We start from the raw sequence: 144179 nt of genomic DNA on the forward strand, positions 1-144179 counted from the left end.
GATTTTGCAACAACAACAACAAATAGTTAGACAGGCCCTAGGTGCTACAAATGGGCCAGCCCATCTGACATTTGCCCCGAAATGCCAGATGGCCAGTTCGCCTCTGCTCACGCATTAGCCTACTTACAACCCCTCTACTGCTGGGCCAACCTTACAATGTCTCCATTACCCCCATTCAATAAAGTATTTATGTACATAGCCTTCCCTCTAGCCATATCAACTAGAATCCTCAAAAATGGTTGCTCCAGTAGCCTCCACAGTATGTGCAATGCCCAAAGTTGAAGCTTGGCGTCCCATACCAGCCCAATGGAAACCCCTTTCCTTTCTGGCGTAACCTGTTACGCACAGACTTCCGTGACTGGGCCCGGGACGTCCATAGCCCATCCATAGACGTGGCCGTCTATGCTGTGCTGCGCTCGCTGGCGCAGTGTCCCGTGTGGAGAGAGAGAGAGGGCGAAGTTTGCTCTGCCTGCATTGCAGCCTCAGCGCTGCTGGAATCGAACACAACAATGGCGACTCCCAGTTCCAACAGCAATTCAACAACCTCCAGCGGAAACAGCAACATTGCAGGATCCACCTCGCACCACCATCACCCGCAAACACAACACATGACCACCGTCAGCAGCATGCAAGGTTAGACCAAATGCCCTAAATGTCTATTTTCAAGTTGATCAGAGCTATTAAACGTTAGCTGTTGAAAAACATGACTTGGCTAGCCTAACTACCATTGCCCCGAGGCTAAGCTACATAGCAGAGATGCAGTGTAGCTAACTATATATTCTGCTAAATGTAGCACGCCGGCCATTTGTTGCAACATTGTGATTTTCTGCGAAGTGTACTGTAACAATGTTACAACCGCTGATATGTAAACGCACCAACTGAAAATTGTTGCATTGTAGTTATGACTGTTCCACTGCAATTGAGTTTATATCAACCGATGTTAGCTGCTACATGCTCAACGAAACCCAAGGCCTAGTACCAGATAGATGTTTCCCCTTTCACAAAACCTACGTATTTATTACTGTATTGTTACTACATTAATTACACTATATGTAGATAATAACCTTTAAATTACTTTGTTTTCAAATATATATTTTACCTTTTTAAACAATGAGACATAATTGGCATTGAAATGTTAACTGTCAGTGGTATATTTTGAGTGACATCGTATTATTTCGCAATCTGTGATCAGTGTTGGTGCTATCTACTATGTACTTCGTGTATGTCTGTCGGAAAATGTCCAGTTTCAACTCTTTTATTTTTTTAACATTTCAGAAAGTAACACGTGCTGGAGGTGTCAAAACGAAACAGGTACTTTTTATTTTTATTTCTAAGATTTCAGTAGAATATTACTAGGTTGATGTGATATTCTGTTGATCATAGTGGAATATGATTCACCATTGTTTCCCTCCCCATTTCTCTTTTGTGTTTGATTTCCTCATTCTGTATTACATTGAGTGTTTCCATGAATTGGTACGGGTTCCATGTTAGAAATTTGCCACCATTCCATAGCTACTGAATATAAATTAATGTATATGAGACAGCCAAATATGTGTAGGGTAGCATAAATAACATAGCCAGCTCTCACTTGCCCTTGAAAGCTAGGGTTGCACAGTCATAGTACATTGATGACTTCCATCCAGGTTATATAATGACCAGACAACAGCAAGATCTCTCTCTCTCTCCCTACTTTAGGGTTTCAGATAGGGTGGGTATAATTTGTGGAACGTTCCAACAGGAATCTGTTCCAAAAACTTCGTAAAGTACAAGGTTGCCAATAAACAACGCATACAAAGTTGCCTGATCAATTCACCGAGCTAACTAGCTGCCGTATAGGCATCAACTCACCACGTAGCTTATTCTTAATGTTTGTCCATAGGCTACCAGAGTGAGGACAGACATTTTTCGGAATAAACGTGGTGAGTTAAAAACTTTATGAATTAGCACACTCCCTACCCGGTATTTTATTCTGCCGCTATACAACCTTGTTATTTACTAAGTTTTTGGAACAGATTCCTGTTGGAACGTTTCACAAATGATACTCACTAACACACTCTCGTAAGCACACCAACCCTCTCTCTCTGTGGGTGCATCTCAATATTCTAAAGTGGCTTCCTCTCCCTGTCTCCTTTCATCCATTTGCAATGACTGGACAGGTAAAAGCAAATACTTGGTTGGTATCGACCGTATCTCTTTTACCTAGTATGTGTTGTCAGAGCCGCAAAGGAGAGGAGACAAGGAGTGGAAGCCACTCTAGACTATTGAGATCCAGTCTGTGTGATTCTCTGCTAGTGGGCTGTCGGTCCACTATTCTGTGTTGACTAATCTAATCCACGGTGGAGCATTGGTTTGGGTGAGGACCCATTTGCACCTGGGCATAATGGTTAAATGGACCACTAGTAGGGCTACTGCAAAAGAACTCCAGGCAATTCCATGCTTTTCTTATCTCTTATTCTGAGCATCTGAGATTTACTATGCAATCTGACACATGTCAAATCAGTGTCCTTGATCTTCTGATTTTGTGTGAGGATAATGTTCTATACGCTGATCTTTACAGGAAACCTACTGATCGTAACAGTTTGTTGAGGGCTGATAGTTGTCACCCGCATCCCTTGAAAAACAGTTTGCCCTACTGCCAATTCTGTCGAATCAAAAGAATTAGCAAAAAACAATCTGATTTCGACAGAAATATGGCTGAGATGCAAAAAAAATTCAAATAGAGGGTGTACAAAAATGGTCAGATTAATACCGCCATTGAGAAAATCCAAAATAAATCAAGACATGATCTCTTTCAAGGACAGTATCGCAAAAATAAGCATTCTTGTGTTCTTACTACCCGCTATGCAAAGTGCTCTGAACAAATTAAAGGAATCGTTCAAACATTGGCACATTCTAAGATCCCATGACAGTATCGCTAGTGTGTTTTTGGAACCCTCCCTTGGTCGTATTCTCACGGGGCAGAAATCTCAGAGTTACTTATCTTAGAACTTGTCCTTCTGGTAAAATAATTTGTGGGTAAAACAAAGAGCAAATAAAATGTATGAATCTCGGAGCACCATTAGGTGCAAAAACTTGACGTACTCAGCTGCGGCCCACTTTTTGGAAGTGAACCACTCGATTTCGTCCCTACGTTATATCGGCATCAAACACATCACCCTCCCTAGGAGAGGGGGTGACCTCAACAGTTTATTGTTAAAACGAGAGGCTGCCTGGTTCTTTCATTTAAACGTAGACTTTGATCTGAAGCCGTTCTTGTGATTTTGCTATTCATTGTAAATGTTTGTAGGCCTATGTAGCTAAATTGTATCTATGATCGTATGCTATCCATTCATGCGTTTTATATATTCTATATCGGTAAATTAACCAATGATATCAAGCCTCACCCGGCCATGATTACAGACACCTGTGTGTGTCCTTTGACGCTATATAAACTAGTGACTCGCAGTGTTTGTCATTATACCCTGATGAAGACAGCTTGTCTGTCCAAATGTTGGTTATTAAATGATTGTATCTGAGCTCCTAGAGTGTGTTGCTCTCTCCTTTATTTTTTCATGAGGACCTATATGCACCTGGGAATATGGTTAAAGGGACCACTAGTACTGCACCTCTGATTTGGCCCTGTAGGCCACTGTTCTCTGTCCAAGAAGACCTCGACACTTTCCCATCTCATCCTCAACATTATCATCTAGTGGAGTACTTAACAGTTATTCTGTTACATATAAGCCTGATACAAGACCATGATAGTCAAATTGAGCACTTCTTAAAGAGTCAACAGATATCTACTATGCTAGTGCGGAATAGTTGATATTGTGGGGCAGCAGGTAGCCTAGTGGTTAGAGTAACCGAAAGGTTGCAAGATCGAATCCCCGAGCTGACAAGGTAAAAATCAGTCGTTCTGCCCCTGAACAAGGTAGTTAACCCACTGTTCCTAGGCCGTCATTGTAAAATAAGAATTTGTTCATAACTGACTTGCCTAGTTAAATAAAGGTAACATTTTAAAAATATCTTGCCGTCTCGTTTGGAAGTCAATGTTTGAGGGTGTTGGTAGGTGTCCTCTTTGACAAGTCTATTACTGTAGCTACTGCACAATGAAAACATCAACTATGGGATGCATACAGGTTTACAATGCAATCAAATCATGTTGGGTTAATGTTATACTTGTTATCAGTATCGACATGCTGGCGTTGTCTGCATTTCCTGGTAATTGGGAACCTCTGTATTTATGGGCACTTTGCTTATGTTTATAATGCAGAAATGTTTGTGTTCTGACTATACCCGGCAAACTCCAAGCCTGAAAAGTATGGGGAGACGGTCTCTCTCTGAGCATTGGGTAATGATGACACATTGATATACAGTGACTTCGGAAAGTATTCAGATCCCTTCCCTTTTTCACATTTTGTTACGTTACAGCCTTATTCTAAAATTGATTCAATTAAAATGTTCAATTTACACACAATACCCCATAATGGCAAAGTGAAAACAGTTTATACGTTTTTGCAAAAAAGTACCCTATTTACATAAGTATTCAGAACCTTTGCTATGAGACTCGAAATTGAGCTCAGGTGCATCCTGTTTACATTGATCATCCTTGAGATGTTTCTACAACTTGGAGTCCACCTGTGGTAAATTCAATTGATTGGACATGATTTGGAAAGGCACACACCTGTCTATATAAGGTCCCACAGTGGACAGTGCATGTCAGAGCAAAAACCAAGCCATGAGGTCGAAGGAAATGTCCGTAGAGCTCCGAGACAGGATTGTGTCGAGGCACAGATCTGAGGAAGGGAACCAAAAAATGTCTGCAGCATTGAAGGTCCCCAAGAACACAGTAGCCTCCATCATTCTTAAATGGAAGAAGTTTGGAACCACCAAGATTCTTCCTTGAGCTGGCCGCCCGGGGGAAGGACAAGAGTCTCTTGTCTGATGAAACCAAAATTGAACTCCTTTGGCCTGAATGCCAAGCGCCACATCTGGAGGAAACCTGGCACTATCCCTACGGTGAAGCATGGTGGTGGCAGCATTATGCTGTGGGGATGTTTTTCAGTGGCAGGGACTGGGAGACTAATCAGGATCGAGGGAAAGATGAACGGAGAAAGTACAGAGAGATCCTTGATGAAAACCTGCTCCAGAGCGCTCAGGACCTCAGACTGGGGCAAAGGTTCACCTTCCAACAGGACAATGACCCTAAGCACACCGCCAAGATAACACTGGAGTGGCTTCGAGACAAGTCTCTGAATGTCCTTGAGTGGCTCAGCCAGAGCCCAGACTTGAACCCGATCTTACACCTCTGTAGAGACCTAAAAATAGCTGTGCAGCTACGTTCCCCATCCAACCTGACAGAGCTTGAGAGGATCTGCAGAGACGAATGGGAGAAACCCCCCAAATACAGATGTGCCAAGCTTGTAGTGTCATACCCAAGAAGACTCGGCTGTAATCGCTGCCAAAGGTGCTTCAACAAAGTACAGAGTAAAGGGTCTAAATACTTATGTAAATGTGATTTTTTTTAATATAAACTTTTTAATACATTTGCAAAAATGTCTAAACTGTTTTTGCTTTGTCATTATGGTATTGTTTGTCGATTGATGAGGAAAATATATATTTTTTATCCATTTTAGAATAAGGCTGTAAACTAACAAAATGTGGAAAAAGTCAATGGGTCTGAATACTTTCCGAATGGTCTGTAGCTGTAATAATTATTTCCAGTCTCCTGAAACATCACTGGTACTTTAATGTACTGTAATTCAACTTAAATTACACTGAAAATCAACTCTCAGAGACTTCAGGTTACATGACTTAGTGGAGTTTGTGGCTTACTAGTTTTTATTGAAATGCTTCTCAATAGCTAGGTTTCCATCCAGTTAGTGAGAGATTTTCATGTGAAAATTCTAAATTCCGCATTAAGAAAATGTGAATTTTGCCACTAGTGGTATTTCCACCATACTTGTTGCAGATAAAATTCAGTGCGTGATGACAGTGCCAAATGGCAGATGACAAATGTCATATTTCACTTAAGTTTTCATGTACTGAATAAATGTTTCCAACACTTTTTCAATTCTACCAATATTTTTGTCACAAACTGTTGCGTTAAATAGCGTTAAATAGCAAATGGTCTTGGCACGTGTGTGTAGGCTAGTCTACATACTGAGATTATTATGGATAAGACTGTCAAAAGGAACTCAAGCGTCGATAATAACATCACCAGAATCAAACCCTCGATATTTATTGGAGCATCAAGATCACCGTGCACTTTCATCTGTAGCCTAATAAACTGCATTGTTTCCTGAGTCGTAGTGGGAGGACCACATCAAATCATCGCGTGATTCCAAGTTGACTTTGATATGATGGTCTTTACATCAATGTTTGTGCATTAAGGCATTTCCACCACCATTTCTTGCATAACAAATTTTACCGACACAAAATTATCCCAACGTGTCAAACTAACAAATTATCTGTTGGCATTTATAAAATTATACCAAAACTTCCTGTTTCCATCCCATCTCTCATGATTTAAAAAAATACTTTTGAGTTTACTCGAGTGAAAACTGTTGATGGAAACATGGTTATTGGTCTCACTTTATGAAACAGTCCTGAAAACGGTTTCATATTGTGAAATATACTTATTCCATGGTCATACATCCTATTCGGTTCCATCCCCATAGAATCATAACTATATGTCCCATTCACCAATGTAGCGTTACCTGGTCTCCCTTGTTCCCTAACCAGCATATGTTGTTTACAAACTGTTTTCTCCTGTGTCTCTCTGTCAGGTAAACGTAAAGCCCTGAAGCTGAACTTCGCCAACCCTTCAGTGAAGCCAGCTACCAGGTTGCCCCTCAACCCCTCACCTTCAACTGCCCCCTCCTTCCAGAACCCACACATGTAAGTGCTGTGGAGAGCGGATCAGAAATGCACACTTAGAGACCTGATAATCCTTAGCTTTCTAACAGGTTATGTATTTCTGTTTGGTTTTATTGTTGTAGAGAAACATCTTCACACGGCCTTAAGGGTACTGTCTGTGTGAAGGAATAGTGTTTAAGACTCTGAGAATACAGTAAAATGGCTGTGCAGGATTAGTCAGCATCTTCGGTCTCTTCTTCAGTGTGGTCTGCTCTGCTATTGAGGAAGAAACCAAGACGTTATGATTGTAAAGGAACGAGGTGGGTTAGAAATCACTTCCTTGTGTATGTATGATGCTCCCTTCTGCCCCCAAAACACTCTCTTCGTCATTCTCTCTCTGTTTCCTCTTTTTCCTCTCTATTCCTCTTTTCCAACTCCCCCCTCTCTCACCCTGTCTTCATCCTTCCCCACATCTCTTTACCTCACTTTCTCCTCCATCCACTTCCTCCTCACCCTCCCCTACAGAGAGCGTATGAGGACACACAGTATCGAGTCGTCGGGGAAGCTGAAGATTTCTACGGAGAATGCCTGTGACTTCACGGCCGAGGACCTGAGGGACCTGGGGGAGATTGGCCGTGGGGCCTATGGCTCCGTCAACCAGATGCAGCACAAACCCAGCGGACAGATCATGGCTGTCAAGGTGACCACACTAGCTGCTCTCATCCTCACTGACTGAGACGTTCCAAGTTGAATACTAATGTTGATATACTGTAGTCCACGCACCTCGTAAATCAGATTGATCTGGGTTAACCTCTTGGGGCTAGGTGGGACGCTAGCGTGCCACCTGTGGTGCACTCCATCAACAGCAGGTGCATTTCAAGAGCGGCAAATTTGAATCCAAATAAATGTCAAAATTCAAATTTTTCAAAAATACAACTATGTTACACCATTTGAAAGATAAACATCTCCTTAATCTAACCACGTTTTACGATTTCAAAAAGGTTTTACGGCGAAAGCATAAATTTAGAGTATGTTAGGACAGTACATTTACAAGAGTTGTGTGTAATGTTTTGTCAAGTCAAAGACAGGGTCACCAAAACCATAAAACCAGCTAAAATGATACACTAACCTTTTACAATCTCCATCAGATGACACTCCTAGGACATTATGTTAGACAATGCATGCATTTTTAGTTCTATCAAGTTCATATTTATATACAAAAACAGCGTTTTACTATGGCATTGATGTTGAGGAAATCGTTTCCCTCCAATAACCGGCAGTCAAGTCAGCGTCACAAATTAAATAATTAAAATTAGAAAACATTGGTAAAATATTATATTGTCATTTAAAGAATTATAGATTTACATCTTTTGAACGCAATCAACTTGCCAGATTTAAAAATAACCTTACTGGGAAATCACACTTTGCAATAATCTGAGCACTGTGCCCAGAAAAATACGCGTTGCGATACAGACTAGACGTCATGTTGGGGAGATCTAAAATCGAAAATACTATGTAAATAATCCATTACCTTTGATTCTCTTCATCAGATGTCACTTCCAGGTATCACAGGTCCATAACGAATGTAGTTTTGTTCAAAAAAGCTCATCATTTATGTCCAAAAATCTCCGTCTCGTTAGCACATGATGTAAGCCAGCCGGACTTCTCGTCATGAACGAGGGGAAAAAATATATTTCCGTTCGTTCAAACATGTCAAACGTTGTATAGCATAAATCATTAGGGCCTTTTTTAACCAGAACATGAATAATATTCAAGGTGGACGAATGCATAGCCTTTTATAACGTATTGGAACGAGGGTACCCAACATGAAGTAGCGCGCCAGGTGTCTAATGGGACATCACCGTTCCATGGCTCTTGTTCGGTCAGATCTCCCTCCAGAAGACTCAAAACACTTTGTAAAGGCTGGTGACATCTAGTGGAAGCAATAGGAAGTGCCAAAATATTCCTAAACCCCTGTGTTTTTCAATGGGATAGGTTTAAAATCAATACAACACATCAGGTATCCACTTCCTGTCAGAAAATGTCTCAGGGTTTTGCCTGCCAAATGAGTTCTGTTATACTCACAGACACCATTCAAACAGTTTTGGAAACTTTAGAGTGTTTTCTATCCATATATAATAAGTATATGCATATTCTAGTTACTGGGTAGGATTAGTAACCAGATTAAATCGGGTACATTTTTTTTATCCAGACGTGCAAATGCTGCCCCCTAGACCCAACAGGTTAAGAGGGCGGGTGTTGAGGAGCGCGGTTTGGCGGGTCATTTTTTGAGGACGCATGACTCGACTTTCGCCTCTCCCAATCCCGTTGGGGAGTTGCAGTGATGAGGCAAGATTGTAGTGGATCACAATTGGATATCACGACAATGGGGAGAAAAATGAGCGCATCTCAAGGATGGTGCATAACAAGTATGAGACCTGGTAAAATATTGTCTTGGTTCTTGGTGGATGGTAGACCTAGTCATACAACAGTGTTTTTAATGGTCTTTATCAGGTGACGACTAGGGTGCGCTATAAACTGATCTCTGAGCTGTTAATAGTTTCCTCTATTTCTGCTGAACACCTGTTGTTGTTGTCGTCTCCGTCCCCCCCCTCAGAGGATCCGCTCCACGGTGGATGAGAAGGAGCAGAAGCAGCTGCTGATGGATCTAGACGTGGTGATGAGGAGTAGTGACTGTCTCTACATCGTTCAGTTCTACGGAGCTCTCTTCAGAGAGGTGAGACTGTCAAATCACATTTTATTTGTCACATGCTTCGTAAACAACAGGTGTGGACTAACAGTAATGCTTACTGACGGGCCCTTTCACAACAACGCAGAGAGAACAAAAGAGGAATAATAAGACAAGGAATAAATACACAATGAGTAACAATAACTTGGCTATATACATGGGTTATCAGTACCGAGTCGATGGACAGGGGTACGAGGTAATTGAGGTAGATAAGTACATATAGGTAGGGATAAAGTGACTAGGCAGGATAGATAAAACATCAGCAGCAGCGTATGTGATGAGTCTAAAGAGTTAGTGCAAAGGGGGTTCAATGCAGATAGTCCGGGTAGCTATTTGAAGCTGTTGCTGGTCCTATTGGTTCCAGACTTGGTGCATCGGTACCGCTTGCTGTGCGGTAGCAGAGAGAACAGTCTATGACTTGGGTGGCTGGAGTCTTTGACAATTTTTAGGGCCTTCCTCTGACAAGTCTGGTATAGAGCTCCTTGATGGCGGGGAGCTCGTACGCACTACCCTCTGTAGCACCTTGTGGTCGGATACCGAACAGTTGTCATACCAAGTGGTGATGCAGACAGTCAAGATGCTCTCAATGGTGCAGCTGTAGTACTTTTTGAGGATCTGAAGGCCCATGCCAAATCTTTTTTTTGCTTCCTGAGGCATTGTTGTGTCTTCTTCACGACTGTGTTGGTGTGTGTGGACCATGTTAATTCCTTAGTGATGTGGAGACCGATTAACTTGAAGCTCTCGACCTGCTCCACTACAGCCCCATCAATGTGAATGGGGGCGTGCTCTGCCCTCAGTTTCCTTTAGTCCACGTTCAGCTCCTTTGTCTTGCTGACGTTGAGGGAAAGGTTCTTGTTCTGGCACCACACTGCCAGGTCTCTGACCTCCTCCCTGTAGGTAGTCTCATCGTCGTCGATGATCAGGCCTACCGCTGTCGTGTCGTCAGCACACTTAATGATGGTGTTGGAGTCGTGCCTGGCCATGGAGTCATGTGTGAACAGGGAGTTCAGGAGGGGACTGAGCACGCACCCCTGAGGGGCCCCTGTGTTGATGATCAGCGTGGCAGATGTGTTGTTACCTACCCTTACCACCTAGGGGCAGCCCGTCAGGAAGTCCAGGATCCAGTTGCAGAGGGAGGTGTTAAGTCCCAAGCTTGGAGGGCACTATCGTGTTGAACGCTGAGCTTGAGTCAATGAACAACATTCTCAGGTGTTCCTCTTATCCAGGTGGGAGAGGGCAGTGTGGAGTGTAAGCGAGACTGTGTCATCGGTTAATATAATATCTACAGTACATGTTTCAATACCTACATGACTGTATATTATATATTAGGAGTAGTGACGGTTTCTATAGTGAACAAAAATATTAACGCAACATGTAAAGCCTTGGTCACATGATTCATGCGCTGAAATAAAAGTTCACAGAAATGTTCCATATGCACAAAATCTTATTTCTCTCAGATTTTGTGCATAAATTTGTTTGCATCCTTGTTAGTGAGCCTTTGTCAAGATAATCCATCCTCCTGACAGGTGTGGCATGTAAAGAACCTGGTTAAACTGCATGATCATTACACAGGTGCACCTTGTGCTGGGGACAATAAAAGGCCACTCTAAAATGTGCAGTTTTGTCACACAGTGCCACAGATGTCTCAGGTTTTGAGGGAGCGTGCAATTGGCATGCTGACTCCAGGAATGATCACCAGAGCTTTTGGCAGAGAATTGAATGTTTCTTACCATAAGCCGCATCAAGTCGTTTATCAAGAATTTGGTAGTACGTCCAACCGGCGTCACAACCGCAGACTGAGACCAGCCGCCAGGTGAAACTGAGGAGTATTTCTGTCTATGATAAAGCTCTTTTGTGGGGAAAAACTCATTTCGATTGGCTGGGCCTGGCTTCCCAGTGGATGGGCCTATGCCCACCCATGGCTCCGCCCCTGCCGGCTCCGCCCCTGCCGGCTCCGCCCCTGCCGGCTCCGCCCCTGCCGGCTCCACCCCTGCCGGCTCCACCCCTGCCGGCTCCACCCCTGCCGGCTCCGCCCCTGCCGGCTCCGCCCCTGCCCAGTCATGTGAAGTCCATAGATTAGGGCCTACTGATTTTATTTGCGGGCGGCAGGTAGCTTAGTGGTTAGAGCGTTGGACTAGTAACCGAAGCTTGCAAGATCGAATCCCCGAGGTGACAAGGTAAAAATCTGTCGTTCTGTCCCTGAACAAGGCAGTTAACCCACTGTTCACAGGTCGTCATTTAAAATAAGAATTTGTTCTTAACGTACTTGCCTAGTTAAATAAAGGTAAAAAAAATATTTCAATTGACTGATTTCCTTTATATGAACTGTAACTCAGTAAAATCGTTAATTGTTGCTTGTTGCGGTTATACACTAATTGACCAAAAGTATGTGGACACCTGCTGGTCTAACATCTCATTCCTAAATCATGGGCATTAATATGGAGTTGGTCCCCCCCCTTTGCTGCTATAACAGCCTCCACTCAGCCACAAGAGCATTAGTGAGATCAGGGCTCTGTTTAGGCCAGTCAAATTCTTCCACACCAATCAACAAACCATTTCTGTATGGACCTCTTTTTGTGCATGGGCACATTGTCATGCTGAAACAGAAAAGGGCCTTCCTCAAACTGTTGCCACAAAGTTGGAAGCACAGAAACGCATAGAATGTCATTGTATACTGTAGCGTTAAGATTTCCCTTCACTGGAACTAAGGGGCCTAGCCCGAACCATAAACAGCCCCAGACCATTATTCCTCCTCCACCAGATTTTACAGTTGGCACTATGCATTCGACAGGTAAGGTTCTCCTGGCATCTGCCAAACCAGATTCGTCCGTTGGGCTGCCAAATGGTGAAGCTTGATTCATCACGCTTGGCATTGTGCATTGTGATCTTAAACTTGTGTGCGGCTGCTCGGCCATGGAAACCCATTTCATGAAGCTCCCGACAAACAGTTATTGTGTTGACGTTGCTTCCAGAGGCAGTTTGGAACTCGGTACTGAGTGTTGCAACCGGGGACATACAACTTTTACACACCATGCGCTTCAGCACTTGGTGGTCCTGTTCTGTGAGCTTGTGTGGCCTACCACTTTGCGGCTGAGCCATTGTTGCTCCTAGATGTTTCCACTTTACAATAACAGTACTTACAGTTGACCGGGGCAGATCTAGTAGGGCAGAAATTTGACAAACTGACTTGTTGGAAAAGTGGCACCCTATGACGGTGCCACGTTGAAAGTCACTGAGCTCTTCAGTAAGGCCATTCAACTGCCAATGTTTGTCTATGGAGTTTGCATGGCTGTTATGCTTGATTTTATACATCTGTCAGCAACGGGTGTGGCTGAAATGGCCTAATCCACACATTTTAAGGGATGTCCACATACTTTTGTGTATACAGTGCATGTTAGTTCTGTATATATTGTCCAGTTATACAGAGTTCTCGTCAGAAAGGTGAGAATAACTAATTAGACAGGTTCCATTCTGGGGCAGTAGTAATTTTCAAATATTTGGTCTGGACTGGGTGGTGGCTGGACATATTGTTTTGTTACAATGTGGCACACTTGTGATCAATAATGACATTTCTTTCTCTTTAGGGCGACTGTTGGATATGTATGGAACTAATGTCTACCTCATTCGACAAATTCTACAAATATGTATATTGTTCGTTAGATGACGTCATTCCAGAGGAAATATTAGGCAAAATTACATTAGCAGTGAGTGGTTATTTTATTTTCTGTGAATATAATCTGTTTATAACATATTTATATGAATGCAGTTGTTGGTCACAGATTGTAATGAAATGTGTTTGTTTGTTTCTTTATAGACCGTTAAAGCGCTGAACCACTTAAAAGAAAACTTGAAAATAATTCACAGAGGTAAGTTGTCAGATACATCTTTTAGAGTTTGGCCATATTTATGCAAATTCCAGCTATGTGTGGTGCATGAAGTCTAAAACGTGAGTATGTTTGTGTTCTCCCAGACATCAAACCTTCCAACATTCTCATGGACCGTAACGGCAACATCAAACTGTGTGACTTTGGCATCAGTGGTCAGCTGGTGGACTCTATAGCCAAGACCAGAGACGCAGGCTGCAGACCCTACATGGCAGTAAGTCATGTACATTTTTGGCGAAATTCTCACTAAAATGTCAAACTAGGATTCAGTTCCTGAATTGTCCGGTATATCGTGGTTAAGTTGTTCTTTTCCTGTTGCCCAGCCGGAGAGGATAGACCCCAGTGCTTCCAGACAAGGCTACGACGTCCGATCTGACGTGTGGAGTTTGGGGATCACCCTGGTAGTTATTTAATTCAGTTAATTCATATATTGATTTGATGGCCTCCAATGGGGAAAAACAGGTTTACTATGTTATAACCTAGCTGCACTGTTATTGATAACAATTTGTACACTAAGAAATACACAATCTAACTATTTCTAAACCCTTGTTGGTGGTAGTCGATGAGTAATTACATTTCTGTGTGTCTTCAGTATGAGTTGGCCACCGGCAGATTCCCGTACCCCAAGTGGAATAGCGTGTTTGATCAGCTGACCCAGGTGGTGAAGGGCGAGCCACCGCAGCTCTGCAACTCTGAGGACAGACAGTTCTCCCCCAAGTTCATCAACTTTGTCAATTTATGGTGAGCATCACCTCTGGTGAAAGCAGTCTACCACTCCCTCCAGTGGACATGCTATTAGACTCTCACCCTAGAGGATTCACCATTGGTTTTTGCTGCCCTCTCCTAGTAGAATGGTGAAATGGCATCATTGCTCTTTCTGTTGTCTTGCCAATTGCTTCTTCTCTTGTTCTACAGCCTCACAAAGGATGAGTCAAAACGGCCCAAGTACAAGGAGCTCTTGGTAAGTTTGTGTCTTTCTATGTTGGGACTTGATGTTGTTTGTGGATTTCACTGTGTATTGACTGCTATGCGGGCAACAGTAAAGCTTGACCTAGTTTCTATGTGGCTGAGGTAATGTTCGTCTCCTACAGAAACACCCGTTCATCTTGATGTACGAGGAGAGGTTTGTGGACGTGGCCAGCTACGTGTGTCGCATCCTGGACCAGATCCCTGCCTCCCCCATCTCCCCTATGTATGTGGACTGACGGGGGGGGGGGGGGGGGGGGGGACACTTTGCACGGCGACACACGCAACGGGGGGGGGGGAGGAATCGGTACAACGCATGACATCCCGTGCCCTCAGTTACTATAGTATCAAGGTGTTTGTTTCCATGTTCCAAAGAACATGTGAACAATTCCATATTCCAAACCAATCGCCCTGTGCAATACGATTATACACACATACTTGTCACCACCCTGTTCAATGTCCATAAAAACATCTAGATTATCCTCCCGTCTTCAGACAGCTAAACTAGAAGACATTCAATTGGCTCAACGTATATACACAACGTTCATCTTTTTTATGTGCTAGGGGAAAAAAACGGTTTAGAGTCCATATACGGTGTATACTTGAAAATCGATGTTACCAAATAAACATGTTGGAAAGTGCCGCTCATGATGTTATGAAAAGAGTCATCTATTTGGATTGTACATTGTGGACTGTGTTGTATGTATGCGTTTGTGTGCTCACCTCTACGTCGTCAGAATTTTTTAAACAGATGTAATGCAGACAGACTTGTCTGAGCGAGACACTCGAATCTCTCAGTATGCTGTGGGCACCTTAACTCATTGTAAATGAAGGGGTCTGATTATGCAAAGTTATTGTTCCCTGAAACAGATCGATGGTGTAAACGTGGCTTTATTTTCTTAATATGCAATTTTACAGTATGACTCCAAATGTTGTTCTCTGCTAACTGTACAGTATGATTGTAAATCTATATGTATGTGTACATCTCAAAACAGTCTGCTATTATTTACCGGATCTGTTCAGCAGTTAGGACTTGTTACCACGGACGCACTCGGCAATGTCTCCTCAAGCAGTTAAGACACAGTTCTCCACCTGCCACACGTTGAAAAGTGGATGAAGTTATAGCCAAGCTATTAAACCTATCACTTTGCAAGACGTCACAAGTTGAACATGTCAGATATACATTTCATTGCTTGACCAGGCCAGTGCTGCATCTGTCTGTGTAAAAGGAGTGTCCGACCCCCACAACAGTCATGTTATGCTACAGCACTGTTCAGCTGCCCAGCCTTCCTGATCACACACAGAATCATAGATAAAATCGGCATGTGGCTCGGACCGCTCGCCATGATACGAGGCTCGCACTGATGGAAGGTTTCCCTCATCAACCCTTAGGCAACATGTAGGGCGCATCTCAGTAGTGTCCAGTGAAATCCTCTTGTCCCCTTTTCCACTGATGTGAAAGACCTAGAACGGTGAACATTGAAGAGATGTTACTGATAGGCTTTCACCTATCCTGTGTAGTCTGATCAGTGCAGATTGTTGTGTATTTGGGTCTCGAGTGGCCTAAGGGACTGCATTGCGGTGCTAGAGGCGTCACTACAGACCCTGGTTCGTTCCCAGGCTGTGACACAACCGGCCGTGATCGGAAGTCCCATAGGGCGGCGCACAATTGGCCCAACGTCACGCCGGGGTAGGCCGTCATTGTAAATAAGAACTTGTTCTGAACTGATTTGCCTAGTTAATTAACGGCTAAATAAAATAAAAAGATGAGGTGAGGAAGTCACGCTCAGAAATCCACGGCGTCACTCTTGTCAGGACACCCACGTTCAGTGTATAATAATGTAGCGAAGCAAAAGGAACACACCCCGTCATGGAACTCCTTAGCTAGTGAACCAAACTGTTGTGGTGTTGAGGGGGCATGGCACGGCAGGGGTTCAGCATCGCTATGTTGGAACCTGGGTTGTTTCACTAAGCACAGTCAATGCGTTTGCCAGATAACTTCAATAAACTTTCAGATGTAAGTTCCGTATGTGATATTAAGAACTACAAAATACACAATTGTTTTTGAATGTTTAGGAAATGTAGCTGGCTAACATTTCATGAAGCTAAATTGTGCTTCATGAAATTCCCCCTTGGAAAAGCCAGGGGTCAGGGACAAGTGTTTAGTACAGAAATGTTGCGTACATATGCAGCTTATTCAGGAGAGAGGAAATTTACAGAACATTCGGATAGAAATGTACTGCATAGACCTGACCTGATTCCCTGTTATGTGGAGTACGGAATCAAGTCGTCTCTATTCATTGCGTTTCTATCTGAATAGTTCTAAACTTTGCACGCCTCTGAAGAAGCCTAAGCTCTTATAAGCTGAGATGTGGAACACTTATGGTTACATGGTGAATTGCAATTTATTGGAATGTTCATAATATAGATCATACAATGTTAAGGGCAATGAGTATTATATTGTATATTGATCAAGGGTAAAAAAAATAATAATAAAGTTCACATTGAGAAAATACATAGCGCTGTATTGTGAACCTGGGTCGTAGACAAAGGTACAACACAGAAACAATGATTATTTGTGTTTTAAGTTTATTGCTTTCTCTTCTACAGTAATGCACTGCTATGGTTACCATGGTAAAGCTGTTCAGTGGCCAAGCAACAGGGAAGCTTTTTGTCAGATGTGAAATTCTGATGTAAAAAGAGAAAAGAAAGTCATTCTTCAACATTAGGTGATCAGGATGGAGCACATGACCTGTGTGGCTGTTGGAAATGCCTAATGGCATGGTGACAAACCTCAACTGATCTTGGGTGAAATCCTAAAAACAAGGGTGCCACAGTTTATTTAAGAAGTAACAGGAAAAACAAGTTGTTTGAGAGAAATTTTTGGTCAAAAAATAAATAAATAATGATACTGAACCAAATCTGACTGATAGATAATCCAAGACAAAGTTAGTGTTTTGAACATTCTTCTGCATTTCGGTGTCATCAGACAATCTCATTGGCACTGTGGTGGTTAAATTACGGAGTGGCTTTCCACTGACCTTTTTTTCAGAGCATTGAAGGTCTTGACGCTTCTGGCATTTGCTTATTCTCTACTAGTAGAGAACAGGCTACTCTGGCGAATGGTGCTCATTTAATAAAGTTATAATGTCTGCAAGATCACAATGACAGTAGTCTACATAACAGAACCGAATATAATGACATATAACGTTACTGTGAGACAAAAACCCCACCTAATATTTCTCTAATGTGGCCAAAACAGATGCTGCATGGACGTTTCACCAGTAAAACTTAAAATAATTATCATTCACGATTGACAGTGCGGAATGTGAAGGGAAAGAGACCACACAAATGTGTGCGTAAAGTAAAGAAACACGTGCGCAGAACGTGATCCGCACATGAGCAGAAGCTTGGGGACCTTTAGCGCTCAACCAAAAAAAAAGGTGCGTGAAAAATCATGTTCCAACAGTCATGGGTTTAAAATTATACCCATAGTTGTGTTTACATATTCTAACATTCAAATTTGTATCTTTACAAGAACAGTCCCCTTTGTTTAGCTATAGACCACATCATACATGTATTGCAGATGGGTAGTTATTTTGGTATATTTACATCTCAGTAAACTATTTTTCATTCCTGATTCATAATCATTCTACAGATCCTACCCCAAACCCCTGCAGCATAACGGTGGCTTTAGAACCAAGTTTATAAAAAGGTTACACATACTTTAAGTAACATATTGAACACTGATTATTCTGTGCTAGATTCACAGTTAGTATTGGTAAGAATGGATATTTACTCTGCATATGCAGTACTTTTACATCATATTGCTCTCCATGGAAAACATATTTTGGGAAGAACAATGCAAGATCAAAACGGCGGTATATGAGTTTATGTTAATCAATCTAATTTTATCATAAAGGAATGTCAAATATAAATATGATCAATGTATAAATAAAAAATAAATGAAAAAAATAAATAACTACGAAGTGAGTCTCTCTAAGATGTAAATGGGTGAATTTTCCAAAGGTCAAATACAAAACAATAAATAATAAAAAATAATAATATAGGGTGACATTCAGACAGATTTTATTGCCATGCTTCTGACTTGCTATGATGGATCCTTGCAAAAAAATGTGATGTGATTTATCAAAGCTGTGTGATAAAGGTGGCGAACCATGCACTGTGCAGTATCATAGCGTTCCACATTCATGTTTTCTTGAATAATTGTGGATGCTTTGTGTGGCCAGAGTAACAGCTACATTGTTTGGTGTGATGGGATATGGACAGAGTGCTCCATTTGAAATACCAAGTGCGTTCTTGTTGTGAAGTGTTTAAGGCACAATCCGAGTTAAATCTTGCTCTCTCGTCCTACAATCCATGCATTTCTGCATCTGAAGACACTTTTATCGAAACTGAGACAAAGGGGTTTTCCACACTAAAGGTACATATTTAGTCTTCATATTATTATATTGTAAATAAATCCACTAGTAATGTGTGACAAAAAACCCATACCAAACACTTGCATGGAACTTTGGCAAATTCTTTCACTACAAATACATTCTAGGGTTTAAGCAAAGTGTGCCAATAATCTATGCTAATCAAGGTGCAAAATGTGAGATTTTAAATATTTACATAGAAAATATCAAACTACATACTAAAATGACACATTTGATTCTGTGATAGTTTCTAAAAAGTGTTCTCTCCCACAGACAAATATCCAGACCTCAACTTGTCTCCGTCACTAACAATATAATATTTACAAATGTGGCATTCGATGTCATCCAAATCAGTTTGTAATCTCCTTTTGGTTTCCAGTAATATAAACAGACTCACTGTTCACAAATAACACATTGATTGTCAAAATATGTATCTTCAAGTCTAGGTGGCATATTACTTACAACTGTACGAAACTACTTGCATATATTCTATAGATTTCTTAAGGCAACGTTGTAATATTCTTTTGGGCCGTAGTATTCATTTAATGAACATCGTTGATGGATCTATCCAGAGTCATACTGCTTTTATAGTTGTGCGCATCACTGTCCAAGAAGACAAAGATAATTTTAAACAAGCACCTGGTGACTGCTTATTGTGTACCCCCCCAAAAAAACGTTTCAATGTTCGTGAACAACAAACTATAATGTGATTCTGTTGTTGTATAGCCATTTGCCGGGCCGCGACTCTGCTTGTGGTTCTTTGGTAAATCGTTGCACTTAAAATCCCATTGTAAATTTACCTGGAAGCGGTTTTGGTATCCAGGGCAAATTTGGCGAGATTTATTCGGCTGGTCTTTGGTTGCTGGTTAGTGTTGTCGCTAGTCAGTATTTTGTCACAAGCTATTTTATTTTGCTAACTGGGTCATAGTTGCTAACTAGTTTCCTTCTGTGTCTTTTTCTAGGTAACTTGCTAGCTAGACACTATAGTATCTTGTTTTGTTTTCTAGGTAGCTAGCTAGTAACTTTAGCTAGACACTAACGTAAATTGTACGCCTTGGTCCGTACAATTTACCTTATTTTAGCGCCCAAAAAACGTAATACTTCCAGATCAACTGTAATGTCTATACCATTGTAAAGCACAATTTCTCCCCTTTACAACAAAATTCATGTCGAGACCTCCACGCTGCCCGTTTCTGCATGATTCAAGAAGGCAATGAGCTCCGTCGGGTCTTTTTAAAAATGGCGGGTGGGGAAGCGAAACTAATGCATGGTAGTGAGAAGGAGAGATGTCATGTGGGTAAACGGCTTTCTTTCACTCGATCTGTCCAACTTATCACCTTATCGCCTCTAAAATGTCAATAAAACACTATAAAGAGTTTATATAATGTGTCATTACATACCTATTTGAAGGTTTGTGTCGAATTTGAATCGGGTTTTTAGGGCGGGGCTAAAGTGATCTTCAGAAGTAAACAGCGGCTTTGAGAGTCATGATCGCTTGCAGTGATGACGCAAAAAAATGACTAGGTATCCCCCTTACCCCGTCACTGTCCATTTCTTGTTTTTAATGATGAGAGTGCTACACCTGGTAGAGAGAGATTGTAAGACAGAAATAGTTGCTTTATGCGTGCTGTACGTTACGGGCATGACATGTCACGATGTAACGAAGGGTCAGTTTTTTTCAACTTTTCTCCAATACTATAGAGCTATTACCATGTCGATCAACGCTTGAATAGAAACATAGTTCACACCCCAGATTTTGAAGTCAACACAGTCGCTACAGTCCCATTAGTTTTCTTTGCAGCCTCGTTTGAATGTCGCGGTTACACACATTTGTACGGAATGGGGTGAGTTTACGTTAGTCTCTTGTGTTTTCCAGGTAGCTAGCTTGTAGACATTATAGTCTCTTGTTGTGTTTTCTAGGTAACTTGCTAGCTAGACACTATAGTATCTTGTTGTGTTTTCTAGGTAGCTAGCTAGTAGACACTATAGCCTATTTCTTTTTCTAGGTAGCTAGCTAGTAGACACTATAGTCTCTTGTTGTGTTTTCTAGGTAACTTGCTAGCTAGACACTATAGTATCTTGTTGTGTTTTCTAGGTAGCTAGCTAGTAGACACTATAGCCTATTTCTTTTTCTAGGTAGCTAGCTAGTAGACACTATAGTCTCTTGTTGTGTTTTCTAGGTAGCTAGCTAGTAGACACTATAGTTTCTTGTTGTGTTTTCTAGGTAGCTAGTTAGTAGACACTATAGTCTCTTGTGTTTTCTAGGTAGCTAGCTAGTAGACACTATAGTCTATTGTGTTTTATAGGTAACTAGCTAGTAGAGACTATAGTCTCTTGTGTTTTCTAGGTAGCTAGCTAGTAGCTAGACTCTATAGTCTCTTGTTGTGTTTTCTAGGTAGCTAGCTAGTAGACACTATAGTTTCTTGTAGTGTTTTCTAGGTAGCTAGCTAGAGTCTATTGTTGTGTTTTCTAGGTAACTAGCTAGTAGACACTATAGTTTCTTGTTGTGTTTTCCAGGTAGCTAGCTTGTATCCTGCTGTGTTGGGGGCTGGCAGGTAGCCCACTGGTTAAGAGCGTAGGGCCAGTAACCAAAAGGTTGCTGGTTTGAATCCCTGAGCCAACTCGGTGAAAAATCAGAGCAAGGCACCTGTAAGTCACTCTGGAAAAGAGCATCTGCTAAATGAATAAAATATTGTTATTTTTGTAGGTTGCTAGCCAGATAGTGGCTAGCTGGTCCATAGCTAGTCTCCGGTGTTTCACCAGTGCTCTAGATGAAGGTCCATGGCTGTATTCAGGTTGATGTCTGTAACATCCAGGAACTCTGTGTTGAAGATGCTTGACCCGGTGGGAGGGACAGAGCTGAATCCTGTAGCCAAGCTCGGGGGAGTCAGGTCCAGCCATTCCATCGTCTCCCACGGTGACTCGCTAAACGTCATGCCGACCATCCCCTGCACCTCCGCCACGGACGTCACTTTGGAGTGGATGGGAGATAGAGGTGTTGGGGTTTCCATCAGGCCCCTGTTGGAGAGCAGTTTGTCCTGGTGGTGGTGGTTCGGACCGGGGTAGCCCTCTAGTCCAATATCCCTCTCCTCTCCCTGCCCTGATTCCTCTGCGACCATCTTGAGAAGGGCGACCTCACCCCCTCGGCTTAGGGGGCTTCCCAGCAGGGTCTGAAGGTGGCTGTCTGCAATGTGATTGGCTGTGTGGTCATAATTGAGCTGGGAGGGGGACAGGTGTTCGTAGTGTCTTCGGTGGAACTTTGGGTCTGCAAGGTCGGTGGTTCCAGGGGACACTGTAATGTGAGGCACAACTTTGGTTACAGAGGACCTCTCCCTCTCTTCTCTGGCGTTAGCTGGTATCTCTTGAAGAGAAGAGGATGGGGAGGGGGAGTCACAGCACAGAGTGTGATTTAATACCCATGTAAGAGGGAAATCGGGAGTTACTTAACTAAGGGGTGAAGGATGGTGCGTAGGCAGGCAAACTGACTAGTACCTTATGAAGGGGGACTAAATTGCTGCAGTTACTAAGCCATTACTCATTCATAACCATAGCAACAACATGCACTGACAGCTATATCGCTACCCAATTTCTAAGACTACACATTGTATACATCACACACATTTGAGACTGATTCTGAGTCAGTTCACCCACCTCCACTCTCTATGAGCACATCCAGAAGCTCATCCATCTGCTGACTTCTGGTCAGTTGCTAAAAAAAGGAATACAAATGTTATTATGACTTGTTACATTTGTGCTTTATCAATTCTTTATACCCGGTCCAAAGATTATGATTGTAATATGGATATACTATTGATGTTATTGCTGTCTGACGGTATTGTTCTACAAGGCACTTGAGGCAACCACAACTCTACATAACACAACCACACAGCAGTCAGCTCGGAAGAAACTCAGTCAAACTTGGGCAAGGGTGCAAAGTGTGCAATGGATGAAGTGATGGATGGATAAACAAAGCAGGTGAGAGAGCGAGAGAGAGAAAGAGGACACCTCAGAGGTTACAACAATGAAACAAAAAGTGTTGGCCAGCCATGATCAGGAGCAGAGTTTGGTGTATCATTTAGTTTACCTGCTTGACTGCATCCTCATAGCAAGGGGGCTGTCTAGAGTCGGATGCAGCTGAATCTGAGCTACAGAAGGCGGGGGACGAGACCGGGCACTTTTGGCCAACGTGCTGGGGACAGGGCAATATAGGTATCTATATGAAAAAAATAAAAGGCGAAAATGTTGTATTACTGATTTGAATTTGTGTAAGAAACTCTAATCTATGAATCCTGATTTTTTTTAAAATAGATGCTTAAAAAAATGTGGAGTTACTGAGAAAATTAGATTGCTAGCTCAAAAGGTTAAAGTGGGAGGGAACAGCTTCAGCTTTCTCAAAAGATTGAGTTGTGAAGGGTATCATGAACCTCATGATGGAAGTTTTAGAGAGAAGCAACACATGAATGGAAGGCAGAAAATGTGTTAAAGTGAATGTGATGGGTGGATATGTGACACATAACCACGTTAATCCGCTACAGACCAAGTTTAGACAGAAGAATAGCTCTCACCTTCTGCTGCATATTTGGGTTCTTGGACTTAAGGTTGACACTGTGGTTCAGGCTGTTGTCGGCTGAGTTGGGGAGTGCTGACTGAAGGCCTCTCTGGTCAGAGGGATAGGAGCAGTTTATAGCCTGGCCTTCATTCTTCTGGTGAATCTGTTAGGAGAGCATACATGACTATCATGACCAAGGGGGCGGGGGGCATGTCTCCCCCCACATTCAGAAATGGAATTTTTGTCCCCCACAGTTTTATCATTGGAATGTGATACAAAAACGAGGCGGCGGTGTGCTTCAGGACCATGCGGACGCCTCCGAGGAGTCGGGTAGGCTGTTTGGAGTGTTTATCCGACTGGATAATGTCCCCCTCCCCGCTTCTAAAACCAAAGTTGCGCCCCTGATCATGACCATTGAGAATAGAGTAACAACAAACAATATAAAGGACGTTTAACCATTATGTATCTGAAGATTCCTAACAAACATATTGCCTAAGGCATACCTGCATGTTGCGGGGCCTGGTGCTGGCCTGGTTGGGATGGCTGCACCCGTCTCTGCCCAGCGGCAGTGACAGCAGGTAGGGGTTGTTGGGGGAGGAAGGCTGGGGGCTGTTGGACGTCTTGGTGATGGGCGTGTCTTCAGGAGAGCACTGGGGGCTCAGGAAGGCACACATGCCTGAGGGACTTCCAGAGGCGGTCTGGTCCAGGCATCGTGGCCCACCAGGGCCCCCCATACTGGGCAGGGAGGCACCGCAATGGCCCATCCCCTCCAAGCAGCTTCCTGGAGGACTCTTTAGGTGCTTGGGGGAGGAGAAGGGGCAGCTGGAGGTGAGGGACATGGGCTCCTGCTTGACTGTCACCCCAAAGAAGTGTTGCCCCATCAGGGACGGGGATTGCTGGAGGGGTGGGTGGTGGGGCTGGGACGGAGCCGGGACGCCCTCCTGTGTGGCGCCATGGCAACGCTTCCTCTTGTGCAGCTGCATCTTGAGCTCCTCCACCTGTTAATCAACAGGCTGTTAACAGTAGGTCAGCTTAGCCGTGAATTGCTCTTTAGGGACAACATAGCTATATTGTGGCATGACTGTCCTGATCAGGTCAGGTTACAGGAGACCACAATCCTACAGGGTATCTCTCAACCCCCAACAGAGGAGGAGAGATCTAGGGGTCTGAAGATGTGGGGGTTTTATGACCCCTCACGCCCATGATAGTCTTAGGCCACAGAGAAATTCCTTTGTCCTCACTATGTAGAACTGGCCTCAGAACATTAAACATGCAATAAAGGGACTTTGCAACAATGGTTTCCGTCAGCCACAATGGTGGTCATAACGATAGATGGAATATGAAAATGTATGTAATTTTCGTTTTATTATTAAAGGTTAACAGATGACGTTATTATGAAAACATTGTACCTTTAAGAGTTTTCCCAGTATATGCCTGATGTTTATACATTGTACGTTGTGTGGAAAATATCCAAATCAAAGAGAATGTTTTGGTAAAGATGAGATGTGAAGTTAGTGTCTAAAATTGGATTTGAGTAAAATCTAGGCCTTGTCCCTTAACTTGGTACGCCCAGAGAATTGCCCTAAAGGCGGTTACGCCCACTTCTGACCCGAGGGTATAAGACAGGAGACTGAAGAATTAACATATCAGACTAAAGTGACCCCAGGCTGCAGCCAAGGTCTGAATGGTCAACGAACCCCAAAACACAACACAATGTTGAAGACAAATAAATATTTTTCTACCCAAGCTACGGATGAGTAGCTGTGTCTAAGCGGGTGAATTCAAGCCAAACCACCTAGCCTATATTTCTCTCGTGTACTTTCTTTGTTTCGCTCTCTTTTAAATCCCAATTTTGGGTAACACACGCCATAGTGTGTTGGCCCGTTATACTAAGTCCTAATCAATAGCCTAGACTGTGTTTTGTGTATGTGTATCTTTTATCATCATTTTAGCTTGCTAGTAAATAAATAATCAACTAAGATTGGTGTGGTAAACTCATTGGTGGAGCCCGGGTTCATGCAGATTCCCGGATTATGCGACGTTCAGAAATGAGACTAGAGGAAATTGATTAATTTAGCGACTGTTGTAAAATCGATATTCTGATATTCTTTGAGTTAATTTGGGAAATAGAAACTCAATAAAACTAATTTTCCCATGGTGCCCCAGGTTAATGAGTTAATAATTGCTTGATTCATTGCTTGATTCATTTAATCACGCAATTATAAACAGTTAATCATTCGATGAGCAACAGTCGTCACATTAACTAATACAACATCATGACAATTGATTGGAACAGTGTGGTTACCCACCTGTCTCTGTTCCTGGTGCAACTTCCACGTCAGCTCCTCAATCACTTTCTGTTTTTCCACCAAAATCTTATCCTTCTCCCGCTCCATCCCTCCAACCTCCCCTCCCTGCAGTCCTACCCCGCTCAAACCCCCTCCCCCCTGGCCTTCCTCAGCGCTGAGCTGGCCTGGGGACGGCTGGATGCAAAACAGTGGAGAGGAGGACATGGGCATGCCGCTGAAGCTGTCTGGGAGTGAGCCGCTGAGGGAGAGGTCTGAGGAAGCGGGGGATATGGGTGGGGTGGAGGAAGTGCTGGGGTAGGGGTAATACCCGCCCTGGGAGAGGGTGCTGGAGGAGGAGGGGGACTGGTAGGAGGACAGGGACCCTGTGGGGGTGACAGGGAAGGTGGCCGTGGTGATGTCATTGGAGCCTGAATGGGAGGGGCTTGAGGTGTGGTCCTTAAAGGGGCGGAGTCTCTCGATGAGGGCCATCTTGGTGCCTGAGACTGGCATGCCCCGGATACGCAGCTGCTGTCTGAGCTCTGACACCTGTTGGATAGAGAGAGCGAGAGAGAGGGAGAGAAGAGAATAGAGAGAAGGGAGAGAGGGAGGGGAAGAGAGGAGGGAGAGAGGGAGGGAGGGGAAGAGAGGAGGGAGAGAGGAGGGGGAGAGGGAGGGGGAGAGAGGAGGGAGAGAGGGAGGGAGAGAGGGAGGGGGAAAGAGGAGGGAGAGAGGGAGGGGGAGAGAGGAGGGAAAGAGGGACGGAGAGAGAGAGAGAAAAAACTGTATGTGAGTTCTCTTTCCAACTTGTACTAAGGAATATTTCCCTCACTCTACGGAGAGAGAGAGAGAGAGAGAGAGAGAGAGAGAGTACCTACCTTCAGGTCATCCAGGTTAGGTGGGAGAGGAGCAGGTTTGACTGGTGAGACGTTGGTTTGACCGGAGTATGTGGTCTTCACTGAAGACAAGAAGCTACTGTTGACTGTGTTAGTAGGAACACTGGAGCTACACACCATCAGCTGCTGACTGGATTGTCTACAGATAGGAGAACAGGAGATTTCTGGGAGATAAACACCACAAAAGGCAACAATATTATGCAACATTTAGTAAATTGAAGGCCAGATCTGAGACATGGGGTTAGGGTTAGACCACTCCCTATCTGAGGTACTCACTTCTGGGCTAGGGCTGGCTGGTGCAGAGGCTGGTAGTTGAAGCTATGCTGGTGTTGCTGTGTGTGTTGGGCATGTTGGGAGTGTGTGTACTGTGAGTGTGTGTGCGAATGTGTGTGTGCATGTTTCTGCTGGCTAAGGATCTGCAGCTGTAGGAAGAGCTGTTGCTGCTGCAGGAGCCTGGTATAGGCTGAGTCCATGGGAGGGGGGGACTTCTCGGCCTTCTGGTCCGGAGGGATGTACTGGTGGTACTTCAGCTTCTTCACCTTAGGCTTCACGTCTTTGGGCTTTTTGTGGCGGTTCTTGTCTGGCGTCTTGGACTGTAGAATCAAATGGGAGATATAGTGAGGACATACTATTAAATACAATACAAGTTGATGTTTTCTCATGGGATGCACCGTCTATAAACAGGTCTATGACAGTATAGGGTCTGTTCCTACGTTGACTACGGCCGGTGGGGCTGCAGACTGCCTATCGTTAGCCACAGACAAGCCATCTTCCTGGCTCTGATCAGACGGGTCTCTGTTCTGACACCCCTGGAACACAAAGACCGCCAGGGAGTCAGTAGAAAGACGTTAACGCAGAAAATGCCAACTACATTCACTGGTTGTCCAACCTGAAAACAACAAGATGAATTCAAAGACAACCCAAATAAATAAGTTAAATTATTGAAAAAAAGGAAAAGAATTGTAGGAACTGGGTACTAAGTCCAAGCTGACTTTCGGTTAACACTTACATCAGCAAACAGTTTATGACAGAAGCTTGTAGTGACTGTTGGGAACGATGTTATCATCTCTGTCCACAAAGTGAGAGTGAGGAGAGGGGTGTGGAATGCAGGGAGTCACAGATGATAAAACACAGGAAGCAGTAGCCAGCAACACACTGTGTCTGTGTGAGACAGATGAACTGGCAGGGAGGAATGTGAAATGTGAAAAGAGCAGTCACGTTCCAACGATCACTAGAGAACCCTTCGGTAGGATGCTGTAGTTCTCCCAGCCACCACAGGAGGGAAGACTTAACCTAGCTCCCTGCTTGAAATGATTCACGACCGCATATAACTAACTGCGGCATGCTTTTGAAGGCATAGAGGAGACTGTATTTCTATTGCCCCTATTGTTCAAAATGTGTGTACTAATGGAGGACAGTTTATGTTATATTATCAAGAAACAGTAGGAAAGGGGAAGGAAGAAGAGGGAGAGGATGAGAAGGAGGATTACCTGTCTAAGGCTGATGATGAGGAGGATTAACTGTCTAGGGCTGGTGAGGAGGAGGATTACCTGTCTAAGGCTGATGATGAGGAGGATTAACTGTCTAGGGCTGGTGAGGAGGAGGAGAAGGAGTATTACCTGTCTAGGGCTGGTGATGAGGAGGAGGGGTATTACCTGTCTAGGGCTGGTGATGAAGAGGAGGAGTATTACCTGTCTAGGGCTGGTTAGGAGGAGGAGAATGACCTGTCTAGGGCTGGTGAGGAGGAGGAATATTACCTGTCTAGGGCTGGTGATGAGGAGGAGGAGTATTACCTGTCTAGGGCTGGTGAGGAGGAGGAGTATTACCTGTCTAGGGCTGGTGATGATGAGGAGGAGTATTACCAGTCTAGGGCTGGTGAGGAGGAGGAGTATTACCTGTCTAGGGCTGGTGATGAGGAGGAGGCATATTACCAGTCTAGGGCTGGTGAGGAGGAGGAGTATTACCTGTCTAGGGCTGGTGAGGAGGAGGGGTATTACCAGTCTAGGGCTGGTGATGAGGAGGAGGAGTAATACCTGTCTAGGGCTGGTGATGAGGGAGGAGGAGTATTACCTGTCGAGGGCTGGTGATGATGAGGAGGAGGAGTATTACCTGTCTAGGGCTGGTGATGAGGAGGAGGAATATTACCTGTCGAGGGCTGGTGATGAGGAGGAGTATTACCTGTCCAGGGCTGGTGAGGAGGAGGAGTATTACCAGTCTAGGGCTGGTGATGAGGAGGAGGAGTAATACCTGTCTAGGGCTGGTGATGAGGAGGAGTATTACCTGTCTAGGGCTGGTGATGAGGAGGAGGAGGAGTATTACCGGTCTAGGGCTGGTGATGAGGAGGAGGAGGAGGAGTATTACCTGTCTAGGGCTGGTGATGAGGAGGAGTATTACGTGTCCAGGGCTGGGGATGATGAGGAGGAGTATTACCTGTCTAGGGCTGGTGATGAGGAGGAGTATTACGTGTCCAGGGCTGGTGATGAGGAGGAGGAGTATTACCTGTCTAGGGCTGGTGAGGAGGAGGGGTATTACCTGTCAGGGATGGTGAGGAGGAGTATTACCTGTCTAGGGCTGGTGAGGAAGAGTTGTATTACCTGTCAGGGCTGGTGAGGATGAGGAGAATTACCTGTCAGGGATGGTGAGGAGGAGGAGTATTACCTGTCAGGGATGGCGAGGAGGAGTATTACCTGTCTAGGGCTGGTGATGACGAGGAGGGGGATAACCTGTCTAGGGCTGGTGATGAGGAGGAGTATTACCTGTCTAGGGCTGGTGAAAAGGAGAAGGAGTATTACCTGTCAAGGACTGGTGAGGAGGAGGATGATTACCTGTCTAGAGCGGGTGATGAGGAGAAGGAGTATTACCTGTCAAGGACTGGTGAGGAGGAGGAGTATTACGTGTCAAGGACTGGTGAGGAGGAGGATGATTACCTGTCTAGAGCTGGTGATGAGGAGGAGGAGTATTACCTGTCTAGAGCTGGTGATGAGGAGGAGGGTACCTGTCTAGAGCTGGTGAGGAGGAGGAGGAGTATTACATGTCAGGGATGGTGAGGAGGAGGAGTATTACCTGTCTAGGGCTGGTGAGGAGGAGGAGTATTACCTGTCTAGAGCTGGTGATGAGGAGGAGGAGTATTACCTGTCTAGTCCTGGTGATGAGGATGAGGAGGATTACCTTTCTAGGGCTGGTGATGAGGAGGAGGGTACCTGTCTAGAGCTGGTGAAGAAGAGGAGGAGTATTACCTGTCTAGAGCTGGTGAGGAGGAGGAGGAGGATTACCTTTCTAGGGCTGGTGAGGAGGAGGAGGAATAATACCTGTCTAGGGCTGTTGAGGAGGAGGAGGAGTATTATCGTTTTAGGGCTGGTGAGGAGGAGGAGGAGGATTACCTTTTTAGGGCTGGTGAGGAGGAGGAGGAGTATTACCTGTCTAGGGCTGGTGAGGAGGAGGAGGAGGATTACCTTTCTAGGGCTGGTGAGGAGGAGGAGGAATAATACCTGTCTAGGGCTGGTGATGAGGAGGAGGATTACCTGTCTAGGGCTGGTGATGAGGAGGAGGATTACCTGTCTAGGGCTGGTGATGAGGAGGAGTATTACCTGTCTAGGGCTGGTGGTGGTGAGGAGAAGGATTACTTGTCAAGGGCTGGTAATGAGGAGGAAGAATAGGATTCCCTGTCTAGGGCTGGTGAGGAGGAGGAGGAGGAGTATTACCTGTCTAGGGCTGGTGAAAAAGGAGGAGGAGTATTACCTGTCTAGGGCTGGTGAGGAGCAGGAATAAAGATTACCTGTCTAGGGCTGGTGAGGAAGATGAGGAGGGTACCTGCCTAGAGCTGGTGAGGAGGAGGAGGAGGAGGAGGATTACCTTTCTAGGGCTGGTTTAGGAAGAGGATGATTATCTGTCTAGAGCTGGTGAGGAGGAGGAGGAGTATTACCTGTCTAGGGCTGGTGGGCAGGAGGAGTATTACCTGTCTAGGGCTGGTGATGAGGAGGAGTATTACCTGTCTAGGGCTGGTGAGGAAGAGGAGGAGTTTTACCTGTCTAGGGTTGGTGATGAGGAGGAGGAGGAGTATTACCTGTTTAGGGCTGGTGAGGAGGAGGAGTATTACCTGTCAGGGATGGTGAGGAGGAGGAGTATTACTTGTCTATGGCTGGTGATGAGGAGGAGGAGTATTACCTGTCTAGGGCTGGTGATGAGGAGGAGTATAACCTGTCAGGGCTGGTGAGGAGGAGGAGTATTACCTATCAGGGATGGTGAGGAGGAGGAGTATTAGCTCTCTAGGGCTGGTGAGGAAGATGAGGAGGGTACCTGCCTAGAGCTGGTGGAGGAGGAGGAGGGGGGAGGAGGAGGATTACCGTTCTAGGGCTGGTTTAGGAAGAGGATGATTATCTGTCTAGAGCTGGTGAGGAGGAGGAGGAGTATTACCTGTCTAGGGCTGGTGGGCAGGAGGAGTATTACCTGTCTAGGGCTGGTGATGAGGAGGAGTATTACCTGTCTAGGGCTGGTGAGGAAGAGGAGGAGTTTTACCTGTCTAGGGTTGGTGATGAGGAGGAGGAGGAGTATTACCTGTTTAGGGCTGGTGAGGAGGAGGAGTATTACCTGTCAGGGATGGTGAGGAGGAGGAGTATTACCTGTCTATGGCTGGTGATGAGGAGGAGGAGTATTACCTGTCTAGGGCTGGTGATGAGGAGGAGTATAACCTGTCAGGGCTGGTGAGGAGGAGGAGTATTACCTATCAGGGATGGTGAGGAGGAGGAGTATTACCTGTCTAGGGCTGGTGAGGAGGAGGAGTTTTTCCTGTCAGTGATGGTGAGGAGGAGATGTATTACCTGTCTAGGGCTGGTGAGGAGGAGGAGTATTACCTGTCAGGGCTGGTGATGAGGAGGAGGAAGAATATTTCCTGTCTTGGGCTGGTGATGAGGAGGAGTTTTACCTGTCTAGAGCTGGTGATGAGGAGGAGGAAGAATATTTCCTGTCTTGGGCTGGTGATGAGGAGGAGTATTACCTGTCTAGGGCTGGTGATGAGGAGGAGGAGTATTACCTGTCTAGGGCTGGTGATGAAGAGGAGTATTACCTGTCAGGGCTGGTGAGGAGGAGGAGTATTAACTGTCAGGGATGGTGAGGAGGAGGAGTATTACCTGTCTAGGGCTGGTGAGGAGGAGGAGTATTACCTGTCTAGGGCTGGTGATGAGGAGGAGGAAGAATATTTCCTGTCTTGGGCTGGAGATGAGGAGGAGTATTACCTGTCTAGGGCTGATGATGAGGAGGAGGAGGAGTATTGCCTGTCTAGGGCTGATGATGAGGAGGAGTATTACCTGTCTAGAGCTGGTGAGGAGGAGAAGGAGTATTACCTGTCTAGAGCTGGTGAGGAGGAGGAGTATTACCTGTCTAGGGCTGGTGAGGAGGAGGAGTATTACCTGTCAGGGATGGTGAGGAAGAGTTGTATTACCTGTCAGGGCTGGTGAGGAGGAGGAGTATTACCTGTCAGGGATGGTGAGGAGGAGGAGTATTACCTGTCAGGGATGGTGAGGAGGAGTATTACCTGTCTAGGGTTGGTGATGAGGAGGAGTATTACCTGTCAGGGATGGTGAGGAGGAGTATTACCTGTCTAGGGTTGGTGATGAGGAGGAGGGGGATAACCTGTCTAGGGCTGGTGATGAGGAGGAGTATTACCTGTCTAGGGCTGGTGATGAGGAGGAGGGGGATAACCTGTCTAGGGATGGTGAGGAGGAGATGTATTACCTGTCTAGGGCTGGTGATGAGGAGGGGGATAACCTGTCTAGGTCTGGAGAAGGAGTATTACCTGTCTAGAGCTGGTGAGGAGGAGGAGTATTACCTGTCTAGGGCTGGTGAGGAGGAGGAGTATTACCTGTCAGGGATGGTGAGGAAGAGTTGTATTACCTGTCAGGGCTGGTGAGGAGGAGGAGTATTACCTGTCAGGGATGGTGAGGAGGAGGAGTATTACCTGTCAGGGATGGTGAGGAGGAGTATTACCTGTCTAGGGTTGGTGATGAGGAGGAGTATTACCTGTCAGGGATGGTGAGGAGGAGTATTACCTGTCTAGGGTTGGTGATGAGGAGGAGGGGGATAACCTGTCTAGGGCTGGTGATGAGGAGGAGTATTACCTGTCTAGGGCTGGTGATGAGGAGGAGGGGGATAACCTGTCTAGGGATGGTGAGGAGGAGATGTATTACCTGTCTAGTGCTGGTGATGAGGAGGGGGATAACCTGTCTAGGTCTGGTGATCAGGAGGAGTATTACCTGTCATGGCTGGTGAGGAGGAGGAGTATTACCTGTCTAGGGCTGGTGATGAGGAGGAGGAAGAATATTTCCTGTCTTGGGCTGGTGATGAGGAGGAGGAGGAGTATTCCCTGTCTAGTGCTGATGACGAGGAGGAGTATTACCTGTCTAGAGCTGGTGAGGAGGAGAAGGAGTATTACCTGTCTAGGGCTGGTGATGAGGAGGAGGAGTATTACCTGTATAGGGCTGGTGATGAGGAGGAGTAGGAGTATTCCCTGTCTAGGGCTGATGATGAGGAGGAGTATTACCTGTCTAGAGCTGGTGATGAGGAGGAGGAGTATTACCTGTCTAGAGCTGGTGATGAGGAGGAGGTGTATTACCTGTCTAGAGCTGGTGAGGAGGAGGAGGAGTATTACATTACAGGGATGGTGAGGAGGAGGAGTATTACCTGTCTAGGGCTGGTGATGAGGAGGAGGAGTATTACCTGTCTAGAGCTGGTGAGGAGGAGGAGGAGTATTACATGTCAGGGATGGTGAGGAGGAGGAGGAGGATTACCTTTCTAGGGCTGGTGAGGAGGAGGAGGAGGATTACCTGTCTAGGCCTGGTGATGAGGAGGAGGCGTATTACCTTTTTAGGGCTGGTGCGGAGAAGGAGGAGTATTACCTGTCTAGGGCTGGTGAGGAGGAGGAGGAGGATTACCTTTCTGGGGCTGGTGAGGAGGAGGAGGAGGATTACCTTTCTAGGGCTGGTGAGGAGGAGGAGGAGGATTACCTGTCTAGGGCTGGTGAGGAGGAGGAGGATTACCTTTCTAGGGCTGGTGAGGAGGAGGAGGAGTATTACCTTTTTAGGGCTGGTGAGGAGGAGGAGGAGGATTACCTGTCTAGGGCTGGTGAGGAGGAGGAGGAGGAGGATTACCTTTCTGGGGCTGGTGAGGAGGAGGAGGAGTATTACCTGTCTAGGGCTGGTGAGGAGGAGGAGGAGGATTACCTGTCTAGGGCTGTTGAGGAGGAGGAGGAGTATTACCTCTCAAGGGCTGGTGAGGAGGAGGAGGAGTATTACCTGTCTAGGGCTGGTGAGGAGGAGGATGATTACCTGTCTAGAGCTGGTGATGAGGAGGAGGAGTATTACCTGTCTAGAGCTGGTGATGAGGAGGAGGGTACCTGTCTAGAGCTGGTGAGGAGGTGGAGGAGTATTACATGTCAGGGATGGTGAGGAGGAGGAGTATTACCTGTCTAGGGCTGGTGAGGAGGAGGAGTATTACCTGTCTAGAGCTGGTGATGAGGAGGAGGAGTATTACCTGTCTAGTCCTGGTGATGAGGATGAGGAGGATTACCTTTCTAGGGCTGGTGATGAGGAGGAGGGTACCTGTCTAGAGCTGGTGAAGAAGAGGAGGAGTATTACCTGTCTAGAGCTGGTGAGGAGGAGGAGGAGGATTACCTTTCTAGGGCTGGTGAGGAGGAGGAGGAATAATACCTGTCTAGGGCTGTTGAGGAGGAGGAGGAGTATTATCTTTTTAGGGCTGGTGAGGAGGAGGAGGAGGATTACCTTTTTAGGGCTGGTGAGGAGGAGGAGGAGTATTACCTGTCTAGGGCTGGTGAGGAGGAGGAGGAGGATTACCTTTCTAGGGCTGGTGAGGAGGAGGAGAAATAATACCTGTCTAGGGCTGGTGATGAGGAGGAGGATTACCTGTCTAGGGCTGGTGATGAGGAGGAGGATTACCTGTCTAGGGCTGGTGATGAGGAGGAGTATTACCTGTCTAGGGCTGGTGGTGGTGAGGAGAAGGATTACTTGTCAAGGGCTGGTAATGAGGAGGAAGAATAGGATTCCTCTCTAGGGCTGGTGAGGAGGAGGAGGAGGAGTATTACCTGTCTAGGGCTGGTGAAAAAGGAGGAGGAGTATTACCTGTCTAGGGCTGGTGAGGAGCAGGAGAAAGATTACCTGTCTAGGGCTGGTGAGGAGGATGAGTATTAGCTCTCTAGGGCTGGTGAGGAAGATGAGGAGGGTACCTGCCTAGAGCTGGTGAGGAGGAGGAGGAGGAGGAGGAGGATTACCTTTCTAGGGCTGGTTTAGGAAGAGGATGATTATCTGTCTAGAGCTGGTGAGGAGGAGGAGGAGTATTACCTGTCTAGGGCTGGTGATGAGGAGGAGTATTACCTGTCTAGGGCTGGTGAGGAAGAGGAGGAGTTTTACCTGTCTAGGGTTGGTGATGAGGAGGAGGAGGAGTATTACCTGTTTAGGGCTGGTGAGGAGGAGGAGTATTACCTGTCAGGGATGGTGAGGAGGAGGAGTATTACTTGTCTATGGCTGGTGATGAGGAGGAGGAGTATTACCTGTCTAGGGCTGGTGATGAGGAGGAGTATAACCTGTCAGGGCTGGTGAGGAGGAGGAGTATTACCTATCAGGGATGGTGAGGAGGAGGAGTATTAGCTCTCTAGGGCTGGTGAGGAAGATGAGGAGGGTACCTGCCTAGAGCTGGTGAGGAGGAGGAGGAGGAGGAGGAGGATTACCTTTCTAGGGCTGGTTTAGGAAGAGGATGATTATCTGTCTAGAGCTGGTGAGGAGGAGGAGGAGTATTACCTGTCTAGAGCTGGTGATGAGGAGGAGGAAGAATATTTCCTGTCTTGGGCTGGTGATGAGGAGGAGTATTACCTGTCTAGGGCTGGTGATGAGGAGGAGGAGTATTACCTGTCTAGGGCTGGTGATGAAGAGGAGTATTACCTGTCAGGGCTGGTGAGGAGGAGGAGTATTAACTGTCAGGGATGGTGAGGAGGAGGAGTATTACCTGTCTAGGGCTGGTGATGAGGAGGAGTATTACCTGTCTAGGGCTGGTGATGAGGAGGAGGAAGAATATTTCCTGTCTTGGGCTGGAGATGAGGAGGAGTATTACCTGTCTAGGGCTGATGATGAGGAGGAGGAGGAGTATTGCCTGTCTAGGGCTGATGATGAGGAGGAGTATTACCTGTCTAGAGCTGGTGAGGAGGAGAAGGAGTATTACCTGTCTAGAGCTGGTGAGGAGGAGGAGTATTACCTGTCTAGGGCTGGTGAGGAGGAGGAGTATTACCTGTCAGGGATGGTGAGGAAGAGTTGTATTACCTGTCAGGGCTGGTGAGGGATTACCTGTCTAGGGCTGGTGATGAGGAGGAGGATTACCTGTCTAGGGCTGGTGATGAGGAGGAGGATTACCTGTCTAGGGCTGGTGATGAGGAGGAGTATTACCTGTCTAGGGCTGGTGGTGGTGAGGAGAAGGATTACTTGTCAAGGGCTGGTAATGAGGAGGAAGAATAGGATTCCCTGTCTAGGGCTGGTGAGGAGGAGGAGGAGGAGTATTACCTGTCTAGGGCTGGTGAAAAAGGAGGAGGAGTATTACCTGTCTAGGGCTGGTGAGGAGCAGGAGAAAGATTACCTGTCTAGGGCTGGTGAGGAGGATGAGTATTAGCTCTCTAGGGCTGGTGAGGAAGATGAGGAGGGTACCTGCCTAGAGCTGGTGAGGAGGAGGAGGAGGATTACCTTTCTAGGGCAGTTTTAGGAAGAGGATGATTATCTGTCTAGGGCTGGTGAGGAGGAGGAGGAGTATTACCTGTCTAGGGCTGGTGATGAGGAGGAGTATTACCTGTCTAGGGCTGGTGAGGAAGAGGAGGATTTTTACCTGTCTAGGGTTGGTGATGAGGAGGAGGAGGAGTATTACCTGTTTAGTGCTGGTGAGGAGGAGGAGTATTACCTCTCAGGGATGGTGAGGAGGAGGAGTATTACTTGTCTATGGCTGGTGATGAGGAGGAGGAGTATTACCTGTCTAGGGCTGGTGATGAGGAGGAGTATAACCTGTCAGGGCTGGTGAGGAGGAGGAGTATTACCTATCAGGGATGGTGAGGAGGAGGAGTATTAGCTCTCTAGGGCTGGTGAGGAAGATGAGGAGGGTACCTGCCTAGAGCTGGTGAGGAGGAGGAGGTGGAGGAGGAGGATTACCTTTCTAGGGCTGGTTTAGGAAGAGGATGATTATCTGTCTAGAGCTGGTGAGGAGGAGGAGGAGTATTACCTGTCTAGGGCTGGTGGGCAGGAGGAGTATTACCTGTCTAGGGCTGGTGATGAGGAGGAGTATTACCTGTCTAGGGCTGGTGAGGAGGAGGAGTATTACCTGTCAGGGATGGTGAGGAGGAGGAGTATTACCTGTCTATGGCTGGTGATGGGAGGAGGAGGAGTATTACCTGTCTAGGGCTGGTGATGAGGAGGAGTATAACCTGTCAGGGCTGGTGAGGAGGAGGAGTATTACCTGTTTAGGGCTGGTGAGGAGGAGGAGTATTACCTGTCAGGGATGGTGAGGAGGAGGAGTATTACCTGTCTATGGCTGGTGATGAGGAGGAGGAGTATTACCTGTCTAGGGCTGGTGATGAGGAGGAGTATAACCTGTCAGGGCTGGTGAGGAGGAGGAGTATTACCTATCAGGGATGGTGAGGAGGAGGAGTATTACCTGTCTAGGGCTGGTGAGGAGGAGGAGTATTACCTGTCAGGGCTGGTGATGAGGAGGAGGAAGAATATTTCCTGTCTTGGGCTGGTGATGAGGAGGAGTATTACCTGTCTAGAGCTGGTGATGAGGAGGAGGAAGAATATTTCCTGTCTTGGGCTGGTGATGAGGAGGAGTATTACCTGTCTAGGGCTGGTGATGAGGAGGAGGAGTATTACCTGTCTAGGGCTGGTGATGAAGAGGAGTATTACCTGTCAGGGCTGGTGAGGAGGAGGAGTATTAACTGTCAGGGATGGTGAGGAGGAGGCGTATTACCTGTCTAGGGCTGGTGATGAGGAGGAGTATTACCTGTCTAGGGCTGGTGATGAGGAGGAGGAAGAATATTTCCTGTCTTGGGCTGGAGATGAGGAGGAGTATTACCTGTCTAGGGCTGATGATGAGGAGGAGGAGGAGTATTGCCTGTCTAGGGCTGATGATGAGGAGGAGTATTACCTGTCTAGAGCTGGTGAGGAGGAGAAGGAGTATTACCTGTCTAGAGCTGGTGAGGAGGAGGAGTATTACCTGTCTAGGGCTGGTGAGGAAGAGGAGTATTACCTGTCAGGGATGGTGAGGAAGAGTTGTATTACCTGTCAGGGCTGGTGAGGAGGAGGAGTATTACCTGTCAGGGATGGTGAGGAGGAGGAGTATTACCTGTCAGGGATGGTGAGGAGGAGTATTACCTGTCTAGGGTTGGTGATGAGGAGGAGTATTACCTGTCAGGGATGGTGAGGAGGAGTATTACCTGTCTAGGGTTGGTGATGAGGAGGAGGGGGATAACCTGTCTAGGGCTGGTGATGAGGAGGAGTATTACCTGTCTAGGGCTGGTGATGAGGAGGAGGGGGATAACCTGTCTAGGGATGGTGAGGAGGAGATGTATTACCTGTCTAGTGCTGGTGATGAGGAGGGGGATAACCTGTCTAGGTCTGGTGATCAGGAGGAGTATTACCTGTCATGGCTGGTGAGGAGGAGGAGTATTACCTGTCTAGGGCTGGTGATGAGGAGGAGGAAGAATATTTCCTGTCTTGGGCTGGTGATGAGGAGGAGGAGGAGTATTCCCTGTCTAGTGCTGATGACGAGGAGGAGTATTACCTGTCTAGAGCTGGTGAGGAGGAGAAGGAGTATTACCTGTCTAGGGCTGGTGATGAGGAGGAGGAGTATTACCTGTATAGGGCTGGTGATGAGGAGGAGTAGGAGTATTCCCTGTCTAGGGCTGATGATGAGGAGGAGTATTACCTGTCTAGAGCTGGTGATGAGGAGGAGGAGTATTACCTGTCTAGAGCTGGTGATGAGGAGGAGGTGTATTACCTGTCTAGAGCTGGTGAGGAGGAGGAGGAGTATTACATTACAGGGATGGTGAGGAGGAGGAGTATTACCTGTCTAGGGCTGGTGATGAGGAGGAGGAGTATTACCTGTCTAGAGCTGGTGAGGAGGAGGAGGAGTATTACATGTCAGGGATGGTGAAGAGGAGGAGGAGGATTACCTTTCTAGGGCTGGTGAGGAGGAGGAGGAGGATTACCTGTCTAGGCCTGGTGATGAGGAGGAGGCGTATTACCTTTTTAGGGCTGGTGCGGAGAAGGAGGAGTATTACCTGTCTAGGGCTGGTGAGGAGGAGGAGTATTACCTGTCTAGGGCTGGTGATGAGGAGGAGGAAGAATATTTCCTGTCTTGGGCTGGAGATGAGGAGGAGTATTACCTGTCTAGGGCTGATGATGAGGAGGAGGAGGAGTATTGCCTGTCTAGGGCTGATGATGAGGAGGAGTATTACCTGTCTAGAGCTGGTGAGGAGGAGAAGGAGTATTACCTGTCTAGAGCTGGTGAGGAGGAGGAGTATTACCTGTCTAGGGCTGGTGAGGAGGAGGAGTATTACCTGTCAGGGATGGTGAGGAAGAGTTGTATTACCTGTCAGGGCTGGTGAGGAGGAGGAGTATTACCTGTCAGGGATGGTGAGGAGGAGGAGTATTACCTGTCAGGGATGGTGAGGAGGAGTATTACCTGTCTAGGGTTGGTGATGAGGAGGAGTATTACCTGTCAGGGATGGTGAGGAGGAGTATTACCTGTCTAGGGTTGGTGATGAGGAGGAGGGGGATAACCTGTCTAGGGCTGGTGATGAGGAGGAGTATTACCTGTCTAGGGCTGGTGATGAGGAGGAGGGGGATAACCTGTCTAGGGATGGTGAGGAGGAGATGTATTACCTGTCTAGTGCTGGTGATGAGGAGGGGGATAACCTGTCTAGGTCTGGTGATCAGGAGGAGTATTACCTGTCATGGCTGGTGAGGAGGAGGTGTATTACCTGTCTAGGGCTGGTGATGAGGAGGAGGAGGAAGAATATTTCCTGTCTTGGGCTGGTGATGAGGAGGAGGAGGAGTATTCCCTGTCTAGTGCTGATGACGAGGAGGAGTATTACCTGTCTAGAGCTGGTGAGGAGGAGAAGGAGTATTACCTGTCTAGGGCTGGTGATGAGGAGGAGGAGTATTACCTGTATAGGGCTGGTGATGAGGAGGAGTAGGAGTATTCCCTGTCTAGGGCTGATGATGAGGAGGAGTATTACCTGTCTAGAGCTGGTGATGAGGAGGAGGAGTATTACCTGTCTAGAGCTGGTGATGAGGAGGAGGTGTATTACCTGTCTAGAGCTGGTGAGGAGGAGGAGGAGTATTACATTACAGGGATGGTGAGGAGGAGGAGTATTACCTGTCTAGAGCTGGTGATGAGGAGGAGGAGTATTACCTGTCTAGAGCTGGTGAGGAGGAGGAGGAGTATTACATGTCAGGGATGGTGAGGAGGAGGAGGAGGATTACCTTTCTAGGGCTGGTGAGGAGGAGGAGGAGGATTACCTGTCTAGGCCTGGTGATGAGGAGGAGGCGTATTACCTTTTTAGGGCTGGTGCGGAGAAGGAGGAGTATTACCTGTCTAGGGCTGGTGAGGAGGAGGAGGAGGATTACCTTTCTGGGGCTGGTGAGGAGGAGGAGGAGGAGGATTACCTTTCTAGGGCTGGTGAGGAGGAGGAGGAGGATTACCTGTCTAGGGCTGGTGAGGAGGAGGAGGAGGATTACCTTTCTAGGGCTGGTGAGGAGGAGGAGGAGTATTACCTTTTTAGGGCTGGTGAGGAGGAGGAGGAGGATTACCTGTCTAGGGCTGGTGAGGAGGAGGAGGAGGAGGATTACCTTTCTGGGGCTGGTGAGGAGGAGGAGGAGTATTACCTGTCTAGGGCTGGTGAGGAGGAGGAGGAGGATTACCTGTCTAGGGCTGTTGAGGAGGAGGAGGAGTATTACCTCTCAAGGGCTGGTGAGGAGGAGGAGGAGTATTACCTGTCTAGGGCTGGTGAGGAGGAGGAGGAGTATTACCTGTCTAGGGCTGGTGATGAGGAGGAGGATTACCTGTCTAGGGCTGGTGATGAGGAGGAGGATTACCTGTCTAGGGCTGGTGATGAGGAGGAGTATTACCTGTCTAGGGCTGGTGGTGGTGAGGAGAAGGATTACTTGTCAAGGGCTGGTAATGAGGAGGAAGAATAGGATTCCTCTCTAGGGCTGGTGAGGAGGAGGAGGAGGAGTATTACCTGTCTAGGGCTGGTGAAAAAGGAGGAGGAGTATTACCTGTCTAGGGCTGGTGAGGAGCAGGAGAAAGATTACCTGTCTAGGGCTGGTGAGGAGGATGAGTATTAGCTCTCTAGGGCTGGTGAGGAAGATGAGGAGGGTACCTGTCTAGAGCTGGTGAGGAGGAGGAGGAGGAGGAGGATTACCTTTCTAGGGCTGGTTTAGGAGGAGGATGATTATCTGTCTAGAGCTGGTGAGGAGGAGGAGGAGTATTACCTGTCTAGGGCTGGTGGGCAGGAGGAGTATTACCTGTCTAGGGCTGGTGATGAGGAGGAGTATTACCTGTCTAGGGCTGGTGAGGAAGAGGAGGAGTTTTACCTGTCTAGGGTTGGTGATGAGGAGGAGGAGGAGTATTACCTGTTTAGGGCTGGTGAGGAGGAGGAGGAGTTTTACCTGTCTAGGGTTGGTGATGAGGAGGAGGAGGAGTATTACCTGTTTAGGGCTGGTGAGGAGGAGGAGTATTACCTGTCAGGGATGGTGAGGAGGAGGAGTATTACATGTCTATGGCTGGTGATGAGGAGGAGGAGTATTACCTGTATAGGGCTGGTGATGAGGAGGAGTATAACCTGTCAGGGCTGGTGAGGAGGAGGAGTATTACCTATCAGGGATGGTGAGGAGGAGGAGTATTACCTGTCTAGGGCTGGTGAGGAGGAGGAGTATTTCCTGTCAGTGATGGTGAGGAGGAGGAGTATTACCTGTCAGGGATGGTGAGGAGGAGGAGTATTACCTGTCTAGGGCTGGTGAGGAGGAGGAGTATTACCTGTCAGGGATGGTGAGGAAGAGTTGTATTACCTGTCAGGGCTGGTGAGGAGGAGGAGTATTACCTGTCAGGGCTGGTGATGAGGAGGAGGAGTATTACCTGTCAGGGATGGTGAGGAGGAGGATTATTACCTGTTAGGGATGGTGAGGAGGAGTATAACCTGTCTAGGGTTGGTGATGAGGAGGAGGAGGAGTATTACCTGTCTAGGGCTGGCGATGAGGAGGAGGGGGATAACCTGTCAAGGGCTGGTGATGAGGAGGAGTATTACCTGTCTAGGGCTGGTGATGAGGAGGAGGAAGAATATTTCCTGTCTTGGGCTGGAGATGAGGAGGAGTATTACCTGTCTAGGGCTGGTGATGAGGAGGAGGAGGAGTATTGCCTGTCTAGGGCTGATGATGAGGAGGAGTATTACCTGTCTAGAGCTGGTGAGGAGGAGAAATATTATTACCTGTCTAGTGCTGGTGATGAGGAGGAGGAGGAGTATTCCCTGTCTAGGGCTGGTGAGGAGGAGGAGGAGGATTACCTTTCTAGAGCTGGTGAGGAGGAGGAGGAGGAGGATTACCTTTCTAGGGCTGGTGAGGAGGAGGAGGAGGATTACCTTTCTAGGGCTGGTGAGGAGGAGGAGGAATAATACCTTTCTAGGGCTTTTGAGGAGGAGGAGGAGTATTACCTCTCTAGGGCTGGTGAGGAGGAGGAGTATTACCTGTCTAGGGCTGGTGAGGATGAGGAGGAGTATTACCTGTCTAGGGCTGGTGATGAGGAGGAGGATTACCTGTCTAGGCCTGGTGATGAGGAGGAGTATTACCTGTCTAGGGCTGGTGATGAGGAGGAGTATTACCTGTCTAGGGCTGGTGGTGGTGAGGAGAAGGATTACTTGTCAAGGGCTGGTAATGAGGAGGAAGAATAGGATTCCCTGTCTAGGGCTGGTGAGGAGGAGGAGGAGGAGTATTACCTGTCTAGGGCTGGTGAAAAAGGAGGAGGAGTATTACCTGTCTAGGGCTGGTGAGGAGCAGGAGAAAGATTACCTGTCTAGGGCTGGTGAGGAGGATGAGTATTAGCTCTCTAGGGCTGGTGAGGAAGATGAGGAGGGTACCTGTCTAGAGCTGGTGAGGAGGAGGAGGAGGAGGATTACCTTTCTAGGGCTGGTGAGGAGGAGGATGATTATCTGTCTAGAGCTGGTGAGGAGGAGGAGGAGTATTACCTGTCTAGGGCTGGTGGGCAGGAGGAGTATTACCTGTCTAGGGCTGGTGATGAGGAGGAGTATTACCTGTCTAGGGCTGTTGAGGAAGAGGAGGAGTTTTACCTGTCTAGGGTTGGTGATGAGGAGGAGGAGGAGTATTACCTGTCTAGGGCTGGTGAGGAGGAGGAGTATTACCTGTCAGGGCTGGTGAGGAGGAGGAGTATTACCTGTCAGGGCTGGTGATGAGGAGGAGTATTACCTGTCAGGGATGGTGAGGAGGAGGAGTATTACCTGTCAGGGATGGTGAGGAGGAGTATTACCTGTCTAGGGTTGGTGATGAGGAGGAGGAGGAGTATTACCTGTCTAGGGCTGGTGTTGAGGAGGAGGGGGATAACCTGTCTAGGGCTGGTGATGAGGAGGAGTATTACCTGTCTCGGGCTGGTGATGAGGAGGAGGAAGAATATTTCCTGTCTTGGGCTGGAGATGAGGAGGAGTATTACCTGTCTAGGGCTGATGATGAGGAGGAGGAGGAGTATTGCCTGTCTAGGGCTGATGATGAGGAGGAGTATTACCTGTCTAGAGCTGGTGAGGAGGAGAAGGAGTATTACCTGTCTAGAGCTGGTGAGGAGGAGGAGTATTACCTGTCTAGGGCTGGTGAGGAGGAGGAGTATTACCTGTCAGGGATTGTGAGGAAGAGTTGTATTACCTGTCAGGGCTGGTGAGGAGGAGTAGTATTACCTGTCAGGGATGGTGAGGAGGAGGAGTATTACCTGTCAGGGATGGTGAGGAGGAGTATTACCTGTCTAGGGTTGGTGATGAGGAGGAGTATTACCTGTCAGGGATGGTGAGGAGGAGTATTACCTGTCTAGGGTTGGTGATGAGGAGGAGGGGGATAACCTGTCTAGGGCTGGTGATGAGGAGGAGTATTACCTGTCTAGGGCTGGTGATGAGGAGGAGGGGGATAACCTGTCTAGGTCTGGTGACCAGGAGGAGTATTACCTGTCATGGCTGGTGAGGAGGAGGAGTATTACCTGTCTAGGGCTGGTGATGAGGAGGAGGAAGAATTTTTCCTGTCTTGGGCTGGTGATGAAGAGGAGGAGGAGTATTCCCTGTCTAGTGCTGATGATGAGGAGGAGTATTACCTGTCTAGAGCTGGTGAGGAGGAGGAGGAGTATTCCCTGTCTAGTGCTGATGATGAGGAGGAGGATAACCTGTCTAGGGCTGGTGATGAGGAGGAGATGTATAACCTGTCTAGGGCTGGTGAGGAGGAGGAGTATTACCTGTCAGGGCTGGTGATGAGGAGGAGGAAGAATATTTCCTGTCTTGGGCTGGTGATGAGGAGGAGTATTACCTGTCTAGAGCTGGTGATGAGGAGGAGGAAGAATATTTCCTGTCTTGGGCTGGTGATGAGGAGGAGTATTACCTGTCTAGGGCTGGTGATGAGGAGGAGGAGTATTACCTGTCTAGGGCTGGTGATGAAGAGGAGTATTACCTGTCAGGGCTGGTGAGGAGGAGGAGTATTAACTGTCAGGGATGGTGAGGAGGAGGAGGATTACCTGTCAGGGATGGTGAGGAGGAGGAGTATTACCTGTCTAGGGCTGGTGAGGAGGAGGAGTATTACCTGTCAGGGATGGTGAGGAGGAGGAGTATTACCTGTCTAGGGCTGGTGAGGAGGAGGAGTACTACCTGTCAGGGATGTTGTGGAGGAGGAGTATTACCTGTCAGGGATGGTGAGGAGGAGTATTACCTGTCTAGGGTTGGTGATGAGGAGGAGGAGGAGTATTACCTGTCTAGGGCTGGTGATGAGGAGGAGGGGGATAACCTGTCTAGGGCTGGTGATGAGGAGGAGGAAGAATATTTCCTGTCTTGGGCTGGAGATGAGGAGGAGTATTACCTGTCTAGGGCTGGTGATGAGGAGGAGGAAGAATATTTCCTGTCTTGGGCTGGAGATGAGGAGGAGTATTACCTGTCTAGGGCTGATGATGAGGAGGAGGAGGAGTATTGCCTGTCTAGGGCTGATGATGAGGAGGAGTATTACCTGTCTAGAGCTGGTGAGGAGGAGAAGGAGTATTACCTGTCTAGAGCTGGTGAGGAGGAAGAGTATTACCTGTCAGGGATGGTGAGGAAGAGTTGTATTACCTGTCAGGGCTGGTGAGGAGGAGGAGTATTACCTGTCAGGGATGGTGAGGAGGAGGAGTATTACCTGTCAGGGATGGTGAGGAGGAGTATTACCTGTCTAGGGTTGGTGATGAGGAGGAGTATTACCTGTCAGGGATGGTGAGGAGGAGTATTACCTGTCTAGGGTTGGTGATGAGGAGGAGGGGGATAACCTGTCTAGGGCTGGTGATGAGTAGGAGTATTACCTGTCTAGGGCTGGTGATGAGGAGGAGGGGGATAACCTGTCTAGGGATGGTGATGAGGAGGAGTATTACCTGTCTAGGGTTGGTTATGAGGAGGAGGGGGATAACCTGTCTAGGGCTGGTGATGAGGAGGAGTATTACCTGTCTAGGGCTGGTGATGAGGAGGAGGGGGATAACCTGTCTAGGGATGGTGAGGAGGAGATGTATTACCTGTCTAGGGCTGGTGATGAGGAGGGGGATAACCTGTCTAGGTCTGGTGATCAGGAGCAGTATTACCTGTCATGGCTGGTGAGGAGGAGGAGTATTACCTGTCTAGGGCTGGTGATGAGGAGGAGGAAGAATATTTCCTGTCTTGGGCTGGAGATGAGGAGGAGTATTACCTGTCTAGGGCTGGTGATGAGGAGGAGGAGGAGTATTGCCTGTCTAGGGCTGATGATGAGGAGGAGTATTACCTGTCTAGAGCTGGTGAGGAGGAGAAATATTATTACCTGTCTAGGGTTGGTGATGAGGAGGAGGAGGAGTATTCCCTGTCTAGGGCTGGTGAGGAGGAGGAGGAGGATTACCTTTCTAGAGCTGGTGAGGAGGAGGAGGAGGATTACCTTTCTAGGGCTGGTGAGGAGGAGGAGGAGTATTACCTGTCTAGGGCTGGTGAGGAGGAGGAGGAGTATTACCTCTCTAGGGCTGGTGAGGAGGAGGAGTATTACCTGTCTAGGGCTGGTGAGGAGGAGGAGGAGTATTACCTGTCTAGGGCTGGTGATGAGGAGGAGGATTACCTGTCTAGGCCTGGTGATGAGGAGGAGTATTACCTGTCTAGGGCTGGTGATGAGGAGGAGTATTACCTGTCTAGGGCTGGTGGTGGTGAGGAGAAGGATTACTTGTCAAGGGCTGGTAAAGAGGAGGAAGAATAGGATTCCCTGTCTAGGGCTGGTGAAAAAGGAAGAGGAGTATTACCTGTCTAGGGCTGGTGAGGAGCAGGAGAAAGATTACCTGTCTAGGGCTGGTGAGGAGGATGAGTATTAGCTCTCTAGGGCTGGTGAGGAAGATGAGGAGGGTACCTGTCTAGAGCTGGTGAGGAGGAGGAGGAGGAGGATTACCTTTCTAGGGCTGGTGAGGAGGAGGATGATTATCTGTCTAGAGCTGGTGAGGAGGAGGAGGAGTATTACCTGTCTAGGGCTGGTGGGCAGGAGGAGTATTACCTGTCTAGGGCTGGTGATGAGGAGGAGTATTACCTGTCTAGGGCTGGTGAGGAAGAGGAGGAGTTTTACCTGTCTAGGGTTGGTGATGAGGAGGAGGAGGAGTATTACCTGTCTAGGGCTGGTGAGGAGGAGGAGTATTACCTGTCAGGGCTGGTGAGGAGGAGGAGTATTACCTGTCAGGGCTGGTGATGAGGAGGAGTATTACCTGTCAGGGATGGTGAGGAGGAGTATTACCTGTCTAGGGTTGGTGATGAGGAGGAGGAGGAGTATTACCTGTCTAGGGCTGGTGATGAGGAGGAGGGGGATAACCTGTCTAGGGCTGGTGATGAGGAGGAGTATTACCTGTCTCGGGCTGGTGATGAGGAGGAGGAAGAATATTTCCTGTCTTGGGCTGGAGATGAGGAGGAGTATTACCTGTCTAGGGCTGATGATGAGGAGGAGGAGGAGTATTGCCTGTCTAGGGCTGATGATGAGGAGGAGTATTACCTGTCTAGAGCTGGTGAGGAGGAGAAGGAGTATTACCTGTCTAGAGCTGGTGAGGAGGAGGAGTATTACCTGTCTAGGGCTGGTGAGGAGGAGGAGTATTACCTGTCAGGGATTGTGAGGAAGAGTTGTATTACCTGTCAGGGCTGGTGAGGAGGAGTAGTATTACCTGTCAGGGATGGTGAGGAGGAGTATTACCTGTCTAGGGTTGGTGATGAGGAGGAGTATTACCTGTCAGGGATGGTGAGGAGGAGTATTACCTGTCTAGGGTTGGTGATGAGGAGGAGGGGGATAACCTGTCTAGGGATGGTGAGGAGGAGATGTATTACCTGTCTAGGTCTGGTGATGAGGAGGAGGGGGATAACCTGTCTAGGTCTGGTGATCAGGAGGAGTATTACCTGTCATGGCTGGTGAGGAGGAGGAGTATTACCTGTCAGGGATGGTGAGGAGGAGTATTACCTGTCTAGGGTTGGTGATGAGGAGGAGGAGGAGTATTACCTGTCTAGGGCTGGTGATGAGGAGGAGGGGGATAACCTGTCTAGGGCTGGTGATGAGGAGGAGTATTACCTGTCAGGGATGGTGAGGAGGAGTATTACCTGTCTAGGGTTGGTGATGAGGAGGAGGAGGAGTATTACCTGTCTAGGGCTGGTGATGAGGAGGAGGGGGATAACCTGTCTAGGGCTGGTGATGAGGAGGAGTATTACCTGTCTCGGGCTGGTGATGAGGAGGAGGAAGAATATTTCCTGTCTTGGGCTGGAGATGAGGAGGAGTATTACCTGTCTAGGGCTGATGATGAGGAGGAGGAGGAGTATTGCCTGTCTAGGGCTGATGATGAGGAGGAGTATTACCTGTCTAGAGCTGGTGAGGAGGAGAAGGAGTATTACCTGTCTAGAGCTGGTGAGGAGGAGGAGTATTACCTGTCTAGGGCTGGTGAGGAGGAGGAGTATTACCTGTCAGGGATTGTGAGGAAGAGTTGTATTACCTGTCAGGGCTGGTGAGGAGGAGTAGTATTACCTGTCAGGGATGGTGAGGAGGAGTATTACCTGTCTAGGGTTGGTGATGAGGAGGAGTATTACCTGTCAGGGATGGTGAGGAGGAGTATTACCTGTCTAGGGTTGGTGATGAGGAGGAGGGGGATAACCTGTCTAGGGATGGTGAGGAGGAGATGTATTACCTGTCTAGGTCTGGTGATGAGGAGGAGGGGGATAACCTGTCTAGGTCTGGTGATCAGGAGGAGTATTACCTGTCATGGCTGGTGAGGAGGAGGAGTATTACCTGTCTAGGGCTGGTGATGAGGAGGAGGAAGAATATTTCCTGTCTTGGGCTGGTGATGAGGAGGAGGAGTATTCCCTGTCTAGTGCTGATGATGAGGAGGAGTATTACCTGTCTAGAGCTGGTGAGGAGGAGAAGGAGTATTACCTGTCTAGGGCTGGTGATGAGGAGGAGGAGGAGTATTGCCTGTCTAGGGCTGGTGAGGAAGAGGAGTATTACCTGTCAGGGATTGTGAGGAAGAGTTGTATTACCTGTCAGGGCTGGTGAGGAGGAGTAGTATTACCTGTCAGGGATGGTGAGGAGGAGTATTACCTGTCTAGGGTTGGTGATGAGGAGGAGTATTACCTGTCAGGGATGGTGAGGAGGAGTATTACCTGTCTAGGGTTGGTGATGAGGAGGAGTATTACCTGTCAGGGATGGTGAGGAGGAGTATTACCTGTCTAGGGTTGGTGATGAGGAGGAGGGGGATAACCTGTCTAGGGCTGGTGATGAGGAGGAGTATTACATGTCTAGGGCTGGTGATGAGGAGGAGGGGGATAACCTGTCTAGGGATGGTGAGGAGGAGATGTATTACCTGTCTAGGGCTGGTGATGAGGAAGAGGGGGATAACCTGTCTAGGTCTGGTGATCAGGAGGAGTATTACCTGTCATGGCTGGTGAGGAGGTGGAGTATTACCTGTCTAGGGCTGGTGATGAGGAGGAGGAAGAATATTTCCTGTCTTGGGCTGGTGATGAGGAGGAGTATTCCCTGTCTAGTGCTGATGATGAGGAGGAGTATTACCTGTCTAGAGCTGGTGAGGAGGAGAAGGAGTATTACCTGTCTAGGGCTGGTGATGAGGAGGAGGAGTATTACCTGTCTAGGGCTGGTGATGAGGAGGAGGAGGAGTATTCCCTGTCTAGGGCTGGTGAGGAGGAGGAGGAGGATTACCTTTCTAGAGCTGGTGAGGAGGAGGAGAAGGATTACCTTTCTAGGGCTGGTGAGGAGGAGGAGGAGTATTACCTGTCTAGGGCTGGTGAGGAGGAGGAGGAGGATTACCTTTCTAGGGCTGGTGATGAGGAGGAGGGGGATAACCTGTCTAGGGATGGTGAGGAGGAGATGTATTACCTGTCTAGGGCTGGTGATGAGGAGGAGGGGGATAACCTGTCTAGGTCTGTTGATCAGGAGGAGTATTACCTGTCATGGCTGGTGAGGAGGAGGAGTATTACCTGTCTAGGGCTGGTGATGAGGAGGAGGAAGAATATTTCCTGTCTTGGGCTGGTGATGAGGAGGAGGAGGAGTATTCCCTGTCTAGTGCTGATGATGAGGAGGAGTATTACCTGTCTAGAGCTGGTGAGGAGGAGAAGGAGTATTACCTGTCTAGGGCTGGTGATGAGGAGGAGGAGTATTACCTGTCTAGGGCTGGTGATGAGGAGGAGGAGGAGTATTCCCTGTCTAGGGCTGATGATGAGGAGGAGTATTACCTGTCTAGAGCTGGTGATGAGGAGGAGGAGTATTACCTGTCTAGGGCTGGTGATGAGGAGGAGGAGTATTACCTGTCTAGGGCTGGTGATGAGGAGGAGGAGGAGTATTCCCTGTCTAGGGCTGATGATGAGGAGGAGTATTACCTGTCTAGAGCTGGTGATGAGGAGGAGGAGTATTACCTGTCTAGAGCTGGTGATGAGGAGGAGGAATATTACCTGTCTAGAGCTGGTGAGGAGGAGGAGGAGTATTACATTACAGGGATGGTGAGGAGGAGGAGTATTACCTGTCTAGGGCTGGTGATGAGGAGGAGGAGTATTACCTCTCTAGAGCTGGTGAGGAGGAGGAGGAGTATTACATGTCAGGGATGGTGAGGAGGAGGAGGAGGATTACCTTTCTAGAGCTGGTGAGGAGGAGGAGAAGGATTACCTTTCTAGGGCTGGTGAGGAGGAGGAGGAGTATTACCTGTCTAGGGCTGGTGAGGAGGAGGAGGAGTATTACCTCTCTAGGGCTGGTGAGGAGGAGGAGTATTACCTGTCTAGAGCTGGTGATGAGGAGGAGGAGTATTACCTGTCTAGGGCTGGTGATGAGGAGGAGGATTACCTGTCTAGGCCTGGTGATGAGGAGGAGTATTACCTGTCTAGGGCTGGTGATGAGGAGGAGTATTACCTGTCTAGGGCTGGTGGTGGTGAGGAGAAGGATTACTTGTCAAGGGCTGGTAATAAGGAGGAAGAATAGGATTCCCTGTCTAGGGCTGGTGAAAAAGGAAGAGGAGTATTACCTGTCTAGGGCTGGTGAAAAAGGAAGAGGAGTATTACCTGTCTAGGGCTGGTGAGGAGCAGGAGAAAGATTACCTGTCTAGGGCTGGTGAGGAGGATGAGTATTAGCTCTCTAGGGCTGGTGAGGAAGATGAGGAGGGTACCTGTCTAGAGCTGGTGAGGAGGAGGAGGAGGAGGATTACCTTTCTAGGGCTGGTGAGGAGGAGGATGATTATCTGTCTAGAGCTGGTGAGGAGGAGGAGGAGTATTACCTGTCTAGGGCTGGTGGGCAGGAGGAGTATTACCTGTCTAGGGCTGGTGATGAGGAGGAGTATTACCTGTCTAGGGCTGGTGAGGAAGAGGAGGAGTTTTACCTGTCTAGGGTTGGTGATGAGGAGGAGGAGGAGTATTACCTGTCTAGGGCTGGTGAGGAGGAGGAGTATTACCTGTCAGGGCTGGTGAGGAGGAGGAGTATTACCTGTCAGGGCTGGTGATGAGGAGGAGTATTACCTGTCAGGGATGGTGAGGAGCAGGAGTATTACCTGTCAGGGATGGTGAGGAGGAGTATTACCTGTCTAGGGTTGGTGATGAGGAGGATGAGGAGTATTACCTGTCTAGGGCTGGTGATGAGGAGGAGTATTACCTGTCTCGGGCTGGTGATGAGGAGGAGGAAGAATATTTCCTGTCTTGGGCTGGAGATGAGGAGGAGTATTACTTGTCTAGGGCTGATGATGAGGAGGAGGAGGAGTATTGCCTGTCTAGGGCTGATGATGAGGAGGAGTATTACCTGTCAGGGATGGTGAGGAGGAGTATTACCTGTCAGGGATTGTGAGGAAGAGTTGTATTACCTGTCAGGGCTGGTGAGGAGGAGTAGTATTACCTGTCAGGGATGGTGAGGAGGAGGAGGAGTATTACCTGTCAGGGATGGTGAGGAGGAGTATTACCTGTCTAGGGTTGGTGATGAGGAGGAGTATTACCTGTCAGGGATGGTGAGGAGGAGTATTACCTGTCTAGGGTTGGTTATGAGGAGGAGGGGGATAACCTGTCTAGGGCTGGTGATGAGGAGGAGTATTACCTGTCTAGGGCTGGTGATGAGGAGGAGGGGGATAACCTGTCTAGGGATGGTGAGGAGGAGATGTATTACCTGTCTAGGGCTGGTGATGAGGAGGAGGGGGATAACCTGTCTAGGTCTGGTGATCAGGAGGAGTATTACCTGTCATGGCTGGTGAGGAGGAGGAGTATTACCTGTCTAGGGCTGGTGATGAGGAGGAGGAAGAATATTTCCTGTCTTGGGCTGGTGATGAGGAGGAGGAGGAGTATTCCCTGTCTAGTGCTGATGATGAGGAGGAGTATTACCTGTCTAGAGCTGGTGAGGAGGAGAAGGAGTATTACCTGTCTAGGGCTGGTGATGAGGAGGAGGAGTATTACCTGTCTAGGGCTGGTGATGAGGAGGAGGAGGAGTATTCCCTGTCTAGGGCTGATGATGAGGAGGAGTATTACCTGTCTAGAGCTGGTGATGAGGAGGAGGAGTATTACCTGTCTAGAGCTGGTGATGAGGAGGAGGAATATTACCTGTCTAGAGCTGGTGAGGAGGAGGAGGAGTATTACATTACAGGGATGGTGAGGAGGAGGAGTATTACCTGTCTAGGGCTGGTGATGAGGAGGAGGAGTATTACCTGTCTAGAGCTGGTGAGGAGGAGGAGGAGTATTACATGTCAGGGATGGTGAGGAGGAGGAGGAGGATTACCTTTCTAGGGCTGGTGAGGAGGAGGAGGAGGCTTACCTGTCTAGGCCTGGTGATGAGGAGGAGGAGGATTACCTTTTTAGGGCTGGTGAGGAGAAGGAGGAGTATTACCTGTCTAGGGCTGGTGAGGAGGAGGAGGAGGATTACCTTTCTGGGGCTGGTGAGGAGGAGGAGGAGGATTACCTTTCTAGGGCTGGTGAGGAGGAGGAGGAGGAGGATTACCTGTCTAGGGCTGGTGAGGAGGAGGCGGAGGAGGATTACCTTTCTAGGGCTGGTGAGGAGGAGGAGGGGGAGTATTCCCTGTCTAGTGCTGATGATGAGGAGGAGTATTACCTGTCTAGAGCTGGTGAGGAGGAGAAGGAGTATTACCTGTCTAGGGCTGGTGATCAGGAGGAGTATTACCTGTCATGGCTGGTGAGGAGGAGGAGTATTACCTGTCTAGGGCTGGTGATGAGGAGGAGGAAGAATATTTCCTGTCTTGGGCTGGTGATGAGGAGGAGGAGGAGTATTCCCTGTCTAGTGCTGATGATGAGGAGGAGTATTACCTGTCTAGAGCTGGTGAGGAGGAGAAGGAGTATTACCTGTCTAGGGCTGGTGATGAGGAGGAGGAGTATTACCTGTCTAGGGCTGGTGATGAGGAGGAGGAGGAGTATTCCCTGTCTAGGGCTGATGATGAGGAGGAGTATTACCTGTCTAGAGCTGGTGATGAGGAGGAGGAGTATTACCTGTCTAGAGCTGGTGATGAGGAGGAGGAATATTACCTGTCTAGAGCTGGTGAGGAGGAGGAGGAGTATTACATTACAGGGATGGTGAGGAGGAGGAGGAGGATTACCTTTCTAGGGCTGGTGAGGAGGAGGAGGAGGATTACCTGTCTAGGCCTGGTGATGAGGAGGAGGAGGATTACCTTTTTAGGGCTGGTGAGGAGAAGGAGGAGTATTACCTGTCTAGGGCTGGTGAGGAGGAGGAGGAGGATTACCTTTCTGGGGCTGGTGAGGAGGAGGAGGAGGATTACCTTTCTAGGGCTGGTGAGGAGGAGGAGGAGGAGGATTACCTGTCTAGGGCTGGTGAGGAGGAGGAGGCGGAGGAGGATTACCTTTCTAGGGCTGGTGAGGAGGAGGAGGAGTATTACCTGTCTAGGGCTGGTGAGGAGGAGGAGGAGGATTACCTGTCTAGGGCTGGTGAGGAGGAGGAGGAGGATTACCTTTCTAGAGCTGGTGAGGAGGAGGAGGAGTATTACCTGTCTAGGGCTGGTGAGGAGGAGGAGGAGGATTACCTTTCTAGGGCTGGTGAGGAGGAGGAGGAGGATTACCTGTCTAGGCCTGGTGATGAGGAGGAGGAGGATTACCTTTTTAGGGCTGGTGAGGAGAAGGAGGAGTATTACCTGTCTAGGGCTGGTGGGGAGGAGGAGGAGGATTACCTTTCTGGGGCTGGTGAGGAGGAGGAGGATTACCTGTCTAGGGCTGGTGAGGAGGAGGAGGAGGATTACCTTTCTAGAGCTGGTGAGGAGGAGGAGGAGGATTACCTTTCTAGGGCTGGTGAGGAGGAGGAGTATTACCTGTCTAGGGCTGGTGATGAGTAGGAGTATTACATGTCTAGGGCTCGTGAGGAGGAGGAGTATTACCTGTCTAGGGCTGGTGATGAGGAGGAGGAAGAATATTTCCTGTCTTGGGCTGGTGATAAGGAGAAGGAGGAGTATTACCTGTCTAGGGCTGGTGATGAGGAGGAGGAGTATTACCTGTCTAGGGCTGGTGAGGAGGAGGAGGATTACCTGTCTAGTGCTGGTGATGAGGAGGAGGATTACCTGTCTAGTCCTGGTGATGAGGAGGAGGAGTAATACCTGTCTAGGGCTGGTGATGAGGAGTAATACCTGTCTAGGGCTGGTGAGGAGGAGGAGTATTACCTGTCTAGGGCTGGTGAGGAGGAGGAGTATTACCTGTCTAGGGCTGGTGAGGAGGAGTATTACCTGTCTTGGGCTGGTGAGGAGGAGGAGGAGGATTACCTGTCTAGGGCTGGTGATGAGGAGTATTACCTGTCTAGGGCTGGTGAGGAGGAGTATTGCCTGTCTAGGGCTGGTGATGAGGAGTATTACCTGTCTAGGGCTGGTGAGGAGGAGTATTACCTGTCTAGGGCTGGTGAGGAGGAGTATTGCCTGTCTAGGGCTGGTGATGAGGAGGAGGAGTAATACCTGTCAAGGGCTGGTGATGAGGAGTAATACCTGTCTAGGGCTGGTGAGGAGGAGGAGTATTACCTGTCTAGGGCTGGTGAGGAGGAGGAGTATTACCTGTCTTGGGCTGGTGAGGAGGAGGAGGAGGAGGAGGATTACCTGTCTAGGGTTGGTGATGAGGAGGATTACCTGTCTAGGGCTGGTGAGGAGGAGGATTACCTGTCTAGGGCTGGTGAGGAGGAGGAGGAGGATTACCTGTCTAGGGCTGGTGAGGAGGAGGAGGAAAATTACCTGTCTAGGGCTGGGGATGAAGAGGAGTATTACCTGTCTAGGGCTGGTGATGAGGAGGAGTATTACCTGTCTAGGGCTCGTGAGGAGGAGGAGTATTACCTGTCTAGGGCTGGTGATGAGGAGGAGGAAGAATATTTCCTGTCTTGGGCTGGTGATAAGGAGAAGGAGGAGTATTACCTGTCTAGGGCTGGTGATGAGGAGGATGAGTATTACCTGTCTAGGGCTGGTGAGGAGGAGGAGGATTACCTGTCTAGTGCTGGTGATGAGGAGGAGGATTACCTGTCTAGTCCTGGTGATGAGGAGGAGGAGTAATACCTGTCTAGGGCTGGTGAAGAGGAGTAATACCTGTCTAGGGCTGGTGAGGAGGAGGAGTATTACCTGTCTAGGGCTGGTGAGGAGGAGGAGTATTACCTGTCTAGGGCTGGTGAGGAGGAGTATTACCTGTCTTGGGCTGGTGAGGAGGAGGAGGAGGATTACCTGTCTAGGGCTGGTGATGAGGAGTATTACCTGTCTAGGGCTGGTGAGGAGGAGTATTGCCTGTCTAGGGCTGGTGATGAGGAGTATTACCTGTCTAGGGCTGGTGAGGAGGAGGAGTATTACCTGTCTAGGGCTGGTGAGGAGGAGTATTACCTGTCTTGGGCTGGTGAGGAGGAGGAGGAGGATTACCTGTCTAGGGCTGGTGATGAGGAGTATTACCTGTCTAGGGCTGGTGAGGAGGAGTATTGCCTGTCTAGGGCTGGTGATGAGGAGTATTACCTGTCTAGGGCTGGTGAGGAGGAGTATTACCTGCCTAGGGCTGGTGAGGAGGAGTATTGCCTGTCTAGGGCTGGTGATGAGGAGGAGGAGTAATACCTGTCAAGGGCTGGTGATGAGGAGTAATACCTGTCTAGGGCTGGTGAGGAGGAGGAGTATTACCTGTCTAGGGCTGGTGAGGAGGAGGAGTATTACCTGTCTTGGGCTGGTGAGGAGGAGGAGGAGGAGGAGGATTACCTGTCTAGGGTTGGTGATGAGGAGGATTACCTGTCTAGGGCTGGTGAGGAGGAGGATTACCTGTCTAGGGCTGGTGAGGAGGAGGAGGAGGATTACCTGTCTAGGGCTGGTGAGGAGGAGGAGGAAAATTACCTGTCTAGGGCTGGTGATGAAGAGGAGTATTACCTGTCTAGGGCTGGTGATGAGGAGGAGTATTACCTGTCTAGGGCTCGTGAGGAGGAGGAGTATTACCTGTCTAGGGCTGGTGATGAGGAGGAGGAAGAATATTTCCTGTCTTGGGCTGGTGATAAGGAGAAGGAGGAGTATTACCTGTCTAGGGCTGGTGATGAGGAGGAGGAGTATTACCTGTCTAGGGCTGGTGAGGAGGAGGAGGATTACCTGTCTAGTGCTGGTGATGAGGAGGAGGATTACCTGTCTAGTCCTGGTGATGAGGAGGAGTAATACCTGTCTAGGGCTGGTGATGAGGAGTAATACCTGTCTAGGGCTGGTGAGGAGGAGGAGTATTACCTGTCTAGGGCTGGTGAGGAGGAGGAGTATTACCTGTCTAGGGCTGGTGAGGAGGAGTATTACCTGTCTTGGGCTGGTGAGGAGGAGGAGGAGGATTACCTGTCTAGGGCTGGTGATGAGGAGTATTACCTGTCTAGGGCTGGTGAGGAGGAGTATTGCCTGTCTAGGGCTGGTGATGAGGAGTATTACCTGTCTAGGGCTGGTGAGGAGGAGTATTACCTGTCTAGGGCTGGTGAGGAGGAGTATTGCCTGTCTAGGGCTGGTGATGAGGAGGAGGAGTAATACCTGTCAAGGGCTGGTGATGAGGAGTAATACCTGTCTAGGGCTGGTGAGGAGGAGGAGTATTACCTGTCTAGGGCTGGTGAGGAGGAGGAGTATTACCTGTCTTGGGCTGGTGAGGAGGAGGAGGAGGAGGAGGATTACCTGTCTAGGGTTGGTGATGAGGAGGATTACCTGTCTAGGGCTGGTGAGGAGGAGGATTACCTGTCTAGGGCTGGTGAGGAGGAGGAGGAGGATTACCTGTCTAGGGCTGGTGAGGAGGAGGAGGAAAATTACCTGTCTAGGGCTGGTGATGAAGAGGAGTATTACCTGTCTAGGGCTGGTGATGAGGAGGAGTATTACCTGTCTAGGGCTCGTGAGGAGGAGGAGTATTACCTGTCTAGGGCTGGTGATGAGGAGGAGGAAGAATATTTCCTGTCTTGGGCTGGTGATAAGGAGAAGGAGGAGTATTACCTGTCTAGGGCTGGTGATGAGGAGGAGGAGTATTACCTGTCTAGGGCTGGTGAGGAGGAGGAGGATTACCTGTCTAGTGCTGGTGATGAGGAGGAGGATTACCTGTCTAGTCCTGGTGATGAGGAGGAGTAATACCTGTCTAGGGCTGGTGATGAGGAGTAATACCTGTCTAGGGCTGGTGAGGAGGAGGAGTATTACCTGTCTAGGGCTGGTGAGGAGGAGGAGTATTACCTGTCTAGGGCTGGTGAGGAGGAGTATTACCTGTCTTGGGCTGGTGAGGAGGAGGAGGAGGATTACCTGTCTAGGGCTGGTGATGAGGAGTATTACCTGTCTAGGGCTGGTGAGGAGGAGTATTGCCTGTCTAGGGCTGGTGATGAGGAGTATTACCTGTCTAGGGCTGGTGAGGAGGAGTATTACCTGTCTAGGGCTGGTGAGGAGGAGTATTGCCTGTCTAGGGCTGGTGATGAGGAGGAGGAGTAATACCTGTCAAGGGCTGGTGATGAGGAGTAATACCTGTCTAGGGCTGGTGAGGAGGAGGAGTATTACCTGTCTAGGGCTGGTGAGGAGGAGGAGTATTACCTGTCTTGGGCTGGTGAGGAGGAGGAGGAGGAGGAGGAGGAGGATTACCTGTCTAGGGTTGGTGATGAGGAGGATTACCTGTCTAGGGCTGGTGAGGAGGAGGATTACCTGTCTAGGGCTGGTGAGGAGGAGGAGGAGGATTACCTGTCTAGGGCTGGTGAGGAGGAGGAATATTACCTGTCTAGGGCTGGTGATGAAGAGGAGTATTACCTGTCTAGGGCTGGTGATGAGGAGGAGGAGTATTACCTGTCTAGGGCTGGTGATGAGGAGGAGTATTACCTGTCTAGGGTTGGTGATGAGGAGGATTACCTGTCTAGGGCTGGTGAGGAGGAGGATTACCTGTCTAGGGCTGGTGAGGAGGAGGAGGAGGAGGATTACCTGTCTATGGCTGGTGATGAGGAGGAGGAGGATTACCTGTCTAGGGCTGGTGATGAGGATGATTACCTGTCTAGGGCTGGTGATGAGGAGGAGGAGGATTACCTGTCTAGGGCTGGTGAGGAGGAGGATTACCTGTCTAGGGCTGGTGAGGAGGAGGATTACCTGTCTAGGGCTGGTGAGGAGGAGGATTACCTGTCTAGGGCTGGTGAGGAGGAGGAGTATTGACTACATGGAACTCTATTCCACAACAAGTAACTGATGCAGCAGTGAAACTAGATTTATAATACAGATAAAAATACACCTTACGTAACTGTGAATCAACACAAACAGACACATGCATACACACATACGATAACATACACACGTACACATGGATTTTGTGTAGATATGTGGTCGTGGAGTAGTGGCCTGAAGGCACACAGTGTATTGTGAAATCTGTTGTGAATGTGTTGTAATGTTTTTAAATTGTATAAACTGCTTTAATTTTGCTGGACCCCAGGAAGAGTAGCTGCTGCCTTGACAGGAACTTTTATTATTTATTTCACCGTTATTTATCCAGGTAGGCCAGTTGAGAACAAGTTCTCATTTACAACTGTGACCTGGCCAAGATAAAGCAAAGCAGTTCGACACAAACAACAACACAGAGTTACACATGGGATAAACAAACGTACAGTCAATAACACAATATAAAAAAATGTAAAAAAATAATGGGGATCCATAATAAATACAAATTCAAATGACATGTCTCGGTCCAGTGAGGGCTGGTGATGAGGTGGAGGAGTATTACCTGTCTAGGGCTGGTGATGAGGAGGAGTATTACCTGTCTAGGGCTGGTGGTGGTGAGGAGAAGGATTACTTGTCAAGGGCTGGTAATGAGGAGGAAGAATAGGATTCCCTGTCTAGGGCTGGTGAGGAGGAGGAGGAGGAGTATTACCTGTCTAGGGCTGGTGAAAAAGGAAGAGGAGTATTACCTGTCTAGGGCTGGTGAGGAGCAGGAGAAAGATTACCTGTCTAGGGCTGGTGAGGAGGATGAGTATTAGCTCTCTAGGGCTGGTGAGGAAGATGAGGAGGGTACCTGTCTAGAGCTGGTGAGGAGGAGGAGGAGGAGGATTACCTTTCTAGGGCTGGTGAGGAGGAGGATGATTATCTGTCTAGAGCTGGTGAGGAGGAGGAGGAGTATTACCTGTCTAGGGCTGGTGGGCAGGAGGAGTATTACCTGTCTAGGGCTGGTGATGAGGAGGAGTATTACCTGTCTAGGGATGGTGAGGAAGAGGAGGAGTTTTACCTGTCTAGGGTTGGTGATGAGGAGGAGGAGGAGGAGTATTACCTGTCTACGGCTGGTGAGGAGGAGGAGTATTACCTGTCAGGGCTGGTGAGGAGGAGGAGTATTACCTGTCAGGGCTGGTGATGAGGAGGAGTATTACCTGTCAGGGATGGTGAGGAGCAGGAGTATTACCTGTCAGGGATGGTGAGGAGGAGTATTACCTGTCTAGGGTTGGTGATGAGGAGGATGAGGAGTATTACCTGTCTAGGGCTGGTGATGAGGAGGAGTATTACCTGTCTCGGGCTGGTGATGAGGAGGAGGAAGAATATTTCCTGTCTTGGGCTGGAGATGAGGAGGAGTATTACCTGTCTAGGGCTGATGATGAGGAGGAGGAGGAGTATTGCCTGTCTAGGGCTGATGATGAGGAGGAGTATTACCTGTCTAGAGCTGGTGAGGAGGAGAAGGAGTATTACCTGTCTAGAGCTGGTGAGGAGGAGGAGTATTACCTGTCAAGGGCTGGTGAGGAGGAGGAGTATTACCTGTCAGGGATTGTGAGGAAGAGTTGTATTACCTGTCAGGGCTGGTGAGGAGGAGTAGTATTACCTGTCAGGGATGGTGAGGAGGAGGAGTATTACCTGTCAGGGATGGTGAGGAGGAGGAGTATTACCTGTCAGGGATGGTGAGGAGGAGTATTACCTGTCTAGGGTTGGTTATGAGGAGGAGGGGGATAACCTGTCTAGGGCTGGTGATGAGGAGGAGTATTACCTGTCTAGGGCTGGTGATGAGGAGGAGGGGGATAACCTGTCTAGGGATGGTGAGGAGGCGATGTATTACCTGTCTAGGGCTGGTGATGAGGAGGAGGGGGATAACCTGTCTAGGTCTGGTGATCAGGAGGAGTATTACCTGTCATGGCTGGTGAGGAGGAGGAGTATTACCTGTCTAGGGCTGGTGATGAGGAGGAGGAAGAATATTTCCTGTCTTGGGCTGGTGATGAGGAGGAGGAGGAGTATTCCCTGTCTAGTGCTGATGATGAGGAGGAGTATTACCTGTCTAGAGCTGGTGAGGAGGAGAAGGAGTATTACCTGTCTAGGGCTGGTGATGAGGAGGAGGAGTATTACCTGTCTAGGGCTGGTGATGAGGAGGAGGAGGAGTATTCCCTGTCTAGGGCTGATGATGAGGAGGAGTATTACCTGTCTAGAGCTGGTGATGAGGAGGAGGAGTATTACCTGTCTAGAGCTGGTGATGAGGAGGAGGAATATTACCTGTCTAGAGCTGGTGAGGAGGAGGAGGAGTATTACATTACAGGGATGGTGAGGAGGAGGAGTATTACCTGTCTAGGGCTGGTGATGAGGAGGAGGAGTATTACCTGTCTAGAGCTGGTGAGGAGGAGGAGGAGTATTACATGTCAGGGATGGTGAGGAGGAGGAGGAGGATTACCTTTCTAGGGCTGGTGAGGAGGAGGAGGAGGATTACCTGTCTAGGCCTGGTGATGAGGAGGAGGAGGATTACCTTTTTAGGGCTGGTGAGGAGAAGGAGGAGTATTACCTGTCTAGGGCTGGTGAGGAGGAGGAGGAGGATTACCTTTCTGGGGCTGGTGAGGAGGAGGAGGAGGATTACCTTTCTAGGGCTGGTGAGGAGGAGGAGGAGGAGGATTACCTGTCTAGGGCTGGTGAGGAGGAGGCGGAGGAGGATTACCTTTCTAGGGCTGGTGAGGAGGAGGAGGGGGATAACCTGTCTAGGTCTGGTGATCAGGAGGAGTATTACCTGTCATGGCTGGTGAGGAGGAGGAGTATTACCTGTCTAGGGCTGGTGATGAGGAGGAGGAAGAATATTTCCTTTCTTGGGCTGGTGATGAGGAGGAGTATTCCCTGTCTAGTGCTGATGATGAGGAGGAGTATTACCTGTCTAGAGCTGGTGAGGAGGAGAAGGAGTATTACCTGTCTAGGGCTGGTGATGAGGAGGAGGAGTATTACCTGTCTAGGGCTGGTGATGAGGAGGAGGAGGAGTATTCCCTGTCTAGGGCTGATGATGAGGAGGAGTATTACCTGTCTAGAGCTGGTGATGAGGAGGAGGAGTATTACCTGTCTAGAGCTGGTGATGAGGAGGAGGAATATTACCTGTCTAGAGCTGGTGAGGAGGAGGAGGAGTATTACATTACAGGGATGGTGAGGAGGAGGAGTATTACCTGTCTAGGGCTGGTGATGAGGAGGAGGAGTATTACCTGTCTAGAGCTGGTGAGGAGGAGGAGGAGTATTACATGTCAGGGATGGTGAGGAGGAGGAGGAGGATTACCTTTCTAGGGCTGGTGAGGAGGAGGATTACCTGTCTAGGCCTGGTGATGAGGAGGAGGAGGATTACCTTTTTAGGGCTGGTGAGGAGAAGGAGGAGTATTACCTGTCTAGGGCTGGTGAGGAGGAGGAGGAGGATTACCTTTCTGGGGCTGGTGAGGAGGAGGAGGAGGATTACCTTTCTAGGGCTGGTGAGGAGGAGGAGGAGGAGGATTACCTGTCTAGGGCTGGTGAGGAGGAGGCGGAGGAGGATTACCTTTCTAGGGCTGGTGAGGAGGAGGAGGAGTATTACCTGTCTAGGGCTGGTGAGGAGGTGGAGGAGGAGGATTACCTGTCTAGGGCTGGTGAGGAGGAGGAGGAGGAGGATTACCTTTCTGGGGCTGTTGAGGAGGAGGAGGAGTATTACCTGTCTAGGGCTGGTGAGGAGGAGGAGGAGGATTACCTGTCTAGGGCTGGTGAGGAGGAGGAGGAGGATTACCTTTCTAGAGCTGGTGAGGAGGAGGAGGAGTATTACCTGTCTAGGGCTGGTGAGGAGGAGGAGGAGGATTACCTTTCTAGGGCTGGTGAGGAGGAGGAGGAGGATTACCTGTCTAGGCCTGGTGATGAGGAGGAGGAGGATTACCTTTTTAGGGCTGGTGAGGAGAAGGAGGAGTATTACCTGTCTAGGGCTGGTGGGGAGGAGGAGGAGGATTACCTTTCTGGGGCTGGTGAGGAGGAGGAGGATTACCTGTCTAGGGCTGGTGAGGAGGAGGAGGAGGATTACCTTTCTAGAGCTGGTGAGGAGGAGGAGGAGGATTACCTTTCTAGGGCTGGTGAGGAGGAGGAGGAGTATTACCTCTCCAGGGCTGGTGAGGAGGAGGTGTATTACCTGTCTAGGGCTGGAGAGGAGGAGGAGTATTACCTGTCTAGGGCTGGAGAGGAGGAGGAGTATTACCTGTCTAGGGCTGTTGATGAGGAGGAGTATTACCTGTCTAGGGCTGGTGATGAGGAGGAGTATTACCTGTCTAGGGCTGGTGATGAGTAGGAGTATTACATGTCTAGGGCTCGTGAGGAGGAGGAGTATTACCTGTCTAGGGCTGGTGATGAGGAGGAGGAAGAATATTTCCTGTCTTGGGCTGGTGATAAGGAGAAGGAGGAGTATTACCTGTCTAGGGCTGGTGATGAGGAGGAGGAGTATTACCTGTCTAGGGCTGGTGAGGAGGAGGAGGATTACCTGTCTAGTGCTGGTGATGAGGAGGAGGATTACCTGTCTAGTCCTGGTGATGAGGAGGAGGAGTAATACCTGTCTAGGGCTGGTGATGAGGAGTAATACCTGTCTAGGGCTGGTGAGGAGGAGGAGTATTACCTGTCTAGGGCTGGTGAGGAGGAGGAGTATTACCTGTCTAGGGCTGGTGAGGAGGAGTATTACCTGTCTTGGGCTGGTGAGGAGGAGGAGGAGGATTACCTGTCTAGGGCTGGTGATGAGGAGTATTACCTGTCTAGGGCTGGTGAGGAGGAGTATTGCCTGTCTAGGGCTGGTGATGAGGAGTATTACCTGTCTAGGGCTGGTGAGGAGGAGTATTACCTGTCTAGGGCTGGTGAGGAGGAGTATTGCCTGTCTAGGGCTGGTGATGAGGAGGAGGAGTAATACCTGTCAAGGGCTGGTGATGAGGAGTAATACCTGTCTAGGGCTGGTGAGGAGGAGGAGTATTACCTGTCTAGGGCTGGTGAGGAGGAGGAGTATTACCTGTCTTGGGCTGGTGAGGAGGAGGAGGAGGAGGAGGATTACCTGTCTAGGGTTGGTGATGAGGAGGATTACCTGTCTAGGGCTGGTGAGGAGGAGTATTACCTGTCTAGGGCTGGTGAGGAGGAGGAGGAGGATTACCTGTCTAGGGCTGGTGAGGAGGAGGAGGAAAATTACCTGTCTAGGGCTGGTGATGAAGAGGAGTATTACCTGTCTAGGGCTGGTGATGAGGAGGAGTATTACCTGTCTAGGGCTCGTGAGGAGGAGGAGTATTACCTGTCTAGGGCTGGTGATGAGGAGGAGGAAGAATATTTCCTGTCTTGGGCTGGTGATAAGGAGAAGGAGGAGTATTACCTGTCTAGGGCTGGTGATGAGGAGGAGGAGTATTACCTGTCTAGGGCTGGTGAGGAGGAGGAGGATTACCTGTCTAGTGCTGGTGATGAGGAGGAGGATTACCTGTCTAGTCCTGGTGATGAGGAGGAGGAGTAATACCTGTCTAGGGCTGGTGATGAGGAGTAATACCTGTCTAGGGCTGGTGAGGAGGAGGAGTATTACCTGTCTAGGGCTGGTGAGGAGGAGGAGTATTACCTGTCTAGGGCTGGTGAGGAGGAGTATTACCTGTCTTGGGCTGGTGAGGAGGAGGAGGAGGATTACCTGTCTAGGGCTGGTGATGAGGAGTATTACCTGTCTAGGGCTGGTGAGGAGGAGTATTGCCTGTCTAGGGCTGGTGATGAGGAGTATTACCTGTCTAGGGCTGGTGAGGAGGAGGAGTATTACCTGTCTAGGGCTGGTGAGGAGGAGTATTACCTGTCTTGGGCTGGTGAGGAGGAGGAGGAGGATTACCTGTCTAGGGCTGGTGATGAGGAGTATTACCTGTCTAGTGCTGGTGAGGAGGAGTATTGCCTGTCTAGGGCTGGTGATGAGGAGTATTACCTGTCTAGGGCTGGTGAGGAGGAGTATTACCTGCCTAGGGCTGGTGAGGAGGAGTATTGCCTGTCTAGGGCTGGTGATGAGGAGGAGGAGTAATACCTGTCAAGGGCTGGTGATGAGGAGTAATACCTGTCTAGGGCTGGTGAGGAGGAGGAGTATTACCTGTCTAGGGCTGGTGAGGAGGAGGAGTATTACCTGTCTTGGGCTGGTGAGGAGGAGGAGGAGGAGGAGGATTACCTGTCTAGGGTTGGTGATGAGGAGGATTACCTGTCTAGGGCTGGTGAGGAGGAGGATTACCTGTCTAGGGCTGGTGAGGAGGAGGAGGAGGATTACCTGTCTAGGGCTGGTGAGGAGGAGGAGGAAAATTACCTGTCTAGGGCTGGTGATGAAGAGGAGTATTACCTGTCTAGGGCTGGTGATGAGGAGGAGTATTACCTGTCTAGGGCTCGTGAGGAGGAGGAGTATTACCTGTCTAGGGCTGGTGATGAGGAGGAGGAAGAATATTTCCTGTCTTGGGCTGGTGATAAGGAGAAGGAGGAGTATTACCTGTCTAGGGCTGGTGATGAGGAGGAGGAGTATTACCTGTCTAGGGCTGGTGAGGAGGAGGAGGATTACCTGTCTAGTGCTGGTGATGAGGAGGAGGATTACCTGTCTAGTCCTGGTGATGAGGAGGAGTAATACCTGTCTAGGGCTGGTGATGAGGAGTAATACCTGTCTAGGGCTGGTGAGGAGGAGGAGTATTACCTGTCTAGGGCTGGTGAGGAGGAGGAGTATTACCTGTCTAGGGCTGGTGAGGAGGAGTATTACCTGTCTTGGGCTGGTGAGGAGGAGGAGGAGGATTACCTGTCTAGGGCTGGTGATGAGGAGTATTACCTGTCTAGGGCTGGTGAGGAGGAGTATTGCCTGTCTAGGGCTGGTGATGAGGAGTATTACCTGTCTAGGGCTGGTGAGGAGGAGTATTACCTGTCTAGGGCTGGTGAGGAGGAGTATTGCCTGTCTAGGGCTGGTGATGAGGAGGAGGAGTAATACCTGTCAAGGGCTGGTGATGAGGAGTAATACCTGTCTAGGGCTGGTGAGGAGGAGGAGTATTACCTGTCTAGGGCTGGTGAGGAGGAGGAGTATTACCTGTCTTGGGCTGGTGAGGAGGAGGAGGAGGAGGAGGAGGATTACCTGTCTAGGGTTGGTGATGAGGAGGATTACCTGTCTAGGGCTGGTGAGGAGGAGGATTACCTGTCTAGGGCTGGTGAGGAGGAGGAGGAGGATTACCTGTCTAGGGCTGGTGAGGAGGAGGAGGAATATTACCTGTCTAGGGCTGGTGATGAAGAGGAGTATTACCTGTCTAGGGCTGGTGATGAGGAGGAGGAGTATTACCTGTCTAGGGCTGGTGATGAGGAGGAGTATTACCTGTCTAGGGTTGGTGATGAGGAGGATTACCTGTCTAGGGCTGGTGAGGAGGAGGATTACCTGTCTAGGGCTGGTGAGGAGGAGGAGGAGGAGGATTACCTGTCTATGGCTGGTGATGAGGAGGAGGAGGATTACCTGTCTAGGGCTGGTGATGAGGATGATTACCTGTCTAGGGCTGGTGATGAGGAGGAGGAGGATTACCTGTCTAGGGCTGGTGAGGAGGAGGATTACCTGTCTAGGGCTGGTGAGGAGGAGGATTACCTGTCTAGGGCTGGTGAGGAGGAGGATTACCTGTCTAGGGCTGGTGAGGAGGAGGAGTATTGACTACATGGAACTCTATTCCACAACAAGTAACTGATGCAGCAGTGAAACTAGATTTATAATACAGATAAAAATACACCTTACGTAACTGTGAATCAACACAAACAGACACATGCATACACACATACGATAACATACACACGTACACATGGATTTTGTGTAGATATGTGGTCGTGGAGTAGTGGCCTGAAGGCACACAGTGTATTGTGAAATCTGTTGTGAATGTGTTGTAATGTTTTTAAATTGTATAAACTGCTTTAATTTTGCTGGACCCCAGGAAGAGTAGCTGCTGCCTTGACAGGAACTTTTATTATTTATTTCACCGTTATTTATCCAGGTAGGCCAGTTGAGAACAAGTTCTCATTTACAACTGTGACCTGGCCAAGATAAAGCAAAGCAGTTCGACACAAACAACAACACAGAGTTACACATGGGATAAACAAACGTACAGTCAATAACACAATATAAAAAAATGTAAAAAAATAATGGGGATCCATAATAAATACAAATTCAAATGACATGTCTCGGTCCAGTGAGGGCTGGTGATGAGGTGGAGGAGTATTACCTGTCTAGGTCTAGTGAGGGCTGGTGATGAGGAGGAGGAGTATTACCTGTCTAGGTCTAGTGAGGGATGTGATGATGAGGAGGAGTATTACCTGTCTAGGTCTAGTGAGGGCTGGTGATGAGGAGGAGGAGTATTACCTGTCTAGGTCTAGTGAGGGCTGGTGATGAGGAGGAGGAGTATTACCTGTCTAGGTCTAGTGAGGGATGTGATGATGAGGAGGAGTATTACCTGTCTAGGTCCAGTGAGGGCTGGTGATGAGGAGGAGGAGTATTACCTGTCTAGGTCTAGTGAGGGATGTGATGATGAGGAGGAGTATTACCTGTCTAGGTCCAGTGAGGGCTGGTGATGAGGAGGAGGAGGGGGTGCTGCCCATGGCTTCAGAAGAGGGGCATGCGGACCCCTGGGACTCGTCACTGTGGGGTTGCTCTGGAGACAGACTGTCACTGTGGGGTTGCTCTGGAGACAGACTGCTACTGTGGATTTGCTCTGGAGACATACTGTCACTGCTGCTGTCCTCCTCGAACGCATACGAGTCCTCCTGCTTAGGAAACATCCCATGGTTTACTGGAGAGAGAGAAAAGAGGGAGGGAGAGAGAGACAGAGAGGGAGGAGAGGGGATGATGAGAAGTTGTGGTTCACGTGGTTCACTACAGCGATAACCACACAGTTCAATCACACACAGAGAAACGGAGGACTGAAACCTGACACGGTGAGATAACGGCAAAGAGGGCTTAGAATTCAAGGGTTTTAAAACATGAACAAGTATGTTCATATCTTTAAAGATTTACAGAGGTTAAAACAAAACCCAAATTGTAGGGTTGTGTGTTAGTGGAAGATTTGGTCTCTGTGTGAATGTACAATATGTTCCTGTCTGTGTGCCACAACACCGCTCTGTACAACACAGTCCCTATCCACTCTATAGTTTAACATCAGTATTCACACACTGCTCTGTACAACACAGTCCCTATCCGCTCTATAGTTTAACATCAGTATTCACACACCGCTCTGTACAACACAGTCCGTATCCGCTCTATAGTTTAACATCAGTATTCACACACCGCTCTGTACAACACAGTCCGTATCCGCTCTATTGTTTAACATCAGTATTCACACACCGCTATGTACAACACAGTCCGTATCCGCTCTATTGTTTAACATCAGTATTCACACACCGCTATGTACAACACAGTCCGTATCCGCTCTATAGTTTAACATCAGTATTCACACACCGCTCTGTACAACACAGTCCGTATCCGCTCTATTGTTTAACATCAGTATTCACACACCGCTCTGGACAACACAGTCCCTATCCACTCTATTGTTTAACATCAGTATTCACACACCGCTCTGTACAACACAGTCCCTATCCGCTCTATTGTTTAACATCAGTATTCACACACCACTCTGTACAACACAGTCCCTATCTGCTCTATTGTTTAACATCAGTATTCACACACTGCTCTGTACAACACAGTCCGTATCCGCTCTATTGTTTATTAACATCAGTATTCACACACTGCTCTGTACAACACAGTCCCTATCTACTCTATTGTTTAACATCAGTATTCACACACTGCTCTTCTTCACTGTCACCTAGTCCAACACTTAGCCCCAAGGTGCTACTCTGCAGTGGGCAGAGACTGACATGGCCACTTTACAGTGAACACAGCCCTGATTGGCTGAAGTGATAGTGAACAGAGAGCTTTTATTGGTTTAGCTGAGAGAGACTGTGCTATCTGGAGGAGCAGAGCCTGAGGTTAGCACTGGGACAGAGCCAGGAGAGGGGAGGAGGGTGGTAATGTGTGTGTGTGTGTGTCTCGTTTAGTATGAGAACATGTGACCTGCCAAGAGTCAATCCTGGTTTCAATCACACTATCAGCCCCGCTCTGTGTCTTCCTCTGGTCCTTCACACATGGCCTTGTGCACTCACCTCGGTGTTATATCCTGTTGGTTGGATCTCTCTCAAATAGTCAATAAGTCAAATAGTTTTCCATGGTGTACTGTCGATTTAGGGCAGATAGCACTGCATTTTGCTTTGTGATTGTGTTTCTCAATAGGTCATGTGGTTTTGTTTTGACTGTTGTAACTTTGTTTATTCTGATTGATTGGATGTTCTGGTCCTGAGGCTTCAGTGTGTTAGTAGAACAGATTTGTGAACTCAGCCCCAGGACCAGCTGGATGAGGGGACTATTTTCTTTGCTCAGCTCTTGGCATTGCAGGGCTTGGTAATGATATGCGAGGGGGTATTTGAGATGTTTCCAAAACTGAATTGCTCTTTTTTTAGTTTTTATTATTAGTGGATATTGGCCAAATTCTGCCCTCCATGCAATCTTACAGAACTCTGTCATGGGGTGTTTGTCCCATTGGGTGAAACCCTACACCTCACTGCCAAGTGCAATCAGTTCAATGACACATTCAATTAGTTTTAGCAAAATTGTAATAACATAGAATGCCCTGCATGCTTTCTGTCTCAGTTCTCTCTCTCTATTCAGGAAGTAGGGTTGCCTACTTTAGTCCCAGTCAGGGACAGAACAGGTCACCTCTGGGCTATTATCAAATAAAATATCATTTTATTTGTGTAATGATGTACGCTGAGAGTCGGGATGCAAGTTCAGGGAGTGAATACATTTAATATACAAACAAAACAAGAAACACGAACAGCGCACCGACATGAAACAATAATGTCTGGGGAAGGAACCAAAGGGAGTGACATAAATAGGACAGGTAATCAAGGAGGTGATGGAGTCCAGGTGAGTGTCATTAAGCATGTGACGATGGTGACAGGTGTGCGTAATAATCAGCAGTCTGGCGACCTAGAGGTCAGAGAGGGAGTATAAGTGACAATTTGTCACATGCTTCGTAAACGACAGGTGTGGACTAACAGTGAAATGCTTACTTACGGGGTCTTCCCAACAATGTAGAGAGAAAGAAAATAGAGAAATAATAGAAAAGTAAAACACGTAATAATACAAGTTATAATAGATACACAATGAGTAACGATAACTTGGCTATATCAAATCAAATTGTATTTATCACATGCACCGGATATAACTGTGAAATGCTTACCTACGAGCCCTTAAACCAACAATATAGAGTTTTAAATAAGTAAGTATATACAAGGGGTACCAGTAACAGTCAATATGCAGGTCTACGAGGTAATTGAGGTAGATACTGTATGTACATATAACTAGGAATAAAGTGGCAGATAATAAACAGTAGCAGAAGCGTATGTGATTGAGTCAAAAAAGTTAGTGCAAAAAGGGTCAATTCAGATAGTTAAATAGTTAACCAAATAGCTACACGGACTAACTATTTAGCAGTCTTATGGCTAGGGTTGCACATTTTTGGGAACATTCAGAGGTGGAAACTTTCCGTGGGAATTAACTGGAATATATGGGAATTAACAGAAATGTATGCAAATTAATAGTAATACCATTTAAATGTAGATGTTTTTTTGCATTGGATATATTTATCATATAATATGGAGACAGAAACATAAACCTTTTACCTTATCATAATTAGACATAATTGCAAATGATTAAATCCAATAGAAAAAAATATATATTTTTTAGTTACGAATTTAACTTTAATTAAATTAGTTGACTCTTCACATGGGATGATTTCACTGAACAACAAAAGAAAGGGAATATTGAATGATACCCAATGATCCATTGCATCTCCCAAAACCGTTTTCAACATACATCTGTAAAATAATAGTCTAGAAACTAAAGCTTTGGTTGTCTTCCTCTCAGGCTTCCATGTCTTCTCCCTGGACCTCCTCAATGTCCATCTCTTGAACATCAGACTCTGAGGCCTCATCTTCACTGTCACTTTCCAACCTTGTTGAGGATGACTCGTTGTCAGGCTCAAAAAGCCTTAAATGTGCCTGGATGGCCACTAATTTTTCAACCCTTGTAGTGGTCAGCCTGTTGCGTGCTTTGGTGTGTGTTTTCCCAAACAAGGACCAGTTGCGCTCTGAGGCGGCTGATGTTGGTGGGATTTGTAGGATGATGGAGACAACAGGGGAAAGAGCCTCAGATCCACAAAGTCCCTTCTACCAGGTGGCTGATGAGATATTTGGCACGACTGCCATATTGCATCTCCATCCCAAAGCCCTTGCTTGGAAGTATACTTCGCCAGACTGCCAAGAACCTTGCCCTCATCCAGGCCAAGGTGGCAAGACATGGTAGTGATGACACCATAGGGCTTGTTGATCTCTGCACCAGACAGGATGCTCTTGCCAGCATACTTGGGGTCCAACATGTACGCTGTGGCGTGTATGGGCTTCAGGCAGAAGTCTTCACGCTTTTTGATATATTTCAGAACTGCAGTTTCCTCTGCTTGGAGCAACAGTGAAGTGGGCAGGGCAGTACGGATTTCTTCTCCTACATCTGCAAGCAGAGTCTGAACATCAGACAGGATGGCATTGTCTCCCTCAATCCGTGGAATGGCTACTGTTATAGGTTTCAGGATGCTTACCACTCTCTCCCAAAATACATCATCCAGGAGGGTCCTCTTGATGGGGCTGTCCATATCGTGATATGTGATATGGCCATTTCTTGGAGACTCCTTCCCCTCCAGGAGACTGTCAAACATGATGACAACACCGCTTACCGATCGCTGCAGCTCTACACAGCCCATCTGTAAATAGCCCATCCAACTACCTACCTCATCCCCAATTGTTTTATTTACTTTTTTGCTCTTTTGCACACTAGTATTTCCAGTATTTCTACTTGCACCTCATCATCTGCACATTACTCCAGTGTTAACTTGCTAAATTGTAATTACTTTGCTACTATGGCTTATTTACTACCTTACCTCCTTATGCCATTTGCACACACTGTATATAGACTTTTCTATTGTGTCATTGACTGTATGTTTGTTTATTCCATGTGTAACTCTATGTTGTTTGTGTCGCACTGCTTTGCTTTATCTTGGTCAGGTCACAGTTGTAAATGAGAAATAGTTCTCAACTGGCCTACCTGGCTAAATAAAGGTGAAATAAATAAAAAATATATAATAAAAAACACCACTCCAACGGGTGTTGCTGGGAAGCTTCAATGTGGTGCTCTTATTCTTCTCACTTTGCATTGTGAGGTAGATTGCTGCTATAACTTGATGACCCTTCACATATCTAACCATTTCCTTGGCTCTCTTGTAGAGTGTATCCATTGTTTTCAGTGCCATGATGTCCTTGAGGAGCAGATTCAATGCATGAGCAGCACAGCCAATGGGTGTGATGTGAGGGTAGGACTCCTCCACTTTAGACCAAGCAGCCTTCATGTTCGCAGCATTGTCTGTCACCAGTGCAAATACCTTCTGTGGTCCAAGGTCATTGATGACTGCCTTCAGCTCATCCGCAATGTAGAGGCCGGTGTGTCTGTTGTCCCTTGTGTCTGTGCTCTTGTAGAATACTGGTGTCTGATTAATCATTTTCACCTCGAATAGAAGTAGAGGGACTTTTGTCAGAGGTTGCTTGTTGTGGGCGCTGAGGGAACTTTATGCACTTGGCCAGATGATTCTGCATCTTTGTTGCATTCTTCACATATGCTTTGGCACAGTATTTGTAAATGTACACAGCTTTTATTTCTACATTAGCTGCAGTGAAATGTCTCCGTGGCATTTTCCTGTAAAGATTATAAAAAAATGATGAAAAAAAACCCAAATACAATTCCATGTACAGATAAATAGTTAAGCAGTTAGAATAAACAACTCCTTTGTAAGATACATGTTTTAAAATGAAACATGTATAGAAACAGGTGAATTAACACTCCTCAGTTAGCAGGCTCAAGCAAGCTAGAACCCACATGGTAGCAAAAACTAACTAGCAGAAATTGTTAACAAGTTAGAAATGATTTAAAAACACTTTGCTGTAGGCTACTATTTACTAGTTAACAAAAAATAATGTGTCATATAAAATATATTCCCCCCGCCCAGAATTGTTGTCCTTGGCACAGGCAGTGTAGTAGTGTGGGCTCAATAGCATCTCATTAGTGTGCAAGATCTTGAGAATCAGCTGTACATGTGATGGAAGAGTACACTGTGCATGCAGAGGGTTGCAATTCCATTGAATTGGGGATAGTTTAACCAAAATATGCCACAAGACCTAGAATTGCCTTATGTGTATCCCACAAAAAGGTTCACTGTTATAAGCTAACTTTTTTGATGAATTTAAGCAAAATTCCCCATATTCCAGGGCTTACCTTCCCATGGAAAATTTCTGTTTTTTGGGGGGAAATTTCCTGGAAAGTTTCAGACCCTTTGCAACCTTACTGTTGGTTCCAGACAAGATGCTCTCAATGGTGCAGCTGTATAACTTTTTGAAGATATGAGGGCCCATGCCAAATCTCTTCAGCCTCCTGAGGGGGAGGAGGTGTTGGTGTGCCCTCTTCATGACTGTGTTGGTCTGTTTGGACCATGATAGATCCTTAGTGATGTGGACACCGAAGAACTTGAAGCTCTCGACCCACTCCACTACAGCCCCATTGATGTGAATGAGTGCATGCTCGGCCCTCGGTTTCCTGTAGTCCACAATCAGCTCCTTTGTCTTGCTGACGTTGAGGGAGAGGTTGTTGTCCTGGCACCACACTGCCAGGTCTCTGACCTCCCTATAGACTGTCTCATCATCGTCGGTGATCAGGACTACCACCGTTGTGTCTTCTGCAAACTTAATGATGGTGTTGGAGTCGTGCTTGGCCACAGTCGTGGGTGAACATGGAGTACAGGAGGGGATCCCATGTTGAGAGTCAGAGTGGCGGATGCGTTGTTGCCTATCATCACCACCTGGGAAGTCCTGGATCCCGTTGCAGAGGGAGTTCTTCAGTCCCAGGTTCATTAGGTTAGTGACAATTACTGTGGGGACGACGTCGTCGATACACTTATTAATGAAGCCAGTGATTGATGTGGTAAACTCCTTAATGCCATTGGATGAGTCCCGAAACATATTCCAGTCTGTGCTAGCAAAACAGTCCTGTAACTTAGCATCTGTTTCATCAGACCACTTCCGTATTGTGCGTCACTGGTACTTCCTGTTTGAGATTTTGCTTGTAAGCAGGAATCAGGAGGATAGAGGTATGGTCAAATTGGCCAAGTGGAGGGTGAGGGAGATTTGTTTTATGCATCTCTGTGTGTGGAGTAAAGGTGATCTCGAGGTTTTTCACCTCTAGTTGCACAGGTGACATGCTGGTAGAAATGCTGGTAGAAACGGATTTCAGTTTTCCTGCTTTAAAATCACCAGCCTCTAGGATTTTCTTGTTTGTTTATGGCCCTAAACAGCTCATTGAGTGCGCTCCTAGTGCCAGCATCGGTTTGTGGTAAATATGAAAAATATGGATTGAAATGCTCTTGGCAAATAGTATGATCTACAGCTTATCATGAGGTATTCTAACTCAGTAACTATTAGTATTGCTGTGTATGTTATTGTATTGATGTTATAATCTCTATCAGCAGACCTCAACTGTTTTGAAGTCTCAGAGATCTAATATTTTCAAAGATGATAAACAAAATGGAAGAGGTCATTGGCACATTACCGGACAGCTGAACAACAGCTTTCTTCAATCAGATACCTTCGTAGGTGACTCACTGGAGCCATGTAAATCAGACAGAGTCAAAACAGAGATGCAGGGAGGGACACCCACACACACAGACAAACACACACTCATCCTTCTCCTCTGGACCCAAATACAGCTGCTGTTTGTCTCTATTAAGCATGTCCCTGTTCATAGGGAGGTAGAGTAAACCTCGGTGCTCCAGCCCTTTATTGACCACAATATGTTTACTGAAGAGACAGAGGAAGAGAACATAAAACCAGCGTATACAGAAACCCTGGCTGGACACATATAGAGAGCAGGACTAACATACTTAGATGTAAGAGAAACTTTTGAATATGTCCCAATCACATACTTTGGGTTAAGGGACCCTTCATTGTTTGCTGAAGTTCTTTTTCTCTCCAGCTAGTATACAAAATAGTATGCTTTAATAGTGTTGCTATGGTTACCACATAACTTCTATGGGGAAGCTATGACGTTGCAAACTATACTACCAACACTGCATACTATTCAATACATGCTTGTGGTTACTTGTGATTCACACAACATTTTAAAGTTTGACTACTTTTAGTATTTCACTGCAGCTCTATAGCCTAATTTTCCCTCCACTGAAGAGTTAAAACACACTATTTTCAAACTCAAAAACAAACTCAAAGCAAAGTCATGTTTATCTGTGAAAAATCACACACAGGTTCATGAGTCACACACCTCAAGATGCAGGCAGATAGGTGTTACTCAGTGATACATGTCGTGGCGGCTGCCTGTCTGAAGGCAGCAGTCAAGTGGAATGATATTCTTGTGCACCAGCTCCATGGGGCCAGGTCTCAGGGCCAGTTTGTCATTGAGGTCATCTGCCAGACAGGCTCTCTTCAGCTTCAGCTGAGCCTCCACGGAAGAAACGTCCCCCACCCGGTCAACATGTACCCAGCAAGCAAAACCAACTATTACCTCCCTGGACTGTTAACTATTTTGTATAGGAGTTGATTCAGACCAGTTGGGCTCGCTGCTCATCTGAATCTCCAGTGGCGATACATCCACTGATGACTTACAAGTAGTGACGTTACATTTGATACCGGAGCTACGAGGCATTTATCAAAATCGCTAACTTCAAAGCAGTGTGCCGATGCGTGTCTCACTTTATCAGAAATACGTCATCTGAAGCTTCATTTGATCACATGCTTTTTTAAACCGTGTGTTGCAAAATCCCACTGACTTCGCTGTGGTTCCAGTGATTTCTTGGATTCCAAGCTGCTTTCAAACACCGACCCCTACTGGACACCATACTTCCAAATCTACACTGAACAAAAATATAAAAGCAACATATAAAGTGTTGTCCCATGAGCTGAAATGTTCCATATGCAGAAAAAGCTAATTTCTCTAGAATTTTCTGCACAAATTTGTTTACATCCCTGTTAGTGAGCATTTCTCCTTTGCAAAGATTATCCCTCCACCTGACAAGTGTGGCATATCAAGAAGCTGATTAAACAGCATGATTATTACACAGGTGCACCTTGTGCTGGGGACAATAAAAGGCCACTAAAATCTACAGTTTTTTTACACAACACATGAAAAACGATCTCATAATCACACGCTGCTATTTATTGCTGACCAGCAGATGCCACTTTGCATTGTGAACAGCTAATGAAGCTCTGAGTAATTAACTGTTTTTTGGCACAATTTGGTGAAATCGCTGAAGCCTTCAGAAAGCCTTGGTTTCCAATTCACTATTTGTAAGCTTCCTGGTTCAAGCCCGTTCTAAGCAGTGATAGTGATAATTAAAATGTAGGGGAGGCGACTCATTCGAATATTTGGGGGTGTTGTTTTCTCACAGCTCTTTTTGTGCAACCGTGAGTTAGAGTATCATTTCAGTTTATCTAATCTGTTGTGTTATGCAATAACATGTTATATATGACAATGGCCAGTGTCTTGGGAAAGACTCATGTATGGCCTTGTGTCGATTGAGAATGGTTGATGAAATCAGTCAGTGGTTCTCAGTTCTCTTCTCAGGGACCCCCGGCTGTTCCAGAGGTAGTTCACTAGATTCAACTTGTCAATTAAAACCTGTCTGGGCTAGGGGGCAGTATTTTCACGGCCGGATGACAAACATACCCAATTTAAACAGGTTACTACTCTGGCCCAGAAACTACAATATGCATATTATTAGATTTGGATAGAAAACAGTCTGAAGTTTCTAAAACTGTTTGAATGGTGTCTGTGAGTATAACAGAACTCATATGGCAGGCAAAAACCTGAGAAAATTCCAAGCAGGAAGTGGAAAGTCTGAGAATTGTAGTTCTTCTTTTGATTCTCTATCAAAGCTACAGCGTCTGTGGGGGACAATGCACTTCCATTGGCTTCCATTGGCTGTCTAAAGCCTTCAGAAAGTGATTTGAGCATTTTCCTGTCACTGGGCAGATAATAGGAGCTCAGTTACTGAGTGGTCTGCCTGGCAACAAAGGGATTGGATATGCGCGGTCATGCGAGCACGCCGTTCCTTCTTTTTCTTCTTGAATGAATATGCTATTGTCCGGTTGGAATATTATCGCAATTTTACATAAAAAAATAACATAAAGATTGATTTTAAACAGCGTTTCACATGTTTCTATGTATGGTAATGGAACATTTTGACTTTTCGTCCCTCGTTCTGCGCTTGCGCGTTATGCCTTTGGATAAGTGATCTGTACGAACAAAACGGAGGTATTTGTACATGAATATGGATTATTTCAAACAAAAACAACAATTCTTGTGGAAGTAGCAGTCCTGGGAGTGCATTCTGATGAAGATCAGCAAAGGTAAGAGAATATTTCTAATACTAATTCTGAGTTTAGGTTGCCCCGAACTTGGCGGGTGTCTGAATAGCTCACCGTGATGGCTGAGCTATGCACTCAGAATATTGAAAAATGTGCTTTCTCCGTAAAGCTATTTTAAAATCTGACACAGTGGTTGCATCCAGGGGTAGTCTATCTATAATTCTTTAACTAATTGTTATATATTTTGTCAACGTTTATGATGAGTATTTTTGTAAATTGATGTGCACATTCACCAAACGTTTTGGTGGGAATACATTTTCTGAACATCACGCACCAATGTAAAATGCTGTTTTTGGATATAAATATGAACTTTATCGAACAAAACATACATGTATTGTGTAATATAATGTCCTAGGAGTGTCATCTGATGAAGATCGTCAAAGGTTAGTGCTTCATTTAGCTGTGTTTTGGGTTTTATTGACACATGTCCTTGCTTGGAAAATGGCTGTGTGATTATTTTGTCTATGTACTCTCCTAACATAATCTAATGTTTTGCTTTCGCTGTAAAGCCTTTTTGAAATCGGACAATGTGGTTAGATTAACGAGAAGTTTATCTTTAAAATGGTGTAAAATAGTTGTGTTTGAGAAAGTTGAATTATGACATTTTGTTGTTTTTGAATTTGCCGCCCTGATATTTCACTGGCAGTGTCCCGCAGGACGCTAGCGTCCCACCTAGCCCATAGAAGTTAAGAATAATAACACAATAATACAATATAATATGGCTGACCAGAATTTAAAAAAAACTCTATGGTGCTTCAAAAGCATCTACAAAGAATATTTCAGATAAGATTCTTTATGGAACCATTCTCCATAAAGGTTCTATAAAAACAGAAAATTAGTTCTATATAGCCCCCAAAAGGGTTTTAATCATAGCAGAACCCTTTTTTGATGCTATAAAAAACTTTTTGTAATGGTTCTTTGTAGAACCTTTGGAAAGGGTTCTTTATAGCACCATACAGGTTCCATTTAGAACTTTACGAGTAAAGTTCTTCATATAACCTTCAAAAAAGGGTTCCACCCTTAAACGGTACAGTTTAGAACCATTCTTTTTTGGTGTGAAGGCAGTCAGACTCCCTCCACTAGATACGTTTTTTTGTTGTTGAGCTAATTAAAAGGGGGACTGTGACATGGGTAAGACTGCCTTATTTCCACACACACACACTATACAAATAATCCTGGATTAGGTTGGTTCAATATCCATGCTTCTCTTAGGATGGGTTACCTGCTGGTGTGTTGCAGCTCGAGCTACCTTGATTAATCCACCGAGAGAAATAGTGAGAGCATTTATTTGGTAAAATCTTTAACCCTTTACACTCCTACCTGTATACAGGTTGAAAATGGCAGATTTGGGCACTGATAAACGTCTAAATTGGAACGCAGTGGCTGTACTGTAACATGCTGTACATGACGTCAGAGTTCTGGCTCTACGCTTCACTGTGCTGTATGGGTTTTGACTGACAGCCGTTCTGAACTTGAGCACCTCGCGCCACAAGAAGTTGCCCCCATCCCTCCCGCTAATTGGGCAACTTTTGCAATCGTTTTGTAGTCTGAGGGAAATGCTGTAAATTAAGAGGATTCTATGTATTTTGAAAGATGAGACGTTGAGGATTATAATAAATACAGCTTTGATGTCATACAAGCTAAAACACCCGTGAGTCCAAATGTGCACTTCACATTTCCATATCATCAAACTCATGTCATATACAGTGTCAACGTTTATAATAACTATGTTTGATGTACAGTTACCAGATCACATGGCGTCATACCCTGGGTTGTTCTGAACAGAATGACCCTGTGTTTGTCTATTGGGAAGAAAATTAGTGCACTCATGACTTTTTTCTATGTGCAGTGGCGAACCCGTCATTCAGGGCAGGCCACTTTCTTGTTGTTGCCTGTTTTGCATGTTGTTTAAGCATTAATACGTGTCACATATCAGTTTGCAAACAATGTAAAACAAAATAAAAAATAATTGAGTTAATAAAGCCTCCATACAAACATGGTCTCATTTTTGCTTTCTCGAGTAAAGCAGCTCCAAAATGCAGGTGTTCCAGCCTAGCTCAGTGCTTTATGTGTTGGTGGGGAAGCCAGTGGAAAATACGGAACGTAGAGGTTGGTAATGTTCTCTAGTTGTGCTGTGATTGGCTCAGTGTTCTGTCACTCATGGGGACACTACGTCACCACAAAATCTACGGGGAGAGCTCAAAAATTCAAGCCCCTTGGGTGCTGCCATAGAGTTACATTAGAAGTGCCCATCCAAGAAGGCTCAAGGTCATTGGCCACAGATAAAATGACGTCAAATCACGTTATATCTACAGTAGCTTTGATTGTCAACATCATACATTTAAAATCTTAGCTAGGAGTCATCATCATCAATCAAGTTGACAATCTACGAAGAGAAATAATGAAGACAAATTACAGATAAAACATATCGGTGCTCATTGGCCATTGGACATAAACATTACACAACAAGTTGGAAATCGCAAATTCAAGAATGAGTGGTTTGGAATCACTAGCCTGCTATTCAGTGGAGTGGGTGTGTGGTGCCAATTCTGGGATTAAGGGTATTTTTTCCAAGGTTAAAATGATAAACATTCAACATTGGCCATGCAGCATGATTTCTGCCGCGCTCAAAACAACTTAACTCAGAACTGCGAAATCTGACAATGAATTCAAGACAACTGGGAACTCTGTAAAAACGAGCTCCGACTGGCAAAATACATTTTGAACGGTCATCCAACTTGGAATTGTAAGTCGGCAACTCGGGCCTCTTTCTAGAGCTACGACCTGAAGATCACTGATGTCATCACGATTCGACCTTGTTTTTTTCAGAGTTCCAAGTTGTCTTGAAAGTGCCATAAATCCAGAGAATGCCAAACTTTGATGACAAAATTTGCTTACGAAGCACCGCCGCGCCACCTTCCTGTGCAAGTGAGCACAACAAGATGAGTCCAAAAAATGTCTTGTATGCTGCTGCTTAAATTATGTAATATGCCAGGGAGATATGTATACTGTAGCTAAGAAAGTTATACTAAGTGTATGTTGTGTAGTAAGCTGTTAGTAGCCCATGTGCCTCACCCTAATAATTTGGTCTATTTTCACCTCTTAATTTTGCCTACTGTTCTGACCTGGTGGTGCACATGTAGCCTATAACCTGTTTTAGAGAAATGTCATCATTGAATATTGTAAGAGCTTTCATTGTCAGCTTATATGCTCCCTTTATTTATCCTACGGTTCTGACTCGGTGTACAGGGAGAACACTGTAAGATTGGCCCATGTTCTGAATTATGTCCTAGCTCGCTCATTAATGTCTTAATCGAAATGATGGCTTTCCTCTTATCCTCTTGTCGTCCCCTTATGCCATAGTTTGTACATCTCAATTGTCAGTAGAAACCACATTTGTTTAAGTAAGTCAGCCATATCAGCTATTTTTTTAAAGGCAGTAAATGAGGCTCAATTAACCGTTTCGCTGCCTAGTCAAGGCTCCACTGATAGCCAGGTGTAGTAGTGGTGTTGGGACTGCTGTTGGGACTCTGCTGTAGGGACAGCTTTATATAGGCCCTAACAGTTTGTGGGCACAGTTTGTCACCGTTATAGTGTAACTAATGTATTATTTAATGTTGTGTTGTGTAGTGGCTTTGCTGGAATGCATCCCCAAATGTTTGTTTTTGTTTGCCCCACCAAGATTTACATGCTAAAATCGCCACTGTCTATGTGCATCAAAATTCTGATCGGTTTCCCTGAATTGCATTGTGAAAGCCTAAGACCGTAACATCGTATTTTCTAACTACACAACTCATGTTGTCAAATAGAACAGGCTTTCAAATGACACCCAGATTGCTCTTAATAATGGACCGTTTTTGGATTGCATAAACAACAACAGTAATTGTGTGAGGACGGGAATGCAGGGTTGTGTTCGAAATAAAACAGCTTGCAGTAGTTGCTCCAATGCAAAGCTAGGAGAGCTAAAAAAAACACCTTATAGTCGCAGACTCTTCTTTGAATCATAAACGAGGGGCTGGGTTAAATGAGGAAGACAAATTTCGGTTGAATGCATTCACCCATGACGGCGTGGCCATGCACGCCTCCAACTCAATCATCAAGTTTGCAGACGACACAACAGTAGTAGGCTTGATTTCCAACAACGACGAGACAGCCTATAGGGAGGAGGGGAGGGCACTCGGAGTGTGGTGTCAGGAAAACAACCTCTCACTCAATGTCAACAAAACAAAGGAGATGATCGTGGACTTCAGGAAACAGCAGAGGGAGCACCCCCCTATCCACATCGACGTGACAGCAGTGGAGAAGGTGGAAAGTTTATGTTCCTCGGCGTACACATCACGGACAAATTGAAATGATTCACCCACACAGATAATGTGGTGAAGAAGGCGCAACAGCGCCTCTTCAACCTCAGAAGGCTGGAGAAATTTGGCTTGTCACCTAAAACCCTCACAAACTTTTACAGATGCACAACTGAGAGCATCCTGTTGGGCTGTATCACCGCCTGGTACAGCAACTGCACCACCCACAACCGCAGGGCTCTTCAGAGGGTGGTGTGGTCTGCACAACGTATCACCAGGGGCAAACTACCTGCCCTCCAGGACACCTATAGCACCTGATGGCACAGGAAGGCCAAAAAGATCCTCAAGGACAACAACCATCTGAGCCACTGCCTGTTCACCCCGCTACCATCCAGAAGGCGAGGTCAGTACAGGTGCATCAAAGTTGGGACCGAGAGACTGAAAAATAGTTTCTATCTCAAGGCCATCAGACTGTTAAACAGCCATCACTAACACAGGGAGGCTGCTGCCTACACACAGGCTTGAAATCATTGGCCACTCTAACAATGGATCACTAGTCACTTTAATAATGATGTTTACCTATCTTGCATTACTCATCCCATATGTACACTACCGTTCAAAAGAAATTAGAAATGTCCCTTTTTTTTTTTTTAAAAAGCACATTTTTTGTCCCTTAAAATAACATCAAATTGATCAGAAATACATTGTAGACATTGTTAATGTTGTAAATGACTATTGTAGCTGGAAATGGCTGATTTTTAATGTAATATCTACATAGATGTACAGAGGCCCATTATCGGCAACCATCACTACTGTGTTCCAATGGCACATTGTGTTAGCTAATCCAAGTTTATCATTTTAAAAGGCTAATTGATCATTAGAAAACCCTTTCGCAATTATGTTAGCACAGCTGAAAACAGTTGTTTTGATTAAAGAAGTAATAAAACTGGCCTTCTATAGACTTGTTGAGTATCTGGAGCATCAGGATTTGTGGGTTTGATTACAGGTTTAAAATGGCCAGAAACAAAGAACTTTCTTCTGAAACTCATCAGTCTATTCTCGTTCTGAGAAATGAAGGCTATTCCATGCGAGAAATTGCCAAGAAACTGAAGATCTCATACAACGCTGTGTACTACTCCCTTCACAGAACAGCGCAAACTGGCGCTAACCAGAATAGAAAGAGTGGGAGACCCCGGTGCACAACTGAGCAAGAGGATAAGTACATTAGAGTGTCTAGTTTGAGAAATGGACCGGGTAGTCTCCAGAATGTAATGGAATATAATCAAATAACAAGGGCCCTTTTGCAACCATCGATGGCACTAGATTATCGCCAGCTGATGTCTCGTTAAACCATTAATATGAACTAAATTCACCCGCACAGCTGATATCAATTGCAACCATTATTGGTCACCTCATTACCGCTCCCTAAAAGATGATGTCGGTGTTACCCTTAGTCCTGCTTGCAACCAAAGTCTTTGAAGATATGTTCATTTTACATTTAAATTTTTAGCCATTTTAGCAGACGCTCTTATCCAGAGCGACTTACAGTAGTGAATGCATACATTTCATACATTTTTTCCCCCCCGTATGTTCGCCCTCTGGTTGGTATTGTCACAGGAACATATAGTTATTTTTGAACACACTAAGGGCAATTTATCAATTTGACAAGCATTCAATATAATAATAATGGCGACGGAGAAGATGGCAGCCATTTTACGGGCTCCTAACCAATTGTGCTATTTTGTGTATTTTGTGTGTTTTTTCACGTTATTTGTATCTTATTTTGTACTTAATGTTTCTGCCACCGTCCTTTATGACCGAAAAGAGCTTCTGGATATCAGAACAGCGATTACTCACCTCGAACTGGACAAAGATATTTTCTTTAACGAGTTGGACGTGAAGGATTTACTCCAGATACCCAACATGGCCCAAATCCCCGTCATTCGCATGAAAAGAAGATGCAGATACAGGGGACGCAGGTCCGAGTGCCTTGTGAGAAATCATCGGCAAGTGGGTAACCCGCCTCTACCATCCGTCCTATTGGCCAATGTGCAATCAATGGAGAATAAACTGGATGAGCTCCGTTCAAGACTATCCTACCAACTGGACATAAAAAAATGTAATATCTTATGTTTCACCGAGTCGTGGCTGAACGACGACATCAATAATATACAATTGGCTGGTGCTAAAAATCAAATATTAAGGAAGTCTCAAGGTTTTGCTCGCCAGAGGTAGAGTATCTCATGACAAGCTGTAGACCACACTATTTACCAAGAGAGTTTTCGTCTATTTACCACCACAAACCGATGCTGCCACTAAGACTGCACTCAACGAACTGTATAAAGCCATAAGCAAACAAGAAAATGCTCATCCAGAGGCGGCACTCCTAATTGCCGGTAACGTCAATGCACGGAAACTTAAATCAGTTTACCTCATTTCTACCAGCATGTTACATGTGCAACAAGAGAAAAAAAACTCTAGAGCACCTTTACTCCACACAAATATGCGTACAAAGCTCTCCCACCCCCTCCATTTGGCAAATCTGACCATAATTCTATCCTCCTTATTCCTGCTTACAAGGAAAAACTAAAGTAGGAAGTACCAGTGACTCGCTCAATATGGAAGTGGTCAGATGACGCAGATGCTGAGCTACAGGACTATTTTGCTAGCACAGACTGGAATATGTTCCGGGATTCATTCAATGGCATTGAGGTGTATACCACATCAGTCACCGGCTTCATCAATAAGTGCATCGATGACGTTGTCCCCACAGTGACTGTACGTACATACCCCAACCAGAAGCCATGGATTACTGGCAACATCCGCACTGAGCTAAAGGGTAGAGCTGCCGCTTTCAAGTAGTGGGACTCTAACCCAGACATTTATAAGAAATCCCACTATGCCCTCAGACGAACCATCAAACAGGCAAAGCGTAAATACAGGACTAAGATTGAATCCTCCTACACCGGCTCCGACGTTCGTCGGATGTGGCATGGCTTACAACTATTACGGACAACAAAGAGAAGCCTTAATAAAACTGTACAGAATGGAAAATAACAGAGCTCATTGTCTCTCTGTCACACTGTCAGAGGTTTGGCTTTGACTGTCCAGTCCTCTGTCCTGTGAAGGGCAATACAGTGTGTGCGTCACTTGAGTGGGTTGAGTCACTGACGTGGTCTTCCTGTCTGGGTTGGCGCCCCCCCCCTTGGGTTGTGCCATGGCGGAGATCGTTGTGGGCTATACTCGGCCTTGTCTTAGGACGGTAAGTTGGTGGTTGGAGACATCCCTCTAGTGGTGTGGGGGCTGTGCTTTGGCAAAGTGGGTGGGGTTATATCCTGCCTGTTTGGCCCTGTCCGGGGGTATCATCGGATGGGGCCACAGTGTCTTCTGATCCCTCCTGTCTCAGCCTCCAGTATTTATGCTGCAGTAGTTTATGTGTCGGGGGGCTAGGGTCAGTCTGTTACATCTGGAGTATTTCTCTTGTCTTATCCGGTGTCCTGTGTGTATTTAAATATGCTCTCTCTAATTCTCTCTTTCTCTCTTTCTGTCTTTCTCTCGGAGGACCTGAGCCCTAGGACCATGCCTCAGGACTACCTGGTATGATGACTCCTTGCTGTCCCCAGTCCACCTGGCCGTGCTGCTGCTCCAGTTTCAACTGTTCTGCCTGCGGCTATGGAACCCTGACCTGTTCACCGGACGTGCTTGTTGCACCCTCGACAACTACTATGATTATTATTATTTGACCATGCTGGTCATTTATGAACATTTTAACATTTTAACATTTTGACCATGTTCTGTTATAATATCCACCCTGCACAGCCAGAAGAGGACTGGCCACCCCTCATAGCCTGGTTCCTCTCTAGGTTTCTTCCTAGGTTTTTGGCCTTTCTAGGGAGTTTTTCCTAGGGAGTTTTTCCTAGCCACCGTGCTTCTTTCACATGCTTTGCTTGCTGTTTGGGGTTTTAGGCTGGGTTTCTGTACAGCACTTTGAGAATATCAGCTGATGTACGAAGGGCTATATAAAAATAAATTTGATTTGATTTGATTTGATATGTAACCAGTGGTAAGTGTGCGGAGGAAGAGAATCCAGAGGCCCGGCATGGCCTATCAGTTTTTGGGAGTCTCCCGGAGATAAAGCAAGCAGCATGGGCAAACGTGATTGGTGTACAGGGCAGATACTCTTTTAGAAATGTTTTTTGATTGGATGTTTATCTGGTGATAGTAGGCGAGAGGTCGGCGGTACACATAAAAAGGGTTTCGGCATCTATTAACTTTCTCTCTCTCTCTCCCACACACACACACACACACACACACACACACACACACACACACACACACACACACACACACACACACACACACACACACACACACACACACACACACACACACACACACACACACACACAGGCAGTGCTATCCCTCTGGATTGCATTCCCCCTGCACACACCATTGTTTATAAATACCCAGGCAAGTGCACTCACACAGAATACAACTCTGACCTCTATAGTGGAGATGCCTTGTTCCTCTAACAGATGTTAGCCAGTTTGTAATATATTTATAGGAGCATTAAATGCAGACGAAATATGTCAATTTCATGACTCCAGTTCATATTATGGGGTTAGAGGTATAGATCATAGATCCGCTGTATCATATTATGGGGTTAGAGGTATAGATCATAGATCCGCTGTATCATATTATGGGGTTAGAGGTATAGATCATAGATCATAGATCTGCTGTATCATATTATGAGGTTAGAGGTATAGATCATAGATCCGTTGTATCATATCATGGGGTTAGAGGTATAGATCATAGATCCGCTGTATCATATCATGGGGTTAGAGGTATAGATCATAGATCCGCTGTATCATATTATGGGGTTAGAGGTATAGATCATAGATCCGCTGTATCATATCATGGGGTTAGAGGTATAGATCATAGATCCGCTGTATCGTATCATGGGGTTAGAGGTATAGATCATAGATCCGCTGTATCATATCATGGGGTTAGAGGTATAGATCAGAGATCAGCTGTATCATATTATGGGGTTAGAGGTATAGATCATCTTTAACATAGTGTTATGGGGATGAGGGGTGTCTGGTTACACAGTGTTAAGGACTAGGTGGTGTTATCATGAGGTAAGAGCATCGGCTCGAAGAAGTGAGGACAGGTAGGGTGACGTGTTTCAGCGCCATTGTCCGATGTTGCAAGTTCAATTAAACTCTCTCTCTCTAGTAACGCATTACATGGTGTCACTCTCTCTCTCTCTCTCTCTCTCTCTCTCTAGTAATGCAGTACATGGTGTCCCTCTCTCTCTCTCTCTCTAGTAACGCAGTACATGGTGTCCCACTCTCTCTCTCTCTCTCTCTCTCTCTAGTAATGCAGTACATGGTGTCCCACTCTCTCTCTCTCTCTAGTAACGCAGTACATGGTGTCCCACTCTCTCTCTCTAGTAATGCAGTACATGGTGTCCCACTCTCTCTCTCTCTCTCTCTAGTACCGCATTACATGGTGTCCCACTCTCTCTCTCTCTCTAGTAACGCAGTACATGGTGTCCCACTCTCTCTCTCTCTCTAGTAATGCAGTACATGGTGTCCCACTCTCTCTCTCTCTCTCTCTCTAGTAATGCAGTACATGGTGTCCCACTCTCTCTCTCTCTCTAGTAATGCAGTACATGGTGTCCCACTCTCTCTCTCTCTCTCTAGTAATGCAGCACATGGTGTCCCACTCTCTCTCTCTCTCTAGTAACGCAGTACATGGTGTCACACTCTCTCGCTCTCTATCTCTAGTAATGCAGAACATGGTGTCCCACTCGCTCTCTCTCTCTAGTAATGCAGTACATGGTGTCCCACTCTCTCTCTCTCTCTAGTAATGCAGTACATGGTGTCCCACTCTCTCTCTATCTCTCTAGTAATGCAGTACATGGTGTCCCACTCTCCCTCTCTCTCTCTAGTAATGCAGTACATGGTGTCCCACTCTCTCTCTCTCTAGTAACGCAGTACATGGTGTCCCACTCTCTCTCTCTATCTCTCTCTAGTAACGCAGTACATGGTGTCCCACTCTCTCTCTCTCTAGTAATGCAGTACATGGTGTCCAGCTCTCTCTCTCTCTCTAGTAATGCAGTACATGGTGTCCCACTCTCTCTCTCTCTCTCTCTAGTAACGCAGCACATGGTGTCCCACTCTCTCTCTCTCTCTCTAGTAATGCAGTACATGGTGTCCCACTCTCTCTCTCTCTCTAGTAATGCAGTATATGGTGTCCCACTCTCTCTCTCTAGTAATGCAGTACATGGTGTCCCACTCTCTCTCTCTAGTAATGCAGTACATGGTGTCCCACTCTCTCTCTCTCTCTCTCTCTCTCTCTCTCTCTCTCTCTCTCTCTCTCTCTCTCTCTCTCTCTCTCTCGTAATGCAGTACATGGTGTCCCACTCTCTCTCTCTCTCTAGTAATGCAGTACATGGTGTCCCACTCTCTCTCTCTCTAGTAACGCAGTACATGGTGTCCCACTCTCTCTCTTTCTCTCTCTCTCTCTCTAGTAACGCAGTACATGGTGTCCCACTCTCTCTCTCTCTAGTAATGCAGTACATGGTGTCCCACACTCTCTCTCTCTCTAGTAACGCAGTACATGGTGTCCCACTCTCTCTCTCTCTCTCTCTCTAGTAATGCAGTATATGGTGTCACACTCTCTCTCTCTAGTAATGCAGTACATGGTGTCCCACTCTCTCTCTCTCTCTCTAGTAACGCAGTACATGGTGTCCCACTCTCTCTCTCTCTAGTAATGCATTACATGTTGTCCCACTCTCTCTCTCTCTCTAGTATTGCAGTACATGGTGTCCCACTCTCTCTCTCTCTCTAGTAATGCATTGCATGTTGTCCCCCTCTCTCTCTCTCTCTAGTAACGCAGTACATGGTGTCCCACTCTCTCTCTCTCTCTCTCTAGTATTGCAGTACATGGTGTCCCACTCTCTCTCTCTCTCTAGTAATGCATTACATGTTGTCCCCCTCTCTATCTCTCTCTAGTAATGCAGTACATGGTGTCCCACTCTCTCTCTCTAGTAATGCAGTACATGGTGTCCCACTCTCTCTCTCTAGTAATGCAGTACATGGTGTCCCACTCTCTCTCTCTCTCTCTCTCTCTCTCTCTCTCTCTCTCTCTCTCTCTCTCTCTCTTGTAATGCAGTACATGGTGTCCCACTCTCTCTCTCTCTCTAGTAATGCAGTACATGGTGTCCCACTCCTCTCTCTCTCTAGTAACGCAGTACATGGTGTCCCACTCTCTCTCTCTCTCTCTCTAGTAATGCAGTACATGGTGTCCCACTCTCTCTCTCTCGCTAGTAATGCAGTACATGGTGTCCCACTCTCGCTCTCTGTCTCTCTAGTAATGCAGTACATGGTGTCCCACTCTCTCTCTCTCTCTAGTAATGCAGTACATGGTGTCCCACTCTCTCTCTCTCTAGTAACGCAGTACATGGTGTCCCACTCTCTCTCTCTCTCTCTCTAGTAACGCAGTACATGGTGTCCCACTCTCTCTCTCTCGCTAGTAATGCAGTACATGGTGTCCCACTCTCGCTCTCTGTCTCTCTGTCTCTCTCTGTCTCTAGTAATGCAGTACATGGTGTCCCACTCTCTCTCTCTCTCTCTAGTAATGCAGTACAGGGTGTCCCACTCTCTCTCTCTTTCTAGTAATGCAGTACATGGTGTCCCACTCTCGCTCTCTCTCTCTCTAGTAATGCAGTACATGCTCTCCCACTCTCTCTCTCTCTCTAGTAACGCAGTACATGGTGTCCCACTCTCTCTCTCTCTAGTAATGCAGTACATGGTGTCACACTCTCTCTCTCTCTAGTAATGCAGTACATGGTGTCCCACTCTCTCTCTCTCTCTCTCTCTCTCTCTGTCTCTAGTAATGCAGTACATGGTGTCCCACTCTCTCTCTCTCTATCTCTCTCTAGTAATGCAGTACATGGTGTCCCACTCTCTCTCTCTCTCTAGTAATGCAGTACATGGTGTCCCACACTCTCTCTCTCTAGTAATGCAGTACATGGTGTCCCACTCTCTCTCTCTCTCTAGTAACGCAGTACATGGTGTCCCACTCTCTCTCTCTCTCTCTCTCTCTCTCTAGTAATGCAGTACATGGTGTCTCTCTCTCTCTCTCTCTCTCTCTCTCTCTCTCTCTCTCTCTCTCTCTCTCTCTCTCTCTCTCTCTCTCTCTCTCTCTCTCTCTCTCTCTCTAGTAATGCAGTACATGGTGTCACACACGCTTATGAGACACACTTGTCACATTGGTGGCTGAGAGGCGTGTGTGTGTGTACACTTGCACGTGTATGTGTGTGTAAAATAGTGTTACTCACGAGGCATGATGCCCTGGTCTGCAAGCTGCTTTCCAGTCCTCCTCTGCTGGAGTCTGAACTGCAGAACTACAGGGGGGAGATGGAGGAGGGAGACAGAGAGATGAGGGAGGGAGACAAGGAGAGGAGGGAGGGTAGGAAAGGGTGGGGGAAGGAGATACAGAGGGGTTGAGAGACTATTCTAATTTCAGCAGAGAAAGTATTGCTATGGTTGTGTGCCGGTGAGAGAATGGGGTTGACAAATCATGAACCAAAATCAATGTATGAAAGTTCTCAAAGTTCTGATGCTACATTAACATCCTGAAAAATGCAGAAGCATGCCACCATGCATCCCACTTCTGTCTTGCCTCTGAAGCTAAGCAGGGTTGGTCCTGGTTGATCCCTGGATGGGAGACCAGATGCTGCTGGAATTGGTGCTGGAGGACCAGTAGGATGCACTCTTTCCTCTGGTCTAAAACAATATATATATCCCAATGCACCAGGGTAGTGATTGGGGACATTGCCTTGTGTAGGGTACCGTCTTTCAGATGGGACGTTAAACGGGTGTCTTGACTCACTGTGGTCACTAAAGATCCCATGGCACTTATCGTAGGGGTGTTAACCCTGGTGTCCTGGCTAAATCCCCAATCTGGCCCTCATGGCCACCTAATCATCCCCAGCTTCCAATTGGCTCATTCATCCCCTTCCTCTCCCCTGTAACTCTTTCCAAGGTCATTGCTGTAAATGTGTTAAAATAAGGGTTAAACAAATAAAAAAACAAGCCTCATGCAAATCTCTCTGTGTGCAAGAAGAGTTGCAGAGACACACAAAGTAAAAATTATGCTGTGGGCTGACAAATATTTCTGTGAACAGGATGTAGAGAATGATAAACACAGGTCCTGGCCTTTAAACAGATCTGCTAGGCAGTGTGTGGTCTGTCTGTGTTCTGACACACACACACACTGGCCCTCGTCTGCCGATCCTCCCTTAGCCTCTATCCAAAGTCCCTTGTGTGTGTGGAGTCTGGTGTGTGTGTGGGGGTCGTAGACGCCAGTTAACCCCATGTCAGTGTGCATGTGTGTGTTCTGTGCTCCCCTGCAGCAGAGGTCTCACAACGGGACCCTCCAGCTGAGACAGTAGTATGATCAGCCAGGTCACCTGTGATTCAAGTCAGTATTCAACGTCCATCCATGTAGGGAGATGACGTGGAAACCGGTCACTAGGGGCAACAGTCAGAGCTGTTACCTTCAAGTCGTTTTTGGTTTTGCTAGGGCATTGTGGACAGGGATGGCGGATGGGCGTAAGCATCTGCCTCTGATTCCAAAGGTAGTACGTTTCGAATCCAGCGATACAAAAGTTGTCTTTGAGATTTTTGTTTTAAGCGTATCCCAAACCTTAACCATTCAGAGTTAATACCTAACCTTAAGAATTCAGAGATGATGCCAAAACTAAAGCTTAAACACTTTGAAATTTGATGTTTGTAACAACATGGATAAACGTCTAACTATGACGTGAGACTGTGAGAACTGGTTGAGTATGACGTGATGATTATCTCTCTTTCTCTTATCACTCTGGGATGCTCTGAGTTTGTAGTGGACCGCTGAATGGACAGAACTGCTATGTAGTTTCACGGCTCTGTGTCACCAATACGCCACGGGAGCATGTTTGAACAATGTCACACTGTCAACACTGACACATACCGAGCAATACTTGAGGTATGTGTGTGTGTGTGTGTGTGTGTGTGTGGTGTGTGTGTGTGTGTGTGTGTGTGTGTGTGTGTGTCTGTGTGTGCGTGTGTGTGTGTGTGTGTGTGTGTGTCTGTCTGTCTGTCTGTCTGTCTGTCTGTCTGTCTGTCTGTCTGTCGGCTTTACCTCTCCCTCCTATCATCTACCTCTGTTACATAATTACATCATTCTCTAAACATCTGCTTGAGTTTACAGTTTGGCAGCGGCACAGCCATTCGCTCTAACTAGACACTGGGACAAAACATGTCATAGTGCAAATTATTTTTCATTTTACTAACCTTTCAAATCACTTTGAATATCTCTCTCTTTCTGTCAATGGATCAAATACCCACCCCACTGGACCCTAGCCAGGTTGAATTTCAATATTATTAATACCTCATGAATCTATAAATACAATATCTCATAAATGGCCCAGTCTGTTGTTAGAAAAACCTGTCAAGAGAGACTGATCTCAATTACTGGCATAGCACTAGACATTGGCTGTACAATAATGTCTATCACAGTCTAATCAAATCAAAATGTAATAATGTCTATCACAGTCTAATCAAATCAAAATATAATAATGTCTATCACAGTTTAATCAAATCAAAATATAATAATGCCTATCACAGTCTAATCAAATCAAAATATAATAATGCCTATCACAGTCTAATCAAATCAAAATATAATAATGTCTATCACAGTCTAATCAAATCAAAATATAATAATGCCTATCACAGTCTAATCAAATCAAAATATATTAATGCCTATCACAGTCTAATCAAATCAAAATATAATAATGCCTATCACAGTCTAATCAAATCAAAATATAATAATGTCTATCACAGTCTAATCAAATCAAAATATAATAATGCCTATCACAGTCTAATCAAATCAAAATATAATAATGCCTATCACAGTCTAATCAAATCAAAATATAATAATGCCTATCACAGTCTAATCAAATCAAAATGACTCGGCAACACAGTCATAACGACCTGTTGTCAAAGCAGCTGCCATGCTCCTGGAGAGGTCAAAGGGTTTAGTTGAAGGATTCCTCTACAGAGGAGTTCCTGTGATTGGACATCCTCACCTAAAGACTCATACATTCCCCATTGTGTGTGTGAATGTGTTAACGTTTATTTATTAAAGGGACCTGTTCAGTAATGTTTCATCGCCTTCCATTGTCAACGTTTATTCACCATGTAATCTGCTACAGTCAAGTGTGTAATTGAATCTGTGTAAAAAAATGTGTTGAGTCAGGATTGGCTAATGAGATAATTGTAGTCTCGCCCACCAATTTGAGTTGATTGAATACAGGTGTATATGTGTTTGTGGGAAAGAGGCAGTGTAAGTAGCTGAAAGCAAGGGTAGAGGAGAGCATGTTTTATGCTCTTACCTTTTGATTCTTGTTTTATCCTTTCAGCATGATTTTAACTATTGGTGTATTTATCTATTTATTCAAATAAATTCTAAATTTTGGAGTAAAACTGTTCCTGACTTCAAGAAACATTATCATGTGCACGAGATAATGGCCAACTTTGTCACAGTTGCCTAAATAAGACTACGATCTCTAACATCCCACTGTCTTTCAGATAAACGCAGATAAACACACCCGTCCTCATCAACAGACGGTTTAATTTATGTCATTAGGGCACATCCTCATCAGATCCATCCTCAACCTGTCCTCGGTGATTACTGCTGCTTGTCAGTGTGTAACAGTTGGCTCTGAACTGATTTATAGTTACTACCCTGCTATAATATCACCATCACCTGGCCCTCTGCAATCACACAAGCTGGTCAGTATGTGTAGGTAATCCTGTCTAACGTGTCTTTTTTTAATTTATTGCGTAGAAGAACTGCACAAGTGCTGCTCTCCACTTTGTGGAGGATCGAGTTTTGAAATCAGTGGAATTAGAGTATGATAGCTAAGGAGATGGATAAAACCTCTTCAAACTAAGGGCAACCATGGCATCTGTGACAGGGAGAGGTGTCCATCCATGATGTATACGGGTAAGATAGTCTAGCTAGCTACATTTCAGATATTACACGTTTCTAATTTTGACACAAAGTCATTTTCATTTCAAGTTAAAGAGTACTGTTAGCTAGCTAGCTAATGTTAGCTGGCTGGCTAGCTAGCTAACGTTACGTGTATGATCTTATTATTTGTATCTCAGAGCCATTTGCTTAGCTAGCTCTAGCCTAATGTTAGCTAGCTAACATTGAACCTGGTTGGTTAGCTACCTGCAGATTCATGCAGGGTAGTAATGTCATGAGTTGTGATTATGGTTGATTGTTTACCTAGCTAGCTAACATTACGTGTATTGACCTTATTATTTGTATCTCAGAGCCATTTGCTTAGCTAGCTCTAGCCTAATGTTAACTAGCTAACATTGAACCTGGTTGGTTAGCTACCTGCAGATTCATGCAGGGTAGTAAAGTCACGAGTTGGGATTATGGTTCATTGTTTACCTGATTTCTCCAATCGGTCTTTGGACCTATGCACCTACATTATAAACTTTCATCCATAGGCTAGGTTGTAGCAACCTCATGATGGGTATAGGGTAACAGTCTCTCATATCATTGCTACGCAGACGACACACAATTAATCTTCTCCTTTCCCCCTTCTGATAACCAGGTGGAGAATCGCCTCTCTGCATGTCTGGCAGACATATCATTGTGGATGACGGATCACCACCTCAAGCTGAACCTCGGCAAGACGGAGCTGCTCTTCCTCCCGGGGAAGGACTGCCCTTTCCATGATCTCGCCATCACGGTGGACAACTCCATTGTGTCCTCCTCCCAGAGTGCTAAGAGCCTCGGCGTGACCCTGGACAACACCCTGTCGTTCTCCGCTAACATCAAGGCGGTGACCCGATCCTGTAGGTTCATGCTATACAACATTCGCAGAGTACGACCCTGCCTTACACAGGAAGCGGCGCAAGTCCTAATCCAGGCACTTGTCATCTCCCGTCTGGATTACTGCAACTCCCTGTTGGCGGGGCTCCCTGCCTGTGCCATTAAACCCCTACAACTCATCCAGAACGCCGCAGCCCGTCTGGTGTTCAACCTTCCCAAGTTCTCTCACGTCACCCCGCTCTCTCCACACACTCCACTGGCTTCCAGTTGAAGCTCGCATCTGCTACAAGACCATGGTGCTTGCCTACGGAGCTGTGAGGGGAACGGCACCTCCGTACCTTCAGGCTCTGATCAGTCCCTACACCCAAACAAGGGCACTGCGTTCATCCACCTCTGGCCTGCTGGCCCCCCTACCTCTGCGGAAGCACAGTTCCCGCTCAGCCCAATCAAAACTGTTCGCTGCTCTGGCACCCCAATGGTGGAACAAGCTCCCTCAGAACGCCAGGACAGTGGAGTCAATCACCACCTTCCGTAGACACCTGAAACCCCACCTCTTTAAGGAATACCTGGGATAGGATATAATAATCCTTCTAACCCCCCCCCCCCCCCCCCCCCCAACAAAAAAAAGATATAGATGTACTATTGTAAAGTGGTTGTTCCACTGGATATCATAAGGTGAATGGACCAATTTGTAAGTCGCTCTGGATAAGAGCGTCTGCTAAATGACGTAAATGTAAATGTAATGGGTATAGGGTAAATTAGAGTATCATGTAATAGCCTAAAACTATCGCTGTCACATTGAACTGGGTGAATGGAATATGAATGACAGTGAATGACATGCAATGTGCTGTAATAAAAATAAGTTGTTTTATTGTCATCCCTTCTTGAACGGCACCAACCGCCACTAGCCTTGATATAGTGTTGACATAATATATACTGAACAAAAATATAAATGCAATTTCTAAGATTTTACTGAGTTACAGTTCATAGAAGGAAATCAGTCATTTGAAATAAATTCATTTCACATGAATAGGCAGAGGCACACCCACTTGGGAGCCAGGCCCAGCCAATCAGAATGAGCCCCCCCCCACCCGCGGTTGTGAGGCCGGTTGGACGTACTGCCAAATTCTCTAAAACGAAGTTAATGGTGGCTTATGGTAGAGAAATTAACATTAAATTCTCAAGCAACATCTCTGGTGGACATTCCTGCAGTCAGCATGCCAGTTGCACACTCCCTCAAAACTTGAGACATCTGTGGCATTGTATTGTGTGACAAAACTGTACATTTTAGAATGGCCTTTTATTGTCCCCAGCACAAGGTGTATCTGTGTAATCATCATGCTGTTTAATCAGCTTCTTGATATGCCACACCTGTCAGGTGGATGGATAATCTTGGCAAAGGAGAAATGTTCACTAACAAGGATGTAAACAAATGTGTGCACAACATTTGAGAGAAATTAGCTTTTTGTGTGTATGGAACATTTCTGGGATCTTTTATTTCAGCTCATGAAACATGGGATCAACACTTTACACGTCGTGTTTATATTTTTGTTCAGTGTACAACTACAACTTCTCTGACAGTTATTTAATACTAGAGAGAAAGAAACCACACAAACACGTCTCCTGGGACCACTCTGAGAACCTCATCTCTCGCTGTTAAAATACCAGTAGTGGTTCCCATAGCTTACTGTTGTTGGTGTGAGCATGGAGCTGGCAATAGCAGAGTTGTGGGTTTTATTCCTGCATAGGCCACTAAATAAATACGTTAACTGCATGAATGTATTGTCCTCACGACATCAACCTATCCATTTCCATTGACTGGCCATCGTACTTTAACTTTATACAAATAACATACAGTATATGAAAGGTCTGTAAGGAAACATCGCAAAACACCCACGTCACCAACAGTAATAACCTCAGCCAGGCTCAGAGTGATGTGACTCTGTCATTCTCTGTGACCCAGCATGTAAGACTAAACAGTCTCCCGACATCTGCATGGCATTAATAACCAGCCTATAAGCATAATGTGTGTGTGTGTCACCCCTGTGAAAACACCCCTGTGAAAAACTCTCCCCCTGGTCATCCACTACAATGACTCCAGCCCTTACATCTCTCTCCCTCTCTCTTTCTGTCCCCAGAGGTCAGAGGTCATTTCCCACTGCGTGGGCGTTGGTTTAAACAACACTGAGGGAAAGCGCAATTAAGCCTGTGATTGCTGGTAAGCAATTACCGTACCGAGCACAGAGAGATTGCACTGAAGAGTGAGAGAGGAAAAAAAGTTGGTAAGAGCATTTTAAGTATTGATGTTCCTTACTCTTTGTTCTCAGTGAAGTGAATCACTTGATAAAATGCTGCTTGACTGTAAACTGTGTGTATCAAACAAATAAACTGTGGCTGAGCAGGACAGGGAGATAGTCCCAAGCATTAGACTGGCTGTAGCTCTGGCTACCATTAACACCCCCTTCAGAGAGGAATAGAGAGAGAGAGAGGGGGAGAGAGAGAGAGAGAGAGGGAGAGACTTGGCACTACTTTATCACTGACCTCAACCCAGAGTCTCTTAGAGCGTTCACAGTCAGTCCACTGACACCCCTATCAGATCACAGCAAAATCACACTCTACTTGAACAGACCTATGCTCAATCATGAGGCATCAAGGCCAAAATAACTGAATAATATTAAGAAATGCTACAGATGGAAGGAAAGTAGTGTGAAAATCTACCAAATAACAATTAGGCAACAACAAATTCAATCCCTTCTTGACAATTTCCTGGACAAAAGGTTTCACTGTAATAGCGAAGGTGTAAACTTGGCAGTAGAAAACCTAAACAGTATATTTGACCTCTCAGCTTCCCTATCAAATAAAACAATTAAAGCAGACAACCGAAGAAAATTAACCAACCCAAAAAGGCCTGTGGGGTTGGTGGTATCCTAAATGAAATGATAAAATATAGAGACCACAAATTCCAATTGGCTACACTTAAACTCTTTAACATCATCCTCAGCTCTGACATCTTCCCCAATATTTGGAACCAAGGACTGATCACCAAAGTGGAGACAAATTTGACCCCAATAACTACCGTGGGATATCTGTCAACAGCAACCTTGGGAAAACTTCTCTGCATTATCATTAACAGCAGACTCGTACATTTCTGAGCAAATGTACCGAGCAAATGCCAAATTGGCTTTATACCAAATTACCGTACGACAGACCACGTATTCACCCTGCACACCCTAATTGACAAACAAACAAACTAGAACAAATGCAGTCTTCTCATGCTTTGTTGATTTCAAAAAGGCTTGAGACTCAATTTGGCATGTGGGTCTGCTATACAAATTGATGCAAAGTGATGTTGGGGGAAAAACATACGACATTATAAAATCCAATAAGTGTGCGATTAAAATTGACAAAAAAACACACATTTCTTTCCACAGGGCCTGGGGATGAGACGGGGATACAGCTTAAGCCCCACCCTCTTCAGCATATATATAAACTATTGGCGAGGGCACTAGAACAGTCTGCAGCACCCGGCCTCACCCTACTAGAATCTGAAGTCAAATGCCTACTGTTTGCTGATGATCTGGTGCTTCTGTCCCCAACAAAGGAGGGACTACAGCAGCACCTAGATCTTTTGTACAGATTCTGTCAGACCTGGGCACTGACAGTAAATCTCAGTAAGACAAAAAATAATGGTGTTCCAAAAAAGGTCCAGTTGCCAGGACCACAAATAAAAAATCCATCTAGACACCGATGCCCTAAGAGCACAAAAAACCTATACATACCTCGGCCTAAACATGAGGCCCACAGGTAACTTCCACAAAGCTGTGAACTATCTAAGAGACAAGAGCCTTTTATGCCTTCAAAATAAACATGAAATTCGACATACCAATTAGGATCTGGTTAAAAATACTGGAATCAGTTATAGAACCCATTGCTCTTTATGGTTGTGAAGTCTGGGGTCCGCTCACCAACAGATAATTCACAAAATGGGACAAACACCAAATTGAGACTCTGCATGCAGAATTCTTCAAAAATATCCTCAGTGTACAATGTAAAACACAAAATTATGCATGCAGAGTAGAATTAGGCTAATTATCAAAATCCATAAAAGAGCTGTTAAATTCTGCAACCACCTAAAAGGAAGAGATTCCCAAACCTTCCATAACAAAGCCATCACCTACAGAGAGATGAACCTGGAGAAGAGTCCCCTAAGCAAGCTGGTCCTTGGGCTCTGTTCACAAACACAAACAGACCCCACAGAGCCCCAGGACAGCAACACAATTAGACCCAACCAAATCATGAGAAAACAAAAAGATAATTACGTCACATTGGAAAGAATTAACAAAAAAACTGAGAAAACTAGAATGCTATTTGGCCCTGAACAGAGAGTACACAGTGGCAGAATACCTGACCACTGTGACTGACCCAAAATTAAGGACATCTTTGACTATGTACAGACTCGGTGAGCATAGCCTTGCTACTGAGAAGGCTACCGAAGGCAGACCTGGCTCTCAAGAGAAGACAGGCTATGTGCACACTACCCACAAAATGAAGTGGAAACTGAGCTGCACTTCCTAACCTCCTGACAAATGTATGACCATATTAGAGAGGCATATTTCCCTCAGATTACACAGACCCACAAATAATTTTGAGAAAAAAAAATCATATTTTGATTTACTCCCATATCTACTGGGTGAAATATCACAGCAGCAAGATGTGTGACCTGTTGCCACAAGAAAATGGCAACCAGTGAAGAACAAACACCATTGTAAATACAACCCATATTTATGTTAATTTATTTTCCCTTTTGTACTTTAACTATGATTACAACACTGTATATAGACATAATATGATATTTGAAATGTCTTTATTCTTTTAGAATGTTTGTGAGTGTAATGTTTACTGTTCATTTTATATTGTTTATTTCACTTGCTTTGGCAGTGTAAACACATGTTTCCCATGCCAATAAAAACCTGAAATGTACATTTAAATTGAGAGAGAGATAGAGATAGAGAGTTGTAGTGTGTTAGAGGGGTTTAAATCAGTGCTGTAGTCCACAATGTTCTTACACAGGCAGGTAAGGACACACACCGCTCTCATCACAGCCTAATGATGATAACCTTTAACCTACCACTAATCTCTATCAGAATAAACTAAATGTAAATGGGATTGACACCAAACCATACCCACGTGTTTTCACTTTTACCAGCGTCTCAACAACAAAGCATTGTCACCCATACACCATAGTATCAATATCATCCATAGCATATATAGTATCCATCGCATCCATAGTACCTATAGCATCCATAGAATCTATAAAATCCATAGCATCTAAAGCATCCATAGCATGGTACAGCAACGTGATTAACGGGCGGCCCCACTGATACAGTGCCTTCAGAAAGTATTCACACCCCTTGACTTCGTCCACATTTAGTTGTGTCAATTGAGATGTTGTGTCACTGGCCTACACACAATAATAATACCCACAATGCACATAATGTCAAAGTGGAATGATGTTTTTAGATAAAAATAAAAAAAATGTGTACAAAAATAAATAAAGCTGAAATGTCTTGAGTCTAAGTATTCAACCCCTTTGTTATGGCAAGCCTAAATAAAAAAGTAGTAAAAACGTGCTTAATAAGCCATCCCTGTGGCTCAGTTGGTAGAGCATGGTGTTTGCAACGCCAGCATGGTGTGTGCAACGCCAGGGTTGTGGGTTCAATTCCCACAGTGGGCCAGTACAAAAAAAAAAAGAAAATGCATTAAATGAAATGAAATGTAAGTATTCACTACTGTAAGTCGCTCTGGATAAGAGCGTCTGCTAAATGACAAAAAATAAATAATAATAATAATAAGTTGCATGGAATCACTCTGTGTGCAATAATAGTGTTTAACATGAGTTTTGAATGACTACTTCATTGCTACTACACACATACAATTATCTATAAGGTCCCACAGTTGAGTGAATTTCAAACACAGATTCAACCACAAAGATCAGGAAGGTTTTTCAATGCCTTGCAAAGAAGGGTACTTATTGGTAGCAAAGAAGGGTACCTATTGGTAGATGGTAAAAAAAAACCTAAGCAGACACTGAATATCCCTTTGAGCATGGTGAAGGTATTAACACACCCTGTCAAGACGAAGATACAGGCATCCTTTCTAACTCAGTTGCCAGAGAGGAAGGAAACTGCTCAGCGATTTCACCATGAGGCCAATGGTGACTTTAAAATAGTTACAGTTTAATGGCTGTGATAGGAGAAAACTGAGGATGGATCAACAAGATTGTAGTTATTCCACAATATGAACCTAATTGACAGAGTGAAAGAAGGAAGCCTGTTCTAGAGGTCTTCACGGATCCACCTGAACCCGAATACCCGAAACCAAATCCGGGATCCGAGCAGGTCCAGATCCAGAATTCAAAATAATGTCACAGGTCTGGGTCGGATCTGATATGATTGTCACGGGTTTCGGGTTAGTGTAACTTTAACTGGAGGGTCTGTACATATCCAAAAAGGACAGCTGCAGTCGAGAGACAGAAGTATAGTCATTTTATAATTGATGCTGCTGCTCTTGCTTTTCATGAGAGTGGAGCGTGGCACGTGTCTCTTGTTGGCCAATCATAAGTCAAAGCGGCAATAGGCTACAGTCATAGAGCATCTATGTGGGGAAAAAGCTTGGAGATGTCTAATCAATGGAAGATGGAAATAAAATGACAGAATCATATTTGATGATAAATAACCTAGCTAAGGCACATATTAGTCTACTATAGCGCTAGTTGGCTAGGCTGGTTGCTGTCTCTCGTCTCTCCCTCCCTGCGTCACTCCCTCACAGTACAGCCCCTCCCCAGCCTGCTAGAGTGGCACCTCTCTCTCCCTCCTCTCCCGCTTTACCTCCAGTTAATAACTTTTCTGCTGCTTCCCTCACTCGGATCAGACCGGGTCTGGATCCTACCAGGCCAATATGGAATGTTTCTAGTTGTCCTCAGGTCTGTTAGGAACTCTATATTTGAGGAAAACCTGATTCTGTCTGCTTTCCAACAGACACCGGGAGGCAAATTCACCTTTCAGCAGGTCAACCTCAAACACAAGGCCAAATATACACTGGAGTTGCTTACCAAGACGGCATTGAAATTTCCTGAGTGACCTAGTTACATTTTCAACCTAAATCGGCTTTAAAATCTTAGGCAAGACCTGAAAATCGCTGTCTAGCATTGATCAACAACCAACTTGATAGAGCTTATAGAATTTCTTAAAGAATAATGTGCAAATATTGTACAATCCAGATGTGTACAGCTCTTAGAGACTTAGCCATAAAGACTCACAGTTGGTATCACTTCCAAAAGGTAATTCTAACATGTAATGACCCAGGGGTGTGAATATTTATGTAAATTAGATATTTCTATATTTAATTTTGCAAACATTTCTAAAAACATGTTTTCCCTTTGATTGGTGAGATTTTGTTGATTTTTTTAAAAATCCATTTTGAATTCAAGCTGTAACACAACAAAATGTTGAATAAGTCAAGGGTCTCTGATCTCCTTCTCAACAACATGATCAGCTGGCCCTACTAAATTACACACACCTGTCATCTAACCTCTCTCATCCTGCTGGTATGCCTCTGTGCTCAGCTGTACAGGAGGCAATACAAATCATAGTGTACTACAGATGAAATTATAAATCATACTCAACCTCAGGAGGCAGAAGAAATTAATCTTGGCCCCTAGGACCCTCACAAACTTTTACAGATGCACCATTGAGAGCATCCTGTCGGCCTGTATAACCGCCTGGTACGACAACTGCACAGTCCGCAACCAAAGGGGTCTCCAGAGGGTGGTGCGGTCTACCCAACGCATCACTGAGGGGTACACTGCCTGCCCTCCAGGACCTCAGCCTCCCAAGCCACAGCCTGTTCACCCCGCTACCATCCAAACAGCGAGGTTAGTAGAGGTGCATCAGAGCTGGGACTGAGAGACTGAACAACTCAAGGTCATCAGACTGTTAAATAGTCATCACTAGCTGGCCTCCGACCAGTATCCTGCCCTGAAATTTAGTCACTGTTACTAGATGGCTACCACCCGGAACTCAACCCTGCACCTTAGAGTTTACATACTGTATTCTAGTCAAGGCCTATCCTATTTAATTATTGCTGTACATATACTATTCTTCAGATATACTACATATTCTATACATATCCATATACTGTCCATATTGTCTATACATCCCATCACATATATACACTGAGTATACAAAACATTAGGAACACCATCCTAATATGGAGTTGCACCTCTCCCTTTTGTCCTCAGAACAGCCTCAATTTGTCAGGGCATGGACTCTACAAGGTATCGAAAACGTTCCACAGGGATGCTGGCCCATGTTGACGCCAATGCTTCCTACTACCATACCCTGTTCAAAGGCACTTCAATGTTTTGCCTTGCCCATTCACTCTCTGAATGGCTCACATACACAATTCATGTCTCAATTGTCTCAATGTTTAAAAATCCTTCTTTAACCTGTCTCCTCCCCTTCATCTACACTGATTGAAGTGGATTTAAATTTTTTATTTAACCTTTATTTAACCAAGTAGGCAAGTTGAGAACAAGTTCTCATTTACAACTGCGACCTGGCCAAGATAAAGCAAAGCAGTTCGACACATATAACAACACAGAGTTACACATGGAGTAAAACAAACATACAGTCAATAGTACAGTAGAAAAATAAGTCTATATACAATGTGAGCAAATGAGGTGAGATAAGGGAGGTAAAGGCAATAAATAGGCCATGGTGGCGAAGTAAATACAATATAGAAATTAAAACACTGGAGTGGTAGATTTTACATATATTTGACATATATATATATATATATATATATATATATATATATATATTTAACAAGTGACATCAACAAGGGATCATAGCTTTCACCTGGATTCACCTGGTCAGTCTATGTCATGGAAAGAGTTCTTAATGTTTTGTAAGAGTTCTTAATGTTTTGTTCTTAATGTTTTGTATACTCAGTATATACATTTATACTCCGGACTCCGACATTGCTCATCCTACATTTTCTATATATCTTAATTCAATTATTTTACTTTTTAGATTTGTGTGTATTGTTAGATATTACTGCACAGTTGGAGCTAGAAACACAAGCATTTCGCTACACCCGCAATAACATCTGCTAAATATGTGTTTGTGATTAATAACATTTGATTTGATAAGCAATATACAAAAAGCATGTACCTGTACTACTGTTCACTATAAATAAAATACAAGTACTGACGGTTGATGGACAAATGGCATTGAAAAAATAAAACATTTTATCAATGCAAGTGCAAACATTGTATCATACGGAGAGGATGTTTATATAGTACATATCAACAAAGTGCCAGTCCAAGTGGTGGAACAAATGCTTCTGCTAGGTGAGTGGACATGAACACACACAATAGGATCTTACCTGATCTAAACTTGCTTCGTATCAGTATGGAGCGTTCAGAGCCCAGTAAAGTCATGATGCTAACTGTATGGTTCCAGTGTACAGGAGAGAAAAAGAGAACAGACGCACACACTTTCACTTTAATGCCCCTGGCCCTTCCTGGGACCGGAGACCGAGACCAGAGCTATCCAAACGCGCGTCATTAACAACAGTTAACAGCTACTACAAGAAAAGACCCCCCTAAAAAAGAAGTGGTGTATCTCTTCACTCCTCTCTCTCTCTCCCTTGGGTAGCTGTGGGAGTCCGATAGTGAAGTAGACAGCCAGGCTTTGGTCTCATGTAGCTCTGAGTCTCCACTCCAGAGGGAGTGGAGTGATATACCTCTGCTGGGAGGAGCTAACCACTGAGGGTTCCTATAGCCCCTCCCAAGGTTCCACTAGCCCCTCCTTTAGTGGGTAATTATGCCCTCGGCAGGGAGGGGCTAGGAGCTAAAGGTTCTGGTAGCTCCTCCTTCTAGGGAGAAGAGGACTGCCGGCTGGAGACTCCCTCTGACCTTCTGGATATGTTACTGCTCTGACTATGGCCATGTCCTAATACCCATACTTGTGTCATAAATAGTAGGCCGTTTGAGTATGCAATTTTTTTTAATGTAATAGTGTGTGAGTATACTTTAAATGGCCAAATGTCATACTCATTTAGGCTTTGACAACAGCTGGTCAATTAGATATCGGGATATTTTCCGAAATCAACGAATAGCAGGAAACGCAATTGCACATGACACATTCTCAGTATGCTAAAATATATATATTTTTTAATTGTACGTGAATTAAAAAAAAACAATGGTTTAAATGCCAGGATGTTATACTTTGGATGCCATCTACCGTAGTGCCCTTCGTTTTGTTACAGGTGATAGTTTTGATACTCATCACTCCACCCTGTATCAAAAGTTTTGCTGGATTTCGCTAAAGACCAGTAGATCTCTATATTACTTTCTTTTTGTTTACAAGTCCCTAGTTCATAAACTTACTGAGTTTCCTAACCCATTCACAGTATTGGTTAATCCTTGAGGTTCCTAGGGCTAGGTAAATCTGCTTTTAGTTTGAAGTTCTGGTGCAGTTTGAGCAAATTTAAGTATTGATTGGGGACTTATTTGTGGATGAATGTATCTGTTTTTCAGGATGATTTGGGATGTTTTATTTGTGGTTCCCATGACTGTGTTTTTGTATTTTAATATGTACAGTTGAAGTCGGAAGTTTACATACATTTACGTTGGAGTCATTAAAACTCATTCTTCAACCACTCCACAAATTTCTTGCTGACGAACTATAGTTTTGGCAAGTTGGTTAGGTCATCTACTTTGTGCATGACACAAGTCATTTTTCCAACAATTGTTTACAGACAGATTATTTCACTTATAATTCACTGTATCACAATTCCAGTGGGCCAGAAGTTTACATACACTAAGTTGACTGCGCCTTTAAACAGTATGGAAAATTCCCCAAAATGATGTCATGGCTTTAGAAGCTTCTGATAGGCTAATTGACATCATTTGTGTCAATTGGAGGTGTACCTGTGGATGAATTTAAAGGCCTACCTTCAAACTCAGTGCCTCTTTGCTTGACATCATGGTAAAATCCAAATAAATCAGCCAAGACCTCAGAAAAATAAATTGTAGACCTCAACAAGTCTGGTTCATCCTTGGGAGCAATTTCAAAATTCCAGAAGGTACCACGTTCATCTGTACACAGAATAGTACGCAAGTATAAACACCATGGGACCACGCAGCCGTCATACCGCTCAGGAAGGAGACGCGATCTGTCTCCTAGAGATGAACGTACTTTGGTGCGAAAAGTGCAAATCAATCCCAGAACAACAGCAAAGGACCTTGTGAAGATGCTGGAGGAAACAGGTACAAAAGTATCTATATCCACAGTAAAACAAGTCCTATACTGACATAACCTGAAAGGCCGCTCAGCAAGGAAGAAGCCACTGCTACAAAACCGCCATAAAAAAGCCAGACTACGGTTTGCAACTGCACATGAGGACAAAGATCGTACTTTTGGAGAAATGTCCGCTGGTCTGATGAAGCAAAAATAGAACTGTTTGGCCATAATGACCATCGTTATGTTTGGAGGAAAAAGGGGGAGGTTTGCGAGCCAAAGAACATCATCCCAACCGTGAAGCACGGGGGTGGCAGCATCATGTTGTGGGGGTACTTTGCTGCAGGAGGGACTGGTGCGCTTCACAAAATAGATGGCATCATGAGGAAGTAAAATTATGTGGATATATTGAAGCAACATCTCAAGACATTAGTCAGGAAGTTAAAAGCTTGGTTGAAAATGGGTCTTCCAAATGGACAATGACCCCAAGCATACTTCCAAAGTTGTGGCAAAATGGCTTAAGGACAACAAAGTCAAGGTATTGGAGTGGCCATCACAAAGCCCTGACCTCAATCTTATAGAACATTTGTGGGCAGAACTGAAAAAGAGTGTGCGAGCAAGAAGGCCTACAAACCTGACTCAGTTACACCAGCTCTGTCAGGAGGAATGGGCCAAAATTCACCCAACTTATTGTGGGAAGCTTGTGGAAGGCTACCTGAAATGTTTGACCCAAGTTAAACAATTTAAAGGCCATGCTACCAAATACTAATTGAGTGTATGTAAACCTCTGACCCACTGGGAATATGATGAAAGAAATAAAAGCTGAAATAAAGAATTCTCTCTACTATTATTCTGACATTTCACATTTTTAAAATAAAGTGGTGTTCCTAACTGACCCAAAACAGGGGATTTTTACTAAGATTATGTGTCAGGAATTGTGAAAAACTGAGTTTAAATGTATTTGGCTAAGGTGTATGTACACTTCCGACTTCAACTGTATATGTTTGGGTATAATGTGTATATTTATGTTGTATATACAGGGCACATTTGTAAAAGAAGAGGTGGGCTGCAAGTGATAGGCTATAGTTCTCTTCAAATAGCCAAACAACAAAACCCAGCTACTTAGCTGGGAAGATGCCGAATAGCGAAGCTTCTGCGGTGGTGTTCAAAAATAGGATATCATCACTCAACTCCCAGCTCCTCAAGGCCTGCTTCAATTCAGGTAAAATAAACCGACGTCCACTCAACTACACTTCCAGAGGCATTGCTTCAATCAATTACACTCCCAGAGGCTTTGCTTTAGGACCTAAAGGTAAATGTCTCATGTAAACTGTTCCCACCACCGTCCCTGGGTCCTGTTCCCACAAACCGTCCCTGGGTCCTGTTCCCACCACCGTCCCTGGGTCCTGTTCCCACCACCGTCCCTGGGTCCTGTTCCCACCACCGTCCCTGGGTCCTGTTCCCACCACCGTCCCTGGGTCCTGTTCCCACCACCGTCCCTGGGTCCTGTTCCCACCACCGTCCCTGGGTCCTGTTCCCACCACCGTCCCTGGGTCCTGTTCCCACCACCGTCCCTAGGTCTTACAGTGTCACCAAGTAAATAACACACAGTCTCCTCGTTCCAGTTTCTATCCTGGCTATCCCCACCATACGCATAACACTGCTTGGGTTTAATGACTACGAATTCATACACAAGAGTGAAGCACACACACACACACACACATATTTACGGGGACACACACACCCACCCACGGTGCCTAAAGGGAGGGTTGGTGGTTGGGTCTGACACACAGCATGGGAGGGAGATTCCTGTGGAGTTCACCCAGTCCTGGACTAATCCTTCCCTTTAATTGTATGTCAACGGACGTGACAAGTCTCATCTGAACTGTCTGGAAACTCGTAAACTCTGTGTGGGTGTGGGTGAACCCTTTAAAATGTAATGTGATTTCTGGATAAAGAATTTAAAGTGTGTGTGTGTGCGTGCGTGTCTCCTCACAAATAGATTAATTACCTTGGGTTTATGATTTATGTTTGTGTTCAGTAGTAGAGCATGACCTGGCCCCCATACCCTTTGGAGTATAATTAAGCAATAAGGCACGAGGGAGTGTGGTATATGGCCAATATTCCACGGCTAAGGCCTGTTCTTAAGCACGACACAATGCAGAGTGCCTGGATACAGCCCTTAGCCTTGGTATATTGGCCATATACCACAACCCCCAGAGGTGCCTTATAGCTATTATAAACTGGTTACCAACGTAATAAGATCAGTAAAAATCCATGTTTTGTCATACCCGTGGTATATGGTCGCATATACCACAGCTTTCAGCCAATCAGCATTCAGGGATCGAACCACCCAGTTTATAATGGTCCTTTTAGACATGTTACACTGTCATAATTGAAGTAATTAAGTACTCGGTGCCAAAAATATACAGTATTGTAACAGGGGTTTTTTTAAACCACGGTTAACCAGGTTAACCAACAACTAGACTAGGGTTTATTGTCCAACTGATTTATCAAAAAATGAATATTGTGAACATTTTATGTACACTTGCTTTTTGTAGTCTTACAGATACATATATATTTAAAAGTTGGGACTCTAGGGTTGCAAAATTCCTGGAACTTTCAATAAATTCCCTTGTTTTCCAGAAATCCTGGTTGGAGGTTTCTGGATTTTCTGCTTATTCTCTCCTGATTCTAGAAACTTCCCACTGGGATTTTGGGAAACCAGGGAATTTATTGAAAGTTCCCCGAATTATGCAACCCTAGTTGGGAGTTATAAACAAATCTAGTAATGTGAAGTGAAAATGACGTATACATCTAGGATGAACTTTTAAACCCAGTCCTTACTCTTTCAACCAATGACTGGTCAGACAACAACAAAAAAACTCACATTTGCATGGATTAACTGTAAAGAAAATGTTCTTTCATTTCAAAACAATGGCAGTAACCTAGCTTGTGTTCATCGAACTACACTGCACAGCGCATTACTGGTATCCAGCTTTGTTTACGCGAAATAGCCACTGATAGGAAGTGTTCCATGCTTGGCATATCACGGTACATGTGCCATGCATGAAATCCATGGGTCTGAGGTGTGTGTGTGTGTGTGTGTGTGTGTGTGTGTGTGTGTGTGTGTGTGTGTGTGTGTGTGTGTGTGTGTGTGTGTGTGTGTGTGTGTGTGTGTGTGTGTGTGTGTGTGTGTGTGTGTGTGTGTGTGTGTGTGTGTGTGTGTGTGTGTGTGTGTGTGTGTGTGTGTGTGTGTGTCTGCATGCAGTGGTGGAAAAAGTACCAAATTGTCATACTTGAGTAAAAGTAAAGATAATTTCATTGAAAATGACTCAAGTAAAAATGAAAGTCACCCAGGAAAATCCTACTTGAGTAAAAGTCTAAAAGTATTTGGTTTTAAATATACTTAAGTATGAAAAGTACATTTAATTGCTAATATATACTTAAGTATCAATAATAATTTCATATTCTTTATATTAAACACCATTTTTTTATTAGGCACGTTCCAATACTCAGACATCATTTACAAATAAAGCATGTGTTTAGTGATTCCACCAGATCAGAGGCAGTAGAGATGCCAGGGATGTTCTCTTGATAAGTGTGTGAATTGGACCATTTGCCTGTCCTGCTAAGCATTCAAAATGTAACAAGTACTTTTGGGTGTCAGGGAAAATGTATGGAGTAAAAAGTACATTATTTTCTATAGGAAATTTTTCATAAATCAAAATCCAGTTAACCAGATTTGGAGACATGGCGGGGGCCAATGGGGTTAGCAGAATAATTAATATCCATTATTCTACAACCCATGAGACACGGTTTGGCGTGCACACACACACACACACAGTGTTGTATTACTCTATTTCCCTATATATGATCCATGATTGACAAGGTTATACACCAAGGTAAATACACCAAGATGGCGCAGCAGTAAGACGTGTTTGTTTTTGTCCCATGTAAAAATATTCAGCCTTTTTCGGGTTTTTCTGTATACATTTTATTATATTTCAATATCTTTTTTCCATTTTTAAATTAAATATACTTTCCTGTAACCCGCCTCACCCAATGTGGTACGGATCTGCTATTTTTTTAACCCTATAACTGGAACCTCCATCAGAGGCTAGCCATCAGAAGCTAGCCATCAGATGCTAGCCATCAGAAGCTAGCCAGCTAATTAGCTACTTGCTATTTAGTCATTGTTAGACACTACACACACACACACCTTTTTTGCACTATTGGTTAGAGCCTGTAAGTAAGCATTTCACTATAAGGTGAAATGCTGTTGTATTTGGCGCACGTGACTAATAAACTTTGATTTGATTTGCCTTTAGCTCGGACACCAGCCGCTTTAGCCCGGATAATACCTGCCAGTCTGCACAGCGCAATATCAGCCCTGAGCCGGATTCCTGCCGCAAGCTCTGGACCATTACACCGGATCTTCGCAGCTAGCTAGCTACTACCGAGTGGCTATTGTGGCTAACGCCCTTGTCCAGAAGCATGCACCAGTTAGCCTCGAGCTAGCCTCGAGCTAGGCCCATCTCCCGGCTAACTGACCCTCTCTGCCCATTCATCGCCATTTACCAGTTGTTGTTGTCTTAGCTCTCCCAATCAACACCTGTGATTGCTTTATGCCTCTAATGTAACTATGCCTTGTATACTGTTGTTTAGGGCAGCTCTCATTACTTTATTTTACTGTGGAGTCCCTAGTCCTGCTCAACATGCCTCAGATCGCCCCCTTGTCCCACCCCCCACACATGCGGAGACCGCACCTAGCTTAACTGGCGCCTCCAGAGACGCAACCTCTCTCATCGTCACTCAATGCCTAGGTTTACCCCCACTGTACTTGCACCCTGCCATACCCTTGTCTGTACACTATGCCCTGAATCTATCCTACCACGCCCAGAAATCTGCCCCTTTAATTCTCTGTTCCAAACGCACTAGACGACCAATTCTTATAGCCTTTAGCCGTGCCCTCATCCTACTCCTCCTCTGTTCCTCTGGTGATGTAGAGGTTAACCCAGGCCCTGTGTGTCCCCAGGCACTCTCATTTGTTGACCTCTGCAACCATAAAAGCCTTTAACATCAGAAGCCTCCTCCCTAAGTTTGCTTTATTCACTGCTTTAGCATACTCCGCCAACCCTGATGTCCTAGCCGTGTCTGAGTCCTGATTTAGGAAGGCCACCAAAAATTCTGAAATTTCCAAATTTCCATTCCCAAATTACAACATTATCCATCAAGACAGAACTGCTAAAGGGGGCGGAATTGCAAACTACTGCAGAGATAGCCTGCAGAGTTCTGTCATACTATCCAGGTCTATAGCCAAACAGTTCGAGCTTATACTTTTAAAGATTCATCTCTCCAGAAATAAGTCCCTCACTGTTGTCGCTTGTTATAGACACCCCTCAGCTCCCAGCTGTGCCCTGGACACCATATGTGAATTGATTGCCCCCCATCTATCATCAGAGCTCGTACTGCTAGGTGACCTAAATTGGGATATGTAACACCCCGGCCGTCCTACAATCTAAGGTAGATGCCCTCAATCTCACACAAATTATCAAGGAACCTACCAGGTACAACCCCAAATCCGTAAACATGGGCACCCTCATAGATATCATCCTGACCAACTTGCCCTCTAAATACACCTCTGCTATTTTCAACCAGGATCTCAGCGATCACTGCCTCATTGCCTGCATCCGTTATGGGTCCCCGGTTAAACGACCACCCCTCATCACTGTCAAACACTCCCTAAAACACCCCTGCGAGCAGGCCTTTCTAATCAACCTGGCCCGGGTATCTTGGAAGGATATTGACCTCATCTCGGCAGTAGAGGATGCTTGGTTGTTCTTTAAAAGTGCTTTCCTCACCATCTTAAATAAGCATGCCCCTTTAAAACATTTTAGAACTAAGAACAGACATAGCCCTTGGTTCACTCCAGACTTGACTGCCCTTGACCAGCACAAAAACACCCTGTGGCATATTGCATTAGCATCGAATAGTCCCCACGATATGCAACTTTTCAGGGAAGTGAGGAACCAATACACACAGTCAGTTAGGAAAGCAAAGGCTAGATTTCTAAAACAGAAATTTGCATCCTGCAGCACCAATTCCAAAACGTTTTGGGACACTAAAGTCCATGGTGAATAAGAGTACCGCCTCCCAGCTGCCCACTGCACTAAGACTGGGAAATACTGTCACCACTGATAAATCCATGAAAATCGAGAATTTCAATGAGCATTTTTCAACGGCTGGTCATGCTTTCCACCTGGCTACCCCAACCCCGGCCAACAGCTCTGCACCCCCAGCAGCAACTGGCCCAAGCCCCCCCCCCCCCTGCTTCTCCTTCACCCAAATTCAGACAGCTGATGTTCTGAAGGAGCTGCAAAACCTGGATCCATACAAATCAGCTGGGCTAGACAATCTGGACCCTCACTTCCCAAAATTATCCGCCGCCATCGTTGCAACCCCTATTACTAGTCTGTTCAACCTCTCTTTTGTATCGTCTGAGATTCCTAAAGATTGGAAAGCGGCCGCAGTCATCCCCCTCTTCAAAGGGGGAGACACTCTAGACCCAAACTGTTACATACTTATATCCATCCTGCTCTGCCTTTCTAAAATCTTTGAAAGCCAAGTGAACAAACAGATCTCCGACCATTTTGAATCCCACCGTACCTTCTCCGCTATGCAATCTGGTTTCCGAGATGGTCACGGTTGCACCTCAGCCACGCTCAAGGTCCTAAACGATATCATAACAGCCATCAATAAAAGACAGTACTGTGCAGCCGTCTTCATCGACCTGGCCAAGGCTTTCAACTCTGTCAAACACCGTATTCTTATCGGCAGATTCAACAGCCTTGGTTTCTCTAATGACTACCTCACCTGGTTCACTAGAGTTCAGTGTGTCAAATTGGAAGGCCTGTTGTCTGGACCTCTGGCAGGCTCTATGGGGGTGCCACAGGGTTCAATTCTCGGGCTGACTCTTTTCTGTGTATATATCAATGATGACGCTCTTGCTGCGGGTGATTCTTTGATCCACCTCTACGCAGACGACACCATTCTGTATACATCTGGCCCTTCTTTGGACACTGTGTTAACTAACCTCCAAACGAGCTTCAACGCCATACAACACTCCTTCCGTGGCCTCTAACTGCTCTTAAATGCTAGTAAAACGAAACGCATGCTCTTCAACCGATCGCTGCCCGCACCCGCCCGCCCAACTAGCATCACTACTCTGGACGCTTCTGACTTAGAATATACTATCAATATCTAGGTGTCTGGCTAGACTGTAAACTCTTCTTCCAGACTCACATTAAGCATCTACAATCCAAAGTTAAATCTAGAATCGGCTTCCTATTTTGCAACAAAGCCTCCTTCACTCATGTTGCCAAACATACCCTCGTAAAACAGACTATCCTACCGATCCTTGACTTCGGCGATGTCATTTACAAAATAGCCTCCAACACTCTACTCAGCAAATTGCATGCAGACTATCACTGTGCCATCCGTTTTGTCACTAAAGCCCCATATACTACCCACCACTGCGATCTGTATGCTCTGGTTGGCTGGTCTTTGCTACATTTTCGTCGCCAAACCCACTGGCTCCAGGTCATCTATAAGTCTTTGGTAAAGCTCCTCCTTATCTCAGCTCACTGGTCACTGTAGCAACACCCACCCATAGCACGCGCTCCAGCAGGTATATTTCACTGGACATCCCAAAGCCAACACCTAATTTGGCCGCCTTTTCTTCCAGTTCTCTGCTGCCTATGACTGGAACGAATTGCAAAAATCACTGAAGTTGGAGACTTATATCTCCCTCACTAACTTTAAGCGTCAGCTGTCAGAGCAGGTTACCGATCACTGCAGCTGTACACAGCCCATCTGTAAATAGCCCATCCATCCAACCAACTACCTACCTCATCCCCATATTTGTTTTTCTGCTCTTTTGCACACAAGTATTTCTACTTGCACATCCATCACTCCAGTGTAAATTGCTAAATTGTAATTACTATTGGCTTATTTATTGCCTTACCTCCTTACTTCATTTGCACTATTCTATTGTGTTATTGACTGTACGTTTGTTTATCCCATGTGTAACTGTGTTGTTGTTTTTGTTGCACTGCTTTGCTTTATCTTGGCCAGATCGCAGTAAATGAGAACTTGTTCTCAACTGGCCTACCTGGTTAAATAAAGGTGAAATAAAATTGTAAAAAATGTAAATTAATTAAAAGTTGTCAAAAATATAAATACTAAAGTACAGATAACCCAAAAAACAACTTTAGTACTTTTAAGTATTTTTACTTAAGTACTTTACACCACTGTGTGTGCACATATGTGTATGTGTGTGTAAGCCTGTGTGTGTGTGTATAGGGGAAGGCAGACATAGCAGCCGTCCCAACCCTAACAGTAGCAGCTGGGTCTTATCTTGTTTCAGAAGGAACTTCTTTAATGACACTACACCCCCTCTGCTACTGTCTCTGGGTATCACCACCTCTGCTACTGTCTCTGGGTATCACCCCCCTCTGCTCACTGTCTCTGGGTATCACCCCCTCTGCTACTGTCTCTGGGTATCACCCCCTCTGCTACTGTCTCTGGATAATACCCCCTCTGCTCACTGTCTCTGGGTATCACCCCCCTCTGCTACTGTCTCTGGGTATCACCCCCCTCTGCTACTGTCTCTGGGTATCACCCCCTCTGCTACTGTCTCTGGATAATACCCCCTCTGCTACTGTCTCTGGGTATCACCCCGCTCTGCTACTGTCTCTGGGTATCACCCCGCTCTGCTACTGTCTCTGGGTATCACCCCGCTCTGCTACTGTCTCTGGGTATCACCCCCTCTGCTACTGTCTCTGGGTATCACCCCCCTCTGCTCACTGTCTCTGGGTATCACCCCGCTCTTCTACTGTCTCTGGGTATCACCCCCTCTGCTACTGTCTCTGGATAATACCCCCTCTGCTCACTGTCTCTGGGTATCACCCCCCTCTGCTACTGTCTCTGGGTATCACCCCCCTCTGCTCACTGTCTCTGGATAATACCCCCTCTGCTACTGTCTCTGGGTATCACCCCGCTCTGCTACTGTCTCTGGGTATCACCCCACTCTGCTACTGTCTCTGGGTATCACCCCGCTCTGCTACTGTCTCTGGGTATCACCCCCTCTGCTACTGTCTCTGGGTATCACCCCCTCTGCTCACTGTCTCTGGGTATCACCCAGCTCTTCTACTGTCTCTGGGTATCACCCCCTCTGCTACTGTCTCTGGATAATACCCCCTCTGCTCACTGTCTCTGGGTATCACCCCCCTCTGCTACTGTCTCTGGGTATCACCCCCCTCTGCTCACTGTCTCTGGGTATCACCCCCCTCTGCTACTGTCTCTGGGTATCACCCCCCTCTGCTACTGTCTCTGGGTATCACCCCCTCTGCTACTGTCTCTGGGTATCACCCCCCTCTGCTCACTGTCTCTGGGTATCACCCCCCTCTGCTACTGTCTCTGGGTATCACCCCCTCTGCTACTGTCTCTGGGTATCCCCCCCTCTGCTCACTGTCTCTGGGTATCACCCCCCTCTGCTCACTGTCTCTGGGTATCACCCCCCTCTGCTCACTGTCTCTGGGTATCACCCCCCTCTGCTACTGTCTCTGGGTATCACCCCCCTCTGCTACTGTCTCTGGGTATCACCCCCCTCTGCTCACTGTCTCTGGGTATCACCCCGCTCTGCTCACTGTCTCTGGGTATCACCCCGCTCTGCTCACTGTCTCTGGGTATCACCCCCCTCTGCTACTGTCTCTGGGTATCACCCCCCTCTGCTACTGTCTCTGGGTATCACCCCCCTCTGCTCACTGTCTCTGGGTATCACCCCGCTCTGCTCACTGTCTCTGGGTATCACCCCCCTCTTCTACTGTCTCTGGGTATCCCCCCCTCTGCTCACTGTCTCTGGGTATCACCCCGCTCTGCTACTGTCTCTGGGTATCACCCCCTCTGCTACTGTCTCTGGATATCACCCCCCTCTGCTACTGTCTCTGGGTATCACCCCCCTCTGCTCACTGTCTCTGGGTATCACCCCCTCTGCTACTGTCTCTGGGTATCACCCCCCTCTGCTACTGTCTCTGGGTATCACCCCCTCTGCTCAGTATTTCTACTTGCACATCCATCACTCCAGTGTAAATTGCTAAATTGTAATTACTATTGACTTATTTATTGCCTTACCTCCTTACTTCATTTGCACTATTCTATTGTGTTATTGATTGTATGTTTGTTTATCCCATGTGTAACTGTGTTGTTGTTTTTGTTGCACTGCTTTGCTTTATCTTGGCCAGATCGCAGTAAATGAGAACTTGTTCTCAACTGGCCTACCTGGTTAAATAAAGGTGAAATAAAATTGTAAAAAATGTAAATTAATTAAAAGTTGTCAAAAATATAAATACTAAAGTACAGATAACCCAAAAAACAACTTTAGTACTTTTAAGTATTTTTACTTAAGTACTTTACACCACTGTGTGTGCACATATGTGTATGTGTGTGTAAGCCTGTGTGTGTGTGTATAGGGGAAGGCAGACATAGCAGCCGTCCCAACCCTAACAGTAGCAGCTGGGTCTTATCTTGTTTCAGAAGGAACTTCTTTAATGACACTACACCCCCTCTGCTACTGTCTCTGGGTATCACCACCTCTGCTCACTGTCTCTGGGTATCACCCCCTCTGCTACTGTCTCTGGGTATCACCCCGCTCTGCTACTGTCTCTGGGTATCACCCCCTCTGCTACTGTCTCTGGGTATCACCCCCTCTGCTACTGTCTCTGGGTATCACCCCCTCTGCTACTGTCTCTGGGTATCACCCCCTCTGCTACTGTCTCTGGGTATCACCCCCCTCTGCTACTGTCTCTGGGTATCACCCCCCTCTGCTACTGTCTCTGGGTATCACCCCCCTCTGCTACTGTCTCTGGGTATCACCCCCCTCTGCTACTGTCTCTGGGTATCACCCCCCTCTGCTCACTGTCTCTGGGTATCACCCCCCTCTGCTCACTGTCTCTGGGTATCACCCCCCTCTGCTCACTGTCTCTGGGTATCACCCCCCTCTGCTCACTGTCTCTGGGTATCACCCCCTCTGCTCACTGTCTCTGGGTATCACCCCCTCTGCTACTGTCTCTGGGTATCACCCCCCTCTGCTCACTGTCTCTGGGTATCACCCCCTCTGCTCACTGTCGCTGGGTATCACCCCCTCTGCTCACTGTCTCTGGGTATCACCCCCTCTGCTACTGTCTCTGGGTATCACCCCCCTCTGCTCACTGTCTCTGGGTATCACCCCGCTCTTCTACTGTCTCTGGGTATCACCCCCCTCTGCTCACTGTCTCTGGGTATCACCCCCCTCTGCTCACTGTCTCTGGGTATCACCCCCCTCTGCTCACTGTCTCTGGGTATCACCCCCTCTGCATACTGTCTCTGGGTAGGACTGGGGTACATGCTCCTCAGGTAAACACTCCCAGAGGAGGACCATTTAAATGTAAATAATCTATCAGACCCACAAACCAAACAGGACTATCAGGCTGGTTTACCCACACACACATCACTACCAGGCTGGTTTAAACACACACACACATCACTACCAGGCTGGTTTAAACACACACACACATCACTACCAGGCTGGTTTAAACACACACACATCACTACCAGGCTGGTTTAAACCCACACACATCACTACCAGGCTGGATTAAACACACACACATCACTACCAGGCTGGTTTAAACCCACACACATCACTACCAGGCTGGATTAAACACACACACATCACTACCAGGCTGATTTAAACACAGACACATCACTACCAGGCTGGTTTAAACACACACACACACACACACACACACACATCACTACCAGGCTGGTTTAAACACACACACACACATCACTACCATGCTGGTTTAAACACACACACCACTACCAGGCTGGTTTAAACACACACACATCACTACCAGGCTGGATTAAACACACACACATCACTACCAGGCTGGATTAAACATACACACATCACTACCAGGCTGGTTTAAACACACACATCACTACCAGGCTGGTCTAAACACACACACACACACACACACACACACACACACACACACACACACACACACACACACACACACACACACACACACACACACACACACACACACACACACACACACACACACACACACACACACACACACACACACACACACACATCACTACCAGGCTGGTTTAAACACACACACACATCACTACCAGGCTGGTTTAAACACACACACACATCACTACCAGGCTGGTTTAAACACACACACATCACTACCAGGCTGGTTTAAACCCACACACATCACTACCAGGCTGGTTTAAACCCACACACATCACTACCAGGCTGGTTTAAACCCACACACATCACTACCAGGCTGGTTTAAACACACACACATCACTACCAGGCTGGTTTAAACCCACACACATCACTACCAGGCTGGTTTAAACCCACACACATCACTACCAGGCTGGTTTAAACACACACACATCACTACCAGGCTGGATTAAACACACACACATCACTACCAGGCTGGATTAAACATACACACATCACTACCAGGCTGGTCTAAACACACACACACACACACACACACACACACACACACACACACACACACACACACACACACACACACACACACACACACACCACACACACACACACACACACACACACACACACACACACACACACACACACGACTACCAGGCTGGTTTACCCACACACCACACAGGACTACCAGGTTGGTTAACCCACACACCACACACGACTACCAGGCCTGTTTACCCGCACAAAGGACTACCAGGATATTTTTTTCTAACTTTACTCTTTTTACCCACACATTGGATGCAAAATTAAATGTTTGCCCTGTACCGTCAGTATTGTGAACTAAATAGTTAGGAAACAAAGTCTCCAAAAATCACATCTGACTGATGCATCCTTTTATCAGAGCTAATCAGGCTTATCAGGGGCACAATAACTTGTTCACCACCAGAGGGGGAAAAATGACATGATTGAGTAAAACAGATACACAGCGATAGTGGAAAAGGTAAGAGGGAAAGACAGAAAGAAGACAGAGATTGCAAGAAAGAGAGACAGTAAAAGACAGAAAAAGAGACAGAAAGAGAGACAGCAGAAGAGACAGAAAGAAAGAGAAAGGGAGACAGTAAGAGAGACACAGTAAGAGACAAAGAGAGGAAAGGAGACAGTAAGAGAGAAAGGGAGACAGACAGAGAGAAAGTAAGAGACAGAACGGGAGACAGGTGTCTGTATGTAGCCTCGCTACTTTTATAGCCTCGCTACTGTATATAGCCTGTATTTTTACTGTTGTTTTATTTCTTTACTTACCTATTGTTCACCTAATACCTTTTTGCACTATTGGTTACAGCTTGTAAGTAAGCATTTCACTGTAAGTTCTACACCTGTTGTATTCGGCGCACGTGACAAATAAACTTTGATCTGATTTGAACAGGAAACAGAACGAAAGACAAAAAGAGAGACAGTAAGAGAGACAGAAAGAGAAAAAGGGACACCGTAAGAGAGAGAGAAAGGGTGACAGCAAGAGAGACAGAAAAAGAGAAAGGCAGACAGTAAGAGAGAATGTAAGGGGTGCGTACTGGCGGCAGAGAAGTCGGGCGCAGGAGAGCAAAACTGATTTATAACGGTGCAGTTTAATAAATAAAACCACTGTAAACAGTACAATAAATCAAATGGGAAAAACCCATCACACACCTGCATAACGTGCACAAGCACTACAATAAACAATTCCGGACAAGGACATGGGGGGAACAGAGGGTTAAATACACAACATGTAATGATGGAATTGAAACCAAGTGTGTGGGAAGACAAGACAAAACAAATGGAAAATGAAAGGTGGATCGGCGATGGCTAGAAGACCGGTGACGTCGACCGCCGAACGTCACCCGAACAAGGAGAGGGACCGACTTCGGAGGAAGTCATGACAGAGAAAGAGAGACATTAAGAGACAGAAAGAGAAAAAGGGAGACAGTAAGAGATACAGTACGAAACACAGAAAGAGACAGAAAGAGAGACAGTGAGAGAGACAGAAAGAGACAGAAGGGGAGACAGTAAGAGTAAGAGAGGCAGTAAGAGAAAGGGAGACAGTAAGAGAGACATTAAGTGACAGAAAGAGATACAGTACAAAACACAGAAAGAGACAGAAAGAGATACAGTACAAAACACAGAAAGAGACAGAAAGAGATACAGTACAAAACACAGAAAGAGACAGAAAGAGATACAGTACAAAACACAGAAAGAGACAGAAAGAGATACAGTACAAAACACAGAAAGAGACAGAAAGAGATACAGTACAAAACACAGAAAGAGACAGAAAGAGATACAGTACAAAACACAGAAAGAGACAGAAAGAGATACAGTACAAAACACAGAAAGAGAGACAGAAAGAGATACAGTACAAAACACAGAAAGAGACAGAAAGAGATACAGTACAAAACACAGAAAGAGACAGAAAGAGATACAGTACAAAACACAGAAAGAGACAGAAAGAGATACAGTACAAAACACAGAAAGAGAGACAGAAAGAGAGCAAGGGAGACAGAAAGAGACACAGAGAGACAGAAAGAGAGACAGTAAAAGAGACAGAAAGAGAGAAAGGGAGACAGCAAGAGATACATCAAGAGAGACAGAAAAAGAGACAGAAAGGGAGAGCAAGAGATACATAAAGAGAGAAAGAGAGACAGAAATAGAGAAATGGAGACAGCAATAGAGACAGAAAGAGAGAAAGGGAGATAGCAAAAGACAGAACAAGAGAAAGGGAGACAGTAAGAGAGAAAGGGAGACAAAAAGAGAGACAGTAAGAGAGACAGAAAGAGACAGCAAGAGAGAAAGGAAGACAGCAAGAGAGAAAGGAAGACAGCAAGAGAGAAAGGGAGTCAGAAAGAGAGAAAGAGAGACAGTAAGAGAGATAGGGAGACAGGGAGACAGAAAGAGAGAAAGGGAGAGAGACAGAAAGTGAAAGTAAGAGAGACAGAATGAGAGACAGAAAGAGAGACAGAATGAAAGAGAGAGACAGTAAGAGACAGAAAGAGAAAAAGGGAGACAGCAAGATAAACAGAGAAAGAGAAAGGGAGACAGTAGGAGAGACAGAAAGAGGAAAGGGAGACAGTAAGAGACAGAAAGAGAGAAAGGGAGGAGGTAAGAGACAGAAAGAGAGAAAGGGAGACAAAAAGAGAGACAGTAAGAGAGACAGAAAGAGACAGCAAGAGAGAAAGGAAGACAGCAAGAGAGAAAGGAAGACAGCAAGAGAGAAAGGGAGTCAGAAAGAGAGAAAGAGAGACAGTAAGAGAGATAGGGAGACAGGGAGACAGAAAGAGAGAAAGGGAGAGAGACAGAAAGTGAAAGTAAGAGAGACAGAACGAGAGACAGAAAGAGAGACAGAATGAAAGAGAGAGACAGTAAGAGACAGAAAGAGAAAAAGGGAGACAGCAAGAGAAACAGAGAAAGAGAAAGGGAGACAGTAGGAGAGACAGAAAGAGAAAGGGAGACAGTAAGAGACAGAAAGAGAGAAAGGGAGGAGGTAAGAGACAGAAAGAGAGAAAGGGAGACAGTGAGAGAGAAAGGGAGACAGTGAGAGAGAAAAGGGAGCCAGTAAGAGAGACAGTAAGAGAGAAAGGGAGACAGTAAGAGAGACAGTAAGGCAGAAAGAGAGAAAGTGAGACAGAGAAAGTAAGAGAGACATAGAGAGAGGCAGTAACGGTAAGGGAGACAGTAAGAGAGCAAGGCGAACAGAAAGAGAGACAGCAAAAAGAGACAGAGAGAAAGGGAGAAAGAAAGAGAGAAAAAGGGAGGTAGTAAGAGAGAGAGAGAGACAGCAAGAGAGACAGAAAAACAGAAAAGGAGACAGTAAGAGAGACATAAAGAGAGAAAGGGAGGCAGTAAGAGAGACAGAGAGAAAGGGAGACAGTGAGAGAAAAAGGGAGACAGTAAGAGAGCCAGAAAGAGAGAAATGGAGACAGAACGAGAGACAGAAAGAGACAGAACGAGAGACAGAAAGGGAGACAGTAAGAGAGAAAGGGAGACAGTAAGAGAGAAAGGGAGGCAGTAAGAGAGACAGAAAGCGAGAAAGGGAGACCGAGACAGAAAGAGAGATAATAAGAGAGACAGAAAGAGAGAAAGGGAGACAGCAAGAGAGAGAAAGAGTCTCTTGCTGTCTCCCTTTTTCTCTTTCTGTCTCTTGCTGTCTCCCTTTCTCACTTTCTGTAAGAGAAAGAGTGTTTGAGACGAGTGTTAAATCCCACTCTGGCGCTGTTCTGTGCTGAGTTGTAATGAAGTTTCCAGAGGGGAACACACAGAACCCAAACTAGATGTGATAGAGAATAGGGCTGGGGCCAACAGACACCCAGGACCACTGTTACTATCTCTCTCTCTCTCTCCTTCCATCTCTCACTCCCTCTTTCTCTATAGATGTCTCTTCATCCCCCTCACTAACAACATTTCTGATTCACTCTTGCTAAACCCCCCTCTCGCTTTCTTCACTCTGTCAACTTTTCCCCTCAACCTCACAGACCCTGGGATCAGAGGGTTGAACGCACTGTCCCAGGCACAGATTGAAGCCGGATCGCGCGAATGCTGCTTCATTACAGCTTAGGCCTAACTCCTGGTTGTTATCGCGGGCTACGGACAGGCTTTGAGAGGTATTTGCCAAAATTTCTGTACACTTTAATATCTGAAAATGTAATATCTAACGGTCCACTTTGTTGTTGTTGTGTGTCTATGACTAACAGTTTTTGATAGTTGAAAAGCACATAAAAAAATAGATATATTTAAAGAGACATTTTACGTTATTGGAAAATGTGATTCCTCAGTATCAGACAGTTATATTTAGAGCTGCTGGATCGTGAGTCAGCACAATGCTTCAAGTCTTTACACTCTTAGAAAAAAAGGTTCTATCTAGAACCTAAAAGGGTTCTATTCGGCTGTACACATAGGAGAACCCTTGAAGAACCCTTTTAGGTTCCATTTAGAACCCTTTCCACAGAGGGTTCTACAAATATGTATCTTTCCGTGTCTCCAGAACGAGTCCAACACTTCCAAACAGCCTGGCTAAAATGAGCTGTCAACCGGCACATTCTCTCAGTCATCGAACAGAGACTTGGTCCATGTTATTGTTGGAGACAGCTTGAATTAACCCACCAAAGCTCCATCGACCCCCCTCTTCCAGGTCACACTTCAGTGATAATGCCCGAGAAGATGGTGTTTGGCGGATATATTGGCACGGGTGTTGTTAGGCCCGAGACGAAGTATGCCAATATATCTTCCAAACTGTGCCAATATATCCTCCAAACACAGGCTTCAAGGGCATTATCACTTTTATACAACGGGTTACCAACATATTCAAATAATGATTGACATATTTTCATTAAAAACGTTATTTTGATTAATTTATTCATATATTTCGAATTTGAATATTGAAACAATGTTGCAAATGTTGGAGAGACAGACAGCAAGGTTTATACAAATCTCTGCTGCTGTAAACTAAATGTTAGTCTAAAAGAAATGTGAGATAATGTCTAGATGCTTTTTATAGTGGAGATCAAGTATATAAATTGCCTGGCTGGGCTGATGAGACAGTGGATTGCACAGTCAGATGGAACAGAGTAAATAGGCATTTTAACGTCATAGATTTAGCCGGTGGTAACTAGTGGTATAGACACCGGCTGGAATGCGGTTTTAACCAGCATTCAGGATTAGACCCATCCGTTGTATAAATCAGTATAGACAAGGTAAATGTTTCCCCTAACTACGGACCCAGGTTCAGCTCTTCACATTACACTAATAGTTAAGGTTTTGATTGACAGTGATGGGAAAACCTGATCCTAGACCTGTGCCTAAGGTTGCTGACAGAGCAGACTAGTTGAATGCTACCCTAAGGCACAGATCTAAGATCAGCTTACCCTCCCCAGAGCCATTAGGCGGATAACAGACAAACAGACTCCAGATCAGCGTCTAGGGGAGAGGTTTATCTAATGCAGTGTTTTGCCAGAGACAGCCATAGGCCACAGACCGCTCCCTGGGTCTATCACTGTTATCCGTTGGAATGGATTCCACTTGACCTCTCAGGACACACACACACACTTATTAATAGGCCTGGAAGTGTGTGTGTGTTATAGTCGAGAGTGTATGGGGGTCATAGACGCCAGCTACCCCCAGGTCTGTCTGTGTATGTGTGTGTGTGTGTATGTATGCATGCATGTGTGTGAGTGTGTGTGTTCTTATCTTCACTCTGAGGCATTCATCAGGAATGGCCGTTTTGCGTTCAAACCAAAACACACAGCTATCTCTGTTCCTGGATATGTTGAGTGGCTTGACTTATGCACGTTGTCAGTGAGAATATTATACCATCGTCACACTGCCTGATTGATACGTTTTTTTATTACTAGGTAACAAACCTCTCGCTCCTGATTCCAGAACCTGAAAAAACAGAGAACTAACAGCCACAGGATCTTTGTTTTGAACACCAAGAGGACCGACTCTGATCAAATGTTGTTTTAGGGTCTGAAAAGAAGAAGCTGTCACTGTATTAGCTGTTAGCGTCAATGCACATATGCCCACAAATACACACGCATTGAACGAACAAACGAATGTGTGCACACACGAACACACACCCAACTTGCATTACCGTGTTGTTTGAAGGTGACTGGATACACTGAAGCTGATTCTGTGTACATCGGATTATGAAACACAGCGTAAATGTTGGTTTTACCTTCATGGTTATGACAATATCCATGTCCAGGCAGAATTCTGCCTCTGGGACCAGATTCAGGACAAGTTAGAGTTACTATGTAGTTGTTAACATTAAAACGTGTAATTCAACCATTAAATGTAGAATAGAGTATACAGAAATGGCTGAAAAATGGCATTCTACTGTAAAACAGCTCAAAAACAGTAAGGTATACACGTACTGTACATATGGCTCCATGTCATACAGTAAGCCAAGTACGCAGAGCCAAGCCTGTAACAGATGCTCTGAGATGAGACATGCACTAAGGCCTGTGCTCTTCTGATCACACACATATATTCCTTTAGCTCAAGGGATCACACATGCACACACACACGCATGCAAGCAGACACCTACACGCCGCACAGGCACACACACAGTCCCGTAGCTGTGCTCAGTAGTGGGACTCCCAACGCAGGCCGTGTAGGGTGAGATAGCGTACCGTGACACCCTCTGTCCCCCCCGCCAGGGTGGAGGATGAAGTCACTGGCTGCCTGTCGGCTAGGTGGTAGAACAGCGTCATGATGAGAGGACTTACAGACTCCGATCAGGAAGGAGGGAGAAGGAAGGGGGAGGAGGGGACAAAACAACAACCAGTTCAGGCTACTGTATAGACAAATGGTGTTCCAGGGACAAGCTTTAACTAACCCACTAGACAGCCTGAATTAACCCACTAGCCAGCCTGTATTAACCCACTAGACAGCCTGAATTAACCCACTCGACAGCCTGAATTAACCCACTAGACAGCCTGAATTAACCCACTAGACAGCCTGAATTAACCCACTAGACAGCCTGAATTAACCCACTGGATTGCCTGAATTAACCCACTAGACAGCCTGAATTAACCCACCAGACAGCCTGAATTAACCCACTAGCCAGCCTGAATTAACCCACTAGACAGCCTGAATTAACCCACTAGCCAGCCTGAATTAACCCACTAGCCAGCCTGAATTAACCCACTAGCCAGCCTGAATTAACCCACTAGACAGCCTGAATTAACCCACTAGACAGCGTGAATTAACCAACTAGATTGCCTGAATTAACCCACTCGACAGCCTGAATTAACCCACTAGACAGCGTGAATAAACGCACTGGATTGCCTGAATTAACCCACTGGATTGCCTGAATTAACCCACTAGACAGTCTCAATTAATCCACTAGACAGCCTGAATTAACCCACTAGACAGCCTGAATTAACCCACTCGACAGCCTGAATTAACCCACTAGACAGCGTGAATTATCCCACTGGATTGCCTGAATTAACCCACTGGATTGCCTTAATTAACCCACTAGACAGCCTGAATTAACCCACTAGACAGCCTGAATTAACCCACTAGACAGCGTGAATTAACCCACTGGATTGCCTGAATTAACCCACTAGACAGCCTGAATTAACCTACTAGACAGCCTGCATTAACCCACTAGACAGCCTGAATTAACCCACTAGATAGCCTGAATTAACCCACTGGATTGCCTGAATTAACAAACTAGACAGCCTGAATTAACCCACTGGATTGCCTAAATTAACCCACTGGATTGCCTGAATTAACCCACTAGACAGCCTGAATTAACCCACTAGCCAGCCTGAATTAACCCACTAGACAACCTGAATTAACCCACTAGACAGCCTGAATTAACCCACTAGATAGCGTGAATTAACCCACTGGATTGCCTGAATTAACCCACTAGACAGCCTGAAATAACCCACTAGACAGCCTGAATTAACCCACTAGCCAGCCTGAATTAACCCACTAGACAGCCTGAATTAACCCACTAGCCAGCCTGAATTAACCCACTAGACAGCCTGAAATAACCCACTAGACAGCCTGAATTAACCCACTAGCCAGCCTGAATTAACCCACTAGACAGCCTGAATTAACCCACTAGACAGCCTGAATTAACCCACTAGACAGCGTGAATTAACCCACTGGATTGCCTGAATTAACCCACTAGACAGCCTGAATTAACCTACTAGACAGCCTGAATTAACCCACTAGACAGCCTGAATTAACCCACTAGATAGCCTGAATTAACCCACTGGATTGCCTAAATTAACCCACTGGATTGACTGAATTAACCCACTAGACAGCCTGAATTAACCCACTAGACAGCCTGAATTAACCCACTAGACAACCTGAATTAACCCACTAGACAGCCTTAATTAACCCACTAGACAGTGTGAATTAACCCACAGGATTGCCTGAATTAACCCACTAGACAGCCTGAATTAACCCACTAGACAGCCTAAATTAACCCACTAGACAGCGTGAATTAACCCACTAGACAGCGTGAATTAATCAACTGGATTGCCTGAATTAACCCACTCGACAGCCTGAATTAACCGACTAGACAGCCTGAATTAACCCACTAGACAGCCTGAATTAACCCACTAGACAGCGTGAATTAACCCACTGGATTGCCTGAATTAACCCACTAGACAGCCTCAATTAACCCACTGGATTGCCTGAATTAACCCACTGGATTGCCTGAATTAACCCACTCGACAGCCTGAATTAACCCACTAGGCAGCGTGAATTATCCCACTGGATTGCCTGAATTAACCCACTGGATTGCCTTAATTAACCCACTAGACAGCCTGAATTAACCCACTAGACAGCCTGAATTAACCCACTAGACAGCCTGAATTATCCCACTGGATTGCCTGAATTAACCCACTATACTAGACATATGATTAAAGGCCCTATAACCCACTAGACATATGATTAAAGGCCCTATAACCCACTATACTAGACATATGATTAAAGGCCCTATAACCCACTAGAGTAGACATATGATTAAAGGCCCTATAACCCACTATACTAGACAGATGATTAAAGGCCCTATAACCCACTATACTAGACAGATGATTAAAGGCCCTATAACCCACTGTACTAGACAGATGATTAAAGGCCCTATAACCCACTAGACTAGACAGATGATTAAAGGCCCTATAACTCACTATACTAGACAGATGATTAAAGGCCCTATAACCCACTAGAATAGACAGATGATTAAAGGCCCTATAACTCACTAGAGTAGATAGATGGTAAAAGACTGCCTGAATTAACCCACTAGAATAGATAGATGATTGAAGTCCCTATAACTTCCCAAAAGGCATATGATACAGTAGATAAACCACCCCACTGGTAATCCAATGAATACCAAATACAGTAAACAACCCAACCCCCAAAACACACTCTTTCCAGCCCTTCTCTGATAGGCCCTGACATGTGTCAGCAGTCTGAGGTGGCTCCTGGGGGAGAGACTCCCCAATTACCCGTCTGACTGACTGACTGACAGATTTGACAGCCATGTTGTCTCTCTGGTGGGAAACATCTAGCCACAGTGTTGACAAGGAGGCCATTCACTAACAGCATTTTTCACACAGACATGCTACAGTAACTGACCTCTGTTTGTGTTTAGGTGAGTGTGTGTGTGTGTGTGTTTAGGTGAGTGTGTGTGTGTCTGTCTGTCTGGCCATCTGAACATTTGACAGTTAAAGAAATGTTTCTGTCTCTGGAGACTCTATCTTGGCTGAGGCATCAGATCACTGCAGATCAACCGATTTGACTTGGAATCAGACAGCAAGTGATTTGTATGAAGAGGAAAATATATGGTCAATACTGGATTAGTGAGAGAATCAGAGAAACAAGTTGTTGTTATCTGTGTGAATGTGTCTGTTTTAGTAACGGAGCTAACACACAGGTTGCTCTGGGAGAGTGGTGACACCTCTACAGTCTGGAATGTTTTCACCTCTTGACTTCCATGGGAAATCTACATTCTGGGTGCAACAGTCAAACCAGACCCACCTCTGTGACAAGACACTTTAAACACACATAGTACCATACCATTTCCAGGGTCCATTATGAAAAACAGAATTTTTCACTTCCAGGTGAAGAAAAACCATCTCATCATTGTAGGGTTCTGAGTGAACCGTAATGATGATACTGAGAACAAACGACAAATGCTTGAATCCAATTCAAGTCTTTATTTACATCGCGATGGAAGGATCGTGCTCAGACGAAACACCAAATATACATTTTAAATCTCCTCATATACTGTCAATTACACGACATGTACAGTTGAAGTCAGAAGTTTACATACAGTGGGGGAAAAAAGTATTTGATCCCCTGCTGATTTTGTACGTTTGCCCACTGACAAAGAAAGGATCAGTCTATAATTTTAATGAGAGACAGAATAACAACAAAAATATCCAGAAAAACAGATGTCAAAAATGTTATAAATTGATTTGCATTTTAATGAGGGAAATAAGTATTTGACCCCCTCTCAATCAGAAAGATTTCTGGCTCCCAGGTGTCTTTTATACAGGTAATGAGCTGAGATTAGGAGTACACTCGTAAAGGCAGTGCTCCTAACCCAGCTTGTTACCTATAAAAAAGACACCTGTCCACAGAAGCAATCAATCAGATTCCAAACTCTCCACCATGGCCAAGACCAAAGAGCTCTCCAAGGATGTCAGGGACAAGATTGTAGACCTACACAAGGCTGGAATGGGCTACAAGACCATCGCCAAGCAGCTTGGTGAGAAGGTGACAACATTTGGTGCGATTATTCGCAAATGGAAGAAACAAAAGAACTGTCAATATCCCTCGGCCTGGGGCTCCATGCAAGATCTCACCTCGTGGAGTTGCAATGATCATGAGAACGGTGAGGAATCAGCCCAGAACTACACGGGACGATCTTGTAAATGATCCCAAGGCAGCTGGGACCATAGTCTCCAAGAAAACAATTGGTAACACACTACGCCGTGAAGGACTGAAATCCTGCAGCGCCCGCAAGGCTCCCCTGCTCAAGAATTCATATACATGCCCGTCTGAAGTTTGCCAATGAACATCTGAATGACTCAGAGGACAACTGGTGAAAGTGTTGTGGTCAGATGAGACCAAAATGGAGCTCTTTGACATCAACTCAACTCGCCGTGTTTGGAGGAGAAGGAATGCTGCCTATGACCCCAAGAACACTATCTCCACCGTCAAACATGGAGGTGGAAACATTATGCTTTGGGGTGTTTTTCTGCTAAGGGGACAGGACAACTTCACCGCATCAAAGGGACGATGGACGGGGCCATGTACCGTCAAATCTTGGGTGAGAACCTCCTTCCCTCAGCCAGGGCATTGAAAATGGGTCGTGGATGGGTATTCCAGCATGACAATGACCCAAAACATACGGCCAAGGCAACAAAGGAGTGGCTCAAGAAGAAGCACATTAAGGTCCTGGAGTGGCCTAGCCAGTCTCCAGACCTTAATCCCATACAAAATCTGTGGAGGGAGCTGAAGGTTCGAGTTGCCAAACGTCAGCCTCGAAACCTTAATGACTTGGAGAAGATCTGCAAAGAGGAGTGAGACAAAATCCCTCCTGAGATGTGTGCAAATCTGGTGGCCAACTACAAGAAACGTCTGACCTCTGTGATTGCCAACAAGGGTGTTGCCACCAAGTACTAAGTCATGCTTTGCAGAGGGGTCAAATACTTATTTCTCTCATTAAAATGCAAATCATTTTATAACATTTTTGACATGCGTTTTTTTCTGGATTTTGTTGTTGTTATTCTGTCTCTCACTGTTCAAATAAACCTACTATTAAAATGATAGACTAATAATTTCTTTGTCAGTGGGCAAACGTACAAAATCAGCAGGGGATCAAATACTCCCCCCCCCCCCCCCCCCCACTGTACACCTTAGCCAAATACATTTAAACTCAGTTTTTCACAATTCCTCACATTTAATCCTAAAAAAAAATCCCTGTCTTAGGTCAGTTAGGATCACCACTTTATTTTAAGAATGTGAAATGTCAGAATAATAGTAGAGAGAATTATTTATTTCTGCTTTTATTTCTTTCATCACATTCCCAGTGGGTCAGAAGTTTACATACACTCAATTAGTATTTGGTAGCATTGCCTTTAAATTGTTTAACCTGGGTCAAACGTTTCAGGTAGCCTTTCACAAGCTTCCCCACAATAAGTTGTGTGAATTTTGGCCCCTTCCTCCTGACAGCTGGTGAAACTGAGTCAGGTTTGTAGTCCTCTTTGCTCACACACGCTTTTTCAGTTCTGCCCACACATTTTATATAGGTGTCACGCCCTGATCTGAGAGAGAGGGTTTGTTTCTCTATGTGGTTAGGTCAGGGTGTGGGGTGGGCATTCTATGTTTTGTATTTCTTTGTGTTGGACCGAGTATGGTTCCTAACCAGAGGCAGCTGTCTATCGTTGTCTCTGATTAGGAACCATACTTAGGCAGCCTTTTTCCCACCTGTGTTCGTGGGATCTTATTTTTGTATTGCTTTGTGTGCCTACAGAACGTGACGGTCGTATTTTCTTTGTTCATTACTTTTTATCGTGTTCTGAGTAAATAAATCACAAGATGAACATATTCCACGCTGCACCTTGGTCGACTCCTCTTTACGATCGTGACAATAGGATTGAGGTCAGGGCTTTGTGATGGCCACTCCAATACCTGGGCTATGAATGTCCTTAAGCCATTTTGCCACAACTTTGGAAGTATACTTGAGGTCATTGTCCATTTGGAAGACCTATTTGTGACCAACCTTTAACTTCCTGACTGATGTCTTGAGATGTTGCTTCAATATATCCGGCAAATTTTTCTACCTCATGATGCCATCTATTTTGCGAAGTGCACCAGTCCCTCCTGCAGCAAAGCACCCCCACAACATGATGCTGCCACCCCCGTGCTTCACGGTTGGGATGATGTTCTTCGGCTTGCAAGCCTCCCCCTTTTTCCTCCAAACATAACGATGGTCATTATGGCCAAACAGTTCTATTTTTGTTTCATCAGATCAGAGGACATTTCCCCAAAAAGTACGATCTTTGTCCCATTGTGCAGTTGCAAACCGTAGTCTGGCTTTTTTATGGTGGTTTTGGAGCAGTGGCTTCTTCCTTGCTGAGCGGCCTTTCAGGTTATGTTGATATAGGACTCGTTTTACTGTGGATATAGATACTTTTGTACCTGTTTCCTCCAGCATCTTCACAAGGTCCTTTGCTGTTGTTCTGGGATTGATTTGCACTTTTCACACCAAAGTCCGTTCGTCTCTAGAAGACAGAACGCGTCTCCTTCCTGAGCGGTATGACGGCTGTGTGGTCACATGGTGTTTATACTTGCGTACTATCGTTTGTACAGATGAACGTGGTACCTTCAGGCATTTGAACATTTCTCCCAAGGATGAACCAGACTTGTGGAGGTCTACAATTTATTTTCTGAGGTCTTGGCTGATTTCTTTTGATTTTCCCATGATGTCAAGCAAAGAGGCACTGAGTTTGAAGGTAGGCCTTGAAATACATCCACAGGTAGACCTCCAATTGACTCAAATTATGTCAATTAGCCTATCAGAAGCTTCTAAAGCCATGACATCATTTTCTGGAATTTTCCAAGCTGTTTAAAGGCACAGTGAACTTAGTGTATGTACATTTCTGACCCACTGGAATTGTAATACAATGAATTATAAGTGAAATAATCTGTCTGTAAACAATTGTTTGAAAAATGACTTGTGTCATGCACAAAGTAGATGTCCTAACCGACGTGCCAAAACTATAGTTTGTTAACAAGACATTTGTGGAGTGGTTGAAATATGAGTTTTAATGACTCCAACCGAAGTGTATGTAAACTTCTGACTTCAACTGTACATTGCACTCATTCTCATTGGTCAAGTACAGAAACAACTATTCTCATTGGTCAGGTACAGAAACACCTATACATTCTCATTGGTCATTTACATGAACAATTTGTGAATTGGTCAACATGGCAACATATGGCTTCTAGATAACACTGAAGGTTTTGTATGCATTGCTACATCTTATCTTCTTAGTTTTCCACATGATTTCCAAAGAGGCCCATACCATCCTGAGAAGGGTTAACTAGCACACAATGAACACACTACTCTTTGACGTGTCCAGACAGATATAGAGGGAGAAGCTTGTTTTAGCCATGTAACATGAATACACATACAGTAAAACATAGTCAGTTCCCCATCATAATTTTGTCCCAATCTACAAGTACGCCAAAACAAACCTAATTTATTCTTTTTACAGATACCGAAGCCAGTTTGCCATATTCTTGGTAAATATTGAGTTGTGTCCAGCACAGCGATGCATCTAATCAGGACTTGTCACATTTATGAAATCTCATAAAAAAAACATGGATAGTTTTTCAGTGGGAGAGGTTGTAGTATACACTGAGACAGACAAGTGAGTGTGGTGGTGTGTTTGTATGCGTGTCGTCTGTGTGTGTGCGCGCGTGTTGTCTGTGTGTGCATGTGTGTGTTGTCTAAGTTTGTGTGTGTGCACATGTGTGTGTCGTCTCTCTGTGTGTGTGTGACCTTGTGTTGTAGGGCTTGGCTCTGTATTTAGGTGGAACATGAAGCAGCGTGGAGGTTCTTATCTCCCCTGTCTGTTTTGGAGTGGAACACACATCGCCTGCCTGGAGGGATCGCTGCCTGGCCTGGAATGTCCTGCTGGAAACGTCTGTAATTGGCTGAACATGACAAGTCAGAGGTCACCTGTCAGGATGCTGGTCAAACTCCACGCAGACAGGAGATGAAAACAACTGGGAACTCTGAAAAAAACTAGCTCTGACTGGGCAAAATCATTTTGAACGGTCATCCAACTAAGAATTCCACGTCGGGAACTCTGGCCTCTTTCTAGAGCTCCGACTTCAATGTCACTTATGTCATGATTTGACCTCATTTTTCGAGTTCCCAGTTGTCTTGAACGCACCATTTATTGGAGATGAGATGGATAATAAGATGTTCAGTAGGTTTATGGGAGACGTGTGGATCCCGGAGAGATGAATGGGAAGGAAGATAAGATAAGGAAGACATTTGAAGGATATGAGATGTTCAATTCCTGTGTGACCAACTGGCTTTCAAACCCAGGATGTCCATGTAACTCAAGACTGCGCATTAGCTCTGGCAGAGAACACAGGTCCACAGGTTTCAGCCAAGTATGGTTCATTGAAATGACTTCACCGCACTAGGTCTAACATAGTATCCACGTCTGACAAATATTGCTGTTATGATGTACTGTATAGCATGCAGCTGAAAAGTCAATCCACAATCAGTGTCTTTCTCCCTCGAACATCCCTCTTACTCTGGATTTCATTGGACTTTCCACTTGCAATATCACAAGACAGTGGTCCATATAAAACAAAAGCAAACCTTCGACCCAAAACCCAAATACTTCTTCAATTTTAATGAAATTCCACTCAGGTGTGTTGGACATGATGAGCAACGTAAATAAACAATGACATATTATGAAACTATCATTCTCCTCCCAAAGACGTAATTACAGAACACCCAATCTGACCTGTGATGAACAGTCAGCTTCACTGATAGGATCTCCAAAGTTTTGGCTCGGGCTGACCAAAATCTTAATATAGGAGTTGGTATTCTGTTGTTTTTGCTCTAGCCGGTTCCCCTAGCCAACGGCTGGTATGTCAGCTGAAACCTTTAAAAAATACGAGACTCACAGCCTCTCTGCCGTGTTTTGATTGGCCTATGGGACAGGCAGCTTTCAATTGGAGACATCTAAGGCAGCATGTGATGGATACTCTGCTCTCCACTAATGACGCCCAAGTCCATAATCAGACAAGGAGGAGGTTGACTGGTTGAGTAGGCCTTCCAACAGACGAGGAGGAAGCTGAGTCTATTGGGCTGACAGGTTGTGTAGGCCTTCCAACAGACGAGGAGGAAGCTGAGTCTATTGGGCTGACTGGTTGTGTAGGCCTTCCAACAGACGAGGAGGAAGCTAAGTCTATTGGGCTGACAGGTTGTGTAGGCCTTCCAACAGACGAGGAGGATGCTGAGTCTATTGGGCTGACTGGTTGTGTAGGCCTTCCAACAGACGAGGAGGATGCTGAGTCTATTGGGCTGACTGGTTGTGTAGGCCTTCCAACCACTGCACTGGTTCATTCTACTGTATCTGCAGCTGAACCACACGTTGGCTCTATTGTGGGAGGTAATAGATGGCTTTTCACTCAATTGTTTCCTTGTCATGACTTCTGCCGAAGTTGTTTCCTCTCCTTGTTCGGGCGGTGTTCGGCGGTCGGCGTCGCCGGTCTTCTAGCCATCATCGATCCACTTTTCATTTTCCATTTGTTTTGTCTTGTCTTCACACACACCTGGTTTCAATTCCATCATTACATGTTGTGTATTTAACCCTCTGTTCCCCCAATGTCCTTGTCCGGAATTGTTTATTGTAGTGCTTGTGCACGTTATGCTGGTGTGTAATGGGTTTTGTTTACCCATTGAATTATTGTTCTGTTTACGGTGGTTTTATTTATTAAACAGCGCCGTTGTAAATCAGTTTTTGCTCTCCTCTGCCTGCCCTGCCAGAAGCTGGGTCCGCGGTTTGTGGGGCCATTTAAAGTCCTGAGGAGAGTGAACAAGGTTTGTTATAGGTTACAGCTCCCCCCGATTACCGTATTAACCCCTCGTTCCATGTGTCTCTCCTCAGGCCGGTGGTGGCTGGTTCACTCCTGGAGTCTGAGGTGCGGGAGGTTCCTCCGCCCCCTCTGGACATCGAGGGGGCCCCGGTGTACTCCGTTCGTTCCATACTGGATTCGAGGCGTCAGGCGAGGGGCCTTCAGTATCTCGTGGAGTGGGAGGGGTACGGTCCGGAGGAAAGGTGCTGGGTTCCGGTCGAGGACGTGTTGGACCCTTCTATGCTGCAGGAGTTCCACCGTCTTCGTCCAGATCGATCGTGCATCTCGCCCTCCGGGTCGTCCCCGAGGCCGGTGTCGGCGCGCTGCTGGAGCCGCACGTCAAGGGGGGGGGTACTGTCACGACTTCTGCCGTAGTTGTTTCCTCTCCTTGTTAGGGCGGTGTTCGGCGGTCGGTGTTCGGCGGTCGGCGTCGCCGGTCTTCTAGCCATCATCAATCCACCTTTCATTTTCCATTTGTTTTGTCTTGTCTTCACATACACCTGGTTTCAATTCCATCATTACATGTTGTGTATTTAACCCTCTGTTCCCCCCATGTCCTTGTCCGGAATTGTTTATTGTAGTGCTTGTGCACGTTATGCTGGTGTGTAACGGGTTTTGTTTACCCATTGAATTATTGTTCTGTTAACGGTGGTTTTATTTATTAAACTGCGCCGTTGTAAATCAGTTTTTGCTCTCCTGCGCCTGACTTCTCTGCCGCCAGTACGCTCCTACACTCCTAAAGCACTTTGTATTGTGTTAGTGTTTTTACAAGTCAAGCACTACATCATGTGCTCTCTCGAGTCTGCAACTACATCAAGAGAATAGAGGTGAGGAAGGAAACTGGGAAATATTCCCATTAAACACCATACAGCTTTCACAACTTCATTTTGGGGGAAACAATTCCCAGACTTATCTAACCGCAGTAAGCCTTATTCCGAACACATGTTGAGGTTTGGTTGCCTTAAAATCAAATATAAACCTTGTTGTAGTTTCCGTCCGCCTCACAGACTATGTTAGGTCCCCAGGACAGGTGAGGCAGTTCGGAGCATACAAGCCTTAGCTGGGAGAAAAATAATAAAACACATTATATAACTTTTTTTTTTAATGGAATAATAAAATGCCTTGATGTTGAGAGTGTGTTGATGTCTACCACACAAATCACATTGCTTGAAAAGGAGGCATGTGGGACCTGGCGACGCCACTTTGTGTTTGTGGGCCTGCTTGTTGACACGAGTTCTTTATATCCTATAATTGTTTTGATTTACTCATCGTTGTCCTGGAAACGGGACCGTCTTTGGGCCAGGGTTCTGTGTGCACTCCTATCATCCACAGCATGTCTATAATCACAACCATGTGCTTTCCCATTCAAATGAACATATGGTTCTAACTTCCCCCCTATTTTGACTAATACATACCTGGGTTTCTGACTAGTAATACCCTAAAATGAATTTTTCTTCTTTTATTTGCAACACATGAGGATGGTTTGGGAGTGGGGAGCGGAGAGGGAGGAATGTTACTGAGAATGATTTCACCTTGCATGCAACCCAGCTCCATCTCTCTTTACCCTTTATTACTAGTCTGTTACATAGCTGGTGCCACCATGATGTCTATATTCTCCTGTTGTTCTATATGTAGCTTTCGTTTTAGCCTCTCTATCATTACACCATCTCTATCATTACACCATCTCAGGAAAACAGTGAAGAATGGAGCCCCTACATCCAAAACAGATCAAACGATTTAATCAACTTCCTCATACAGCCTTTATCCATTCACTTTAATGCCACAGATATTATCAATAACTGAGAATACAGAATGCGGTCTATATCTTTCTCTCTTATGAGGTCTCTCTCGTTCCTTCCTCCTCTCCTGTGAGCTGAATCAAAGCTGCATACTGTTTTCCTTTCCACCGAGAGGATTTTCTGTCCTTGATAAAATTCACCATTCAAAGCTCTTGTATCCACAATACACACCTGGAAAAAGAAATAGCCCGTTAACCTTTGCTGCCCTCGGTTTGAAAGCGCTAGGTCCCGTCTTCACCACCACGTGCGAGAGCTGACTTTGAGCATTTTGTTACACATCTAATAATAGAATACACTGGAATTGATGAGCTTGTGTTTTCCTGCAGAGCTCAAGGCGAGGGAGGGTATGGGAGAAAGATGTACATTTTAGACAGTTTTTTTCTTCTTCTCTTCCTGGCGAACAGCTGATGAATGAATAATTGTCATGCCTTAGATTAGGTCAATGTCAATGTTATTATTAACGTAACAGAATTTAATCATATCGTATCTTACTGATACCTCAGGGACTATACTAGGCCTGCGTACTTAGGCAACTCAAATATTTACCCACGTGTGTGTGTGTGTGTGTGTGTGTGTGTGTGTGTGTGTGTGTGTGTGTGTGTGTGTGTGTGTGTGTGTGTGTGACAGACCAAAGTGAACATTAATTCCAGGCAACCTTTTAGCTTCTTTAATGAAGTTAATAGATCTGTCTGTAGTGATTGATGTTTTGTAGGCAACCATTCCTCTTCTAATCCACTTATATTCATCCATGTTCTCCTACTTTATCAAACCACTAAGATCAATCCACAGTACTCCCATCTGATTTCTGCTTCCCAGTTGGCAAAGGCATAGAGGAGTAAAAACATTCAATTATGTCTTAATTTCCTCTGAATATAGGTTCTACATCCGGTCAGAGGGACAATCATTAGTTTAGACATTCATTCATACAGACAAATATACTGTATATCACCAATATATCTGCTTTGCTGAATTAGAGCACGTAGTTTCACATAATACTGTTAATCGTTTGTACTAGATTGATGACTGAAAATATGACAGTTCATCACGGTTTCAGTCCAGCCAATGAGACCATGTTTCAGTAGGACAGTATAGCTGGCCCATCTCTTAGAACACGCGATCATGATACAATGGAGTGGAATGTCATACAGCCATAGAATGACTCTCTCCACCAGAGTTGTGAGCGGCACAAGAGCAGCTGGTCCATTACAGGGACTCATGTTAGGGATTAAATCTATGACATCATCTAATTTTGTTAATAAGCTGTTGGAGACTGAGCGCAGAAGCAGCACTACATACCAATGCCACCTCATCCACTTAAGAGTACATTCAGAGTGAACCATAGTATGTGTCCTCAGTGTCAATTATGAGGGTCTCTCTCTCTCTCAGCTGCAAACCAGTTTCAACTGTACATTCCAGCTAGGTGAGCATTGGCTTGGCGAAGGGGGAAGCCGAAAACTTCCAAACTTACAGCAAAAAGTCAACTATCGATGTCCAGTCAACATGCAGGCAGCACTCTTGGCGTAGTACAGATTGTTTAGCAACAAAGGTAATGATGCTGTATTTATGTGGCTGAGATTAGAGGTCCCTGCCAGTACACAGTACGAGGTAATATTTGCCCTGAGAAATACTAGATCCATCAACTAATCCTCCGTCGTCTTCAAGCCTTTCTCCGTTCGGAGGTGAGCGGCGGTTCGATGATGAATGAAATTTCACGGTTAAATTAGGAGCTTAAAACAACCGCAAAGGAAACACATTCCACCTGCTGCCTATAAAGAAAATGCTGGGCCCTAGTTGTTAGTGTGTTTTTATTTTCTCCTCGCTCTCATAGTCCCGATCAAATCTGAGATATAGCTTTTGGCAATTGTGTAGAGAGCGCTTTTGTAAGATGAGAGCGCTTGCCAAGAAGTAAACAAATGCTTAGAACAGAACATTACTATTACCACTGAAGAATTACCCCTGTAACCATGGCGTCTGATCTCTGGCATGCACACTGTCCCCTAGTAGTTATAGTTACAACTAGTTTAGACATACATTTGATTGGCAACAGAGCCATTCAGCAATAGGATGACATCAACGTACGTGCTCATACTGACATTTCATTAAATTAGTCCTCTTATCTAGTACTGGCAACGTGCATCATTCCTTTTCAAGACGCCTCGATACGTATATAGATACATGGGCTCCGATACAGGAACCATACGTTTTAGTTTGAAATGATTCAGTACGATTTGGTTTGATTAGAGAACGAATCGATGCGATTTGGTTTGATGCGATACACTAACATTTGTGGCATAAACACATTCATTTTCCATTGTAAATGAAAATCTGCTGCTGATGGAGCTCATGACCTGGGCCTCTCTGAGCTGGATCTGTCTGAGCTGACTTCTGTGTGTGTGAATTATGTATGTCTATGATGTATGTACTATGTAGGCACCTAATCTGAGCCATAAGGAAGGCCACCCATCTACCACCCCACTGCCACTACCAGATTAGGGTCATAAAGAAGACTAGGCATCTACCACCCCACTACCACTAACAGATTAGGGCCATAAAGGAGACTAGGCATCTACCACCCCACTACCACTACCAGATTAGGGCCATAAAGAAGACTAGGCATCTACCACCCCACTGCCACTACCAGATTAGGGTCATAAAGAAGACTAGGCATCTACCACCCCACTACCACTAACAGATTAGGGCCATAAAGGAGACTAGGCATCTACCACCCCACTACCACTACCAGATTAGGGCCATAAAGAAGACTAGGCATCTACCACCCCACTACCACTAACAGATTAGGGCCATAAAGAAGACTAGGCATCTACCACCCCACTACCACTAACAGATTAGGGCCATAAAGGAGACTAGGCATCTACCACCCCACTACCACTAACAGATTAGGGCCATAAAGGAGACTAGGCATCTACCACCCCACTACCACTACCAGATTAGGGCCATAAAGGAGACTAGGCATCTACCACCCCACTACCACTACCAGATTAGGGCCATAAAGAAGACTAGGCATCTACCACCCCACTACCACTACCAGATTAGGGCCATAAAGAAGACTAGGCATCTACCACCCCACTACCACTAACAGATTAGGGCCATAAAGAAGACTAGGCATCTACCACCCCACTACCACTAACAGATTAGGGCCATAAAGGAGACTAGGCATCTACCACCCCACTACCACTAACAGATTAGGGCCATAAAGAAGACTAGGCATCTACCACCCCACTACCACTAACAGATTAGGGCCATAAAGGAGACTAGGCATCTACCACCCCACTACCACTAACAGATTAGGGGGTCAATGTAGCCTAAGTTTTCATCCCCCCACTTTGGTTCTGAAATCACCATCACCCTAATTAACTTGTCCTTCATGCAGATTAAGTGTTTGAGCTAGTAATGTATAAACATGTATTGTTCATAAATTTGCTATAAGATAGGCAATGAATATATATAGCACACTTTTGAATTTCACCCCATCTCAAAATCGAATGGTTTTGACCGTTTGGTAGCTATTGAGTGATCTTCACTTTTCCTCTGGCTTCGGCCATGCTTCGTAACAGCGACTGCTATTTCTGTATATCAAAACATTACCATACACTCTTTGTTTAAAGCAAAACTACCAAAACTATTGCTGATAGTGAACCTGAACAATCAAAATAAAATATATTATAAGCCTCGATCAGCAGGTATTTTGCCAGATGAAGTTGCGTCTCTGGTAGTTTAATTTATTCTGGTAAAACACAATTTTCAACTGCACATTGATAACAATAACCTAGCAAATGACATAGTCTGTCAAATAAATAAATGAATAAATCCTAATATCAGGCAAGCCATTTCATCATTAGAATGCTGGTGCCGATCAAATTTCAGAAACAGGCCACCTATCTCGCGTTGGTCAGGGCGCAGTTTGACTAGGCTACTGATATTGCCCGGGGTTGTTCGGCCTGAAAAATGACTTGTAGATCAATGACTGTCAACACTGTTACAAGCAGTTCGACACTGAAGGAGCAGACGCATCAGTTGTCACAAAATATGATCGGTTGCCTATTTTCAGAATGTAGAAAGAATGTAACATGACCCCCTAAAAAATGTGAACCACGATTCATAAGGTTTGAATTGATTTTCTGACCGATGCATGCTACATTTGGATCAGATTGGGGTCCGCAGACCGATTTTAATCGGGGACCGGGGACCGATGCGTATTGGTGAATCTTTACATCGCTCTCTATACCCATTGACATTTCATCAATCACTCCTCTTATTTGTAATTTTGTCTTGCCTTTTCTTCATTATTTGTGTTATTATTTTTACCATCGAGGACCACTTTGGAAACAAGCGTGTTAATTAATACTTTTAAGTGATATCCTCTGGGTCCACATTGTACACTTTGTTGTATATATGTCTGTTACCCAAAATAAATTAAAATTCATTAAATTATTATCTACAATAACCATAGTATTATAACAGTGGGTGGGTGGGTGCACTTGATTGACCCCGACCCAAGATCCCAATTACCACAGTGATCAAGTGATCGTCTCTTCTCGCTTTATTGGTCCAGATGGGTGTAATATTCAGTCCGTTGACCAATCATCCTCCGCCAAATCACCATGGAATTCACATGAAAGCAAGGCATTCAGGGAGGTGAACGTGCAGCACGCCAAGGAACAGATTGGAACAATACGGTTCTCCACTGCAGGTGTCGGAGAACCCACCCGTGCCAAACAACCTTTACCCTCCTCCTCATCCTCTCCTTCTCATCCTCCCTCGTTTGGCCAAATTAAAGTAGTATTTCACTGATTTCTATCAGGTAAAGCTGCATGTTTTCACATGAAAACCCTGTGAAGAATTACACTCGGACTGAACCCCCTTACAAATCGGTAATCGGAACGCTACCCAATCAAGATCTTTGATGTGGGGCCAGTGAGACTTGTTTGCAAGGGTATGAGGCTTGTAGTCTGTAAATACCTCTCCTTTATATAAAACGATATCACTAACAGACAGTTCAATCTGAATATCAGGAAGTCAGTTCTTGGTTGAATTGTTTCAAGTCTCACACGACGGGAGTAATCGATCATTTGAATCAACATGCTCTTGATAAATTCATATGATGCTATTCAAACAACAACAAAGCCGTTCTTGGTAAACAAACAGCTGAGGAATGGGGCTGGAGAAATGGCACCTCTCTCAACTTCATAGATAGAGCTATGAATGCAAGGACTGGCTAGCCATGGGTTGAGGCTATACAGCGTTTGTTTAAAACTAACATTGTTTAGAAACATTGGAGTAAAACAAGTCTATATTTTGCTTCTGATGGGGTACGACAGTTGAACTAACACCATGATGTATTTATAAGTTATATTCTTTAAAAAAATCTATGGGTATATATCATTAACTTAAAGCAAAAAATGGATGTAACAATCACAGATTGCCCCTTTAAGTGGTTACAGGAAAAATGGATGTAACAATCACAGATTGCCCCTTTATGTGGTTACAGGAAAAAAGCTGGCCTGTATCTCCATATTGTAATCATGACTTAATTTCCATCATCTGCATTGATCTGGAAGCAATGTATTTGGACGCATTAGACTTGTTGTCCAGCTATTTTATGTCAGTGCAGGATTAAGGAAATGAGACAAGGAGAGGAAACCATTTAAGACAATGGAGGTGCACCCATACAGTCCTGTGACTGAATCACGTCATCCTATACTAACTAGTGGAGGAGGCAGATTGCTGTATTCTGTCATTGCAGTGAAAGTTGTCCTATGAGCTACAACGGGAGGGTATAGGCATCTAATGCCAAACCTGTGTGAACGATGCCATCCTGTGGACTCCCTCAACACCTTGACAGACTTGACATGAAGAAGGGATCTAGCCCTCTTCTCATGTCTAACTCACAATCTAAACAAGATACAATACAAATTAAAGTATTTTTAAGTATAAATGTGCACAGTTTCTTCGAAATGAGGAATGCTGCATTTTAAACATCTATAACTTTGTTAGAGCTTTTTTAACAATACAAAAGTCTAGACTAAAAGTCCCCCCTTCACAATAATTTTACTGATTAAAACAAGTTTTGGCAGGTTATGCTTTTCCACTTAGGGTGGTCATATGTGATGTGCATTTAGGAGTTACAAGGTTAATACAACTACTAGAATCACATGTGAGGAGCATTCATTTACTCCACCACCCTGAGAGAGAACAGTGCAGTCCTCATGACAAGATGCCAACTACGACTCTCTGGATAGGGGCCAAGTCTGAGACACTGCTGGGTTCATGTTAACACAGACACACACAGCAGAGTGTTTTTGGCCTGCAGACGTTTACAAAATCTTTATTTACAACGAGCTTTAGAAATAAGGTATGAGGATTCTCGCATCACCATTATATACTTGAGTAAATTAAAATGGCTGCTATGACCAAATCAGACTAATCTTTACATTACATTAGGACTCTGTCATCTAGTCTTTGGCAAGAGAACCAGGAGACATGGACAAGAACCTGAAACATTTTACTGTTTTATTTAGTTCTTTCTGTCTCGGCCTCCCTCTCTATCTCGGGCCTGATATGAAAGAAGAAGGAGAAGGAGAGAGAAGAAGGAGAAGGAGAGAGGAGAAGAAGAGGAGAATGAGAAGGAGAAGGAGACGGAGAGGAGAGAAGGAGAGGAGAGGAAGGAGAGAGGAGAAGAGAGGAGAATGAAAAGGAGAAGGAGAGGAGAGAGGAGAGAAGAAGGAGAGAGGAGAAGGAGAAAGGAGAAGGGAAAAAAATGAATGGCTAAAGTTGAGGAGATTCCAGTTTGTTTGTCTGCCTCTTCCATTAATCTCAGACTACCACCACACATGACATAATGGAAAAGCAGTGAGGAGAGGAGGAGAGGAGTGGGCTTCAGGAGGAGTGAAGTAGGAAAAGGCTGTATTTCTCTCACCGTCCCATTCGTTCGTTTCGCAGGTAGTCCAGGGGGATACATCATTCTAAAAATACATGCTTATATCACTGGATTTCATCTTCCGACCCTTGTGATGCCAGTGGCATTTAAACTGGTTTGATTAGGGCTGTGAAGTTAAAAAGCAGAGCGTACAGATATTTCAACACAGATCAATCATCAGGTTTTACCCGGTGCAGGAAGGAACATACTTACCTATTTGCCTGGTACAGTGCCTTCAGAAAGTACTCATACCCCTTGACTTATTCCTGATTTTGTTGTGTTACAGCCTGAATTCAAGTGATCAAATAAATAAAAAATCTCACCCATCTACACACAATACCTCATAATGAAAAAGTGAAAATGTTAAGAAATTGTTGCAAATGTATTGAAAATAAAATGCAGAAAGTATTCATACCCCTGAGTAAATACGTTATATTCACCGTTGGCAGTGATGACAGCAAGTCTTTCTGGGTGAGCACCTGGATTGTACAATATTTGCAGATTATTCTTTTTAAAATTCTTCAAGCTCTGTCACGTTGGTTATTGATCATTGCTAGACAGCCATTTTCAAGTCTTGCCATAGATTTTCAAGCAAATTTAAGTCAAAAATGTAACTGGGCCATTCAGAAATGTTCAATCTTGTCTTGGTAAGCAACTCTCCGTGCATATTTGGCCTTGTGTTTTAGGTTATTGTCCTGCTGAAAGGTGAATTTGTCTCCCGGTGTCTGTTGGAGAACAGACTATAGCAGGTTTTCCTCCAGAATTTGCCTGTGATTACTGTAGATGTATTCTGTTTATTTTATCCTGAAAAACTCCCCAGTCCTTGCCATTGACAAGCATACCCATAACCACTATGCTTGAAAATATGGAGAGTGGTACTCAGTAATGTGTTGTGTTGGATTTGCCCCAAACATAACACTTTGTATTCAGAACATAAAGTTAATTTCTTTGCCAAATTTTTGGCAGTTTTAATGTAGTGCCTTATTGCAAAGGATGCGTGTTTTGGAATATTTTATTCTGTACAGGCTTCCTTCTTTTACTCTGTCATTTAGGTTAGAATTGTGGAGAAACTACAA

The 144179-nt window shown here is 45.6% G+C and overlaps 2 protein-coding genes and 1 long non-coding RNA gene across 7 annotated transcripts; 2 read left to right on the forward strand and 1 right to left on the reverse strand.

Moving 5' to 3' along the window:
• The first annotated feature begins 344 nt into the window (after positions 1-344).
• On the forward strand, positions 345-15084 carry LOC106578855 (dual specificity mitogen-activated protein kinase kinase 4). The gene is made up of 12 exons (XM_014158081.3): positions 345-633; positions 1276-1311; positions 6768-6879; positions 7363-7537; positions 9455-9574; positions 13171-13290; positions 13401-13452; positions 13557-13684; positions 13794-13871; positions 14063-14211; positions 14386-14431; positions 14562-15084. Exons 1-12 carry the CDS (start codon positions 510-512, stop codon positions 14673-14675), a joined length of 1254 nt encoding a protein of 417 aa, XP_014013556.2. The 5' UTR covers positions 345-509; the 3' UTR covers positions 14676-15084.
• A 1924-nt stretch (positions 15085-17008) lies between these two features.
• LOC106578852 (myocardin) lies at positions 17009-103586 on the reverse strand. 5 transcript variants are annotated; one of them, XM_082965746.1, is made up of 11 exons: positions 103276-103586; positions 89270-89335; positions 66587-66831; positions 26882-27198; positions 26588-26744; positions 25734-26258; positions 23928-24422; positions 23441-23587; positions 22960-23088; positions 22527-22584; positions 17009-22167 (listed from the first exon to the last, which is right to left on the reverse strand). In XM_082965746.1, the coding sequence occupies exons 1-11, from the start codon at positions 103328-103330 to the stop codon at positions 21632-21634; spliced, it is 2730 nt and encodes a 909-aa protein (XP_082821872.1). In that variant the 5' UTR covers positions 103331-103586; the 3' UTR covers positions 17009-21631. The 5 variants fall into 5 exon arrangements, with proteins under 5 accessions (XP_082821872.1, XP_082821871.1, XP_082821874.1 ...); XM_082965745.1 differs by having other exon boundaries at positions 17009-22236; XM_082965748.1 differs by lacking the exon at positions 22960-23088.
• LOC145862298 (uncharacterized) lies at positions 21401-25405 on the forward strand. The gene is made up of 2 exons (XR_014381620.1): positions 21401-21524; positions 21708-25405. It is a non-coding gene; the product is annotated as an uncharacterized LOC145862298 (long non-coding RNA).
• Positions 103587-144179: the final 40593 nt, after the last annotated feature.

Source organism: Salmo salar, chromosome 19 (assembly GCF_965601325.2).
Source record: "Salmo salar chromosome 19, fSalSal1, whole genome shotgun sequence".
NCBI classification, from domain to species: domain Eukaryota; kingdom Metazoa; phylum Chordata; class Actinopteri; order Salmoniformes; family Salmonidae; genus Salmo; species Salmo salar.

Coding starts and splice junctions, on each gene's coding strand:
- LOC106578855 (XM_014158081.3), top strand. CDS start 510: ATGGCGACTCCCAGTTCCAACAGCAATTCAACAACCTCCAGCGGAAAC. Junction 634..1,275: donor CACCGTCAGCAGCATGCAAG/GTTAGACCAAAT, acceptor TTAACATTTCAG/AAAGTAACACGTGCTGGAGG. Junction 7,538..9,454: donor GACAGATCATGGCTGTCAAG/GTGACCACACTA, acceptor CCCCCCCCTCAG/AGGATCCGCTCCACGGTGGA.
- LOC106578852 (XM_082965745.1), bottom strand. CDS start 103,330: ATGACTTTACTGGGCTCTGAACGCTCCATACTGATACGAAGCAAGTTT. Junction 89,336..103,275: donor ACGAAGCAAGTTTAGATCAG/GTAAGATCCTAT, acceptor TCCCCCCTGTAG/TTCTGCAGTTCAGACTCCAG. Junction 66,832..89,269: donor AGACCAGGGCATCATGCCTC/GTGAGTAACACT, acceptor CTCTCTCTCCAG/TAAACCATGGGATGTTTCCT.